This window comes from Panthera pardus, unplaced genomic scaffold, assembly GCF_024362965.1.
Source record: "Panthera pardus isolate Hobbes unplaced genomic scaffold, ASM2436296v1 HiC_scaffold_8, whole genome shotgun sequence".
NCBI lineage: Eukaryota > Metazoa > Chordata > Mammalia > Carnivora > Felidae > Panthera > Panthera pardus.
Genome location: NW_026527013.1, coordinates 117,497,478 through 117,641,656, shown reverse-complemented (window position 1 = coordinate 117,641,656; position 144,179 = coordinate 117,497,478). Strand labels below are relative to the sequence as shown.

The 144,179-nt window shown below is 42.5% G+C and overlaps 3 protein-coding genes, 1 long non-coding RNA gene and 1 pseudogene across 12 annotated transcripts; 3 read left to right on the top strand and 2 right to left on the bottom strand.

Moving 5' to 3' along the window:
* Positions 1–34,146: 34,146 nt before the first annotated feature.
* CBX3 (chromobox 3) lies at positions 34,147–46,062 on the bottom strand. 4 transcript variants are annotated; one of them, XM_019443647.2, is made up of 6 exons: positions 45,349–46,062; positions 43,822–43,873; positions 40,835–40,977; positions 38,064–38,226; positions 35,792–35,886; positions 34,147–35,446 (listed from the first exon to the last, which is right to left on the bottom strand). In XM_019443647.2, the coding sequence occupies exons 2-6, from the start codon at positions 43,843–43,845 to the stop codon at positions 35,320–35,322; spliced, it is 552 nt and encodes a 183-aa protein (XP_019299192.1). In that variant the 5' UTR covers positions 43,846–43,873; positions 45,349–46,062; the 3' UTR covers positions 34,147–35,319. The 4 variants fall into 4 exon arrangements, with proteins under 4 accessions (XP_019299192.1, XP_019299191.1, XP_019299194.1 ...); XM_019443646.2 differs by lacking the exon at positions 45,349–46,062 and adding an exon at positions 45,060–45,193; XM_019443649.2 differs by lacking the exon at positions 43,822–43,873.
* Positions 46,063–46,213: 151 nt separating this feature from the next.
* HNRNPA2B1 (heterogeneous nuclear ribonucleoprotein A2/B1) lies at positions 46,214–56,555 on the top strand. 6 transcript variants are annotated; one of them, XR_002078425.2, is made up of 13 exons: positions 46,216–46,379; positions 49,292–49,327; positions 49,425–49,535; positions 49,721–49,867; positions 50,129–50,339; positions 50,468–50,569; positions 50,665–50,745; positions 51,422–51,484; positions 52,766–52,885; positions 53,140–53,262; positions 53,876–53,958; positions 55,335–55,472; positions 56,014–56,555. XR_002078425.2 is itself a non-coding variant. In XM_019443643.2 (12 exons), the coding sequence occupies exons 1-11, from the start codon at positions 46,374–46,376 to the stop codon at positions 53,935–53,937; spliced, it is 1,062 nt and encodes a 353-aa protein (XP_019299188.1). In that variant the 5' UTR covers positions 46,216–46,373; the 3' UTR covers positions 53,938–53,958; positions 56,014–56,555. The 6 variants fall into 6 exon arrangements, 5 of the variants coding, with proteins under 5 accessions (XP_019299190.1, XP_019299188.1, XP_019299187.1 ...); XM_019443643.2 differs by lacking the exon at positions 55,335–55,472; XM_019443642.2 differs by lacking the exon at positions 56,014–56,555 and having other exon boundaries at positions 55,335–55,613.
* Positions 56,556–60,300: 3,745 nt separating this feature from the next.
* NFE2L3 (NFE2 like bZIP transcription factor 3) lies at positions 60,301–91,626 on the bottom strand. The gene is made up of 4 exons (XM_019443638.2): positions 90,754–91,626; positions 66,603–66,779; positions 62,663–62,746; positions 60,301–62,087 (listed from the first exon to the last, which is right to left on the bottom strand). Exons 1-4 carry the CDS (start codon positions 91,330–91,332, stop codon positions 60,849–60,851), a joined length of 2,079 nt encoding a protein of 692 aa, XP_019299183.2. The 5' UTR covers positions 91,333–91,626; the 3' UTR covers positions 60,301–60,848.
* Positions 89,078–89,915, top strand: LOC109263859 (uncharacterized). Its single transcript, XR_002078426.2, has 2 exons — positions 89,078–89,318; positions 89,594–89,915. It is a non-coding gene; the product is annotated as an uncharacterized LOC109263859 (long non-coding RNA).
* Positions 91,627–106,759: 15,133 nt separating the features above from the next.
* On the top strand, positions 106,760–107,283 carry LOC109263854 (spindle and kinetochore-associated protein 2-like; annotated as a pseudogene).
* The last annotated feature ends 36,896 nt before the right edge of the window (positions 107,284–144,179 follow it).

The following is a 144,179-nucleotide window of genomic DNA, read 5'->3' as shown; positions in this document are numbered from 1 at the left end:
AGCTCAACACCTCACAGGTAGGAGATCCTTAAACCTCAGACCCCTTTTCCTTGTAGTTACAGCAATTCTTGACAAAATAGTAGCCCAGAAAACAGAAGGGCAGGAAATGGCAAAGGTAGGTATGACAACACCAGATAAGAGAGAGAAAAACATTTTATTTTATTTAAAAACATTTTTTAAATGTTTGAGAGAGAGAGAGAGAGAGAGAGAGAGAGAGGTGTGAGTGGGTGAGGGGCAGAGAGAGAGGGAGACACAGGATCCAAAGCAGGCTTCAGGCTCCCAGCTGTCAGCACAGAGTCCAACACTGGGCTCAAACTCACAGACCATGAGATCATGACCAGAGCCAAAGTCAGACGCTTAACCAACTGAGCCACCCAGGTGCCCCAAGAGAAAAACATTTTAAGAGCACATCTGAAAAGATCCCTAAAGTTCCAACGCCACCACAAGGCTGATGTCTACCTTCCCCACCAGACTGTGAGAGCTTCCTGAGGGCAGGGGCTGTGCTTATACAGAGTAGACTTCTATAGTTCCAGACACAGTGCCTGATACACAGGCAGCAGGTCCTCAATGAATAGTCATTAGGATAAAAGGACAAGGGGACAAAGGAGGAAAAGAAAGGAGGAAGGAAACTGAAGAAACCCAAGGAAGTCCCAGTTGGCTGCTCCTAAGGTGTGTTGACTCTATTTTCTTATTTTCTGTATTCTTGATGCTAGAGAGACTGTTCCTCCCAGGGGTAGTAAGTTCCTACAGATAGCAAATGACTCCCCTACAAGTGTGCCTTTGATATGTAAACCAACCAATCCAGAGCTCACACCCTCAGCCCTCTTCTTTATCAAACTCTCCCACACCAGGCTGTATTCTTCTTGCCCTAAATAACCCCAGGGCCAGGTGCTGGACAAATAGAGACCACCCTTATAGCCCAGAGTCTGCCAAAATTATTCAAACCATCCAATCCTAAGCCTACTCACTGTATCAATCCTGCTTTGCCGGTTCTTTCCCAAGAGAACTCCAATAAAGGTTCTGGGCCATACTCTGCCCTCTCCCACTGTTCTGCCCCCTGACCATCCTTGGTCCTTCCCCCTGCAGCCCTGTGTCTCTCCTGTTTCTAGGGATCCATGAGCATAAACTTTTTCCTTTATGACAGCTATATCCATGTCTGCTGTCTTACCACACCTGAGTAAAACAAATCTGGCTACATTTTGAACATACCAGAGCAACCTTTTTTTCAAAGAAATAGATCTCCAGCTCCGTAACAGAATTGTATGGAGAAGACAAGTAGGTTATATAGATTTTTATTCTATTATCTATTCCATAAAGGAAAGAGAAGCTTGCAAAAAAAAAAAACCCACAAATTTTATGAGATGAAAACAAACAGAACCATATCTTTTGCATCCAGCCAAAGATGGCTTCAAAGTCATTCAAAGTCAGTCATTCAAAGAGAGCATCTCTTCTTTTCTTCCTCAGATATGCTTGATCAAGCCCTAAGAAAATTATAGCTTGATTCTGGAATTTTATTTTATTTTCTGAAATTAAAAAAAAAAAAACACTTTACTATCCAGCAAGCCTGTTTCAGTTTCCAGTTGCGAGAAAATGAAATTAACAATAGACATGTTTGTTCCTTTTGTAATCAATACAAGGAGCATTTAGCTGTGTGAGGCAGCAATGAGACAAAGTTAATCACAGTTTGTACTGTTCCAGTAGCTCATTTGGAATATTTCTCTTTCTTCAGTCTCACTGTTTGTGATTCAGTTTTCCTGGAAATGAGTGTGGACCAGATGAAGCCAGTCACAAGCTGTCCTAGAGTATTTTTCCTCTACAGACATTAATATATTTCAGCTATATATCAAAACTCTAGTTATAAAACATCACTTCCCTACCTACTAATTTTTAAAACAATATTGAAATGTCTTTTTCTGTTTTCCACAATTACCTCTGTGTAAGAAAGGCCATCAGAGTAAACCCAGAACCATAGATGATCCTAACCATCTCCTTTGCCCCTGCTTTGGTTTCTGCTTATCTTCTTAAAGTTAGTTCATTCCTTCAACTGGTGTTTATTGAGCACCTACCATGTCTCAGTCCACAAGGTTTGTTCACTAGGTATTGTCCCTCTTGTCATGGAGCTAACAATCTAATAAGAGAAATGGTCATTATTAATCTAATAATAACAAAAATTAATAATTAAGTATAACTTGTGTTAAGTGCTGTGATGTTAAAGTGCTAAATGTTACAATAGTAAAAACCGAGAGAACTAACCTGGAGGAATCACGGAAGTTTTCACTGAGAAAATGGAATTTGATGCAAAATCTGGAAGGATAGGGAAAGAATGCAAATTTTACAAGATGTAAATAGGGAGATTTTATGAGATGTGATAGGGAAAGAATGCAAATTGTTCTGAGTGTTTGGAACAGCATGTGCAAAGGCCCTGTGGCTGAAGCACAGGGCTGGGAATGGATACAGAAGAGGAAGCTGCAAAGATGTAGAGATAGGTAGCCAGGTTAGGGATTTGGGGTCAAATACTAACATCACAAAGCCAAGTGAGGGGTTTTAGATAGGACGAAAATGTGATCAGCTTTCTATTTTAGAAGATCACTCTGGATTATATTTGAAATAGGAATGGGAGTGGGAAGCAGAAGAGTGAATGCAAGGAGACTAGTTAAGAAACAATTTCAAATGTTTAGCTAAGAGATAACGGCCTAGATGGTTGGCAATAAGTGTGGAAAGCACGGAAAGTTTTGAGAAGTATTTAGAAAGCAAAATTGGCAGTCTTGGTTAACTGCATGTGGATTGCTTGGCAGTAATTTCAGAAAAGAAAAATATAATTCTCATCATGCCTGAGAGGTAGCAAGTTAAAATGGGGAAAGCCTGGGTTGCGGAAGGAAAAGTATATTCAATTTTTAACTCTGCTGCTTATTAGCCGTGTGGTCTTAGACGAGTTATGTAACCTCTCTGAGCTTGAATTTGTTGGCCAGTAACCCATGTTAATGTCACTCTATAAACTGAAGTCTGTAAGAAATATCTTGACTTTCTTCAAATAAACCAACTGGCTCTGGTTCCCCATTTTATTTGACTTGTGGGAGATTCAATCGTAGTTATTCTTGGGGTTACCTCTGCTGTGATTGGGCAAAAGTCTTGGAGCATTACATAGTGCCAATACACAAGGGAAGACCTGGGTCATCAGATAACTGTATAGCCTAGTTACCACCAAGCCATCCATTATTCCAGAGTCTGGGATTTGTCACTTTTGTACCTTGCAAAGTAAAAGGATATTTCTGGTAAAGTCCCGAGATAATTTTCCAAGAGTCAGCCTTCTAAGGCTACCTCCAAGCCCATAGGCCTCCCAGGGACCCGAGCCAGTCAGAAAATGAAATGCAGCTGCCCAGTCCTTTCAGCTAGGACTCAGAGAGAGAGTGGTGTGGAGCCAGGACAAACTACCTAACCTACAGTCTGGAAGAGAGTCTGGGACCCAAATATAACATCATGTGAAGATTTTATGTGGCGCACCCTACAAGGTGAACCTCATTTGTTTCTACTAGTCAGAACAAAGTTTTGATGGTCCTTCTTCGAGGACTCACAAACATTTCACCTGAGGAAACTTTCCTGTCCATCACATGGCATCTCAAAGGCACCTCCTTCTTTCAACCCCTCTGGGACACTCCAGTAGTTTTCTCCATAAATGATTTCACAATGAGGAGAACACCTTCTCAGGGATGAAGGGAGGGTAACGTGAGTAAATTCAGCTAAAAGTCTGACACATTGTCACTTCCCTTCCCTTAAGATTCTGGAAAGGTAATAAGTTTCAAAACTCAGGGGAAAAAAAGGTTCAAGACAGAACAATGTCCTGCAGATAGTATCTAGAAGGTGCAGAGGGAAGTTATATCTCTGCCAACCTCAGCTGAACACAATGGCCACGTGGGCCTAGTATTGCGGGAGAGAACCACAAAAACTGAGTGAACAGGATCCTGTCAAGGCAGAGATTCATTTCCACCAGTTGGTGAGGCAGCAGTTGTTAGGAGAGGAAGTTCAGTGAAGGCCCGAGTCAGGCAAACATAAGGTGAATCCTGACAGGGAAACACAAGAAGCCAAGGTAGGGTAAGGAAGATAAAAGAGCACATCTGTGTAATTTCTTTCCAGTAAGTACCACTCGTCCCTTGTGTCTCTGAAGTGTCTCTTCCTACACTCCAGTATCTAGTCAGTTTGCTCCACAGCAGTTTGAACCCAACATACATAGCTAGGGAAACAAACAGATTTTTTCAGACTTGTTTTGAATTCTGGATGTTCTGGTCCGTTCTCAGGTCTCTCCGTGGTGGGGGAGGGTAGGGGCGGTGGAGAGAAAACAGCTGGGTGAGGACCCGGCCTGGGAATTAATTTAGATGCAGGGCTGGCCTCCCAACTCGAAGCTACAGCCATCACGAACCACTGTGGCAACATAATATTTTCAAGCTATTATCTTGTGTTCTTCCTTTCCCTCTCCCACCCCTTCTTTATCAAGTGTTTTCCTTTTTTTTCTCTCGCTCTTTCCCCCAAACAAAAATCAGAACTATCACTAAGTCTCCTGGCTTTGGCTTCCAAAACTCTAACCCCATGGAGTTAGCTAAATGTCCCTGAGCGAAGCATCAAGAGAAAGATACATGGGTTTTAAGAATGCATTTGTCCCAACAATCAGTGGCTTAATTAAGAGGAGTTTCTTTTTTTTTCTCACACAGCAGGAAGTCCTGAGGTAGGGCTTTGTTCTTTGGGTTCAGTGGCTCTTTGATGCCCAACTTCTGGGGCCTGGACTCTGAGTTTTTTTCTGCCTTCCCATCACGAGTGCAGTAGCCCCCCATGACACCTTCTCTCACAAACGTTTCAACAGGGCGAGCAAGTTGGATGTAACAAATGCTGTCAGTACCCTGCCCATACCCCCTTGGCATGTACCATTTTCATGGATGCTGGCCCAGCTTCAGACTGCTAGCAACCGACCCCATACACGCTCCTAGCTGAGGGTTCTCTGGCCACTGGGACCCCTGGGAACAGCACTCAAGCAATAGCGGATGGGAATCGTTGAGTAAGGCCTGCTCCTTGCCCTTGGGGAGGGGGGCTGTTCCACATCTCTTCCCAGTGGGATTATGGCTCAGCTACCCCCAAGGGAACTTGCTTTTATAACTCATCTTTCATTGGCGTCTTGCCTTTTCCAGTCTCACTTCCCCACTCCCCTACCAGTGTTTCCTGGGAACATATCCCAAACAAACTACTGATGCTCAAATGCTTGTTTCAGAGCCGGCTCCTGGGGGAGCTCAAACTAGGACAAGTAGCACCTGAACCTCATCTGCTCTGCCTGAGACTGGGGAGTTTCCCAGAAGCCCTCTGCAGACGCCCCTTACAGCCTATTGGCCGAAACTGGGTCACGTGCCCCCCCCCCCCACCCGTTGGAGAGGCGTGAGGAGTCAGCACCTGGTGGAAGGTGGGTGAGGGACGCGGCAGTGTGGCCTCTGGCTGTTGTTGGGTTAACCAGTGTATTTGTTTGCATTAAGCTCAGGGACGAGGGACGGGAAACCCGCAAACAAGAGTGTTTGTTTTCTTCTTTTTGTTTTAAGTTTTTAAACGGTTATTCATTTTTGAGAGAGAGAGCGCGCGTGGAGGAGGGGGAAGCTGCAAACAAGAGTGGTTTTTGTTTTGTTTTGTTTTTTTAACATGTATTTATTATTGAGAGACAGAAACGACAGAGCATGAGCATGGGAAGGGCAGAGAGAGGGGGAGACACAGAATCCAAAGCAGGCTCCAGGCTCTGAGCGGTCAGCACAGAGCCCGAGGTGGGACTGGAACTCACAAACCGCGAGATCATGACCTGAGCAGGAGTCGGAGGCTTTACCGAAGGAGCCACCCAGGCGCCCTATGGGTTGTTGTTTTTTTTTTTTTTTAAATGTTTGTTTATTTTTGAGAAAGAGAGAAAGAGAGAGAACACGAGCGGGGGAGGGGCCGACAGAGAGGGAGGCAGAATCTGAAGCGGGTTCCTGGCTCTGGGCTGCAGCACAGAGCCCCAGGCGGGGCTCCAACTGCGAGGTCGTGACCTGAGCCAAGTCGGACCGACAGAGCCACACAGGCGTCCCAACAAGAGTGGTTTCAACAGGGTAGAAGTATATTTCACTTTGTCACGTAAACACGGAGAGGTGGTTGCTGCCTGTTGGTTAGGGGACCAGACTTTTATTTGTTGCTCCACAAAGCACAGCTTCCTATGCCAACATCACCACGTGGTTTCCTACGCAGTAGGCGCTCTGCTCTCCGAGGCATCATTTTGTGTAATCCTCTTAATCCTATGAGGGAAGTGCTCTTTTCCCCCTCTGTTTTACAGAGAAGGAAATGGAGATAGAGAGAGGTTAAGCTACTTGCCTGCTATGAAGTGGTAGAGCCCAGGACATTCTGGATCCGAAGTTTATGCTTTTAAGCCACATTTTTTTTGGTAACGTTTTATTTATTTTTTAGACAGAGAGAGACAGAGCATGAATGGGGGAGGGTCAGAGAGAGAGGGAGACACAGAATCTGAAACAGGACCCAGGCTCTGAGCTGTCAGCTTAGAGCCCAACGCGGGGCTCGAACCCACAGACCGCGAGATCGTGACCCGAGCGAAGTCAGACGCTCAACCGACTGAGCCACCCAGGCTTCCCTAAGCTACATTTTTAAGAGAACATCTTTCTATCCAGGAACATGCATTTAGCATGTTGTCCTTAATTCCTTGTACATCTTTTAGTAAATTTATTACTAGGATCTCTATTTTTCTCTGGTTAATGGTATCATTTTGGAAATTAAGTTTTCTTTGTGGCCAGAGTATCTACATATAATCGATGTTTTGTATATTGACTTTGTATCTGGCCATCTTAACTTATTAATTAATTTGTCTGGAGAATCTTGAGTTTTCTAGTAAACACTTGTGTCCTCTGTGGATAAAACCAATTTTGTTTCTGCCTTTTCACTCCTAATGCCTATGTATCTTCTCTCCTTCCTTATCCTCTCCCTTTTCTTCCCAATTCCTTTCCTTCCTTGTCTTGCTGGGCTGGCTACAACCACTAGTACGGTGTAGACTAGAGGTGATAAGGGAGATCACCTTTTTTTGGTAGATACTGTTTATCTGGTTAAAGAAATTTCTCTCCATTCCTAATTTGCCAAGGTTTTTTTCACAAATGCTTTTGATATGCTTCTTGAGAATCTATGATTTTCCTTTTTAAATCTAATGTAAAGAATTACATTTACAAAACTTAATGTGAGGTGAAATTTGTATTCTAGGGATAAGCTGAACTTACAGTGTATTATCTTTTCTACACATTGCTGGATTCACTTTACTAATATTTTGTTTGGGGTTTTGCATGTATGTTCATGTATGAGACTGTAATTTTTCCTTCTTGTATCATCTGTCATATCTAGTCTAGTTACTGAGTTTGCACTAGCCTCATAGAACGAATTGAGGAGTGTTTTGTCCTTTTGCATTCTTTGGAAGTCTTGTATTAAATTGGAATCATCAGTTCCTTGAAAGTTTAGTAAATTTTCTTGTAGGTATGGTGATGAGTTTTATACTTTAAACATTGTCTTCGCTTTTTGTTTTTAGATAATTTCAGCATATAGAAAAGTTGTAAGTACACTACAAAGAACTCCCATATATACTTTACCCAGATTTTCCAGTTGTTAACATTTTATCATATTTGCCTTGTTATTATAGTACATGATATTTTTCTGAACTTGAGAATATGTTGCAGACTTAAAGTTCCATTACTTCTTACTACTTTGGTGTATATTTCCTAAAAACAAAAATACTCTCCTGCATAATAATATATAACCAATAAAACAAATTAACAGGTATTATATTTTCATCTATCCACAGACCCTTTCACGTTTCACTGTTAGTCCCAATGATGTCCTTTATTTGCCTGGGATCCAAGCCAAGCTCAGAATTGTACATAGTTGTAATATCTCTTTATTCTTTTCAATCTGAAACAGTTTCTCTGCCTTTCGTGACCTTGACATTTCTGAAAAGGACAGTCCAGTTACTTTGTAGATTGTGGTGAAATTTGGGTTTGTCTGATGATCATTTATGATTAGATTCAAGCTGTGCGTTGTTGGGGGGAAAAAACTTCCCACAAGCAGATGTTGTGTTTTTTTCTCAGTGTAACATAACAGCACATAATGTCGATTTCTTCCATTACTGGTGATGTTAACTTTTGTCATATGATTAAGTTAATGTCCCCCATGTTTTCCCACTGGTAAGTTAATGAGTATTTTGTGCTACCAATTAATAAGCAATTAATGACTATTTTTGTGAAGAGATACTTTAGACTCTATGAATATCTTGTTCTCCATTCAACTTTCACTCATTATTTTAGAATTTATTTATGATTCTTGTCTGGATTGTTTATTACTATTATTGTGGTTATCAATTGGTGATTTTCTAATTCTGTCATTCCTTCTACATTTATTTGTTGGCACACTCCTAAAAGAGCTTTACTTTCTCTCCTATTTGTTTATATATTCATTTATTTTTATCACAATAGACTCATGGATTTTTATTTTATTCAGTAGATTCTAATCTGATGCAATGGCTTATATAAATCAAAATTATTTTTATAGCACGAATTATTCCATACGTGACAGTTTCTATGACCTCATTGACATCCCCCCATAGTTCTTTGAGCACTTCATTGCTTTTCGGGCACAACAGGATGTTCCAGACCCATTTCTAGTTTCTCTACCCCAGCCCTGGAATCGGTCACTTCTCACAGAGAATGGAGAGGACAGAACTTCCCAGCGAGGGTTGACATGTCCGCTGGGCACTGTATTCCTTTCCTTCCCAGAGGACAGAATTGCTGACCAAAGTCTTCCTTGAAAAATGAAATTAGGGAATGGATTGTGATGGTGAGGGGGTGTCTGACTGAAGATGCATGTATTTAATCCACGAAGTGGAGGCACGTGTTTGGTGTAAATGCAGATTGGTATGCCTTGGAGGTAAATTAAGCACAATCTAGTAAGCTTTCAAATGCACATACCCTTTGATACAATAATTCCACTACTAGGAATATAGTGTGGCTTTCCCCTATGCAAAGGACTTATATCCAAAGATACTAATTGTAGTATTGTTTAGAAACAATCTATAACCAGGGGATTTATTAAATAAAGAAATGGAATATCCGCTGATAAAAAAAGAATACGAATGAGTTAGTTATGAGCCAAAAAGAATGACTTCCAAGGCGAATTTTTAACCACTTGTTTAAAAGTTGTACAGAAAAACTATCCCTATATTTGTCCATCCCAGGAAGGACATAGAAGAAATGGTAGTAGTGGGCAGCTGTGGATAAACCACTTGAGTCGGCCTCTAGTGCTGACGGCGTCGCACCAGCTCAGGAGTTAGATAGATGAAATCTGCTTAGCATCACCTGTGATGGGAAATAACGCAAAGTTGTTTGTCCCTTCTCTCTTTATGTCTAGAAAATCCCACCCTACTACCATGAAAAGAATTCAGAGCAGTATGATTAGATTAATGAAACAGGCTGGCAAGCCAGAGTGTCTGTGTTTGAATTCCAGCTCCATTGCTCATAAATCATGCAACCTTGGGCAAGTGATTGAACCTCTCGGTGATACAGTGTTGTCTAGAAATATGAGGATTGTAAGCCGAACATATTCAGAGAGTTGTAGGGGATTTGAGTGAGTAAATATATGTAGGGAATCTAGCTTCTGAGACAGAGTAACCACTAAAAAAAAAGTGAACTATTAGTAGTAGTAGTATTAAACCCAGCAAGGGAAGGAAAACAGTCTCTAACTTTGGCAGTCTTAAGGACACTTGCTTTCCACTGTATAAACACTAGTAATTTGATGATGATGATGATGATGATGATGATGCTGAATTAAAAAAAAAAAAAAAAATCCAGTCATGATAGAGTCAAATGAGCTCTCCAGCTCCACCCATAGGTACACTGGGGCACATATTCATTCATTCGTGAGTATTAGAGCCGGGTTCCCTTTTCCCTCCTTAGAACTGGTTGAACCACCCAAATTTATCACACCCGTTAAGTCACCCCCTTTTTGTTAAACGTCTTAAAGCACAATATAAGTGATTAAGTTTGACCTTTTGCGGTTATAACTACATCAGACCACACGGTTCTGAGATTTCATCTGGATGATCTTAATTGGATTTTGACTGCCCTGAACACTGCAATCTGCCTTCTTCACAGCCTGCTTCAGACCTAAGCACTTCTCACCTGGTCTCCCTGTCTCTAGGCCTCTTTACTCAACTCCAGCCCTCACGTTGATAGGGTAAAGTCCTTTCCTGCTTAGAAGCTTCCTTCACTTTCTCAAATGTACATAGAATTAAGTACTAATTAAAAGCAAAATAAAATAACAAATTGGGGTTTTTGTTTGATGTTGTGCTAAGAATTAAAAAGGAGAAGAGTGCCCATTTTGGAAATGGTATTGAGAAATAAGAATTCTTCTACACTGTTACTGAGATTAACCATCTTTTCTGGGGATAAAGCTGGGAAGATGTATCAACATTTTTAAGGTGCATGTCTTTTGTCTCAGCTCTCCCCTTCTGGGAATTTAACTTAAAAAAATAAGTACACAAAGATGGTTGTACAAAGACTGAATATAGCTTTAAATCGTAATAACAGAGGATTGGTTACTTACTTATGATGTATTATACAACAGAATACTGTGCACCCATTAAAATGATTATATAGATTTGTATTTACTGATGTAGAAAAATATCTAGTGTATAAAACAATGTTTGGCACATGGCAGATATTCAGTAAATTTTAACTAAATGAGTGACTATAATAGGTAAAAAAAAAAAAAAAGTTACAAAACAGTATACATGCTCCTATTTTTTTGTTTTTTCAAAAATATATGTATCTGTTGTATTAAATATATACATAATCTCTCTGTCTTTCCTATCCATCTTTCATCTGTCTGTCTCTCCCTTACTATATGAAAATACCCTGGAAATATATTGGTAAAACAGTAGACAGTATTGTTGGGAGAACAGGGTTTTGGTGGTTTTTTTTTTTTTTAGATTTTATTCTTTAAAAAAAATTTTTTTTAAATGTTTATTTTTGAGAGAGAGAGAGTGAGTGCAAGTGGGGGAGGGCACAGAGAGAGGGAGACGTAGAATCTGAAGCAGGCTCCAGGCTTTGAACTGTTAGCACAGAGCCCAGTGCCGGGCTCTAGCTCATGAACTGCAAGATCATGACCTGAGCCGAAGTTGGACTCTTACCAACTGAGCCACCCGGCACCTCTTAAGATTTTATTTATTTATTTATTTATTTATTTATTTATTTATTTATTGTTTTTTAAATTTATTTTTTAATTTACATCCCAGTTAGTTAGCATACAGTGCAACAATGATTTCACAAGTAGATTCCTTAATGCCCTTACCCATTTAGCCCATCCGTCCCCCACACACACCCCCAACAACCCCATCTGTTCTCCATATTTAAGAGTCTCTTATGTTTTGTCCCCCTCCCTGTTTTTATATTATTTTTGCTTCCCTTCCCTTATGTTCTTCTGTTTGGTGTCTTAAAGTTCTCCTATGAGTGAGGTCGTATGATATTTGTCTTTCTCTGGCTAATTTCGCTTAGCATAATACCCTCTAGTTCCATCCACGTAGTTGCAAATGGCAATATTTCATTCTTTTTGATTGCCAAGTAATACTCCATTGTGTATATATATACATATATATGTATGTATATGTATATGTATATATATATACGTATATATACATATACATACATATATATGTGTGTGTGTGTGTGTGTGTATATATATATATATATATATATATATATATATATATACCACCTCTTCTTTATCCATCCATCCATCCATCCATCCATCCATCGATGGACATTTGGGCTCTTTCCATACTTTGGCTATTGTTGATAGTGGTGCTATAAACATGGGGGTGCATGTGCCCCTTCAAAACAGCACACCTGTATCCCTTGGATAAATACCTAGTAGTGCAATTGCTGGGTCATAGGGTAGTTCTATTTTTAGTTTTTTGAGGAACCTCCATACTGTTTTCCAGAGTGGCTGCACCAGCTTGCATTCCCACCGACAATGCAAAAGAGATCCTCTTTCTCTGCATCCTCACCAACATCTGTTGTTGCCTGAGTTGTTCATGTTAGGCACTCTGACAGGTGTGAGGTGGTATCTCATTGTGGTTTTGATTAAGATTTTATTTTTAAGTAATCTCTACACCCAACATGGGCCTCACACCCACAAGCCTGAGATCAAGAGTTGCATGCTCCACCAACTAAACCAGCCTGGCACCCTGAGAACAGAGTTTTCACTTTCTATTGATGGGACTTTGGCACAGTTTAAGTTTTTTAAATTAATATATATTAATTTTATGATTTCTTCCAATGTTGAAAGAACAAAACCATAGTGTGTGGAAATTACAAACAAATAGGAATTCACTTGGAAGATAGAAGTATAAATTTCTATAACCTTTTTTTTAAGTTTTTTAAAAAATTAATCTCTGCACCCATCGTGGGGCTTGAACTCATGATCAAGAGTCACACGCTCTTCCAACTAAGCCAGCCAGGCGCCCCTAAATTCCTATAATCTTTACATGGATAACTTGACATTGTTTCAAAGTTCTTAAAAATGTACAAACCACCTGAGAAGAAAAATACATTTTTCAACACAAAAGAAAAATATTCTTAAGACTCAAAAAAATGAAGCAGCCAGTATAGATAGATGAAAATGAACTGAGTAGACACTAGCCTTCTCCTCCCTCTCCCTAGCCCCAGGCAGAGAAAGGAGAGTGACAAGATTTCACTTCTAGATGGAAGGGGCTTGAAAAATACAGTAAGCTTAATTATATAGAAGAATTTAAAAAATTGTAGTTCTTGCACAATTGTGTTGGTGTATAATATGATTGATTCTAAGATTTAAAGAAGAATGCATGAAAAAGATTGAAGAATATATATCAAAATATTCACATAGTGAATTTTAAAATATTTATCCATTTCTTTTATTTCTTTTCCAGAATCAGTAAGAATTACCTTTGGACTTGGAAAAAAAAAAAAGTTCTGTTAGGAATGCTTGTGAGCATGACTTTTCTTGCTTTGCTTTTTTTTTAAATTTATTTTTGAGAGAGAGAGAGAGCGCGAGTGAGTGGGGGAGGGACAGAGAGGGAGACACAGAATTTGAAGCAGATTGCAGGCTCTGAGCTGTCAACACAGAGCCCCACACAGGGCTTGAACCCACAAACCGTGAGATCATGACCTGAGCTGAAGTCCAGCGCTTAACCAACTGAGCCACCCAGGTGCCCCTGCTTTGCTTTTAATAACATACTGTAAATGCCGTTCCACTTTGCTCTCACTATGAATGTGTCTATACTCATAGCTATTGACCTTGCCAAGCTGATCTTTTTTACTTTGTATTAAATCTAGTTTTCTGGGGATCTTTCTATCATTTATGCTTGCGTTTTTCCATGTTCCCATGATGAAGGCAGAAGTCGGCTCTAGAACCCATTGTCGTGGATATAGATGACACTAAGTTGGTTTAGAGGCATGCGATGGCAAGATAATGTAATTATGTAGTCTCTGAGACAAAGTAGTCCTCTTTAAAAAATTAAGTCAGTGAAAAAAATTAACAACAATTTCCATAGAATGTGTTATGCTTTCATTGTTCTTTATTCAGTCACCTGGCTATGAGTAGAAATGTCTGGTGGGGTAAAGGTCAAACCTGGAGGTGACTCAGAGCCCTAGACTAAATTCCAATCTGATTTCTGTTACTCATTCACTGTGTCCAAGGCCCTCTGACCCCGTTTCCAAAAGGATTTAAAACAATGACCTGGTAAAGCCTCCCAGTGTTCAGAATAATGCCCTAAATCCAGCTTTTAAAATCTTTTTGCATGCAGGTTCTTATGTATTTCTCAGAGGATTATGTATTCTGAAAACAATAAGGTATTTAATTTACAGATGATGAAACTGAGCGGATAGATTAAGAGTTGACCAAGGTCATTCAGGTGGGTTGGGAGACAATAGAAATCTGTAAACCCAGAATTTGCACCCCTGGAACACTAATCACTACAGGAAAAATACACAAGCAACAATCATTTGTGAAGTGCCTCCCATGAGCAGGCACTGCGACAGGTGCTCATTTTATGGGGTTTTTAATTTCTCCACAACCTTGAAGTCTTGAGAGCAAATTATTATTCCCATGAAACAGATGATAAACGTGAGGCACAAAAAGTATTTGTGACTTCCTTATAGGCCATAGTTGGTAAAGGGAAGATTTCAGGTGTGAACCCAGGACCTCAGGTTCTATGTCAAATGTTTTTGAATGGATTTTGAAAAACCTTTGAACATTAATATTATTGTTAAAATGGTTTCATCTGAAGGTCAGAATCTGGTTACCTCTGGGGTGGGAGTGAGGATTGACTGGAAATGGGCATGAATGAACTTTTTAAAGTTTTAAAAACTGTTTTTATTTTATTTTTGAGAGAGAGGGAGAGAGACAGAGCATGAGTGGGGGAGAGGCAGAGAGAGAGGGGGACACAGAATCCAAGCTGTCAGCACAGGCCTGACATGGGGCTCAAACTCACTGACTGTGAGATCATGACCAGAGCCGAAGTTGGACGCTCAGCCGACTGAGGCACCCAGGCACCCCAGTGAACGAACTCCTTAAGAAGGAAACGTTCCCTGGCACAAAAACAGACACATAGACCAATGGAATAGAATAGAACCCCAGAACTATACCCACAAACGTATGGCCAACTAATCTTTGACAAAGCAGGAAAGAATATCCAATGGAAAAAAGACAGTCTCTTTAACAAATGGTGCTAGGAGAACTGGACAGCAACATGCAGAAGATTGAAACTAGACCACTTTCTCACACGATTCACAAAAATAAACTCAAAATGGATAAAGGACCTGAATGTGACACAGGAAACCATAAAACCCTAGAGGAGAAAGCAGGAAAAGACCTCTCTGACCTCAGCGGTAGCAATTTCTTACTTGACACATCTCCAAAGGCAAGGGAATTAAAAGCAAAAATGAACTACTGGGACCTTATGAAGATAAAAAGCTTCTGCACAGCAAAGGAAACAACCAACAAAACTAAAAGGCAACCAACAGAACGGGAAAAGATATTTGCAAATGACATATCGGACAAAGGGCTAGTATCCAAAATCTATAAAGAGCTCACCAAACTCCACACCCAAAAAACAAATAACCCAGTGAAGAAATGGGCAGAAAACATGAATAGACACTTCTCTAAAGAAGACATCCGGATGGCCAACAGGCACATGAAAAGATGCTCAACGTCTCTCCTCATCAGGGAAATACAAATCAAAACCACACTCAGATATCACCTCACGCCAGTCAGAGTGGCCAAAATGAACAAATGAGACTATAGATGCTGGTGAGGATGTGGAGAAATGGGAACCCTCTTGCACTGTTGGTGGGAATGCAAATTGGTGCAGCCACTCTGGAAAACAGTGTGGAGGTTCCTCAAAAAATTAAAAATAGACCTACCCTATGACCCAGCAATAGCACTGCTAGGAATTTACCCAAGGGATACAGGAGTACTGATGCATAGGGGCACTTGTACCCCAATGTTTATAGCAGCACTCCCAACAATAGCCAAATTATGGAAAGAGCCTAAATGTCCATCAACTGATGAATGGATAAAGAAATTGTGGTTTATATACACAATGGAATACTACGTGGCAATGAGAAAGAACGAAATATGGCCCTTTGTAGCAACGTGGATGGAACTGGAGAGTGTTATGCTAAGTGAAATAAGCCACACAGAGAAAGACAGATACCATATGGTTTCACTCTTATGTGGATCCTGAGAAACTTAACAGAAACCCATGGGGGAGGGGAAGGGAAAAAAAAAAAAAGAGGTTAGAGTGGAAGAGAGCCAAAGCATCAGAGACTCTTAAAAACTGAGAACAAACTGAGGGTTGATGGGGGGTGGGAGGGAGGGGAGGGTGGGTGATGGGTATTGAGGAGGGCACCTTTTGGGTTAAGCACTGGGTGTGGTATGGAAACCAATTTGACAATAAACTTCATATATTGAAAAAAAAATAAAAATAAAATAAAAAACAAAAGAAATGAACAACAACAACAAAAAAAGGAAACGTTCCCTATCTTGATCTGGATGATGGTCCTACAGTTATATATATATGCAAAAAGTCATTAAACTGTACACTTCAGATTTATGCATTTTATCATATGTAAAGAACAGCTCAATAAACATTATAAAAAATATCACTTATTGTCCCACCCCAGTGCAACTATGTGATATGTTCTTTTCCACTTATTCCGAAAACACTTTTCCATAATGATTCATAATGTGCATATTAATCATTTTAAAATGATGATGTTGATCGCTTCCCAACCTTTTGGCTAAGATCAAGTGTAAAATGATGATGTTGACACTTTTAGAAATACTTTCCTATTCCTTTCACTTTGGATCTTTTTTTTTTTTTTTTTTTTTTTCCACTTTGATTCTTAAAGCCCTTCTGCAAGGTAGGAAAGACTGGCATTGTTTTCCTCATTTGGTAAATGGGAATAAGACTCAAATGACCTAGTTTTATGTAACTTATGATTTATTTTCAAACTCTTTCCAAAAAATATTGGAGGTGGTAGTTAAGGGATTTGTCCAAAGCCATGAAGAAGTAGGGATAGAACTAAGATGAGCTTTGAATTTGGTTCTCATTCCTCTGGGCCCCAGGTTCCTGTCACTACCTTCCATCTGTGCATGTGACAGGGGTGTGTGTCTTGGGGGCTCCACTCAGCTGTCCACATGCCACTCGGACATCAAACTAGCCTCTGATTCTTTAAGGAGAGAAGATAAGAAAAGAATGTGCAGGTCAGTTGCATGTCTAAGGTTCTGATCACCTTTTTAAAATTACATAAGCTAGGAGCATTTGGGTGGCTCAGTAGGTTGAATGTCCGAACTCTTGATTTTGGTTCATGGTCATGATCCTATTGGGCTCCACACTGAGTGTGGAGGCTGCTTGAGATTCTGTCTCTCTCTCTCTCCCTCTGCCCCTTTCCCCCGCTGGTGTGCCCTCTCTAAAAATAAATAAAGAAATAAACAAACAAAATTACATAAGCTATACATTTTAATTGTGGAAGAATCAGGAATACAGATTAGCCCAAAATTCAAATAATCACCAAAATATCAATGCTTAGATATAACCACTGATAATATTTTGGCATGCATCCTTTCAAACTTTTCTCTGTGTTGTTATATATGCAAAACTATTTTCTTTAGCTTAGCAGCATATCAGCAACATTTATTCATATTTATAAACATAAATCTGCGTCACCCTTTCAATGACTACATAGATACCATGATATTAACTGGCACTCTATTTTTAACAGCATAGGTTGTGTCCAATTTTTCTCTATTACAAAGAAGGCTTGCTTTGAGTAATCTTAAATGTAAATTTTTTCCTGTTTGGTTATTTTCTTGGAATACATTTCTAGAAATAGAATTGCTGAGTCAAATTTCCAGTTAAAATTTTTTTTAACATTTTAAAGTTACACTAAGCATCTAATATCAATAATAAAAACAATTCATGAAGTAAAGTCATTTTTTCATTCTACCACCCTAGCAAACTTTTCTGATTTTTTTCTTTTTAAATCTTGCCCGTAAGCACATATGATTTATATAGTTACAGAATGCTTACTGCTTTGTCTTTTTTATTATAACTTTTTAAAAAGTAATTTCTATGCTCAATGTGGGGCTCTAACTTACCACCCTGAGATTAAGAGTCACATATTCTGACTCAGCCAGCCAGGCTTTCCTATGATAAAAATCTTTATTAGAACTTATTAGCCCCTAGGGGCACCTGGGTGGCTTAGTTGGTTCAGGTCATGATCTCACGGAGTTCGAGCCCCACATTGGGCTCTGTGCTGATAGCTCGGAGCCTGGAGCCTGCTTCAGATTCTGTGTCTTCCTCTCTTTCTGCCCATCCCCCACTTGTGTTCTGTCTCTCTGTCTCTCAACAATGAATACAAGTAAAAAAAAAAATTTTTTTTAAACTTTTTAGCCCCTACTTTTTATAATTTTCATTTTCCATGACTATATACTAGTTTATCAACTTTAAACACTATTTAACAATTCCTTGTTGTTGGGCATTCAGATTGTTTTCAATTCTTTAATTTTAAGGGTACAATAAATATCTGGTGCATTTAGCTTTTTCTTAAAAAAGTTTTTTTTTAACATTTATTCATTTTTGGGAGACAGAGACAGAGTGTGAGCAGGGGAGGGGCAGGGAGAGAGGGAGAGACAGCATCTGAAGCAGGCTCCAGGCTCCAAGCTGTCAGCACGGAGCCCGATGCGGGGCTCGAACCCATGAACTGAGAGATAATAACCTGAGCTGAAGTTGGGCACTTAATTGACTGAGCCACCCAGGTGCCCCTAGCTTTTTCTTTTTGAGAATGATTTCCTTATGTGTAATTTCTTCAAAGTGATATTACTGAGTTCAATAACATTATTTTTAGATCATAATACATTTTACTAAATTAACCCAAAGAAATGATCTCACTTTCCAAAATACCAATACCACCGACCCCATCCCTACCTGGCAGTCTTTTCACTGACATGGTTGGTTGTAAGGATTCTGCTCTGCACCACCCTAGGGGGCACCATACTATGGTATCCTACCCCTATTCTTATTACAGATCCAATCCCAAACTCAAAAATAGTCATGAACTTGGGCAGGGGGTGGGAGGCAGTTGCACACCTAGGTGGCTCAGTTGGTTGAGTGTCCAACTTCTGCTCAGGTCGTGATCTCACAGTTTGTTGTGTTTGAGCCCTGCATTGGGCTCTCTGCTGTCAGTGTGGAGCCCCTCAGATCCTCTGTCCCCTCCCTCTCTGTCCCTCCCATGCTCACTTTCAAAAATAAATAAAAACATTTAAAAAGAAAAATAGCCATGAACTCACATGTTTTCTCTATCCCCCCTACTTTGCAAAGAAATACAAATCATTTGAAATTTTTAAAAATGCAGTCATGGGTAGGAGTGTAGTAGGTGTTATGTATTTGCTGATACTTTATTTTTACAGTAGTTCCTCCCCACTTATCTGTGGAGGATACATTCTAAGATTCCCAGTGGATGCCTGAAACCACGGATAGTACTGACCCCTAGATATGTTTTTTCCTAGGTATACACATCTATGATAAAGTTTAATTTATAAATTAGGCACAAGAAGAGATTAAGAACAATAGTAAAATAGAACAAGTATAATATGCTATAATAAAAGTTATGTAAATATGGTCTTTCTCTTAGAATATTAGACTTTACTCTTCTTGTGATGATGTGAGATGATAAAATGCCTACGTGATGAGATTAAGTGAGATGAATAACAGGCATCGTGATGTAGAGTCAGGCTGCTATATACGTCAGAAGGAGGATCATCTACTTTCTGACCACAGTTGACCCAAGGTAACTGAAACCTCAGGGAGCAAACCACAGATGAAGGGGACTGTGGTATTGTAGGTTTGGTTTGTCACAGACACCATTCTGTCAGTTGTCTTTGTTTTGCCTTTGTGATGGTTTACTGGGCAGAGAAACATGCCTTAATTTTTATTTTGTTTCTTATTACTATAGAAGTGATACATGCAATACAGAAGGCACAACAAAGCAATATAGTGATTAGCTTGTTGCTTGTTTGCTACATGACAGGCCCCAGTGTAAATCTGTTCATTCATTTCTCTCATTGAATCTTTACATTAATCTTATGAAGTAGGCACTAACATTATTAATGTTAGCCTCATTTCATAAATAAGGAAGCTCTAGCATAGAGAGGTAATGTTTAATTAACTTGCCAAAGTTATATTGTTATTAAGCGACACGTTAGAATGCTTACCTCCCAAACCTACTGATGATGCTATCCTATGAGGAGCCGCCTCTTACTCTATCTGCCCCAACGAAACTTCTATTATCTCCCAGCCTAGTGACCATCACAAATTTTATGCACACCCTTTTTCTTTTGTTGCATTTTACCTAGTATTGCATTACATCTATTATACACAAAGCGTGTACTACTATGTAAGTGTAATTCTATATTAATGATTCATAACATTTCCCAATTTCAATGTGCTTCATCAGAATTCTTTCAGATGGCTGCATTAAGAGTCCACAGTGTATTTGTGCCTTAATTTACCATTTCCCTGGTTTTTGACATTTTGCTAGGCACGTGCCATTTTTATCCATCATTTAATAGTTTTATGGGAGTAGGCATTCAATAGACAATTACTGAGTGAGTCACCAACCTCTTAAAGACAGATGAGAGGAGGTGTGCAAGTGTTTTCTCTCTCATCTTTCTCAACAGACGTCCTCAACCTAGCATCGTGTCATGGATATAACAAAAACCTTTTGAAGACGATATGGATGTTAATACTTCTTTAATAAAGGGATAAACACTGTAGGAGCTCTGTATGAGTTACCACTCCTCCTTAAAGGATTAGTCACTTGCTTGATTTTCTCTCCTGGGTTTTTTTTTTCCCCCCATGTTGGTGATCTATCAGATTAGCAAAACTAGTTTCATCCAGTATTCTAAGAGGTGTCTCTGTGAAAGACAAGGAAGACATTTGTTATTAGTTATCTATCACTGCATAATAAATTACTCCAAAATTTAGCAGCTTAAAACAAACATTCATTATTTCATACAATTACTAAGAGTCAAAGATCCAGGAAGGACTTACCACAGTGGTACTGAGAATCCCTCGTGAGGTTGCAGTCAAACTGCTGGCTGGAGCTGCAATCATCTTTGGGCTCCACCGTGGCCAGGGAACCCGCTTCCAAGCCCACTCATGAGGTGTTGGCAGCCCTCAGTTCCTCGCTGGCTTCATTCCTCACCAGGTGGGTCTCTCTTAGGACAGCTCACCACGTGGCAGTGGCAGCTTGCTTCCCTCCCCCAGGGCAAGTGATCTGAAGTTGGGGTGAGGTGGTGGAGAGCACTCAGATAGAGGTTGCCACCTTTTACAACCTAATCTTGGAGGTGACATACCATCTTTTCTGCTGCATGCTTTTGGTCACCCAGACCAAGGCTAGTACAAAGCGAACTTCCCAAGGGCGTGAATGCCAGGAGGTGGAGTCATCAGAGGCCATCTTGGACGCTGGCTAGGATAGCATCTAACCAATGCTTCCTGCCTCATGCCTTCTGAACATCAATAGAAACAGGGGAACACAATTTCCTTTTTAAACAATAAGCTTCCTACTCGGTCACTCTGGGAATTGTAAACTTATCCATGGTTTGCCAAGCCCTACGTGGTTACGGAGGCACACATTGCAAAGAGTGGAAGTTTCCTTGCTGTTTTGGTGATATTTAATTTGCATTTTGCCACATTTTCTGTTGGGCTTATTTGACATTGGGACATTGTATACAACGTACGGTTGGTCTATTAGTTACTTCATTATAGGTCTCTATTTCCCTATTGCAGTAACTAACATTATATACTAGCTCTCTACTTGTAAGATTACTGGTGTAAGTTTTTGTTTGGGTTATTTTATTTTATTTTATTTATTTTTAATTTTTTTTTAAATTTACATCCAAATTAGTTAGCTTATAGTGCAACAATGATCTTAGGAGTAGATTCCTTACATCCTTACTAAGATGCCCCTTACCCATTTAGCCCATCCCCCCTCCCACACCCCCTCCAGTAACCCTCTGTTTGTTCTCCATATATGAGTCTCTTATGGTTTGTCCCCCTCCCTGTTTTTACATTATTTTTGCTTCCCTTATGTTCATCTGTTTTGTCTCTTAAAGTCTTCATATGAGTGAAGTCATATGATATTTGTCTTTCTTTGGCTAATTTCGCTTAGCATAATACCCTCCAGTTCCATCCACATAGTTGCAAATGGCAAGATTTCATTCTTTTTGATTGCTGAGTAATACTCCATTGTGTGTGTGTGTGTGTGTGTGTGTGTGTGTGTGTGTGTGTGTGTGTGTGTATGCTACCTCTTCTTTATCCATTCGTTCGTCGATGCACATTTGGGCTCTTTCCATACTTTGGCTATTGTCAATAGTGCTGCTATAAACATTGGGATGCATGTATCCCTTCGAAACAGCACACCTGTATCCCTTGGATAAGTACCTAGTAGTGCAATTGCTGGGTCATAGGGTAGTTCTATGAGGAACCTCCATACTGTTTTCCAGAGTGGCTGCACCCACTTGAATTCCCAGGTTTTTGTTTTTGTTTTTTACATTACGTCATTTTTCTTTTTCTTGAAGGTAATGTTAATAGGCACTAACATTATTAATAAATATGCCATCTTTTCATAGAGTCTTTGTTTTACTGTGGGCTCAAATTCACATGCTCCAACTTGTTTTAGAAAAGAAATACACATACCATTGTGGGCATTTGCATAACTATAAACATGTAGCTGTAGAATTTACTCTTAAATTTGTGTCTAAATAAATGCATCTATAATGTAACCTACAATGTAACTTAAAAATCTGTGGATGAAAAATATTTACAACTAATATTCTATAAACAGGAATGAAAGATCATGGATCACTTTTGTTTTCACCTTATATTCTGTGGTCCTAAGATTTTGTTTCTCATAAAGGATACAGATGCCCTTAAATAAAGGATATTAACTCTGATGGTAATAATGCAATCTTGGGTAATTGCTCTTTACAGTTAAAAAGGAACTGAAAATACACACTGACATTTGTTCAATAGTTTCTTTTGTTTACTAGAATTTAGTACAATTCAAGGATTACTGCATACCGTCCAAGGAAACACACCCACTGTTGCAGGACTCAAGGGACTCCTTTCTGGGCCTTTACGCAAATGGAGAAATGACTACTACATTTTTCCCCCAATCAGCTGTCCTCATTCTGGAGTTGTTTTTCCTCCCCTCCCCTCCTTTAGAGAGAAAGCATGCACACAAGCAGGGGAGGGGCAGAGGGAGAGAGAGGGAGGGAATCTTGAGCAGGCTTCATGGTCAGCTGGTCAGTGTGGAGCCTGATGCAAGGCTTAATCTCATGGTTCATGAGATGAGGCTCATGACCTGAGCCAAAGTCAAGAGTTGGATGCTTAACTGAGCCACCCAGGTGCCCTGGAGTTCTGGCTTATAGAGCCAAGAGTGTGCTGCTCTCTGCATAGGAATATCTAGTCTGATATTCTGAAATCTGAAACTCCTCTGAAATCTGAAACATCCGCACTCATCATTGCCATTTGACCTTTCTTCTACTCTCTCGTTTCCTACTTTTCCCATTAACAACTTCAGCTATCCTCTGCCTCACCACATCTTCCAGATGGGGGACACCTGCTGGCCTATTGCTTCAGTCTTTGTCCTCCACATCCAGTCATCAGCCCAGCTGAGTCCAACTCAGATCCTCATTCCCTCCGCCTACAGCCTCCATTAAATGCAACCACCTGCAATGCAGTGTTCTCACTATGGAATATTCCTCCAACTCCAAACTCAGTCTGGCCCCTCATGATAGCAAGGATGACACAGGTTTATGCCTGTCTTCTGTCCACCATAGTGCTCATGTCCTCGCTTATGATGACAGATACACAGCTTGGTGCTTTTCCCTGTCCTCTCCCATAGACTAAACCACAGTCTCTTTAAAGTAGAAAGCGTTAAGGGAATAATAGCGGCAGGGACTGTGACAGGCACTTTGTATAGACCAGTGATGCTCAGCCAGGGGTCATTTGCCCCCAAGAGGAGAACTGGCAATTTCTGGAGATACTTTTGGTTGCCAGAACCGGAGGGATGCTACTCGTATCTACAATGCATGGAACAGGCCCCACCACGAAGAACTGTGAGGTCCGAATGTCAATAGTGCCAAGGTTGAGAAACCCTTATGGACCCTGTCTAATTTAGTCCTTACAGAAGCCCCAGAAGGATATTATCCTCCTTTTCCATATAAGGAGACTTTTCCTTGTCCTCAGCTCTCCTTTCGGGGAACTGAGGCTGAGAAGAGTTATTTGCCCTAGTTGCGCCCAGTGGTGGAATGAGAGTTTGCACTCTCAGCTTAGAAAAGCTATGGCCTTTTTCTACTCCCTCCTGCAGGGAGCAGGTCTCCACTGCCTGCCAATCAGGAACCGATGGGGCAGGACTGAGAGGGCTCAGGCCAGCGTTGTTCAAACTAATAGGTCCCATCTATTAGTGGGTTGTGCATGAAATCAGTGGTGGCCCGGCACCAGCAAAATAATAATAATTACCATAATAATAAAAGACAAAACAGATCAGAAGACATATATATTATTTTGTGACACTTCAGTTTCAGACGTGTGCAGGTGGGCGTATACAGTACTGTATCCTAATGTAAAATTTATTTCTTACTATGAAATGTTTGACCAACCTGCTCTATGGAGTTGCTGAGTTGTGGGTATAATCCATTAAGAAACCCTTAGCCGTGATCCCTGAGGACACATGATTTTGTGTATTCTGAGGCCAACTCAATCCAAGCCACGGAGGACAGAAAGGAAAAGATAAAACTGGGTTATGTACTGGAGACACTGTCTCCAGTTATCATTCATTAATCAAATATTTACTAAGAATCTGCTCTACCTGGGCCTATTCCAGACAGTCAAAGTTTCGTGGGGGAACAAAACAGTTACGCTCAAATGGAGCTCACATTCTGGTGAGGTAAGGCCACAACAGTCAGGTAAGTAGACAGAGTGGAAAGTCCCTGCCTGTTGGAGACTGCGGCCACTGACAGGGCTACTGTCTTCATGGGTACTTCCTCCCCAACATTCCAGAGAGCCATCCCATTCACAGGCTACATGGGGTTTCTATTTCATATCTCCCTTCAGAATCAATGCAGCGATCAACCTCAGCACACACAGAACTTACAGACAGGAAAAAATAAAGAAAGAGGGCTGGGAATGAGACAGAGATAGATAATGTAATCCCCAAACCTTACTATTTACTAGAATTTTAAAAATACTGTTGAGATGCTTCAGAACTGCCGTCGGGAGATAAGTCAAAGACCTTTTAGCCCTCCAGCTAAAAATATAATAAATTCAAACAGTATGTCCTTTCTCCTGTTTTTGGATGAGTGGCTTTGTTTATAGCTTTTTGGGCATCCATCTCATGTTCATAGATGACTCTTCCTGAACAATGGATTCTGTATGTGGGAACAAATGAGCTACGAATTATTGATATGGGGTCAATAAATAGAGTAGTGCTTCCTTTGTTGCTATGATACAGTAACACTGTATGATATACATGTATTGTTATATTAGAGATATTATTTGGGATTTTACAAGATGTCATATACATACGTGAACAAGATGTCATACACATACATCAGGCTAGGCCTGAAAGTGTGTTTTGTGAAGTAAGTCAAATTTCTGCCTAATGGCTGGCAAAGACTTTGCAAAGCATGAACCTATAAACTTAGGTGGAAATGGTCTTTAGGCTCTGGGAGCACACAGATGTGTATGGTGCTTGAATGGGTAACTGACTGAGATTTTATTCAGATTTTTGGCAAATGGTTCATCAGAACCAGGTGGGTGTATGACAGGAATAGAGGCTCAAACGGTGAACAAGACACAGTTCTTGCCCCCCTGGGGCTTGTCATAGGAAGACAGGAAAACGAACTAGCAAATAAAGTATTCTGAGAGGTAGGGGGTGTGATGGCGTAGAGGTAGGAAGCTCATGGCAGGAAGCTTAACTCATAAATGTATATTTGGGGGGGGGATGTAAATTAGTAGATAGAGGACAACTGAAGGCAGAAAGAAGGAAGTAAGAAATGGGGGAGAGGTTAAGTAAAAGAGGTCACAGAATGGCGGGGCGTGTGCAGCCATTCTGTCAGACTTCAGTGGGGCTGTAGTTCTTTTAGCATCTCTAGCACCTTCTATGCTACAAGTCAGAGTACTGTGACAATCACAGTAACTTTTTTTTCTTCTAAATTTAGTTGACCACTTTAGTACAAGGGTCCTTTCAGTGAGCATGAAATGGGGAGCTTTCAGGAAAATTTCTATCAAAGTTTAAGGACTTTTATGGCTTCCAGTCTGCTAACTGGAGCCTTTATTTGTTGCTGCAGAGGAACAAGCTGGTAGTGACTCTTCTTAAAATTCCCCAGCTTGTTTTAGTAATTTATGTCAGGATTTTTCTTTGGGGTACCTTAGATATTGCTTTGCATTTTGGTTTTGGGATTTGTTTTTTGGCAGGGAAGGAGAAAACCACAAAAATCAACCCATAAACAAATAGTGAAAAATGAGTTATTTTTAAATTTTCTGTGGGAAACCTGGCAAGTTTGCTGAAGTCTAGGAATTGTTTGGAAGGTGCAGTTCATCTTGATTTTATGTCTCTTGACTGGCACTCAGGTTTCCAGCCTGTAGGAAATCACTGGAGCCCCAGGATGGTCAGAACAATCTAAAGGGAGCCCCAAAAGATGTAACCTGGAAGTCGTAGTACTGAATACCAGAGTCAGTAGCCAAGGATGTGGTTGTGAATGGGAAACAAAATGGAGTCCTCTTGCTAGCAGCATATGTAACAGCATCTGGGTTCTCTGTGGTCTAGGCTGCCGGACAGCAGACCCTTCATCTCCCCAAGAGTTGACTAGGAAACCTGCCTGTAAGAATTTCCCTCATCCCCAGGTCAGCTTTGTGGAGCCGAGGGTATTCCAAGATTCACGTGTTTACTCTGTTCAGGTCACTGTTGCCAGACACTTTCATAATCATTTTGTTAACTCTGCAAGATGGAGAATATGTCCGTTTTATCATTTTGACATCATACAAGTGTGAGGATGGGACGACCTGGAGGCAAGAGTAGTAGAAGTGAACATTTCAAAGAGGTGACAGAAAATTATGGCATGATCAAATTGGAGAATTTCTGAAGAAGAAAAATAAGAGGCATGATTTTCTTTTTAAATGATTTTTTTTTTCAGCTAAGAGCCTTTTGATGCCTCAGCTTTTTCTTTTTTAAAAAAATTTTTGATTAAAGGGCATCTGGGTGGTTCATTGGGCCAAGCATCCAACTTCGGCTCTGGTCATGATCTCACGGGTTTGTGGGCTCGAGCCCATCAAGCTCTGTGCTGACAGCTTGGAGACTGGAGTCTGCTTTGGATTCTGTGTCTCCCTCTCTCTCGGCCCCTCCCCTGCTCACACTCTGTCTCTCTCAAAAAATAAAAAAAAGTTTTATTGAGATATAATTTACATACCATACAATTCAATCCATTCAAAGTGTACAATTCAATGGCTTTGAATATATTCATAGGTTTGTGTAACCAGAGACATGCCTCTTAAATGTGGCATATTCTTTCTTTGGGCTGCCTGAACAAAGGGTCACACAGTCAACCCTTATTGCATAATAATTTCACCATTTTCAATTTGAGCCTGTTTGTTACAAGGAATGGTGGTAATTTCCATCATGGATTTACAGTTCATCGCTGAAAATGAACATGTGTTCCCAATCTCTAGGTTCTTCTCACTTCTCCTCCCTTCCACTCCTTTCAGGTCAAAATAGCAAAACAGGATAATTCTACTACTCTACTTTTCTTGGAATGAATATATATATATATATATATATATATATATATATATATATATATATACATACACACACACATATATATATGTATATATATGTATATATATGTATATATATAAATTATTATAATACATATTCCATTATATATATATGTCAAATGGGGAACACATATTTGCTACTAAAGACAAATACATGTTTAGTAAGACAAATGAGAATGGAAGGAGAAATTATCAACAGTTTAGCAAACAAGAATAGGCACAGGGGGCTATTGCAAATTATATGCAGTAAGTTGGGGGTGCCTGGGTGGCTCAGTTGGTTAAGCATCCAACTCTTGATTTCAGCTCAGGTCATGATCTATGATCTCAGGGTCATCAGACCAAGCCCTGCATTAGGCTCTGTGCTGGTCATGGAGCCTGCTTAAGATTCTACTTCTGCCCCTCTCCCCTGGTTGCACGCTCTCTCTCTCAAAAAAAAAAACAAAACAAAAAAAATTGATCCCCCATGATCCTAGTATCATGACCTGAGCCAAAATCGAGTCAGACGCTCAACCGACTGATCCATCCAGGCACCCCCAAGCCCAAATTTAAATCCAGGGCTCTTTCCTTCCTCCATTGCTCTTGTCCTCAAATTGATACCAGGCCCTCTTGTAAGGTGCCAGGGATACACTACTGAAAAAGACAAATACTTGTTCCAATGACCCTTACATTTTAGAAGAGGGAGAAAACAAAGGTTAAGAGTCCTTTTCTGCCCTCATCTGCATCACAAGCACCTGCAGAGAGACGAGTATCCTATTTATTTATGATAAAATAAGAGTGCAGTGTAATTTAAGAATCCTCTCCGATTAGATGTAATGTCTGGTGCTAGAAACTTGCTAAGCCTGACTTTCAGCGGAGAACAAGTGGGATCTCAGGGTAAAACTGAGTTTTCCTTTGTGTCGCCACTCTAAAACTGCAAGAAAGTTAAGCATCCCCACAGCAAAATGTCCAAATGTTTATCCCTTTTCAGCACATCAGATACGTTTCTATTTCTGTATTCAGAACAATTTCCTAGTGCAGAGGAATCAGATATCTGTGAACAGGAAACAAAGCAACCCAAGGAGTGAGAAAGTATATTGTGACACTATGCTAGAAATGAATTCACTTTAAAAGGAGTCCATCTTGGAATCTATCCAAAGGTGTTCAGTTCCTGAACTACCAACGGGCCTTGTGAAGTGATGGCATGGATCCTGAATGTAATATGTATCTTCTTTGGTTTACTAATCTCACTCTTGAATTCCCCAATGCCCATTTGCATTTAGATTTTCCCCCTGGATATCGGCCCCTCATTTCTCTTCCCATGCTCTACCGTTCTCCATCAAAATGGCTTAGAGCTTTGAGACACCAAAATTGGCTTTGGAGCTCTAAAAATATCAGGTTACTATACCAGAAAAACCAATTCAGGATATCAATTAGGGCGTTGTCGGGATCCAATAAATGCATCAGGGGGAATAGGTAGGAGACGGTGGATACCATTGAGCTTGATCCTTACAGTGGACATTGAAATATGACAAGGAAAAAGGTTACTATGAAACGTCACTAAGTACTAGTTTCCGTGTCATTTTTCTTTTAGGAAGCTAATATGCAGAACTTCTGACTAAGGATAGGCTTCATTTTTAAAAAGTGAAAGTTCTCCTATGCATTCATGGTGGTACAAGAGCAGCTTTAAATATCAATGTCCTTGTTCTGCTCTCCCAAGTCATTATTTTCTCCAACACTCATTTAAGGAAAAGGGCAGATTTCAATCTTCATTTGAAAAAAATTAAAGTTGGTAGAAAGGTCTACGATGTTTCAGGACACCGATATAATTCACATTAGAAGTGTTCTTAAAAGCAAGGACAAAGGGTATTTTAAGGCGGCACTTTTGAGGGGCACCTGGGTGGCTCAGTCGGTTAAGTGCTGACTTTGGTTCAGGTCATGATCTCCTGGTCTGTGGGGTTGAGCTCCATGTCAGGCTCTGTGCTGACAGCTCAGAGCCTGGAGCCTGCCTTGGATCCTGTGTCTCCTCTCTCTGCCCCTCCCCACTTGCACTCTGTCTCTCTCTCAAAAATAAAATAAACATTAAATTTTTTTGTTTTTAAAAGTGCTTTCAGATTGGCTGAAATTCTTTGCATTAGTTACACATTTTGTTTAAATAGTATCCACTTTTTCTGGAAAGTTCCCTTCTGGTGATTGATCCATATTTCTCCACACATCTGGTTACAGTTGACAGTTCCAGGGAGGGCAGCTGACCCAAGCCAACTCAGGCAGATCCTGTAAAGGACTCTGGTTCAGCAGAGAGAAAACCTCAATGTTGCTTTAGAGGCAGGCTTGGGGATTAGGGTGCTGCCAGCCCTTCTGGTTTTTTTGTTTTTAATTTTATTTTTAAAGCTAATTTATTTTGAGAGAGAAAGAGCAGGGGAGGAGCAGGGAGACAGAGAGAAAGAATCCCAAGCAGGCTCCTCACTGTCAGCTTGGAGACTGATGTGGGGCTCGAACTCACAAACCATGAGATCATGATCTGAGCCGAAACCAAGAGTGGGACGCTTAACTGACTGAGCCACCCAGGTGCCCCAGCCTTCTGGTTTTGGTTCCAGAGGGGAGAGCCAACAACCAGAGATGGTGAGTCTTGGGATTGTGCCAGTCCAGGGTCCCAGTCATCCTGAGGCTTACATCACATTACATTACGGCTGGCAATGATTTAACTGGTTCTTATGAAGTACCAGACATTCAGCTCTAGGTATTTTTCATGTTTCTCTTTTAACCTGAAAATCCCTTGAGATAAATATCATCACGTCCTCTCAGCTTTATGGAACATTCTGAGGCATAAGGAGGTTAAGTAACTACAAAGCTGAGCTGGGATTCCAACCCATGGGGTCAAACTCTAGAGCCAGTGCTCTGAACTCCATTTTTACTCCATCTCTAAGCTAATAAGCAATTTCCCCCATCAAAGCAAGTTTCAGTTGGGTATCTTGCACTTTCAGCCAAATTATGTACTATGTATTGTAGGTATACTAAGTAATACACTAATGAAAGCAATCAAAGGAATACCTCAATCTGAGTATGTCCAAAGCCATGTTGTTATCTTTCTCAAACTTGTTTCTCTTCCCTTTCTCTCTAAATGACATTTTCATCCATACAAGATGAAATTAAATCTTGGGAATCATTCTGAATCCCTTCTCAGCTTCCACATCACCTCATTTTATATCCCAAGCCTCTTTATTCTACAAACAAAAATTGGGCAGTTGTAATGGACACAACCTGATCCTCAAGCCAGTCCCCTTTTATTTTTTTAATTTTTACTTTCACTTTTTAAAGTAGGCTACACACCCAGTGTAGAGCTTGAACTCACAACCCTGAGATCAGGACCCGAGTTGAGATCGAGTCGGACGCTAAACTGATTAAGTCACCCAGGCATGCCCCCCTTCTTTTCATTCCCACATTTGATGCCCTAATTCATACAAATGGTCTTAACCTTCTTTAACCTTTTAGTGCCCTAGGATCTTCACCAGTAAGAGGGGGTCAATCGTACCTATCCCCTGAGGCATTCGAGGATTAAATAAGATAAAGTGTGAGAACCACTTAGCACAGTATTTGACAACTGTTAAGGTATTTCTTTTAAGAACTAAAAAAGTTTTAATATGTGCTCATGGAGAATTCATTGTTTGCTTTTATAGCAAAAACATGAACTATAATAAATTCATCAAATGAATATGATTTCATATTTTTGCACTTCAAGTGACCTGTATGATTTCCTGCATTTTCCAACATAATATAAATTCTTAGAACACCCACACAAAACCCCACTCCCCAAAACCCAACAACATTCAATCCCCACTCCTTAACTATGCTCTATTAGCAGCTATGTTAGGGATTGCCATGTATCTGATGAGTACAGCACATTCATCAGATATACACATTCAGAATCAACTTCCTTGATTATGTTAAGTCAACTACTAGAGCTTTAAGTTGTTCCCCTTGTTTAGTGAACATTCAAAAAATAAAATATAAATTCACGCATTCACCCGAACACAGAAGGGCCTATGTATCATACAGGTTATATACAATACACATATTATTCATATTCTACTTCATATTAGATTCTTTGGCTTGATACCCAATTTTCATATTGGATTAATAAAGCATAAAAAAGCATACTGTAAGGATCAAATATTTGACACAGCCATTCAGCCTTATCCATTAACATACACACACACACATACACACACACAGAAATTTTAAGTAAAATTAAGCACTTGTCTTTATTAGCTTTCTAATTAGCCAACATATGAACCCAACTTGGAGCCTATGGGTGGGGTGTTTAAAACAAACAAAACAAACATGAGTTGATCTTTGTGTAAGAGATAGAAAAGGAAAACATAATGATCAAGCTCAAACTTATGATTTCCTTACATTTTTCTCTCCAACATATATCTTCATTGCCTAGTTAAGATTCAAACTTGAAACAGAAGATAGTATTTTTAAATGTCTTTAAGTTACCCTAAAGGACTACTTCCCCTTACTGATTTTCATACCTTTCCATTACTGTCCATGTTGTTTACTACATTAACACCTGAGCAGTATCAGGTCCTGTTAGAATTACCAGGAACCAGATTTCTGGTTTATAAATGAGGGATATATAATTTGTCTTCAAACACAAAAGGAAAGCACTGGGTAGGGGAACGGTAGTGAGTAATCACAGTATTTTTTAAATTTCAGAGGTTTTAGAAGTAGCCTATTGGCAATAAACTCCAGGTCAAAGTTTTCCCTTCTGTTCTGAATGATATGAAACTTGGGAATCTTGCCACACCAATACTTGTTCAGGCATTTGAATAGATTCCAGGCCTTTTTATGAGAAAGAAAAACTTCAGTTGTAACTGTTAACTAACATTTTTGAAGTGGCATAAGGTCTTCTTTGATCCATAGGATTAGGCAAACTTTGTTACCCACACATCTCAGTTCTTCAAAGGTATTGATGTCCATCTTGGGGAGCAGAAAAACCTAAAACCTGCATCACAATATCCAACAAAATCTCGATTAAAAACCTTACTATAAAAATGACAATGTAAATGAGGAAAATTTAAAAGAATATCCACATAATGTCAACTTCAGGATGGGAGTAGTTTTAAACAAGACAGGAAATCCAGAAGACATAAAAACTGGTTAGGAGTGGACCACATTAAAAAAAAAATAATGGTACAATCAAAATATACCATAAATCATGTCAAAATACAGACAATGGTGAAAAATATTTGCAATCCAAAAAACTTAAGTGTTAATATTCTTACTATTCCTACCAATCAAAAATTTTTGTAAAATTGGCAATTGATTTCAGATGAGGAAATGGAATTATCATTAAGCATGAAAAGAATACTCAAAAAAAAAATCATAGATATGCCAAATTAAAACATGAAGCCATTGGACTGGCTAAAAACACTATTATTAATTTGCAGTACAAGTGAGGATATAAGATAAAAGTGACTGATGGGAAGAGTAAATCACTGTAAGCTTGACTTCACCAATAAATGGGAATCCGTCTTTATCTACTTAAGTGCCACCATCATTTTGTCTAAGAATGTTCACTACAATAGCAAAAACTACAAACAACCTACCGGGGGCAGTTGGTTAAGTTGGGGAACCTTCATACAACAGCCTACTATGCTCCTATTAAAAATACGTAAAAGCCATTTTGATTAATAAGTACAAGGCACTATTGTGACTCACAAGCATATATTTCTTCTTTACAGAAGCCCATGATTTATCTCTGTATTATAGAAGTAGTAACTGAGACACAGAGAGAAGTAACTCGTTGAGACTATGTCATACTGCTGGTTTTATAGATGGAGGGGGCCAGAAACCAAGAAGTGTAGATGGCTTCTAGAAACAGAAAAAGATAAGGAAAACATATTTTGACATCAGAGCCTTGAGAAGGAAACAGCCCTGCTGACACCTTTCAGCTCAGTGAGACAAATTTCAGACTTCTGACCTCCCAAACTGGTAAGTTCGTGTTGCTTTAAGCCATTAAGATTGATGCAATTTTTTACAACACCGATAAGAAACTAATACAATAAGGGATAATAAAAGTACTATGTGGACAACATTATTTCCAGAAATGCCTTTACTAAAGTTTAATGTAGGGGCCATCACTTTCTGGTATAAACAGTAAGTTCTGTATCATCTATGAACCTATGGCTGAGAACAGTGCTAGATCCATAAAGAGATATGTAATAAACATGAATAAATAACAGCTTAGTATAGATATGACTTTTTTATTGAGGTATAATTTGACATTGAACTAGCAGTTCCGGGTATATGACAGGATTAAATATTTGTATATATTGCAAAACGATTACCTTTTCTCTGTATGGATTTTGGAAATTAGTAGAAAATGTGTCCATCACAACAGGATCAGTCCTATCAGAGTAACTTTTTCAGATAGCAGTTTCAACGAACTACATTCTGAGTTATCAAAATTTCACGTTAATGGTGCAGATTCCTCTTAAGCATCACAAGAAACGAATATTCATTTTTGTGGAAATACATATTCTAGTATGTCTCTAACTCCTAAGCTCAAAAGATCTAAGACATGTACTCTAATGCTTTAATGTTATATTATAAATACACATAAAAGTGATTCAAAGGTATGTGAATGCTCTACTAGAAAAGACAATAAAAAAAAAAGTCTAACCACATAAAGGAATATAAAACTATTTATTGACCACTGTTTACCAGTATTTACAATAAAGTAAATAATATACAGTTGGATAACATTCTGACTACAAAGTTATTGTTTTTCCTGGTTTCTGCTGAACCAGTAACTCAAATACTGAGAAGATTGAGCCTACATGTAAGGAATGAGTTGGGGTAAAGAAAAAACATGCAGGTCAACAATTTAGATTACAGAGGTCTGTCCCCCCATTTATTCCAGCAGGTGCTAAATTGCCAACATCTCTAACCATCTGATTATGATCAGGTTTCCATGAACAAGTTTTAAACATTCCATGAATCATGACCTTTTAGTCAGTGCAGCACAGGGATTTCAACTTCTTCAAAGGGAATGGTTCACCAGAAGGAACCTTTAAATGTCCACTAAGTTTTGCTTACCTAATTAAAACATACCAGGACTTGTCTGGTTTTTTTCATTTGGGTGGGGAGGTTATTGGTAGTGATAAAATTTTCCTTTCAGGAATCTTGCAAACAAACTTGCATTTGTGTGACTGCAGACATGGATTCTGTTACGGCTGCTTTCAAATTGTCCAATTTAAATTGCTTACGTTATATGTAAGCCCAATTAATTACAAAATTTGAAAGGTTAAGGCTTCAGGAAAACTTTCAATTTAAGTGATTTCTTAGGTTGCTAAAAATGATGGCATCCCAGAAACGTGGGCGTATCCATGGTTATAAAATGCTGTTTTTATTTTGGGGAATGTTAAAAAAAAAAAAAAAGAAAGAAAACGATTTACGTATGTATTTTAAGTATATACACAAAAAAAACCCCAAATAAACAAAAAACCCAGAATGGTCCTTAGGCATATAGGAGTTAAACACAAATTCTGATTGAAGAACAACTATGAAGATTTCCCCCAACATTTAGAAAAGGTGTTCTCTAAAGCAGGGGAATAATATACCATGGTCTCAAATATTCTTCTTTGATAAAGGAAGCAACTACAGAAAGCTTTTATTTGTTCAAAGTAACCAGTGCTATAGATGCAAAAAACCCCAACAACTCCCCCAATACTACTTCAAAACAAACATATCAAACTTGATTTTCATTAGAATGTTATTTTTTCACACTAATAAACCAAAAAACCAAGACCCAGATTTTATATATATATATAAATATATATAAAAAGCAACACAAACAATTATTGAGCTTCATCTTCCGGACAAGAATGCCAAGTTAGTCTCTCTTCATAAAAAGCAATTACAATCTGAGGACACTTCATATTTGCCTCTTTTGCCAGCACCAAGTCTGCCTCATCTGAATCTTTCCTGTTGTGAGGAAAAAAAATGTTCAGTCAAAAGTCTCAATGGTTTTTGTCAACTGCAAGTCTTTCACTCAAGTCGTAACTCAATCAAAAGGTGTTTAAGTGCTTCTGAAGGATTATGTGGTACATGTGACTATGTTCCAATACAACCTCATCTTCCAAAACAAGCCACAGTTTGCCAAATTTTGTTTTAAAACATCATAGCAAAAGAAACTAGAATCATCCTTTCAGCAGATAATTACTACCTCATAATGATGAAAACTATAAAACCTTTTCTAGTTAAGGCTTCACAAATTTAAAAAAATCTATTCCTACTTTAAAATAAAACAGCAATCATCTGCACACTTACCATTTCATGAGAAACATTAATTCTCCACTGCTGTCTGTGGCACCAATTATTCGTTCAGGATCAAGACCTCTGGCAAAGCCTCTTGGTTTATCAGCCTGATTAAAAAGATATTGACTATTAAAAAGATATTGACTTTTCATATAGCAAACTAATATTAACTTCCAATGTGTTTACATGAAATATAGCTTTCAAATAAAAATCATCCCATAGTGAAAAAGAAATAGCAAGAGAAAAAACCCTTATTTAGTACTAAAACATAATTTCTGTTAACTTTTCAAGAAGCTACAACAAATGTGGGTATCTAAAAGTATTCTAAATCGCAAGTCAAGGTAACAAATACCTTTCCGTATCCTAATATGTCAAAAGACAGAACTGTATGGGCACACAAAAAAATTAATCCCTTTATTTTGCTAACTCATCCATTAATAATCGTAAATTCTTGGAAGATTTCACTTGTAGGTATTAGTCTAAATTACCCACATATTTTAAAAGCACACACAAAACACAAATAGAAAATAGTAAAAACTTCAAAACTCACACTCATCAGTAATGTAATCAATGTGAATTACAGGAAACCTTATAAAATACTTAGCATAAACCACTGCTTCTGAAAGTGTGGTTTGAGGACCCCTGGATATTCTAGAGACCATTGGTATGTGTCTGTTTATCTGCAAGGTCCCCTCTTTTCATGTATCTCTGACTTCAGATTATCTTCGTATTATCTCCAAACATTGAGAGCAAATCAGATGCAGAAGTAGAACTATCTTAAGCCAGACATCGAAAAGATTTGCAAAGATGTAAAATGACACTCTTCTCATTTATTTTTCATGAAAAGTTATGAACATGCAATAGGTTCTATCACTGTTAACTGAATACAAGGATTTTAGGAATTTGTTTTATTTCTCATATAGTTAGTATTGATAGTCATAACACACATGAACAAAAGTTTTTGGGGATTCTCAGTAATTTTCTCAAGTATTAAAGGGGTTCTGAGGCCAAAAATGTTTGAGAACTGCCTACGTCAACAAATCCCTTCTCCCTACCAGACTTTATCTATATTCTAGGCTCTGGAGTCACATTACCTGGGTTAGTTAGAATGAAGACTCTAACCTTTACTGTGTGGCTTTGGGCAAGTTAACCTCTGTGGTTCAGGTTTTCTATAAAACAGGAATAATACTATCTGTCTCAGACGTTTTGTAGTATGCAAAGTGCAAATTAAGTTACATAGAACACTGCTGGGCACATTGTAAGAGCTCAAAGTAGGGTTAAGTATTGTTATTAAACAGTGTTTATCAGTATATGGTTGACTTTCTATCTATGCCTATAAATTCTTAACGTGTTACCTTTTTGCTTTGGCTGCTGAAGCATTCAGAACCAAATATGTCGTCAACCTCTGTGTTTCTCATCTGGGAAATGGGGATAATACCTATAATCTTAATAAACTTGCCATGAAGATTTAACAGATTATCTGTGAAGCACTTGGCATCTAGTTCAAATGATAAAATTTTAAATCCAAAGACCTTATCAATGCATCCATATTTTATGTTTAGTTCCCAAACCTAAATACTAATTCAGAATCGAGACCTTTTCTCAAATTGATGTTAGGTCAGTAGGCACGGTCAGTATGTTTTGGAGTTGAGGGTATAAGCAAGTAGTTACGTGTTTTGCCCGAAGCCACAGAAACATTAGAGAAGCAAAGACTGGATCAAAATATCCATGTAATGAATGAACCAACTATCTCATTTCACACCCTCCCCCCAACCAAACCCCAAAAAACCATAAAAATAACTTCCATCACCAATGATTATATACTTCAAAATCAAAGTGTTATTTGCCAATATCCTTGACAAACAAGGATCTCATGCAGAAGTACTTTCTGGTGGTCAATGCCACTAACAGTCCCTAATCAGGATGTGCCATGTGGATTGTGTTTACTACATTGTAAAGGACAGCAATGATCTAATCTTTGTGTTTGTTCTATTTAAGACTACCACTCCCGGATCACAGGAAATGGTTTTACTAAGGCTCAAATCCACGAATCTACTCATAATAACACTAGCATAACAATTTAAGTAGTATAAGCACTTACTGCACATTTATATGAGGCAGGCTAAATTATGTTTATCCTTTTTTGTCCTAAATATTAAGCATTTTAAAAAAGCTTTTCAATGATTTCTAAAGCATTTCAATTTTAAGTATTTTAAATGTACTTTAAAAATCAAGCCATCAACCTTTTACAAAGTTAGTCCAGTGGGCAATATTTTACACTTACAGCATCTCTTTTCTTCTTGGATTTGCTATCATCAGATTCACTGTCAGATAAAGATTTTCTTTTTGTGCCATCTTTTTCTTTACCAGCTTTTTGAGAATTAAGAAACGCTTCAATTAACTCTGGACAATCTAAATTTTCTTCAGGTTCCCAAGTATTGTCAGCACTAGGTTCAGTTAAAAAAAAAAAAAAAAAAAAGAAAAGAAAAAAATTCAATTAAATACAATTCATCACCATCATCCACATCCATTTAATATTTATCTGAAAAAAGTCTGCTGTACTGCAGATGCTTCTTCCCTATCTCCACATTCTCGAGAAAATCTGCTTATATCTCCTGTGTCTTTCTCAGCCCCCTATTAATCTGCTGTATTACCTCCAAGTTAACTATACCTGACTCTAGCAGAATTAGAGCTAATATTTTTCTAAGTTACACCAATAACCCACTTCAGAATTTCTCTGAAAAGGCTTTAAAAATGTGGATTCCTTATTCCCACCCCAAGTTACTTCACCAGATCAATCAGACTATGCCTCAATTTGGGATCTCCAATACGGTGTTTGAAAACACAATTCTAAGGCATTCTTAAATGTGAGACAGAATTGTCAATTTCTGCTGGGTCCTCAAATTGGGTAATGAAGAACAGAGGTTGGCAACCCAAAAGTCAAATCCAGCTTTTTGTATGTTGGGCAAACTAAGAATGGTTTTCACATTTTTAATTTGTTGGGAAAAAATTTCAAAATGACATTTACGTGAAATTCCAACTTTAGGGCCATACAGTGTCATTAGAACACAGCCATGCTCATTTGTTTAATGTAGTGTCTGCTGCTCCTTTTGTATTATATTTGCAGAGATGAGTAATCATGAGAGACCTATGGTCCACAATGCCTAAAGTATTTACCATATGATTCTTTAAGGAAAAAGTTTGGCAACCCCTGATACAAGGCTGAGATGAGCATTTTCATGTTTTTCAGAAGGACTAGAAGAAAAATGAATAGCAATTACCAATATGAAAAATAATCCTAGTGATAGGCTTGCAACCTTTTTTTTTTTTTTTTTTTTGGTAAACGCTATGCCCAATGTGGAGCCAGAACTCAAAACTGCGAGATCATGAGTAGTATGCTTTACAAACGGAACCAGCCAGGCACCCCCTAGTCTTGTTAACTTTGTGTGCTCTGATCCAAAAAGACTTTACAGAACAAGACAGAAAGAAATTAATTTTAGAGATGTTGGAAAACAAAGGTAATGTTAACCTCTGATTGTAACCTGCGTCTTTTGATATGCTGAGACTCTAAAATTGGAAAACCTGAATCTGAGAACAGAGGAGCACAAAAGAGTTGAAGCAGAGCCTCCGTCTAATATAACATAGATCTACGTAACCCTAACCCTTTCTATATGTGGATAATATAGACTTGTATATTACCTAATACACTGCACAGTTAGTTATCTAGCAGGTCTCAATCATAATAATGGCCTTAAGTTTCGGAGAAAGAGGGAGAAAAGGAGTTAAGTTTCTTAACATTTTGATGGGCTGGGTAGAAACAAACAGCATTTAATGTTTTGAGATTCCAAAACAACAAAAAACCTACCATACGAAGGTAATCAATTCTTTGACACATTGGTTAAATCTAACTTTAAAATAGTTCGGACTTGGGGCACCTGAGTGGCTCAGTCAGTTAAGCCTTCGACTCTGGAGTTCAGTTCAGGTCAGGTCACGAACTCACGCTTTGTGAGAGCGAGCCCTGTAGCTGACAGCTCCCTCTCTCTCTGCACCTCATCCCCACCCTGCACACATTCTCTCAAAAATGAAAATAAAGTAAAATAAAATATGATAAAAGTTCAGACTTATTTTGCTTTGTTCTCCTACCTGTTGGAAATTTTTCTAGTGGCAAATTACGAATTTATGATGTACACTTTCGCTCAACTAAGAATACTGAAAAGATAAAATAAGAAACCTTCAATCTTCCATTTAACTCGTAATTCCCAAATTGCTTACGGAGGCAGCTTTAAAGGTAAACGGTGGGGCATGTAGTAGGTATCAGATATCTGAAGCCTAATTATTTAACTAGCACACTTCCCCATGTCCACCCCGTTCAGAAAACTGTTGACTATCTTCACTATCCATTTTTTATAAGTCACTGGCCATGGAACCTTGCTGTTTTTGTGGTATTAGGCAAAAGATTCCAAGGAGATTTAGCACAAGATAAATGTAAGAGTAGAATTTCTGCATGAGTTATTCGCAATACATTATAAAAATTAGGACAACAATTAGCAACGAGGAATATAAAGAACTAAGGAGCTTGAAAAATGCCCTGACTGCTTCTTAGAGATTAGGATACAGTAAACCTAGTATATGGCACAGGTCCTGGATTATGATAAGCACTTCTGTTCAACACCCACCAGTCTACCTTATATAGCTTCACACCTTATATAGCTTCACACCTTATATAGCACACCCTCCCTATATAAGGAAACGTCAATTAGATATTCTAATTGGTGCAATACTTAACTACCTTAAAATGCATTATACGGTGAACTGCACTCTGTAAATGTGACTCTTCAAGGCAATCGACTAGTTTCAAATATGCTTGGTTACAACTGTAGGCTAAAGACTTGGCTCTTTTTAAACAGCTCTCAATCAAGGTACCCTAGATTAAAGGTATCTTTACATTTAAAGAAATCTATGGAGAAACTGATTTTAAAAACTTCAGACTAAAAGCAAACTTTAAATGTCACTTAACTGCAGTTAAACATCTAATAAAAGCACCAGGTTTCTTACTCTGTAAATCCCTTCCACTTCAGGAAATACTCCACCTTCCCATTCACTACACGTCGGTCCAGTACTTTTTCCACCACAAATTCTTCAGGCTCTGCCTCTTCTACTTTTTTACTCTTTCCATTCTGTTTCTTTCCCATTTTTTGCTAAAATAAAACAAAAAAGAGATTTAAGAGACATTTTTTAAAAATTTTGAGTACATTTTAAAGACTAAAGACTGCATTCGACACCTGTGTTTTTACTTCTATATCCCAGGGGAGACCCTTCTGAAAAGATTAAAGTCAACAAAAGGAATACTTAATTCCATTTTAGCTCAAACCTATCATTTAGCTCAAACCTATCACCCACCCCCTTTCACTGAAATAATACAATCAAAAACACTGGAAAATACTGTTATCTTCTCCGAATCCAATCTCTCATCTAGTCTACAGGACCAAGTTTACTAGAGTTTGCACTCATTTTAACTGCAAAAAGCAACAGACAACTAGAAAAGTACCAGAAGATGACACAAAGAAGAGAGTACTAGTAACAGGTCTTACTGAGCCACAGTCCCATTAAACTATAGCCCCCAAACACTAAAACCCCCTGTATCAATGCAAACACCAACGTTAAGCCTTGATTATACAGAAAAGAGGTAAATGCAGAATGAAAACATGGTCCAGAATCCTGATATCAATTGCAGAGTCAACTAAGGAGACCATGAAGAGGCTAAAAAGGACGCTAGTATTGTTCCGTAATTTCTGTAGATAGTATTACAGATCACGTGGAACAAAGCTATAATGTTGTCACACGAAGATGCCAAAACGCTGGATCATTTTAATCCTCCAATGTGAAAAAATCTTCTTGGTTCTCAAGAGTCCAAACTGGTAGCCAACAAAATTTACGTAGAGAAGTTTTTAGGTTAGTTTTTTTCTTTACATAATGCTACAAGAGAAGCCAAAAGACCATGCTAAACCCCACATTATTTTCCAATAAGTCAGATGTTATGAGGATTGATAAGAGATAAAACAAAAAACTTAAATGGTTAATTAGAAGAGACTAAGGGAGGGAAACCTCAAATGTTAATTCTAAATTCATTTCAGTGGTGCTATTAAAAAAAAAAATCTTAATTGCTAACACTGAAGTCACCCCTAATACAGCATACAGGCAAAAAAGTTAACCAGCAATACTTCAAGATGGCAAAAAAACATTAAAATTATGGAATTATTCACAAATGTACACACATAGAAGTAATAAAACTCCTCTGGAATTTACAATAACCCAGCAAACACCTGATTTTGTTGGATATCTTCTCTAAGTCAGGCCTTATAATTTTCATTAATTCAGACACTGGGTATCACAACCAGTCAGATAGCTTTTTGTTTCTGTACAGTACAAGGAATGGTAGTGAGAGAAATGAAGAACGGGTGTAGACAAAAGTCTATCAGTGATCCTAAATGATAAAATAGCCATCTTCATGAAGATGAGGTTAACAGAATAAAGAGGAAAGCAAAAATAAGCACAAAAAGTGAGAAGAATAAACACTAATAAAACTTGGCACAAAAAATGAAGTATTTACTTCTACGGCACCCATAAGCTACTTACAAATGTTCATTTTTTTCTTTTCAAACAAAATTCACCCACTTTCCCACATAAATTAAAAGCACACCTCATCTCTTGAAAAGAATTTTTAAGGCTGTCAATTTATGATCCCTTGTCAAAGGATAAAATGCTTCAGTATCATTAAGTTACGGACATTGAAGACTATCAAAACTGTGCCAAAGCAATAGAGGCATCTATGTGTGCTTTCATCCTCCAAGCCTCAGGGATAGCTAGTTCCTTCTCCTTCCAATACTTGAAGGTCACAGGCAACCATACAGCCAATTCAATTATCTATACACTTTGGTTTACTGGTTATGGAAGTTGAAGGGCAGTTCAATCCTGAGGGGGCATGGAAGATGCTTTGTGCTTTTTTCCACTGAGGGCTTTGATGTGAATCTTTTGTGCCACACTTTATATTTCAACATTTGCCAGGATTTGAGTTAAACGTGCAACCTAATGATGGTAAAAATTAAAAATCAGCAACTTGCCTTTTTAGTGTGAAACCCAAGAGAGCAATATACAAACCAAAACCAAATGTTTTACCTTATTTTCGTGTTAGCACTCACCTTTAATATGACTGCAATTATTAATGCAATGTGTTAGAATTACTGTGAGAATCATAACGTTCAATTTTGTGATTTGTATATGAATATTTCAATGTTTTAAAAAACCTGTAACAATATAGCTGAGCATACTACGTCTTTACACATTCATAGAACTTTTAACGAAGTATAGGAATGAATGCAAACTCTGGATTTAAGAAAGTGAAAAAATTTAATTGCTCCAAATTTAATTGCTGCAGATCTAGTCTTCTCTCTTCCCGGGACATATGTATGGTTTTGTTCATTTTGTATTTAAAAAACCACATGGCAATGATGTGATTTTAAGGCCTTAATGTATTTTAGAATAATTAAGCTTGAAATAGGACAGTATGACTAAAGTAATTCCCAAGATCAAATGACTTTTGTCCCAACCTAGGTGTATGAGGAACAACTTCTTTAACCAACACTGAAAATACCTGCTCTCTCTAGAATTCAATATAGGGAGATTTAGGGACCCTTATGCCAACACCCAAGAGCTTTACAGCACTGCCTGTCAATATTCTTCCATGTTGCAAAAGTTTATTTTTATTTCAAGATAAAAATACTCTGTAAAATTCATGTTGCTATCCTCCCAAGATTAGGTTTCTTTAAATGGATTAAGACACTATTAAGCCAAGCCTGTAAGTATCTTAATGTAATGATTTCGTTTTTGCCCCTAATTCTCCCTATAACAACACTGCAGGGAGAGGGGACTGGGAAATACATGTGGATGTAAATATCTCAACCACAGAGATGCAAAGTTATAATTTTGGGGGGAAAAAAAATTTGAGTTAGATCCTTACGTATTTTAGGTTTTCATTAACTTACCAATGTAGTTTTATTGGAGGCCATTTTTTATTGCAGACTTGAAGAGCTATTACTAGAAAAATGCATGACAGTTAAAAAGAAGTTTGCACGACACAAAAAAGGTAGGTAAACACAAGTTTTGTTTGGATTCCAACCCCCACTTATGTATCCTATATTTAAAATTTGTACTCAAATCCAGAGATGCAGATTTGAGCTCCTGCCTAAGTTATTAGTGACCTATGCTTGCTGAGTATATCAGTGTTGTAACCAAGTGGATTGAGAAATCCTTATTGGGTACCCTGGTATCTGAGTTTTACAAAGGAAAAAATAGTAGACAAATATTTTTTCCCCAATCTAAATCCCGCTGATATCAATCCTATCCAGAATTTTTAAAAAAGTCAAATAACTTGTTTCAAAATTCGATGTGATAACCCAAACAATCACAATTATTAAACTACCTTCAATTTTCCACTAGACCTTGTAACAGTCCAAAGAGGCACCTACATAACCCCAACTTGGTTTCTTTTTAGAACCCCCGCATTCTAATCACTAGTTTTAAAAGCTGAAGACAGAAAAAAAACATACTGAGATGCGTGAGTCCCATTTCGTGCCACTTTTAAGACAAACCACCTCTTCTGTCTATTCGCCCCCCATAAGCCCCACCCTGCTTAACCAGGCCCAAACACCCGGCCCCCGCCCCCCACCCGGGAGCGCGGGCCTCGTGGTCAGCGCATCCGCGGGGAGAAACAAAGGCCGCGGCCCGGGGGCTCAAGGGCACTGCACCACTGGGCCCGCGTTCGTCCCCACCCGGCGGCAGCCACGTAACGGAACGCCCGCCGCAGCCTCAGGACAGCGAGCCGTGCTGATGCGGGAGAACGCACCGCCCTCACGGGAGGCCCAAGTCGCCGACAGAGGCCGCGAAGGGGAGGAGGGCCCCTCATCTTGATCGCGGGTGGGGGAGGGGGGAAAGGAAATGCGCTTTGTCTAGAAATAAGGCGGCTGTCGCCACGGCTCTCGACCCTCTCGAGGTCTGTCTCGTTCTCCCCCTCCCCCACAACTAACTCCAGGCAGCGGCCCAGCGCCAGGCCAGCCGCTGGGTCTCCGCTCGACTCTCCGCTGCTTCCCGCCAGCTCCTGACTCGGGGTCGGGCGGGGAAGGGCGGGAAGCAAGGAACTGGGGTGCGGGGCGAGAATCCCTGGGGCGCAGGTGGTATCTTAAGCACCACCACCGCGTAGAGAAAGAGAAAGAAAGACACCGACTTCACCGCCTCCGAGCTGCTCCGCGTCCCGGGTCTGCGGCGTCTCCGGCCCTGCGCGCCTCAAGCTCCAGCCACATCCGAGGGGGAGGGGGCTGGGGAGCTGCGCGCCGGGCAGCCGCTGGGGGGGGGGGGGGGGGTGGGGGGTAGGGGAAATGGCACCGCCCACGCCGGGCGGCCGCGAGGGGCGGGGCGGCCGGGTGCGCGCTCCCGGCGGGGGAGGGGCCGCGCGCCGCGCCCGCTGGGAGCCGGTGCCCGGGGCAGGTGGAGGGCGCCAGCGACGGGGCACTTACCGTTCGCGGCGTGGCGCCTGGTGGCCCCCGGAGGGGAGGGAGAGGGAAGTAGGGGCGAGGACAGTGACCGAGCTTCTAGACGGAGGCGTTTCTGTTTCGCAGCTGCAGCGCCTGGCGCCAAAACCGGGCTCCGCCCACTTCCTCGCCCCTGGATGTGGGTGCCTCCAAACGCTAGGGGTGAGGGAGTGAATAAAAACTTGGGCGGGGAGAATCGGAACTAAGCAGGAGTGCCCCTCTCAAACCACTCTCTCCGAAGACCTCGCTTGAACCCAAGGGGTCGACTCCCAAAGACGTTGGACAGGGTTGGTGGCGTGTGAAGTGTAACGTGTTGACTAGAAGTCGCTTCGGGTGTTTCCGGAAGGGGCCGAGTCAGTCCTCAGAGCAGGAGGGGAAAATTGGGGGAGGGAAATCGCTAGGGGGAGGCTACAGATTATTCTGGCGGGAGATGAAGGGCGGGGGAGCGAATTAACAGAAGTTTTGCTGCAGGGACCACCTCCCGGTTTGAGGGGGCTGGGCTTTAGGGCTGCGGATTAAGCTCCTCCCGACAGCGTTAATTTCAAACTGCGCGACCGTTTCTCACCTGCCCTGCGCTAAGGCGGGGGCTGGACCCAATTCCATTAGAGAGAACTACGCAGGACTCGAGCCTTCCGCAATTCACTGAGTCCATTTACGCAAGTGACGTCAAGCACTGCTACTGGCTGCTGGGGGGGGAGGAGTACGTATCTGGCGTAAGGAGGGCGTAGAGCGTTCCCGCCATTGGCGGCGGTTAGGGCGTTTACGCAACGGCCTGACGTAGGGGAAGACGCGTTGGTCGGGGGGAAGGTTCTAGAAAAGCGGCGGCAGCGGCTCTAGCGGCAGTAGCAGCAGCGCCGGCTCCCGTGTGGAGGTGCTCTTAGCGGTGTTGTTTCTCGAGCAGCAGCAGCTCTCACTACAGCGCCAGGACGAGTCCGGTTCGTGTTCGTCCGCGGAGATCTCTCTCATCTCGCTCGGCTGCGGGAAATCGGGCTGAGGCGACTGAGTCCGCGATGGAGGTAACGGGTTTGAAATCAATGAGTTATTGAAAAGGGCATAGCGAGGCCGTTGGCGCCTCGGTGGAAGTCGGCCATCCGCCTCCGTGGGAGAGCGGCGGTGAAATTGGGCCACTTCAAAAGCGGCTCGTCTCAGGATATTTTTGAGGAGAGGTCGTTAGCGGAGGCCGGATTGTGAACAGTATCTTCCCCACCCTCAGCCTGCCGGCGCCATTTCCCTTTGCTGGGGGTGGGGGATGGGGAACTTCCACATGGCGGACGCAGTCCTGGTTTGGCGAAAAGTGGGGCGCGGAGGCGGAAATTCTTACTCCCTTTTCAAAGCACGCTGATTTGGGGGCTCTGGCGTCCCCGCGTTTGAGCTTTTCGGCGGGCTTCGGATCCTCCGGAGCGAGGCTGCGGAGCTTCCCCTCCCCCCCCCCCTCCCGGGAACCGGATTTGGCGGCCGCCATTTTCATTCCTTTCCTTCCTCGCAGCGTTTTTCTTTTCAGTCTTTGGATTCTGCTAGTTTCGTTCCTTTACGGAAGAAGAGAAGTGGTTAACTATTTTTCTTTGTTTTCGGGTTATTCTCATGCCGTTTCGGGGTAGATTCCGAGGGTTTGGGGGAGCTTGGATCTTTAAAGTCCTGCGCAGCTCGTTAGAGGCTCTCTGCTTTCCCCTCGATGAAATGGCGCCATTGCGTTCAGAAGCCACACCGAAGAGCGGGCGGGTGGGGGAGTCGGTTCCCCGGGGCTGGTTCGCACCGGTGTAAGAGGAGGTAAAACGACCTAGGGTGTCGGGCCGAGTTTTAAGGGAAGCCATATTACAAAGAGAACATTTTGTTTTCCAGCCCTCGCTTTTTGGGTAACGGTTTTATCGGAGTCTGCGGTGACTTAAAAGCTAGTTGAATTGCAGGAAACTTTAGACATAAAAAGGGGAGCCATTAAGTTAGTACCGATTGGGGGTGGCAGTGGGGACGGGGGTGGGGGGGTTGGTTTCACGATCCCGTAAGGATTCCTTGAATTGTAAGATATTCGTGGTAAATAACATTTTTGCTGGGAAATGTAATCATCTTTCCTGGGTAAGACTAGAGGGTCTTGTGATAAGCTAGAAATTAAGAGGGAAGTAAAATAAAAACTTTTGGTCTTCAGTTAAAACGTGGCTCAGTCTTTCATTGCTTTTAACGGTTACGTACAAAACTTGTTTTCAGGCTTGGCCACTATGTATTTGAACTTTGTCATTTGCTTTTCTCATTTATGTTTGCTATGATGGTTGATCATTACATTGATAAGCAAAAGGTCTCCAGCGAAGGGGGGCCTGGTTGGGTATTTTCTTTCTTAAGCACGCTTATAAAATAACTTTGTTTGTAATCGATAGTGGACATCGGGTAAGTTTGGAAAAACTGAGGTAAGTAATGAGTTTTTGCCTTTTGTTAGTGATGTGTAAAAGTTGTTGTAAATGTGCTTTTATATTTGCGTAATTTATTTGGGTTGTAAAAACTGATTTATAGTAGTTAGACTAAGTTAAGTAAAATTAGGTTAACTTAAATATCAGTATGTCAAATAATCATTTAACAGGTCTTTTGAGGGCTTTAGGAGGTAGTTTGAGAATTTGTTGAGCTTTTAAAAATATAATTCTGAGAACAGAGGAAAAAATCTAATTGTATACTTACCACTATTTTTTTGAGCTGTTGGGGAATTTTCGTGCATAGAAGTAGTAACCTCCACTGGCCTGAGCTGTATGTAGTACTAGCTGGTAATAAAGTCTCTTGTTGTATGGAAAATTTTATTTGACCTTTGGTTTGTATTATAGACTCACAGCAGATGTTTCTGGGCACTATGACCTATTCTGGCTTCTGAATACCTGTTTTAAATTTTTATCCTAGTTATCTGAAAACGAAGCATAACAACCCATCTTAATTGAGAGCCGAAGATACCGGCTGTTAATGCAACATATATTTGCTTGGTGGTTTAAAGGGGTTAACGTTTTTTCTGCCCAGGTTTCCCGTCCCCCCCCCCCCCTGTAAAATTGGAGACACTTGTGCTTTGTAGTCTACCAGATGGCCGTTAAGGTCGATAACTCGAGTTTTGGGTTTTTTTACTGCATCAATGAAGTGTAAATTGTGGTAATACAAAAACTAAGTTAACAGTGGTCATTTAAGCTTTTATGGTTCTTGAAAAGTGAGATTACAGCAACATTGTACTGCATTTATATACGGTTCAGTAATATACTAGATTTTTTTGTGTTTTGTAAATACCAAATACAAGCATGCCCACAATCAGTTATGTTAAAAACTTCTGAAGCTCTGAACACTGTTAGTCATAAAAGGTATTTCTCCCTTGGTCAGAAGAGAGAGGCAGATTTTATAGGGATGTTTTGGTAAATACATTGAATGTTTAAGGGTTTTTTTTCTCATGGAGAGTTGGTGTATGGGGGAAGAATGATTTTTACAAGGTTTGGTGGTGTGTGTGTGGGGTTTTTGTTTTTTTTGTTTTTTTTGGACTGAAATACATAAGAATCACCACCAGAGGGAGCAGTAAAGGGAAAATAAATGTCAGTTTTAGATACTGAATCCTGAAATGGTAAATTGTGAGTTATAAGAACCAACAGTTCTTTATGTTTTAAAAGAAAAAGTGTTTACAATGAGTATTTAAAAGGCACTTTATTTGTTGTGGACAATAGGATTGAATCTAAAGTTAGTAACAATCCTTTAAACTTTCAATGACCAAGGACTAGGTTTGCTTCTCTCTCTACAGAAATTTTTTTTTAAGATTAAGGCATGTTAAAATAATTTAATGTCAAGTAAATTTGGATCAAGCATTAATGACTTTGAAACTTGTGTAGTAGTTCAGCTGAGGCAATTTTTTTGGTGTAACGCAACTAATATGCAGTTTAACATATGGTTTAAATTTGATGTAAGTTTTTTTTTTCCCCCCCAGAAAACTTTAGAAACTGTTCCTTTGGAGAGGAAAAAGGTACTCTGCCAGCAGGTCACCTCATATTTAAGAATTTAATTTCCTGCATACAAAGAGGAAATGTAAATAAAAATTGAAATGATGTTTTCCTTTGCAGAGAGAAAAGGAACAGTTCCGTAAACTTTTTATTGGTGGCTTGAGCTTTGAAACCACAGAAGAAAGTTTGAGGAACTACTACGAGCAATGGGGGAAACTTACAGACTGTGTGGTACGTTAAATGTAAAAATGTCTATAGATGCTAGTCTTTCAACTTTTGGACTCCTAAGTTTAATGTGTTGAGTAAGTTATTTTTAAAGCCATGTTCATGAAAATTGCTCGTCATTCAAACTGCTTTTTCATAACACAAGTAATAAGAAATGCTAAAGTTCCCCCCCCCCCCCCCTTTTTTTTAAGGTCATGAGAGATCCTGCAAGCAAAAGATCAAGAGGATTTGGTTTTGTAACTTTTTCGTCCATGGCTGAGGTTGATGCTGCCATGGCTGCAAGACCTCATTCAATTGATGGGAGAGTGGTTGAGCCAAAACGTGCTGTTGCAAGAGAGGTGAGCAAAATAGAACTTTGTCAGTAAATATGAAAGTAAGTTTTATACGTAACTTAAATCTTACCACTTTAAAGCTCTGTCAGTCTTGTGTCTCTTGATTTTCCTAGATTTGCCTACTTTTCTGAAACTAGTTTTTAGGTTATAAGCTATTGCTTTAGGTGGTATTTTATCATAAAATAGAAACTACTTTTGGTACCTAGATATTATGCTTTAAATCATGTTTTGGTTTGTTTTGTTAAGGTAGTTTTTTTCCTTTTTCAGGAATCTGGAAAGCCAGGGGCTCACGTAACTGTGAAGAAGCTGTTTGTTGGTGGAATTAAAGAAGATACTGAGGAACATCATCTTAGAGATTACTTCGAAGAGTATGGAAAGATTGATACCATTGAGATAATTACTGATAGGCAGTCTGGAAAGAAAAGAGGCTTTGGATTTGTTACCTTTGATGATCATGATCCCGTGGATAAGATTGTGTGTAAGTGTCTATAAACTCTAGGTGCATGGCTCTTTTCATTAATTTTTGGGTTTGTTTATTAAAAGGTAAATTGTACAAGTTGTTGGTAAAGAACATTGAGGTAATAGACTACGAACTTTTCATTCCAGTGCAGAAATATCATACCATCAATGGTCATAATGCAGAAGTAAGAAAGGCTTTGTCTAGACAAGAAATGCAGGAAGTCCAGAGTTCTAGAAGTGGAAGAGGAGGTAACGTCTAACTCGTTTATTTTACTGTATTTTATTTTATTTTTTTAAGATTTGTTTAATAAAATACCTGTTACTAACCTGGTTGTTTATTGCAGGCAACTTCGGTTTTGGAGATTCTCGTGGTGGTGGTGGAAATTTTGGACCAGGCCCGGGAAGTAACTTTAGAGGAGGATCTGGTAAGTTTACCTTCTGCGTGAATAGAAAGGTGAATATGCTTGTTTAAAAACTTAATTTTAATTAGATTCAGGAAATCCAGTGTTTTTAAAGTTACCTTGAAGGGTTAAGTAGGTTGTATTACGCTGGGATGTTCTGAATTGGTCAGGTAAGAGGTTATAGCTAAAAGCATAATTTTCTAAATTCTAATCCAGAGCAATCCATTGCAGAGATCTTTTTAAGGTAGTCAACTTTTTAAAAAAATTAGGTGCTACTAGTTACTTTAAAAAATGAGGGACCCCCTGAATCAGGATTGAAAATATTGTGGAGGCTGTGTGTATTTGTTGTTGTTTTTGGCTTTAGGTTTCAGATTTGTTTGGCTTGGCTTACTAATGTGATGAGGTGCCAACAGAAAACCAGTTGTTTCTCTCACCCAACTTCATTCTTTATAGATAAATGGAATCTCTTAAATTGAGACTTGCCAAGTCTGAGCCTCTTGTTTAGGCAGTTATTCTCATGAGATCTAATTACGCAATTTGTGTTTTAAGAATAAACCAGTAAACACCAGTGTTCTGGCACAAGGAGGTTGGTTCCTGATAATTTTCATTGAGAGGTACTAATAAAGAGGGTGGAGGAAAGCAGGAAGAGAAATTAAATAGGGTGGACAGGATTTAATAACGTTTTTCCTGTTTCTAACAGATGGATATGGAAGTGGTCGCGGATTTGGGGATGGCTATAATGGGTATGGAGGAGGACCTGGAGGTCAGTTTCTTTCACATACGGTTTTTGTGACTTAAAGATTTAAACCCTATTTGTGTTTGTCCAGTTAAGTGTGTACATAAAATTTTAAGTGTTTTGCATTTTATGTTTTGTAAAGGGCTTAGGTGATAGTGTTTCAATTATTTGGCTATTCCTTCATAATTTGCATTTTTTATGGAAAGGATATTTTTGCTTGTAGGTGTTTACAGGTTGCAAATTATTTCAGTGGATTTTAAATTAGAATTTATAGATGCTGTCATACTATATCCCATTGTTTTTCAAGCAAAATAATTAGATATGTATTTCATGTGCTCTTTTCCTGAAAAACTACAAACCAATAGACATGATCATGGTTAACATGTCAAAGGAAGTATATGTAAGCAGTTGTGTTTTTTTAGTTTCTTGCCAAGGTTAAGTCCCATAAGATAACTTGTAGAAAGTCACCAAAAGAATTTCTAAAATACACAACATTCTTCCTGGGTTTAGCTAAGTTGTGAATTCCTGTTACGTAATAAATGTATTAGATATATGTTCTGTTGGAGTACAGGAAAGTTAATATTTGCTGACAAATATCCTATTAAGAAAGGGATATTATAAACTGAGCTAGTAGTAGACGCGATTGCTGGTTTTGCCACTCCTTAAGCGTAACTAAGTTACTCCAACATCTCAACTGTTTCAATTCTGCTTTGAAGTCCAGATATTAATTGGTATTAAGAGAAAGAGGAGTTCTTGTACCTCAATAATTTGAGACTTCCATTGTAAGTTTTTGAATTAGATGCAAGTTTGCTAATTTCTGGTCCTCCCCCCATTTCTACTCAGAAGGGTGTCGTGGGTATATTATTTAAGAGACACGGTTATTTATCAGGAAGCATGTTTGGAACTTAATATTTTGGACCAGTAGAGGTGTGTGGCTTTTTTATCCCGCTTGCCTATGCTTCTTGTCTGCCCCCACCCCCCAATCCTTACACAAAATACAAACCTTTGAAAGTACCCGTACGAATCTTTAGTATCTTTAGTGTTAGGGGAGAACAGCTATGGCATTGCAAGTATTGGTCTCTGTAAAGGTTTTTATCCCGTTGGTTGTGAGGAGGTGTTCCCTGCCTCTAAATGTTTATCAAGCATACGTACTCTATTCTGCCCTTGAGGCTGTTACGGAAGAGGTTTTGTAGAACAAATATTTTGCTTATAAGAATGTGTTTTGGAAAGTTGGAAATCGGTGTGATAAGACAGTTCAAATGGTATTGAAAATATTAAGTAATTACTTAAAGGCTTATTTTATAATAGGTGGCAATTTTGGAGGTAGCCCTGGTTATGGAGGAGGAAGAGGAGGATATGGTGGTGGAGGACCTGGATATGGCAACCAGGGTGGGGGCTACGGAGGTGGTTATGACAACTATGGAGGAGGTAATAACTTCACCTGCAACCTTTACGTGGGAATTTGGATTGGAATTAAAATGATTTAACAAGTGAGATTTTTATTTCAATGTTGTCAATAGTTGCCTTAAACTGTAGAGTTGTAGATAGGTGTTTTGCATTTATTCTGATTGTTTTTATGGGAGATTTTGTCCTAAATATTTAGCGTATGTTGCTAGTTGAATGTTGGAATATGTTATTTTGAAAGTCATGATGCAAAACCTATTCTTCCGATTTTTTCACAGGAAATTACGGAAGTGGAAATTACAATGATTTTGGAAATTATAACCAGCAACCTTCTAACTATGGTCCAATGAAGAGTGGAAACTTTGGTGGTAGCAGGAACATGGGGGGACCATATGGTGGAGGTAATTTATAAGATTCTTTAAATTATTTTGTGTGATTAAAGGATTAGTCTTAAGACACTTTAATTGCTAGTTTGAGTAACATTTCCATTATGATGTTAACTAAAACGATGGGATTGGATATTCAGTGGTATAGAATATTTAGGACTTACAAAAGTAGGTTAGACACTTCAGGTGGGGCTCTTTTTCTTTGGCTGATTACTTTTTAAAAAGCCAAATAAAATTGAGCACATTGCAAGCTATATTAAATTCTGTGTTTCTCTTTGAAAGTTAAATCACAAACCTTTATTTCACAGTATTAAGCTCTTAAAGTTTTCAGTAGAACCAAACCGATTTTTTGTCCTTTTTTTTTTTTTTTTTAATCTTACTCCAAATGATTGTGGTAGAATAGCAGCATTATAATGTTCTCAATTGTAAAGGGCAAATTAACCTTTTTGTGAGTCTGGATAAATCATTTCCCGGGTAATAGGTTGACTAGAAGCAGGTAACAGGTTATGAGCTGCTTGTTTCAAGGAGTGTATGTCTATAAAATAGAAATCGATTATAGATACTGTTAGGCTAATTGCAGAAAATGGGAGTAAATTTGTTTTCTCTTGCTGTTTTTTAACAATTCTAGGAAACTATGGTCCTGGAGGCAGTGGAGGAAGTGGGGGTTATGGAGGGAGAAGCCGATATTGAGCTTCTTCCTATTTGCCATGGGTAAGTAGCTTTTGAGTTTTACCTTATTATTGTCTTGGGAGATCTAGCTGCCAGGAGTAAAAGCTTTTTAGGATCATGTTATCTTTCCTTAAAATCTGGTTAGATGGATAATTTCATAACCTATTTTTTTTTTACTCTTTACTTCTGTTGAAACAGGCTTCACTGTATAAATAGGAGAGGATGAGAGCCCAGAGGTAACAGAACAGCTTCAGGTTATCGAAATAACAATGTTAAGGAAACTCTTATCTCAGTCATGCATAAATATGCAGTGATATGGCAGAAGACACCAGAGCAGATGCAGAGAGCCATTTTGTGAATGGATTGGATTATTTAATAACATTACCTTACTGTGGAGGAAGGATTGTAAAAAAAAAAAAAAAAATGCCTTTGAGACAGTTTCTTAGCTTTTTAATTGTTGTTTCTTTCTAGTGGTCTTTGTAAGAGTGTAGAAGCATTCCTTCTTTGATAATGTTAAATTTGTAAGTTTCAGGTGACATGTGAAACCTTTTTTAAGATTTTTCTCAAAGTTTTGAAAAGCTATTAGCCAGGATCATGGTGTAATAAGACATAACGTTTTTCCTTTAAAAAAATTTAAGTGCGTGTGTAGAGTTAAGAAGCTGTTGTACATTTATGATTTAATAAAATAATTCTAAAGGAAATTGTGTAATTATAGACTTTTTATTTTAAATAAGTTAAGGAGTGGGTAGTATAATTAAGGTCCTTTGCAAAGTTGTTGTTATATTTGTGTAAGATAAATGCTGGTCAGATATAAGTGTGTTGTCTGCAATTCATCAGGATTAAATTATCTAGATAACTTAAGGGATATCTCTGCAAAGAGAAACACCTTTTTAGATCTTTTAGATGCTGCTTCTTCAATGCAAGGAAAGGAAATAACCCCAGCGAGGTACTCTTCAGGGATACAGGTCTAGTACAAGAGAACTCTTGACGGCTACTAAGTTCAGCCAGTCTTAAAAAACTGTGCTGTTTCTACAAAGCTTTAACTACAGTAGTTTATAAGGATGACAACGAAAGCTGAGGGTGTAGAGCAAAATAGTTCTAAGCTTCAGTTAAACTTCTTTAGGTAAGATCTTATTTACTTTTCCTTTCTTAATTTTCCTCCCCAAAAGATAAACTAATACTACTCTTCAATGGTCTTTCAGTATAGTGGTTCTTATGTAGTTTAACATAGCTATAAATTTGAGTTTAACAATTTATAAACTCAAGAGAATCTTATAAACCCTGTTTTCCAATCTGTCATTTACTTAAATTATTTTGGTTGTTTTTTTCCCCCCTTTTTTCCCTTCTTTCCCACCCCCTCCTCCCTCTATGAAGATTCAGGTGCTTAACATATCATTTTTTTCCCTGCTGGAATTTAGCATTGATATGAACCATGGACAAGTATATTCTGCTGCCACAAAGACTGTAAAGTGCTTCATTTCAACAGCTGAGGCGCAAGCCAAGTGATCATTAATAAAGCTTTTCTTGGTTCCTTCAGTGGTGTTGGTAGTAAAATGGTAGGTAAAAGTTAGGCTGCAAGTTCAATAAATCATGAAATTACCCATCATTACACCCTTGTGTATTCACATTTCTTGGATCAAGCATTTTGAGTGAACTAGTGGTTTTTATTAAAAATAAAGAATTTTGTTCTTCTGTTATATGGTTGTTCCTAGTTGTACATGCTTATCAGGGTCAGGCTCAGGAGAAGGTAGGGTAAAATGGTTGAAACTTTGCAGATGATAGTTTATATTTATGAATAAAGTGTCTACGTTATAAATCCTGTATGTATCAAGTACTAAATACTTAGGTTTAAATGTGGTAATTCTTTCCAATCCCCTACCTTATAGGAGAGATGTAGGTTGGCTGCTGAAATTCATTTAAGTGTCAACAGTTTGATTTGCCTGGCTTTATTGCCTTTTCAGGAATGTGATTATCAGGGCTTATTCTACTGTATGCACCAGTGAGTCTTCTTTGATCCTAAGACCACCACTGAAGTTATTTAGGTTCTTTGGACAAACATGATAAACTTCTTCAGATACTTTTTTTTTCCTTTGGCAGGAAGGTGTCTTGCTGCAGGTAACTAATGAAGAAGTGGTCAACCACAGAGTCTTCAAGAAATAAGAAATACTGTACCATCTGAAAGTAGTTCTTGTTGGTGCCTTCATTTAAAAAAAAGCACTTTAAGATTAAAGGGAAATGTTTTCTGATAAAATACATCATTTAGTACAGGTTCTTAATATAAAACCATTACAAATTGAGTACTGTTTGTAAAAGAGTAACATCAAGTAAGCTAGAGAGAGAAATGTATCATGTTTTAAATTAGGTTTTGTGAGTAGACAGATTAAAATTCTATTTTAAATATAAAGTTTATAAAATAAACACTTTTGTATTCAAATACTTGGTGTAATGTTTACACATAAAATGTGTGAATCTTGTTCTATCAACTTACAGTTGTCTAAAAGATTGCCATCCCCTAGAGTTTTAAAGCAGTTTCACAAAGCTATGCATATTGCCATTTTTATTTCAATATTAATAGTCAAGAAAAGCATTGTGGACATTATTGGCTGTCCCTAATAAAATGCCATTCTTTTTATACTGTACATTCAGTGTTTGAATACTGCTCTAGTTTTCTCGCTTTACCTTGTTATGTTTAACATTGCTGGTGGCGTTTTTGCAAATATTTTAAACAACTAGAGTGGTCCCAGTTAAGGGCAAAGCACTGAGACACCATCTCATACCAGTTTCTCAGATGTCAAGTAGCTTTATATGCATCTCAAACTTAGTTTCAGTGGTTGTCTTTTTTAAGGGTTAAACATGGTGGACGGAGTTTTAATAAGCAGTGCCTTGGATGTTTACCTGAAATAATGAAAGATCCATAGGAAGGTTGATTTAACTTTTTGTTTTGGTTTTGATGAGGTATCTCACAGGTAAGTTAAACTAATGGCCAAAAGATGAACTGTTTTGTTTCAAACAGTAGCTGCGTCCATCAACTGTGAACTTGTGAGAATGCTTCAAAGTTAGGTAAATTTTTTGAAGGTTTTAGAAATGCCCAACTCTACTAAGAAGTTGAACTTGAAAGGTAAATCAAGTTGGTATGCTAACACAACGTTAAGTACCTAACCCTTAATTTGCACAAATAGGGGGGAAAATGCACATCAAGCTCACTGGCTTACTGCAACTGAGTAGGTAATGTTGAATACTCCACAGGCCTTTTCCCCATGTGTATGTTGTATATTGAGCTGTTTAAGAACTTGAGATAAGTGTGGTTTTTGTGGAAGTTTTCTACCAGAAGGAAATCACAACCTTTGATACATGTGTAGTATTTCTAAAACCGGCTTTAATTAATTAACCCTAAACCTTAATACTTAGTTCAGAGCAACAATGAACTCATCACTTTGCAGGTCAACAACTTAAACTGCAAACTGCAGCTGTGACTCTGCGGAAGCTCAAGGTTGCAGTTAGGAAAAATTTGATTAGGGCATACTGACAGGACTGGCAAGTTGATGCTGGCCGTTCCCTCCCCAGTAGTGAGCTATCCCAAGAGCAACCCAAAGCCTCCAAATAGGATCAATGTTTGGAAGTGATGCTACCTTGTGTATTGGTCATGTTCTGCAGATTGAAGGGTTTTACTTACAAGATTACTGAGAAGCTAGCATCATTGGGAGCCAAATTGAGGGCTGCCTCCCACACTAGAGTGTTACTGAAAAAGTTTTTGAAACTTGATCTTTCTATTGTGTTTTAAAGTTTTCATTAGTCTGGTGTATGAAGGCAAGCTAAGACCTAAAAGTGATTAGAAATTATTTGTACGAAGTTAGACTACGGGGTTAATTCAAGGAAATGTTAAAAGAATCTTAATCTTGGTACCTTAGTAATGACGGTTAACCAGCTCACAAGTATGGGTTCCTTGCCAAGTAGAAAACATGAATCTATACCAAAAAGCACATGCACATTCTTGGCAACATGTTATGTATGTGTGTGATCTTTGGAATGAATGCCTAGATGGTTGATACTCCCCAACCAGCTTCAATGCCATACCACTGTGACTGCAACAATAACTTGTTAGCTGAAACGGGTCTTTTGGTGACAGGTCAAATTAGTGAGGTGAGTAGGCTCACTACCCAAGAAAGGGGCAAATTCAGGAGGAAGACGGATCAAGAAGGATAAAAGCACTTGCATTCTCCATTCTGGGCCTTGGGTGTGTGCAAATTGTGTCCTGAGTTCCACTGGTCGCTGTTGGAACGAACCAGCCTTGACGGGGGACCCAAATAATCCAGACATTCTTGTTTACCACATGTTACATGGAGATTTTGTACAGTGGAGAATCTAATTTCACCTTCTCTAAGACTTTGTTCAACATTGCAGCCTATTGAGGCTACTTTTGAAATGGGATGGCTTTATCTGGAAAACAAAGATGAGAATCTGTTAAGATTTCTTGTAACTATAATTGAAGGAATGGCTTACAGGAGTAAGTTTTTTTTCCCCATAGGTGAAGAAGGTAAGACTAATTTCATGTTGGGTCCAACTCAAACTGGGATGGGAGTTGGCCCTTAAGCACAAAGGTGTTCACCAAAACGTGTATTTCATAGCAGCCAAAGGTAAACTATATAAACTACAAGATGTTTGAGTAGATATTACTCGTCTCAACTGTGTAGATCTTAGTGATCCCCTTACAGTTTGCATTTGTAAACCCTGTACCAAATACTTGGGAACATATTAGAGATACGAAGTTCACGTAACTCTCCCCTTAAAATCTTACTTTGATGTAGTCTCCAAAAAGGTGCTGTCTCCTGAGCCATGGTTTGTTCAGATTGACTGGAGTGATAAACAGGAAATGGGTCAGGTAATTGGGTATAACTTAACTTGAATCAAGTTATACCCAGTAAAATACATAGTTTCAATTAGGTTTTGATATTTAAAGTAATTAGGTCAGATTGCTCCTTTTCTCCAACATTCACCAATTCTCTGAACTCCAGGCTAACACCATTTTAAGACTACTTCCTAGCTAGCAACATTTTAGTCAATCTGGGTATCCGGGTCAATCTGCAAGAGTGTTTAGGCTGAAATTTTGGTGTGGGATTTCCATTGCCGAAACTGGCATATTGTGGGAAAGTAAGCTCCCATTTATGTGCTTTGAAGCCATTGTGATTTTTGAGGCCATTGGAAACTCATGAAAAGGTTAGATGATAAAACTTCGGAAGCTTGATGGATTTCCTTTTCGGGTCACAATGGACCAAATACCTTCCAGACAGTTTTAAGTTTTTAGTTACTGTGACTGTCTTGAGTCCATGTTACCTTTAGGTGCCTTATTTACCTGCATTTGATGCTTTGAGTGTAGTTGGTCATGGTGCTTGTGCTTTCAAGGATTAGAGGACCATGCCTAGTCTGTTAATACAGTGTATGATGGTACTTGTAGTTTGAAGACCCACAAGTAAATTGGTAATACAGAAGCTCAAATTGAAGATTTGACGTAACTTCTGGGGGAATGTGCCTTGCTAAAATCAAGGATCAAGTTACAATTGGAGGTGTGCTCCCTTGCAAAACCAGTCTAAACAGATTTTAAGTTACTGTACAAAACTGACCAGATCTGGAAGCATTTCTACAAACCAAAGTAGTACTCTGACTTGTGATACTTACTCTGTGGTAGACAACTAGGGCAGAAATTGATAACCTTTTTTTTTTTTTTTTAAACCATCTTACTGCTGAAATAAGTTCATTGAGCTTCATCTCAAATGCCACTTAAATTTCTAGGATGGGGGTGCCTGAAATTGATTTCAGCTCAGGTCCTGGTCGTGATCTCCCTGTTTGTGAGCTATATGGCCCCTTGGGCTCTGCGCTTAATGTAGGCTGCTTGGTAGTCTCTCCCCCTCCCCCATACGTGCTCTTAATTTTAAGTTTTGTGATTCTAGTATTTCCAGTTCTTTTGGTTATAAAGTCCATACTCGTATACTGATTTACCTTTCTTCTACAATTGGTTTGTATCCTTGCGTGACTTAACGTTTTCATGTTATGTGAGCCTTTTGCAGGGGGGCATCCATATTCTAGATGTGCAGCCTATTCTATGGGCTGGCCTAACTTGCCCAGGTAGTTATCTTTCCCGATATGCAGGTACTTATGTTCTACTTAAAGGAAGCATAAACCCTTCTGTAACTATAAAGGTCTTTGTCCTTAGGTATTGAACCCTAACATACTTTAATATTTTGAAGCTCTATTTTTGTTCTTGGCATGTTGGTTTAGAGATTGTGGCTGTTAGGTTGGAGTGACTTCCCTGAATGAGTTTAGCTGGTATACTACAATTTGGCTAGATTCTGATCAGTTTGTGCAAATTTTAAAAATACAAATGCTCTGTTTACTAGATCTGTCACCTGTATTCCTAAATGTGGATAATTTGCTTAGAACTTCTGTATAAAAGGGGAGAGTTATTTTATAAATTCAACTGTAAGATTTATTTCCACAATAGGTTGCATTCATAAAAGTCCAGTTAAAATAGCTTTTGTAGAACTGTAGGTCAGTGCTACCTAAATAAAAACATTAAGGCTACTTTGCATTTCAAGTCCTTTATAAAAACCAAAATACATTTAAAATTAATTACATCCACATCCAGTGTTAGCTCAAAGACTGGACTGTCTTAATCCAGTTTTTCATGTCACCCTGTTCATAACTTAAGAATCATGCATACAATGCAGTAGGACTTCGTGAAAAAAGTTGTGGCTTCTCCCAAATTTCTCACAAACTTCTCCATAAAAGCTTCAAAATGTAGCCCTGTCAAGTAGCAGTACTTAAGATATTTAGAACACTTGTGCTAAACTTTGAAGCAGTTTCAATGGTTTGTGACCATGTATCAGTTTCTGATACCTCATGCATAAGGTATATTAATGGATCCGCCTTCAATTTCTTCACTTTGTTTTTCCCTTTTGGTTTTCTTTTCTGTGGCCCGGGGTCATCAGTTCCTTGGGTACAATCAAAACACTTCCATCTTGGCTGCACTGAAGAGTGTAGTGGTTCGGATTGACTGGCCTACCTTCATCATCTCTTAGCCTACTAAAAATATCACGATACAGGTTATGCAGTTTCTGTTTCAGTATGTTAATAGCTTTGTTATACTGGGCTCGTTCTCTCTTAAGGATTTCCTTCTTTGCTTGCAAGTTACATATGTCATCTTCAAGATTCAAAATTATGTCCAGTTTGCGCTTACGACAGTTCTGAGCAGCAACTTTATTTTTCCCTCTTCTTCTAATATCACGGATGAGTGACATTTGTAAATCTGTCAAATAGTGCCTGCTGAGCATGTTGTTGAAAGACTCAACGGGCATACGGACAATTTCATCTACAGAAAAAGGGATATGCAAAGCCTTAGCACGCCGCTCATCACGGCTTAAGTTTCTGTCTGTGTCATTGAGGCATCTACCCCGTATTTTCTGTGACTTCCCATACCGTGAGAAAGAATTAGAAGTGGATTCTAAACCACTTGGCTGTAAGTGGTAAGTGTGGTTATGAAATAGGTGTTGAAATGCAAGATCCCCATGAAAACCAGAATCACTCCTATGATCCACGTGACAAAGCTTATTGGGTTCTGGGTAGTAGCCTCCCACAGCCCCTTCCAAGTCATGGTGGGAGAGAGATTCAAGGTCACTACTAGAACCTGTAGCACCTCCTTCACACATAGAATGGGAAGAATTAGACTTGGTGACAGAGGTACTATTGTGGCTTGAATTTAAGGAAAGCCCAGAATCGGAATCTGGTTCTTGAAAAAGCCGAGGAACTTCCATTGGATCAAAACCTTCTGTGGCCAAAGACATTAAACTTATCTCATCAAATATATTTATATCAAGGTCATGTAGAAGATCCTCACTTGTTAGATGAATCTGATTGCCAACAAGGGGAAGAAATCCTGTCCAATTAGTCCCAGGAAGGGTCTGCTCAGAATTGGTATGAGAATTTAAGTGCAGAAATGGTTCTTGTGGTGGTTGTGAAGTCCTTGCTACTGGATCTCTTCTAAACGTATTGTCAGGACACAGCAACATGGCCTCATGTAGATTCACATCATGACTTATAGCCTGGCTAAAATTTACATTATATGTTGAATTCATGCCATCGTTGATACTTACTGGAGGAGTATCTCCAAGTAAGAGGCCCTGAAAAGGGAAAGAAAAAACCTTTTAAATACATATAACCCTATTTCAATAGCAGTTCTAGTACCTAATTTAGCACTTTTCTCTATTACAAACATGCTATTAGCTATGAATCACTTTAAATACAGGCAAATACAACGTGCAATGTGAGCTCAAATGTGAACGATGTTATTTTTGGGGAAAGTTTGATTCGATTAGTATTAAAAGCTGGTCTTGATGTTAAAACAATTACTGTAATTTGCTGCTTTATAGATGCAACAGTCAACATCAACAGTTATAAGTTTTCTTTTAAGGTAAATTATGCTAGTATGAAGTATGCCTTGGTACGTCTGATGTTTACTGCCATTCTGATTCAATATGCTTGTGATCATTTAGAAGGAGGAACAGTATATATAATTTAGCAAATTCTCCAAAATTCATATTTCTATAAAAAGCAATAATCCTAAACCTGCATTTAATACACCACCAGTAGATCCTATTGTACGAGCTAAACCATGTCATTCAGCTTAAAGAAGTTAAATGCATTCACAGATCAGTGCAGATTTTCCTACAAGGATAAAAGTCAAGTTTCCAATTACCTCCAGTGAATTTTCAGGCTGTGATGAAAGCAACTGAAACAAGTCTTCCAGAGAGAAAGCAGTGTCTGTCCCATTTAGAGATCTCTAGAAAAAAACGTAAGGTGCACCATTCATTTAGGAAGGTTGCTTGGGGGCTCTCTCCACTGGATTTTCATCCCTATTTTGGAATTTTTAGATCTCTTTCAGTACTCAAAATTTTAATATCCCTCCTTAAAATAAGAATCTTGAACTCCAAACATCTCCCCCATTCTTGCCCTAACCACATTCCATATAATTTTTGCCTAGTATTGTTCTGCCTTGTTTTTACCTTCTAAATTGGTTACCAAATTCTGTAATTTTTGCAAGCCAAATACATATTTAGACTTCTCCAAAATGTTTTGCCAATTTCACTCACTGCTTCATCCTCAGCCTCCAGGTTAATTGAAATAACTCCTTTGATAGTTCTTTTTAGAGTGGCTCCACCGGTGGCAGATTCATTTTTGGAACCTGGAGTTACTTTGCTTTCATGCTTAAACAATGATTTATCTGTTAAGATGATCAGGTTTAATGTTTTCCCTTAGTGCTTTGCATTAAGGCATGCATCACTATTGATGTTTGCTATCGGTCTGTTGTTATGCCAATCTTTTTTCCTCCAGTAATTTACAGATTTTTTTTTTTCCCTTTAAAATTGCTGTCCTATTTCAGCTGGATGTATTTGGGGACTTAATTCATTCAAAAAAAATTTTTTTTTAACGTTTATTTTTGAGACAGAGAGAGACAGAGCATGAACGGGGGAGGGGCAGAGAGAGAGAGGGAGACACAGAATCTGAAGCGGGCTCCAGGCTCCAAGCCATCAGCCCAGAGCCCGACGCAGGGCTCGAACTCACGGACCGCGAGATCGTGACCTGAGCTGAAGTCGGACGCTTAACCGACTGAGCCACCCAGGCACCCCTACTCTACTTGGTATTTAATCTGAGTGTCCTAAGATCATTTTAATTTTCAAAATATTTTGCCATAAACAGTCTGAACCGTGCTTCACCTTCATACTTCTAGTCTTTACTGAGAGCCTTTTTTTTTATTAAAAAGTTTTTTAAATGTTTGAGAGACTTTGAGAGAAATGGAGAGACAGTGTGAGCGGGGGGGGGGGGGGGGGGGGGGGGGGGGGGGGGGGGCAGAGAGGGAGAGCGAATCCCAAGTAGTCCATACTACCGAGGCAGAGCCTGAGGTAGGGCTCAAACCCATGAACTGAGATCGTGACCTGAGCTGGAATCAAGAGTCCAATGCTTAACTGAGCCTCCCAGGTGCCCCTTTTATATTTAAAGGTGAGTTCATCTTTGTTGGGAACGGTTTCCATGGGAATCACACACCAAGGGTTACCAACTTACTATTAAATTTTATTTTTCTCTGCAAGGACCATTTTTTATATCATCTTTGTAGACTTTGCCTTCTTGGCTCAGGATTCCTGGTAACAATGGTAGTGCAGATTGAGACTCCAAATCGAACCTTGGGGCCCATTTGGACTTCTGATTTCTAAGGACGAATGGACTTCTTTGCTGTCTTCTTGGTGGTGGCTAGGGTTGCCCTAGTCCCTACCTCCTGAACAAAGAGACTTTATAAATTCTAAGCTTTAGGTGGGGAACTTAGGTACCCACCCCCCCCCCCCCCACCATGTATGGACTTGAGACCTCACTTCTCATCTATTCAACCCCAGTCATGAAATTTGTATCCAATACCTCCTTGGGGCTTCTTCAGCTTTGGGGTCAGTCTAACTCTCGATTTGAGTCCCCTCTTTGCTGCATACTATCTTGAGTTCCTTTTCCTGCTTTTGAGTTCTGCTATGCACTTAAAATCTGGATTTCCATTTTTGTTCTATCCTAGGGGTTTTAAGTGTTAGCAAGTTCACATTCCTGACTCCCCTCCCTTCACTTTTTACTTTCAGGTTTCCCTTTTTGAGGGTTCAGACCAGTGTAAAGTATTCTAAGTCTATACAAATACTAGACTTCATTTCCTCTTCTACCAAATTCCTTGTTTTTGAGGCCCATAACATATAACAAATAGAAGGCTTTCTGTGTCTTTCTATGGATGCTATATGACCACTTCTTAGTGGGGAGAAGACTTATTTGCTAATGTGACTGTTAAGAAATGAAGAATCATTTTAAGTTAAGAAATTTTAGTAGTGTCCTATTCTGTTAATGACCCCAAACTTGGGCCATTAGTCCTGCCCAGCCACTAACCAAAATTTGCAGATGGTCACGAGTGTGTGAGAATGAATATCAGCACAAATCTGGAATCCTGTGAAAATCCTTAATGGTGAGTAAATAATGCTATTTGCAGAAAAGAAAGCCTTAATATTTACAACAGTGAGGGAAGGGTATAAAGCCCATTCTGCTTCAAATGAATTCTGGACTGATCCTTCAGGCTAGTCAGATAGGTTTCTGTACACCTTTGCTTGTTCCCTTGTCTTCAGTGCCCCCAGAGATGGAACACAGGAGCTAACCCGTACTGGATCCACAGGGGAGAAAGGTCTGAGATGGAAGGAGAGACAAATGTGCCTTAGAGACAACTGAGCTCTCTTTCTCCCCAGGTTCCCTTCTGCTCTGATGGGGATAATGGTTTCATGTGGCTTCATGTTGCTATTCATCCTTGGGAGTTTCCCTATTCTTCGGTGTTTCCCTTAAACCTGCTCTCACCTCTTAAACCCTCACTTCTCTTCAGAATCTTATCAGATGGGCTAATACATGCTTCCTGTGAGCACCTTAAATCTGTTTGCAGTCCCTGCAACAGAGTTCTCCTGTCTACAACACTTAAGAAATTATAAAGAGCAATTTTGAGACCTTTGGTCTCAAAGGATTTGGTTGATCCATTACTTAATTGCTTTATTTATTTTTTTTTTTGTTTAGCTGGGTATAGATCTCGCACGAAAACAGACAACTGAGCCATTCTTACACATTCCATACCTGAGGTGCGAAATGGTCAGCCTAATCATTCTTCCTAAACCTTCATGTTAAATACAAACACATGGTTCCTTGTCTGGGGCAAGTCATGGCTGAGAGCACCATCAGGGCAAGACCTACAAGGATGCACCTTCTAAGTGGAAGTGCCGAGTGGTCTGCGGTCTGTGGAACCTCCAGGCCTGTGTTTGGAGTATTTGTTTGCCAGGCTTGTGGAGCAGAACCCCGGCAGGGCTGAGTAGAAACCAGAGTATGGTCCAATTGAAAGGAGGAGGGGAAGCACAGGCTGCAGAAAGAATCCAGCTCTCAGCCTGGCCTCTCTCACAGCAAAAGGGTATGGTTAAAAATAGCAAAAAGGGGGGGGGGGGGCACCTGGGTGGCTCAGTCAGTTAAGCATCCGACCTTGGCTCAGGTCATGATCTCATGGTTTAGGAGTTTGAGCCCCACGTCAGGCTTTTTGCTGACTGATTCTGTCTCTGTCTCTGTCTCTCTCTCTCTTAAAGAGGCTGTCCCACTGGGCCAGGCTAGAGGTACAAAGTAGACAGGCTCCCGAATTCAGCACGGCCTACAGGGACACTGAGGATTTGAGCTCAAGACCTAGTTGGTATTGAGGGGTGATTTGCCTTCAAGTTCTGGCTCGCCAGTTTGGGTGCCTCTGCAGATGGCTGGTTGAGGATTCCTGGGTTTAGCATGCTAGTCCTCTATTCCTTGCCATAGCAAACACAAAACCTGCTAGCAACCTCCTGGATGGGGTGTGTGTGTGTGTGTGTGTGTGTGTGTGTGAGAATACATATATACCCATCCCCGCCCCCCCAATCTGGAGTTTAACCGGAGATTACTAATTCTATGGGCTGATTCCTTTGTGAATCATAACCACTTCCACAATTAAAATATCTTTTCATATATCTGATTTGCTTATAGTAGGGCACCCTTACATGCACACACACAATGTCAAAGCCATAAAATATACCTTCTAGCCAAAACAGGCTTGGATATTCTGATACGCTTACCTCATTTCTAGATTCAGTGGTCTTTTCTGCCTCCCAGTCAGGTTTATCTGCTGCTTCGCGTGCATCCTCATTCTTATGCTGTAGTTTTTTCTCTTGGGCTGATACTCTTTGCTCATTTTCCTCGTTCTGGGAGCTGTGACCCACTTCTTGATGTCTCTCTCCTAGTACCTCATTCTCCTATAAAAATAGCCAAAAATGTGCTAAGCAGAAATGTGTATTTCATCAAATAAGTCGAACCTTTAAAACTGCGTAACACTGCTCAGTGATCATTAAAAAAAACAGGTCAAAAGATAAGACTGGCGTTACATTATTTCAGTATCAAAGAAATAACTTTTTTTAAGTTTATTTATTTTGAGAGGGGGAGGAGGGGCAGTGACGGGGACGCCCAAGCTGACTCCACGCTCAGCAGACAGCCTGATACACGGCTCGAATCCACCAACCGTGAGATCATGACCTGAGCTGAAATCAGGAGTGGGACTCTTAACTGACTGGGCCACCTAGGTGCCCCACAACAAATGTTCTTTCTTTTAAAACCAGGAAAACGTTAACAGACGTTAACAAAGCTCAGACTAACATCTCCATAGATATTTTTATGTTAATTCAATGAGACATCGGCATCGTTCATTACATCTCTCCTGCCCTAATACAGCAGGCACTACTTACACCTTTCTATAGAACTTGCAGAGATTAAATTTAAAAAAAATTTTTTAGATCATGACCTGAGCTGAAACCAACCAAGCCACCCAAGTGCCCCTCCAAAGAGATTTTCAAATATGCTTGCTTATATGAGTCCTACTACTTTTCAGTTTAATTGGGAGACATAAGAGTCGACCATTAACATACACTGTATATACTGATACTTTTAATTGTATTAAAGGCTTACAATTCTCCCCCCAACATAAGATCAAAGCTTCTCAAACGCTTTCAAAGGATCTATTTTTTTTTTAATTTATTTTTACTTCTGTTTGAGAAAGAGTGTGACTAAGGGCGCAGCAGAGAGAGAGGGAGAATCTCAAGCAGGTTCTGTGCTATCATCGCAGAGCCTGATGTGTGGGGCTCGAACGCACGAAACTGAGATCATGACCCGAGGCGAAATCAAGAGTGGAACCCTTAACCGACTGAAGCCCCCCAGGTGCCCCCGTTTTTAAAGTGTATTTATTTTGAGGGAGAGGGAGAGCGAGAGCATGCTCGCATGCGAGAAGGGGAGGGACAGAGAGGAGAGGATCCCAAGCAGGCTTCTGGCTCTCAGCAGCCTGACAATTTGCAGGGCTCCTGAGCCAAGATCAAGAACAGGACGCTTAACCAACTGAGCCACCCAGCTGCCCCATCAAAGGATCTATTTGTAATTTTTCTCTTTCAGCAGGGATAGTGCACTGCTAACTCCAGGACATCAGCACCACACCCATACTCTTAATGCAGAGAAATGCTCATTTTAAAAAACAAGCAAATAAAAACACACGAAGGTCAAAGGAATGTAAAATCTACAGATGCCAGAAGCAAGGAAAGAAATCAAGACGAGCAGAAAGAAGCACGCGTGCTAGTGGCCCACTTGGTTTACTGGTTTCTCTGTTCGCTGGACTGAACTCTGACCTTCTCAGCTTCCCTCCTGACCCGGGGTCGGTCTTGTTCCTGTCTCAGTCGGTCTCTCTCTGCACGACCCCACTCTTGTGCTCAAGGACACTGCTTCTGCTACTCTGTCCTCTTCTGCATCAATTATTTCCTGTCTTTTGGATTATTCCCACCAGCCTACGAATCTACACCACCTCTCATCTTTAAAAATCCCTCCCTTGGTGTCCCATGTTACTCTCTAGATCCCATCCCATTCTTCTGGTCCCTTTTAGAGCACAATCCTCCGAAGAGTCCTCTGGTCTCCATGCATTTTCTCTTGGACCTACTCCTGTGGGAACTGAAACACCTCACCAGGGTCTCCCCAAGTCGGACAGTTCTCCGCACTCACCTTACCGGACCCCGTCAACATTTCCCTTAGATACTCCCTCCTTCTGGAAACAGGTTCTTCACCTGGCATCTGAGTACCTTCTCTATCATCTTACCTCACCAGCTACCTCTCTCTGGCTGAAGCTTCATGTTCACCACCTCTAAACAAGGCAGTACCCCCAAGGCTCAGTCTCAGGCACCAGACACCATCCCATCTCCCAGCTCGTGTTTGCTGTTCCTTCTGCTTGTAGGGCTCTCCCTCTGCTCACTCCTCCTCCACTCCCCACCCCGTGGCTCTGAAGTTCAGGTCTCTAGTCAAAATCACCATGTTACTATTATTTAAAACAAATAAATAAAAAGGCACCTCTCCTCTCCCATCAATATCTATTTCCCTTGCTTCATAATTTTTTTTTTCATAGCATTTAGCACCAGCCACATAGTAGACCCTTAGTAGATACTTGTGGAATAGACGAATTCCTAGACACAACATCCGAAGACTCTGGTAGGAACCCGCTTCCAACTGGTGAGCTGCTATTGTCTTGCTCTTTCCTGCAATTATGTGCTGATTCCTACCTAAATTTGGGGAAGGAAGAAAAAGGTGACGGGTCATCATTCTTTTAATGGCTCTCCTGCCAAAGCAAGGTTTCTTTTCCTTTCCTTTCCTTTCTTTTCTTAAGGTTTGTTTATTTATTTTGAGGGAGAGTTAAGCCTGAAGATAAACAAATTCAAAATTCTGGGTTCCTGAGGCAGCTTACTTTGTTTACAAATTTGCTGTTTGGGCTTAGGAGCTTCTAAATTCTAAATTGCATGACCTGTTTTAGAGCCATGAAGCGAGGTCCTTTTCATTAATCTGTAGTATGTGAGTTAATACAACATGTATAGATACATGTGGACTTGGAAACAGAGGAATATGTTAAGTCTAAAGTTATACAAACAAAACAGAGGGAACAGGTAGCTAATACAGGCCTGGGTGAAGCCGATAAAGAAACCAACCAGACTTTAGTCTGGAAAGGCTTTTGGGGGGGGTGGGGTGGGGGGTGGGAGTACTTAAGAGCCGTAATGGCCTGCCTAAAAACTCCGGAAGAGAAAAACTGAAGGTAGAGAAGTTCTGTATGACCACTGTTCATGTTACAAGAAGCAGAAAAAAATCCTTTAATAATGAGTAACTCATTAAATGAGTTAAACAGAAGAATCAGAGTCCATTTGAATATAAACAAGTAAATGAGGGAAAAAGGAAATCTCTTACAGTAGAATGCAATTAAAATCAAGGGATGCTAAAACTAGGGAGTAAAAGTTTGACAAGAAACAAGGTAAATAGTCTCAAGTAGCACTTCACAGATAACTTAATTACAAAGAGAAAAATAACACAACAGGAGACACATGGCCAACACCACCTAAGCCTAATGGTAGATTCCAGCATCACAAAATGGAAATAAACTGACATCATGTGCCTTCTGATACGATATGGAGAAGTATAAATGACCACTTCTGTGATATTCCTGCCAAAAACTCATAATCTCAACATAGTCACGAGGAAATATCAAATAAAAATTGGGGCCATTTTACAAAATAACTGTCTGATGCGCTTCCAAAATCTAGAGTTTAAGAAATCCAAGACAGGAACTTTTCCAGATGGAAGGTGCCTAAGAGACTTGGCAACTGAATACAATGTGTGACCCTGGGTTAGATGCTGATCCAGGAGGAAAAAGTATTATATAGGACATTTCTGTGATCATAGATAAAATGTGAATATGGACAGATTAGACAACGGTCTTAGATTTAGGTTCATTTCGTAATTTTGATAATTTTGATAAATATACACTTTAAGTATTTGGGTACTGAGGGACAAAACAGCTTCAACTCACTCTTAAATGTCTCACGACCAAAAGAATTCTGTAGAGATAGCTAGCAATAATTATAAAACAGGGAAGTCATGGGGCAAAATGCAAACAACAGGTAAACCCGAGTAAAGGATATATGCTATTCTTGTGACTTTTTTTAAAGTTTGAGATTCTACCTCACTAAAGAGTGACCCTAAAAATCCATCCATGGCAGAGTCACTTTGGTCAATGCAACAGCAAAGGGTTGACCCAGAAGTATTCTTCCATTAAATTTTCTGCTAGTCTGTTATTTTCTTCCTGACGTGTACAATAGCCGTATCAATTGCTTTATTATTTTCCCCTCATCCTTTCCACTGTTTAGACTCATATTTTCATCTTCTTGCCTAATTGCTTTGGGTATGCTTCCGGTATGCTTAATAATAACGGTGACCCTTGATTCCAGGAAAGCACTCAGTGCGTCTCCTCTGGATACTCTTTACTAACTACGGCACTATTTCATTTGCCGCCAGATGTAGGTTTCCACACACGAAGCGATTCTGCAACACAGCGGGGAGTCCTCCCATTTTAACTCAATTCTGATGCTACCTAACCGAGGAGAGCGCCAGATGCCACAGGTTGAGCGCTTGCTCTCACAAGCCTGCCCATGCCCCTTCCTTTGGATGTCCAGTGCCAGTCCAGGTTGTCACCTGTGTGTGCTTCGGAACCACCCACGACCCCCTCCTCGGGACTGATTAATTCGCTGGAGTGGCTCACAGATCTCAGGAAAAAAAAATTGTACTTACGAGGTTCCCATTTCATTATAAAAGAATACAACTCAGGAACCACCAGGGGCACCAGGGGCGAGGTATGCGGGAAGGGGCAAGGAGGTTCCACCCCCAGGGCGTGCCACTCTTCCACATCCTCACCAACTTGGAAGGTCTCTGAACGTCACACCTCGGGGCTTCTCTTAATGGTGGCTTCACTTGGCAGGCACGACTGATTAAATCATTGACCGCTGGTCACAACTGAGCTGCCAGATGGCAGCTTCCCCAGAGGTCTGAGAGGTAAGGGGGGTGGTGGCCTTGGCACCCCACCCCTGGGGACTTTACAAAGGCCACCTCATTGACATAAATCGAGAGTGGTTGCAAGGGGCTTGTTGTAAATAACAAGACTTTCCTTTTACCTTTACGGCTCTAGAACTATTTTACTCTAGAACTATTTTAAGAACTGAGGGCCAAAGACCAAATATTATAGCAAAAGATGCTCCCACTGCTCTTAACTTTTAGGAAACCAAGAGTTTGGGGAGCCCTGGGCTAGAAAGGGAGATGAGGATCAAATACACATTTGAACCAGACCATCATACCTGACGTTCTCATCCTGCTCATGACTTTAATAGGAATGCCTTTTTTTTTTAAAAGTAGGCTTCATGGCCAGCATGGATCCCGACGCGGGGCTTGAACTCACAACCCTGAGATCAAGACGTGAGCTGAGATCACGAGTCAGACACTTAACCAACTGAGCCACCCAGGCACCTCTAATGGGAATACTTTTAATGATTCACCACCAGCAAGGATAACACATGGACTTTTATTCGAGATTCGGCGATCAGTTTTTAGTCATTCGTTCAATCAATACATACTAGATGCTGGGGGATGCAAGAGTGAAAAATTCAGACTGCCCCTTCAGAGTTCACATTCAAAGGCAGGGAGCCGAAAATACAAGTGAACTAACAAAATAACTGCAAACGACGGCAAGTGAAAGAGGAAAGAGGAGACCCCCTTTAGTGTGTGGCCAGGGAAGGGCTCTCAGGGGAGGTGGTATTTGAGCCGAGATCTAAAGAGACAGAAAGAGGAACACATCAAAGGCAACGGCAGCGGGTAACATCCCAAGAGCGCGCTCACGTGCCTGTTACCATAACGTGTTTCATTAGCTTCTAAATGATGGATATTCACTTGTTTCCAACATTTCCTCCTAACAAACAATATTAAAACGTCCTCATCCATACTTCTTTGCAGACGTGTGCAAGCGCAACAAATTCCTGGAACCTCTGCTAGGTCAATGGAGATGCACATTTTTTATTTGACGGATTCTACCCAACTGCCCTTCAGAAATGTTTGTGGTAATTCAAATCCCTGCCAACAATGGATAAAAGTGCCAACTTGATAGATGAAAACTGGTATCTCATTGTAATTTTACTTGGTCTTATCGAGTGAGGTTGAGAGCCTTTGTATTTCCTTTTCTGCGAACTGTTTATGGCCTTTGCCCATTTTGCCATCAGGGTGTTGGTCTTTTTCCTATTGATCATTAATGGCATAGGGTTGTTTTTACTCCCCCGCCTCCCATCCAGTCTCTGCAGAAGTGCAAGAGCAGAAGTGGGGACACAGACCAGTGGGGAGGCTACTACAATAATTTAAGGGACAGTAGATGACAATATGGAAGAAGGTGGTGGTAAGAAAGAGAAAATCCATGCTATATTGTAGAGAGAGAATATGCAGGGCTTGTTGATGGACTGGAAATGGGAGATCAAGAAAAGAGAAGAATTAAGAATGACCCCTAGGGGTGCTTGGGCGGCTCAGTCAGCCGGTTAAGCATCTGACTTCCGCTCAGGTCATGATCTCAAGGTTTGTAAGTTGGAGCATCGCATCAGGCTCACTGCGGGGCTCGCTGTGAAACCGCTTCAGATCCCTTTCTCTCTGTGCCTCCCCTGCTCATGTGCACTCTCTCACTCTCAGAAATAAAAACATTAAAAAAAAAAAAATGACTCCTAGATTTCTGGCTTGAATAACTTGGTGGGCAGTTATGGAGAGAACAGCGGAAAGACAGTGAGTGAGTTGTTTAATTTGGACATGTTAAATTTGAGATGTGAAAAGTCAGGCAGAAATGCCTTATTACACTGGTGAGATGAGAATCCGGAATTTACAGCAAAGGTGTGAACTGGAGGTATAAACTGGGAACACCTCAACAATGGCAGCAGCAACAAAACCCTACGGGAACCAGCAAGATTCCAGCAAGAGAGGACAAAGCAAGGGGAAGGGGCTCGGCACTGGGTCCTGAGGAACTGCAACATCCCGTGGTCAGGCAGAGGAGCCGGCAAAGACGCTGAGGAGGACAGAAAGCGAGATGCAGGGCAGCCAAAGGAGATCAATGCCTCAGAATCCGAGAGCGTTTCAAGAAGAATGGAGTGGTTGATGGTGTTGAGTGCTCCTTAGGGGTTGCACATGGTAAAGACAGAAAAGTAGTAGTAATTTTAGCAATAAGAAAGTTGGCGGCAGCCTGAAAACAATCAACTTAGGGGGTGCCTGGGTGGCTCAGTCGGTTAAGCATCGGACTCTTAATTTTGGCTCAGGTCATGATCTCACGGTTCGTGAGTTCAAGCCCTGAGTCGGGCTCTGTGTTGACAGCACAGAGCCTGCTTGAGATTCTCTCTCTCTCCCTCCCTCTCTCTCTCTCAATAAATAAACTTTAAAAAAAAAAAATCAATTTAGGGTCAAAGCCAGTGATACCGTATAGAAGAATAAATGGGAACTGACAAATTAGAAACAGCATCCAGACAATTCTTCAGGAATGTTGGCTATGAAGTGAGTGGAGAAATGGACAGAGCAGTGTTTTGTTCGGTTTTAGAGACGACAGAAACCACAGTACCTTTGTAAGGGAATGGTTCAGGAGACAGAGTAACGGTAAAGCAAGGTCCCACAGAAGGCAACAGAGGACAAATTGCAAAGTACAAGTGGTGCGGCTGATTCAGAAAGAGGTGAAATTAGAGCTTTTAGTTCAAGATCAGGAGGAAGTAGATGGAAGAACGTATTTGAGGATTTAGTGGTGGGAAGGTCTATCCTTATTTCTGAAGGTATTTTTTAAAAAGTAGAAATGGATATTGAGGATTAAAGGGATTTAAAGGTCAACCGATTTTTGACAAAGCAGGAAAGAATATCCAATGGAAAAAGACAGTCTCTTCAGCAAGTGGTGCTGGGAAAACTGGACAGCGACATGCAGAAGAATGAACCTGGACCCCTTTCTTACACCATACACAAAAATAAACTCAAAATGGATGAAAGTTCTCAATGTAAGACAGGAAGCCATCAAAATCCTCGAGGAGAAAGCAGGCAAAAACCTCTTTGATCTTGGCCACAACAACTTCTTACTCAACACGTCTCCGGAGGCAAGGGAAACCAAAGCAAAAATGAACTACTGGGACCTCATCAAAATAAAAAGTTTCTGCACAGTGAAGGAAACAATCAGCAAAACTAAAAGGCAACCGACAGAATGGGAGAAGATATTTGCAAATGACCTATCAGATAAAGGGTTAGTATCCAAAATCTATAAAGAACTCATCAAACTCAACACCCAAAAAACAAATAATCCAGTGAAGAAATGGGCAAAAGACATGAACAGACACCTCTCCAAAGAAGACATCCAGACGGCCAACCGACAAATGAAAAAATGCTCAACGTCACTCACCATCAGGGAAATACAAATCAAAACCACAATGAGATACCACCTCACACCTGTCAGAATGGCTAACATTAACAATTCAGGCAACGACAGATGTTAGTGAGGACGTGGAGAAAGAGGATCTCTTTTGCACTGCTGGTGGGAATGCAAGCTGGCACAGCCACTCTGGGAAACAGTATGGAGGCTGCTCAAAACATTAAAAATAGAACTACCTTATGACCCAGCAATTGCACTACTAGGTATTTATCCAAGGGATACAGGGATGCTGTTTCAAAGGGGCACATGCACCCCCATGTTTATAGCAGCACTATCAACAATAGCCAAAGTATAGAAAGAGCCCAAATGCCCATCGATGGATGAATGGATAAAGAAGATGTGGTGTGTGTGTGTGTGTGTGTGTGTGTGTATACACACACACACACACACAATGGAGTATTACTCAGCAATCAAAAAGAATGATATCTTGCCATTTGCAACTATGTGGATGGAACTGGAGGGTATTATGCTAAGTGAAATTAGTCGGAGAAAGACCAATATCATATGACTTCACTCATGAGGACTTTAAGCGACAAAACAGATGAACAGAAGGGAAGGGAAACAAAAATAATATAAAAACAGGGAGGGGGACAAAACAGAAGAGACTCTTAAATATGGAGAACAAACTGAGGGTTACTGGAGGGGGTGTGGGAGGGGGGATGGGCTAAATGGGTAAGGGGCACTGAGGAATCTACTCCTGAAACCGTTGTTGCACTAGATGCTAACTTGGATGTAAGTTAAAAAATAAATAATTAATAAAAAAATAAAATAAAATGAAATAAAAGGATTTAAAAATTATGCCCAGAAATTATTGGACACTCTTTCCTCCAAGAGGTAAAGCTTAATTCCCCTCAGCTTGTGTGGGGGCTGGACCTAGTGAATTGCTTCGAACAAGCAAGGTGGAAGGGATGATTATGGCACTGGCTTCTTCCTTGCTCTCTATCATTTGCTCTGGTGAAAGCCATCACGCGAGCTGGAAGATCAAGCTCTCTATGGCGAGGAACTGAGGCTTCTCACCACAGCCATGACTGATCCATCTCGGAAGGGTATTCTACAGCTTCAGTCAAGCCTTCACATAAATACAACCCAACTAACACCTCGATTAAGGCTTCATGAGACCCTGAATGCGAACCAGCCAGCCAAGGGGCCCCAGAATTTCTAACCCATAGACACCATGGGATAATAAATATTTGTTGTGTTAAACCATTAAACTTGGGACAATTTGTTAATGCAACAATGGATAAGTAACATAAACATTTAAAAAATGCTTTTTGCATCCACATTTCTTGTATCTCTTGCTAATATTTTACTTAATACTCTGCATGAACATGCGTAAGAGTAATTCTTAGATTTCTTTGAAGTATTTTTTTAGGTCTTGGTATCACTGTTGTTTGTGCTGGTTCTGAAAAAAGAGATTTGGGAAGCTTTATGTAATAGAATTCCCTATTGGAAAGTTTGAAAGAATTCTTGAAATCTACCCACACCAGTTAATATTTTTTAACTTTTTTTAAACTTTATTTATTTTGAGAGGGAGAGAGAGAGGAAGAAAGAGAATCCCAAGTAGGGGTGCACCCCTGTATTTTTTAACTTTTTAAATAAATCGTGCCAATGATGTTTTCAACTTCTTTCATGGGGTATGCCAAACAACCCTCCCAAAAGGGCTGATTTACATCATCATCGGTGGTATTTGAACATATCCACTTTCTTAATGCTTTGCTCATTAAAAGGTGGCTGAGTCGGTTAAGCGTCAGATTCTTGATTTCAGCTCAGGTCATGATCTCGTGGTTCATGAGAGGGAGCCCCACGTCGGGCTCTGAACTCACGGCACAGAGCCTGCCTGGGATTCTCTCTTCCTCTCTCTCTTTCTCTCTCTCTCTCTCTCTCCTCCTCCCCTGCTCGCGTTCTTGCTTTCTCTCTCTCCCAAAATAAATAAACGTTAAAAACATATTTTGCTAATTAAAAGGTCAAAAACGCAGCTCCTTAGCAGCAATGATCTTGGGGCTCTCAATGTACCCACGAAGCAGGTGGTGACGCGAAGACAGTGGAGGCGGGGCTCTAGATTCAAATTGGGGGCGGAATCTATGTGTGAGAGGATTTGCAAATACTCCTAAGGATGGAGACGTTTGGAGCTAGCCAGGGGAGCCAAGGGAGGAAAGTCAAGGTCGGAGCAGGAATTTGAGCTGTGCTGCCTGCAGGTACTGTCTCTCCTCCTCTCTGGCCACATCGAGGGAGGCGGGAGAGGCAGGCGGTGAGACGTAGAGGGCTTGCTTCACTTCAGTGCTGAGTACCACCTAGTCTCTGGAGAGGGCCCTTTCCAGTTCTGCCTCTCCGAGGGTCTATCCGTAAGTGGCCAGACAATTTAGCACCCAAACCAGTCCATTTTTGAAAGGGTAGGAGGGTGCTATTAACAAGCTGGACAACAGGCACAAAGACTGTCCCAAATGGTCACCCTCTCTGTGAGGATGACAGAGGACGACAGAGGAGACTGCTAACTATCAAGAATCTTGATGGCAAATAGGATTCCAAAGACCCAGGGAAGAGACACACTTGAACCCGCACAGCCTCGGGCACTCAGTATTTTCTTAGCTGCTCCTTCACTTACACATTCAAGTGCCAGCTGCTGCGAGCTATTAGAAAGTGAACAGAAACGTGCTATGAGAAGTGACGAATGAGAAGAATCTTCCCCGGGTCAGTGTGTAACCCAGTTGTGTAACCCAGGCTGACCAGGGAGAGTATAAAGGCCTGGCCAACTGTGACGAGCCGTGTCAGCCCGGAAGCTGCTAGTTTCCTGAGGCTGCACCAAGCTTGACTTCTGCCCCGTCGCTTTCTTGTCCCCCTTCCCTAGTTGTAGCGCCCACAGTCACTCCCTTGTAATCACCCTGCACACTAAACTTGGGTCTCAGAGTCCCCTCCCCAGAGAACCCAATTTGTGAAAGCACAGTTAGCAATTTTCTCTTGGCAGGAAGAAAGGGGAGGCCAGATCTCTAGACAGGGAGGGGTAGAGGATGTGATATGACATTTCTATTTAGAAAGTAAAAAACGCCTATGGCACTTGAAATATAATTTGCACAGCCTGCAAGGCACCTCAAAAGCCCAAAGGAGGGCTCAGATCCAAAAATGGCCGAGTAAAAAGGCTCATCCTACTCCTATCAGCTGTGTGACCTTGGGCCACTATGACCCTCAGTTTCCTTGTCTGTGAAGTGGAAGGATATTTTCTAACACACATTTTAAGGGATTCGTTGAGAAAAAGCACTTTGTACATTAAGATGTTATACTAATTACGACTCCTTTCTACCGCTTTTTCATTCTCAAGAGTTGCAATTACTAACTGCTGGCAACTCCATCAGAATGTCAAGAGAAAGCCATACCTGACCCTGGTACCAGTAATTATCATCTTGGCTCTCTTCTCTTCCTGTTTTTCTCAACTCAGTGACATGGGGCTGAGACACAGAGCATATGTGTTTTACGAGTACTGTTGTATACACTGGAGATTTATGGTCCATGCTCTTAATTTAAAGAGTGGGTAAGTCAAACCCATCATTAAGTTACTTTTTATTTGTGTGTAGGTGATTTTTACTCTTGTGGGGCTGGGACTTTCAATTAAGGAAAAAAAAAAAAAAGTCTCCACACTTGCCATAGGAAGCCACCGTAATCTTGTGAGCTGGAGCACTTCAACACTTGTACAAGTCCAATGACTTGGACTGAACCGGCACCTGCTAGAAACGTTCTCTCCACCACAGTCCTCTGCTAGGAGGGGACTTGTCTCTTCCTCCCTATGGATCCACAACCTTATGACTTTGGGCCCCTAAGCTAAAACTCAAGTCTTTCTGTCTCTAAAACGCCATGGCTTCTGGGCTTTCTCTTATGACACTTATCTTATTCTATCTAAAAATTATAATTCTTTGGGTCTTTTCTTTCCTGATGGGCTGTAAACTTACAACACCTGTCCTCCAGCTGTAATTCACCTGTGCCACCAATGTTTCTTTTTTTTTTTAATGTTTATTTTTGAGAGAGAGAGAGACACTGTGTGCGAACGGGGGAGGGGCAGAGAGAGAGGGAGACACAGAATCTAAAGCAGGCTCCAGGCTCTGAGCTGTCTGCACAGAGCCGGATGTGGGGCTCAAACCCACTAACTGTGAGATCATGACCATGGCCAAAGTCGGACGCTTAACCGACTGAGCAACACAGACGCGCCACCCCGCCCCCGCCAACAATGTTAAGGTGCAGAGTCTTGCAAATTTTCTGAGGCAGTGGAGGTAATGGGAAGGGGAAGAGAGGAGCAAAGCTGGGCTTTTCTCTTCTTGCTAAATCCCTGAAGTTCCTGATAACTGGCACCATGATTTCCAAGCCTGTACTTATTATAATGTATTGGGACCTCAATACTGTGATGCAGAGCTTGACCCTGAAAAAAGTCTTTGTGAACAGTCCCAGCTGGCTTAGCTGGGCCTTTCATTTATGCTTCTGGGGGAGGAACGACTGAGACCTGCTTTGACCTTTAGGGCTGGATGGACCTTCAAAGACAAAGAACAGTGTGCTGCCTATGAGAAGGATGACATCAGAGGGAGAGGGGTGAAGGCCAAAGAATTCTGAGGCCTGTCTCTATGCTGGAGGCAAGCTGGAGTCATCAGGTCTAGAGAGAAGCGAGGAGCCAGATAAAGAGAGGCTGTGTTCTATTTGGCCTGGGTGGTTTTTAATAGCAGTTTATAATAATTATAGTTCACATTTATTGAGCACTCGCTGTGGGCCAGGCACCACATATGTGATCTCATTTAAGTTGCTCAGAGGTAGGTACTCTTGTTATCTCCTGTTACAGAGGAGGAAGCTGAGGCCCAGAGAGGTTAAGCAACTTGCCTGAAGTCACACAGCTTTTAAGTGACAGAACCAGGATTTGGCTGCAGGCATTTGTCCTTCATGGCCGGATCTTAGCCACTGCACGAGTTCTTGTTTGTCCCTCCAGATCTGTGTGGGCCCACAGAAGCTGTCCCCTGCTAACTCTGGGCAGGCTGGCTTCCAGCTGGGTTCAACAGTGGGATGGCAGAAGCAGGAAGTCTGGACAGCGAACAAAGGAAAGGCCAGAGCACTTCTCCGCTTTGATCGTCGATGACGGCCCCCTCCTCATTCAGCTTCGGAAACTTTCAACCCTTCCCCTTTGGAAGTCTCTGGGTCCTCTAACATCCCCATCTGTTCCCATAAGAAATCATTCATTAAGTCCCTTCCTCTGAGCCACCTAGGGTAGATTGTGCTTCCTGCCAGAGCCCCGGCCGCAACACCACTGCCCACGCTGGCGTCCACTTGCTTCGCTCCGCGCCACGCAGATGAGAGCAGCAGCCGTGGGGAGGGCTGACTCCAGACCAGGAAGCGATGTTCTGTCTGTCTATCACCTTCCTGTGCAAATATGGCCGGCTGGCTACAATGCGAGGTGTGGGAGGTGTGGATCTCGTCTGGTTTGTGAGTCCAACAAACCAACTGTGGAAAAACTACTCGTGAGACGTTTGGGGGAGCCTGAATACCGACTGGAAATTTGGTGATTATTGAAGAATTACAGTTGATTTTTTTAGGTGTGCTAATGGTGATGCACCGGTGATGTTTAGAAGGGTCCTTATATTTTAGGGATATATGCGGAAATATTTACAGAAGGTTTTCTGAGTCAGCGAAGGTAGTGGGAAAGAGTCAGACAGGAACAAAGATGGGCTGTTTCTCTTCTCTTGAGAAGTCTCTGCAGGGAACTGGCCGGGGAATCATAAGAAATGAAGTCTGGGGGTAGGGTGGGGGCTGTAATAGACAAAACAAGACCGGCCATGAACTGTAACTGTTAAAGCCAGATAACAGAGACAGGAAGTCCCATTACCCTGGGTCCTGGTAGCCATTCTCTCTCCACGTGTAATATATGCTTGAAATTTTCCCATAATAACACAAGATAGAAGCTAAACTCATTTCTGAAGCCCCTGGACATGGCAGGGAGGCAGCTAAGCAGCTGGCAGGAATGCTCCCCAAGGCTGAAACGAAGTTATTTGATGTGACTGCCCACTAGAAGTCAGGTGTAAAAATAACAGTGTTTCTAAATAGGAGCCTCCACACTTATGACACAGGGTATGAGCTCCAGCACACAGGCTCTGATTTTAAAAGGAGCTGTTTCCCATACAAGCAGCCCCTCTGTGCAGGCTGAGGGGCTGGGGGGAGTGGTGAGGTAGGCAGTAGGAATTCATTTAGAGGCGCCTGGGTACTCAGTCGGCTGAGCGTCTGACTCCTGATTTTGGCTCAGGTCATGATCTCACGTGGTTTGTGGGTTTGAGCCCCGCATCGGGCTCTGTGCTGGCAGAGCGGAGCCTGCTTGGGATTCTTTCTTTTCTTTTTTCTTTTCTTTTCTTTTCTTTTCTTTTCTTTTCTTTTCTTTTCTTTTCTTTTCTTTTCTTTTCTTTCTTTCTCTCTCTCTCTCTCTCTCTCTCCCCCTCTGCCTCCCCCACCCCCCTCAATAAATAAACAAACATTAGAAAAAAAATTCATTTACGATTCATTTATTTAATGAATAAATAAATGATTACCCCAGCAGGCAAGACAGGCCAAGTGGGCCTCAAAATGCATAATGTGTTTGTATTTCTTTACTGTTGAAAATTTCAAACACATAAAATAAGCAGAAAACAGAACATAGTAATGTACACTTCATCCATTTCAGCCACTATCAGCACTCTGTCATTCTTCTCTCATCAGTATCTCCATCCCTCCATGCAAAACTATTCTAGCACAGTATTTAGGTAGGATTTACATAGGCAGGAATGCATAAACCTTAGCTGTACAATTTCGATAAATGGAGGCACCCACTTAACTTACATCTTAACTGCAACACAGAACGTTTTCACCTGCCCAGAAAGTTCTCTCCTGTTCTGGTATTTCTACCTTGGCTTTATCTGCTTTAGAACTTAAGCACAAGCTTTCAATGGCATTCATGCATGAGCTATATTTGACCCTTGAACAACACAGCCTTCAACTGCGCACGTCCACTGATACATGGAGTTTTTAACAGCATTGTACCGTAAACAGTTTTTTTTTTCTCTTCCCCATGATTTTCTTAACATTTTGCTCCAGCTTCTTTTACTGTAAGAATACAGAATGTCATGAACATAACTTACAGAATATGTCGTCAACTCTTCATGTTATCAGTAGCCCATCAGCAGTTCAGTTTGGGGGGAGTCAAAAGTTACACATGGCATTTCGCCTGTGTGTGGCATCAGAACCCTGAACCTGATTGCTCAAGGGTCAACTGTAGTTCTGCATTCATTATTAGTTTTTTGCCAAGCTAGTCCCCCACCCTTCATCAAGGAACTAGAGAGATCTGGCTTCAGCTTTAAAACACCAGGCACGTCTTCCATTTGGGGGTGGGGGGGGGGCGGAGGGGGGATATTGGGAGGCCATGGGAAAGAAACCTAAGAATCATCGGGAGGTCCCATAAACTGGAGATTCCCAGGCCCCACTTGAGAAGCTCTAATTCAGCCCATCAGGGGTGGGCCCCCAAATCTACATTTTAACAAGCAACTTAGTAAATGATGCAGTCACTGGATGACCCTGGGAGAAACTCCACTCTAAAGAAAGTCTAAGAGGGGAGCCTGGGTGGCTCAGTCGGTTAAGCATCCGACTTTGGCTCAGGTCATGATCTTGCGGTCTGTGAGTTCGAGCCCCGCGTCAGGCTCTGTGCTGACCGCTCAGAGCCTGGAGCCTGTTTCAGATTCTGTGTCTCCCTCTCTCTGACCCTCCCCCGTTCATACTGTCTCTCCCTGTCTCAAAAATAAATAAATGTTAAAAAAAAATAAAAAAATTTAAAAAATAAAGAAAGGCTAAGAAAAGTGTGCCGGGTTGGCTTAGTTGGTAGAGCACGTGACTCTTAATCTCACGGTTGTGAGTCCAAGCCTCACATGGAGCATGGAGCCTACCTGAAAACAAACAAAAGTTATTCCTTTATTTATTTATTTTAAAATGTTTATATATTTATTTTTGAGAGAGAGAGAGAGAGAGAGAGAGAGAGAGTGAGGGGCAGAGAGAAAAGGGGAGAGAGAATCCCAAGCAGGCTTCACGCTGTCAGCACAGAGCCCAGTGCAGGGCTTGATCTCACGAACCATGAGATCCTGACCTGAGCCTAAACCAAGAGTCAGACGCTTAACCAACTGAGCCACCCAGACACACTCAAAAGTTCTTCCTTTGGATGAGCCTTCACGTTCAGGGTCTGGCTCCTCCACAATTTCCAGGCCTCCCTTACATAACAGCTCTTCAAATATCTGAGTTGCCTATCATGTTCCTCCCTCAGTCTGATCTTCTCAGCATGGCACATCCCCAATCCATTCAGCCATTTCCAGCAAAGCAGGTCCCAGCATGTCCTAGCAGTCTGATACTTTCCTCCAGAGGACAGGGGTTTCCTGGAGATCGGACCCCCAGCTCAGGGGCGATAAGAGCAAATCTTCTGCTAGACATCTATTAGCACACCAGGAACTATACTAGCCTTTTAACATACAGTGTTCTTTAACCATCATAAGAACTCTCCCCAAAAGACGTTAATATTCCCCTTCTACAATCTGGGAACTAAGGCTCACAGAGGTTGCCCAGGAAGAGCCAGAGCTGGAACGGTGTGATGGTTAGTTTCAGGTGTCAAAGTGGCTATACTCTTGTACTCAGTTATGCAATTATACACTAACCGAGGTGGTGCTGTCAGGATATTTTATACTTGTGGTTACAGCTACAGTCAACCAAGTGACTTTAAGTAAAAGATTACCTTGCTAATGAGTGAGACTCATCCAACCAGCTGAAGGACCTTAAGAGCAAACCTGAGGTTTCACTGAGGCAGAAGACATTCTGCCTCGAGCCTGCAGCATCAGTGCCTGCCCCGAGTGTCCAGCTACCCCAGAGTTGGGACTTGCCAGCCTCCACAACTGCATCAGCCAATTGAAACAAATCTCTAAAACAGATATATAGGGGCACCTGGGCAGCTCAGTCGGTTAAGCGTCTGACTCTTGATTTCAGCTCAGGTCGTAATCTCACGGCTCATGGGTTCGAGTCCCGCATGGGGCTCTGTGCTGACAGTGCGGAGCCTGCTTGGGATTCTCTCTTTCTCTCTGCCCCTCCACTCCTCAAAATAAATCAATGAACATAAAAAAAAAAAATAAACTAGATGTATACACATGTATACATGTATTTATCATACTGGTTCTGTTCTCCGAAGAACCCTGATGCCAATGGGAAGCCAGTTTTATCCAACCTCAAAAGGCCATGCCTTGCCTCTACGTCATTGTCCATACTCTGCCAACCACTATCTGCAACTCAACCCAAACCAACCCAGGTGTGTGTCTGAGCCTCAGCCAGCTTCTGCTGCCCAGAGGTGTACTGGAATATTAACACAGATCCTTAACAACTAGATTTTGAGAATAAGCTACTCATATCAAAAAAACTGCTGTAGATGGGGGAAGCGTGTTTCCCCCAAGTTTGAAGTTTTGTAGTGTGTGGGAGGTATGGTTTACTCGGTGCTTAACAGTGGTGATTTGTTCTATTCCGGGCAAGGTCACTAACTTGCTATATCACTTTAGGCAATCCTAAATTTCACCACCTGATTAATGATCATGCCAACCTGAAAGTCCGCTTTCCATGGCCCCCATCCACTCAAACTGGCATTAAATGGTCAGACGGCCTATCAGGATTTCAGATCTGACCTACTTTCCAGTCGGGGCACTATCTAGCCTTGAATGACCCAAGACCCGTTCAAGCTCATGGCATTCTGGAAGTTCTGGCAAGGCAACGTGACGGATGGGTGAGGAGTGCTCAGCAGAGGTGGGCTGCACCGGCCTCTGCCCTTGACCCTGGCCTTGGTGCTACTTGCAGGTTCAAGTGAAGACTCAGTTTCCAAGCTCAAGACACTGCAGTCCCAAGGAGAGGATGCCAAGGCCCACCTATGAAACATTACACAGTGCAGCCGGGCTCAAAGGAAAGAACAGGAAATGCTTATCGCAGAGGTGATGATAGTTGAGAGGAGTCTGAGAATTTAGCAGTAAAAGACTTGGAAGGGATGAAAGGACACATTCTGGGCCAAGGTGACAGAGTGAGGTGCAGGAGAGCACGGGGCGGTCTGGGGAAAAGGAAGGGAGAAAGTTTTAGGTGGAAAGTAGGCCACAGGTAGAACCTAAGTGGGAGATGAGCTCAGCTTGGGCAGCTGGGGAGTTGGGTCACACTAGCCTAATGGGGTGCCTCAAATGACAAAAGATTGAATTGGTAGGTAGGTCATGAGCTGGTGGACGCTCCCCAGATGAAAGTGAAGAGATGACCGTGAGCTTTGGAAACCTGTGCCGGGCAAGAGAAGGAATAAGGAATAAATCGGGGCAGGGCGTCACAGCCCCAGCTGAATTAACAGCAGTAGCAGATGTGACTGAGGGCTTACCGTGTACCAACCCTAACTTGTATGATCTCATTTAACCCTCACAACTCCCTAAAGCACTCCTACCATCCCACTTTATGGATAAGGGAACCAAGGCACAGAGAGGTTAAAAAGTGTGCCCCAGATCACACAACCTGTCAGCAGTGAGCCGAGATCTACAGCTACCCCTGCCTCGGGTCTGACTCCAGCGTCAAGTAAACTTGACCACTGGCCCAGCCTGCCTCGGGAGTCCCAGCCCGGGCCCTGTGCTCTGATTTCTGAGCTGAGAAGCAGGGAAACGATACAAGGGACACTGCAGAGGGTGATATTTCTATAAACCGCATATTGAGGTGAAAAACTGACTGGAAGAAGTCTGAAGTAAGGTTCCTTGGGGTTGGCTGCACATGAAGCCAGCAAAAAACACCCCAGGTTTGCTCATGGGCTTACACCAAGTCCTGCAGCAAATGATCGTATACATAGACCAGCTGCTTCCAGAAACTGTTGCGGCCTACTTGCTCAACAAGCTGAACGCCCCAAGAGTTGCCAGGAAAAGGGAGATGGTGACTGCGTAATGGATTGAACCGTGTCCCTCAAAATTCCCGTGTTGAAGTCATAACCCTCAGTATCTAAGAGTGTGCCTTTGTTTGGAAATGGGGTCAATGCAGATGCAATCAGTTGAGTCGGGTGGGCCCCGATCCTGTACGACCAGTGTCCTTACAAAAGGGGAAGTTTGGCTACAGGTGTGCACACAGGGAGAGTGTCTTGTGAAGATGAAGGCAGAGATTGGGGCGACACAGTAGAAACCAAGAGTCACCAAATATGGTCAGCAAACCACCAGAAGTTAGCAGAGAGGCCTGGAACAGACTCTCCCTCTCAGCCTCATAATGAACCAGGCCTTGACCTCCAACTTTTCACCTCCAGAACTGGGAGACAAATTTCCGCTGTGCAGGCCACCCAGTTGGTGGCACTTTGTTAGAGCCGCCCTGGGACACTGATACAGTGACCCTATGCCATCTTCTCCTGTGTAAGACCATAGGTGAATGTTCACTGCGTCCTTAAGCAAAGAGCCTCCTCTGAAACTTGGTTACACTGCGATGTATGAAGGTATAAGACTATTTTTGTATCATGGGCGTGAGTTAAAAACAAGCAAGTGTTTGAGATTTCATCTATCTCCAACTGCCCAGGAACCAGTGACTGATTAACTTTGCTTTTGAAATGAAAAACCAATTTTACTGTAACAATTAAGGAGCTTCTTTCTCTTCCTTTACGCTTAGATTCTTCCTGTGACCCAAAGAAACCCAGTCTAACCCACGAGGTCCTGCTGGACCCCTCACCCAGCACAGGGTCCCTCTCCTGGGGGCTTGAAACCATTATCGAGATGACCACAAGCCTCTCAGCTTCAAAGGGGAGACAGCTCTCTGAAATGCTGACGGCTGGCTATAGGCCAACATATGCTCACACATTCAATTCTGCAAAAACTGTTCAATTCTTTGTTTAACCTGTGCGTTACTTTGAAAACACGTGCATCATCGGTCATGAGTGAATGGCTGTGGTTATGAAGGGAAGCAGGTCTACCCTGGGGAATTCCGGGTTCTGTTTTCAGATGATGATTGGCCCCGCTAAGAAGTGAAACCAAAGCAGTATTTCTTCTGATACTTGGAAAATCCCCCTACTCCGAAACAGTTTTGCATATGTACAAAAATTATGGAAAATTATACCGTTAAGACCAGAATCTCCTACAGCTCAAATAAGCCACTGAAATTATCTATTTAAAGACAAACGAAACTGGGCACCTGGGTAGCTCAGTTGGTTAAGCATCCAACTCTTGATTTTGGCTCAAGTCACGATCTAACGGTTCATGAGTTCAAGCCCCACATCGGACTCTATGCACTGACCGAGGGAAGCCTGCTTGGTATTCTTTTTCCCTGTCTCTCTCAAAAATAAATAAACTTTAAAAAACAATAAAAACAAACAAAACAAACCTACGCTGTTCCTGTAGGACAAAACACTCTCTCTTGTCGAAGTTAACAGTAGCCACCTTGCAAGAGCAGGGGAGGGGCAGAGAGAGGACAGAGGATCTAAAGCGGGTTCCACGCTGACAGCAGTGAGCCCAATGTGGGGCTCGATCTCATGGACCAGAAATCATGACCCGAGCCAAAGTTGGACGCTCAACCAACTGAGCCAACCAGGCACCCCCACACTTCTAAGCCAACTACACGGAATGAACTGATTCTCACAATCCTGTGTGGTGGGCACCTTTATCACTCCCATTGCGCAGGTGAGGAAAATGAAGCACAGGCAGGCAAGGAAACTGGCCCAAGGTCACAGAGCTGTAAGTGGTAGAGGGCTGGGATTCAAAACCAGGCAGTTTGGCTGCAAGACACCACACCCAACCCCCTAACAAGCAAACAACCAGCTCAGACTTACAAACAGGACAAAAGGAAACAAAGTGAGTGGGGACTGGTTAAGTAGCGTGGGTTGAGAACCGAGGCAGAAAGAAGAGAACAGCAATTATATTCCAAGCACGGGGCTGGCACTTCACACATGCTGTTCCCATTTAATTCGCACAAACCTTGAAGTCAGTGTTACTCTCCCACTTGAGAGGTGAAACACTGAGGCTTGGAATGATTAAAGGAACCTGTATGAGGGCACATTAGTAAGTGATATCCCTAAACCCAGGTTTGCAGATTGCAAAAACCCGCGCTGTTTTCCCAGCCCATTTTCTGCAGAGTCATGGTTTCAAATTGTAACCTCAGTATTACGGATTATTGCTTTTAAAAGCCAACCCGGGAGGCGCCTGGGTGGCTCAGTCGGTTGGGCGTCCGACTTCGGCTCAGGTCATAATCTCACGGTCTGTGAGTTCGAGCCCCGCGTCGGGCTCTGTGCTGACAGCTCAGGGCCTGGAGCCTGTTTCAGATTCTGTGTCTCCCTCTCTCTGACCCTCCCCCGTTCATGCTCTGTCTCTGTCTCAAAAATAAATAAACGTTAAAAAAAAAAATTAAAAAAAAAAAAAAAAAGCCAACCCGGGGCTGCCCGGGTGGCTCAGCTAGTTAAGCATTGACTCTTGATTGCAGTTCAGGTCACGATCTCGAGGTGCATGGGATAGAGCCCTGCACTGGGCTCTGCGCGGACAGTGAGGAGCCTGCTTGGGATTCTCTCTCTCCCTCTCTCTTTCTGCCCTCCCGGGCTTGCGCTCTCTCTCAAAATAAATAAATAAACATTGGGAAAAAAAAAAAAAGTCAATCCAGCACTGGAGAGTGGTGGTGCTGAGGTCAGGAGTGGGAGTCATCACCCCCATCCCAGCTGCATGCTGGTTCAGAGAACCTGGGTACAGACACAAGTGCTTAATTAAAGTGCTAGCTTGGGGGGTGCCCGAGTGGCTCAGTCGGTTAAGCATCCGACTTCGGCTGAGGTCATGATCTTGCGGTCTGTGAGTTTGAGCCCCGCCTCAGGCTCTGTGCTGACAGCTCAGAGCCCGGAGCCTGTTTCAGATTCTGTGTCTCCCTCTCTCTCTGACCCTCCCCCGTTCAAGCTCTCCCCCTCTCTCTGTCCCCAAAATAAACGTTAAAAAAAAATGTTTAAAAAAAAATAAAGTGCTAGCCTGGGAGTCAGGAAGCTCAGGTTCTAGTTGCACCTCTAGCACCAATTAACTGCGTGGCTTTACCGAAGTCCCCTAACATCGCTGGTCCTCTATTTTCTTTTAGTACAAATTGTTTAGAAGGATGCCCGGCCTGCCTACCTCACAAGATTGCTTTAAAAAAAAAAAAAAAAAAGGTATTGCCAAACACATACAAACTTACAACCAAACTTCCTTATATTTTCTTTGTTTTTGCGAATCAAGGTGAATTGGCTGTGAAAATGTAGGGTGTTCAGCACCTGATCATCACCAGGATGCATATCACCGGGGCACCCCAGCAGCTGCCGCGGTCCAGCCGTGCTAGCTGAGGAAGGCAACACCAGGAGAACGGCCCCGTAGGAACTTCATTCTCCCCGCTAGGAAAGCTGGGCTCAAGGCGTCCATGCAGGTGCGGCCAAGCCTTGGCCCCCAGAGCTTCCCCGAATGCAGGTTTGCAGAGACTAAATAAGGTAATGCTGGGAAGGGGAGGGAACAGCTTCACCTCTCCCCAGGTCCGGGTTTGCTTTGCAAGGCGGGTGACATTAAGCTGGGGGGGGGGGGGGGAGGGTGCCATCTGCTACAGCATGGAGCATTGGGTTTCTCTCCCCACCCCCACTCCCCTGCTGCAGAATCCGGGAAAGGTTGCAGTGCCCCAGGCACCACCCCTTAGGAGGCAGAAGATTCAGGTGAAGGCCGAGACTGGATGAGTGAGTGGGAAGAGCCTTCCACTTTTTGTTTTCGACAGGAGCCCACCCAGACTCGCACTAACCCCCATCCCATTAGTTCCGGCCTCAGGAAGAGGAAGGGATCGGATCTGCATAACAGTGAATCACAAGCACTTCAGCACAATGACCCCTCCAGGAGAGGGTGGAGAAGCTCGTCTGGCAACTGCCTACACAAACGGGGCAATTCTGAAGAGCAGCAAACAAACCTGTCTACCCCAGTTCCCATTGTGCATGAGATTGCGCTCCACAAAAACAACGTCCAAGGAACACCTGTTGATCGATACCAAACGTTAACACTCAGACTTGGGCCAAGAGACAATTAAAAAGGTCACTGTGAAGGAACTTTGGGCAAGATGGTTTTGTGAAAATTGGAATTAAGTGTCCTTAGACTCCAGCAGCTAGTGGGAGCACCACATAGATACTTCCATCAGTCCATCTCGGCGAGCTCTGTTTCAAAAGGAAGTTAACCCAAGGGATTTAAACCCGTAAGCCAAAGGGCACTTAAGTCACTAGGTGACCGTCAGGGCACATGCTTGCTTTATGCTAATTAAAAGTTACACAGGTTCCAGGAGGGAGGAGGGTTTCTAGGAGCCAGGGATGGTTAGGTCAGCGGACCGTCCACCAACTGGCCTCAGACTCAACACTGACCATGGCTCTTTAATCCAGGCAAGCAGCAAAACGAACTGCAACTGGGTTAAAATCCGGGAAGGGGCCATCACGTTAGGCGGGAGAGTGAGTTCTTAAAGAGAAACGTGTCCTCCTGGTGGCCAAGGCCACTTTTGGATTCCCCGGTTCGGACACATGTTCCGGAAAAACACATCTCAGTGTGCACGACGTACTGAACAAAAACCGTAGGCGAGAAAATCACCAGTTACCCTTCCCTCCACTGCCCCGAACTAGCCTTGACAGCCATCAAACACAGGAAAAAGGTACCCCCTACGGACAAAAGGATGATTTCACCCACTTCTTTCTCAAACACCCAAAAGCCACAGCGACAGCACTAACAGCTTTTGTTTGGATTCACAAAAAAAGGGAGGCGAGAGTGATCCCGAAACTGCAACCACCCAGGGACTGAGGGTGGAAGAAGGGCGGGTGTGCTCCCTCCCGGGTCCGTCACAACACTCCAGGGCTCCTGGCCAGCTCCCCCAGCACCGTGCTCGAGTCCCAGCTCTCCGGTTACCTGGCTCGCTGCGGCGTCCAGCACTTGAGCCGTCGGTTCTGCAGGTGCCTTCTCCTCTTCCCCAGCGTCCAAGGGGCTACTCGCAGCCGCTCGGGGGTCCCCGCCATCCCCCGGCGCAGCCTGGCTACTGTCGTCCACGCTGGCGCCGACTCCCCCGGCGGAGGAGGCGGCGGCGGCGGCGGCGGCGCCGAGCAGTCCGTGGGCTCCGTCGGCGTCCCCTGCCGCCACGCTGTGCACCAGCCACGCATCCACTCGGGTGCGGGGGATGAAGGGGACCCCCAGCGCGCGCACCTCCCGGAGCAGCCGGCCTGCGGACTCCGCCGCGGGGTCCGGCTCGCGGCCTTTGGGGTGAAACTGGTCCGCGCGCCCCCACACTCCCGAGGCCGGGAAGGGGCTGAGTGCATAGGCAGAGCTCGTCGGGCCGCTGGCTAGCAGCAGCTCATCCCAGAGCCGGGTGGGCGGCGGGAGCAGCAGGTAGAGGTCCAGGTCAAGGTCCAGGTGGAGCCCCGCCAAGCTCAGCAGGATGGTGAGGTGCAGGAGGCCGCCGCCGTCCGACCACCACGGCTTCAGGTACTTCATCTCCCGCCGCGCGCCCCGGGACGCCCCTGCTGGCGCCCGCGGGTCCCTGCGCTGCTGCGGCCGCCGCTTTGGCACGTGCGGGCCCGGCGCTCTGCGGGCACCTGCCCGGAAGAGACCGAGAAGCGAAACAATGGACCCGGGCGCTCAGGGGCCGTCGCGGGCTCCGGGACCGGTCACAAAGACGCTCCCTCGGCAGCCGGCGCTGTGCCAGGGGCTCACGAGAGGCGGAAGAGGAGCCACCTGCCCGGAGAGCCAACCCGCCCGCCTTCCCCGCAGCCCAGCGCTGAGAGCAGGCCCCGCCCCTCCAGCTAGGCTCCGCCCCGGGCCGCGGGCGCTGCCGCCGGGGACACGCCCACGACCGCCCCCAGGCTCGCGCCCGTGGGAGGGGCCCGCATGGGGCGGGGCTCCCCAGCTCAAAGGTTCTTTATTCGGGGGGAACGCAAAGCTTTCTGGGAGCAGAGGTTGTTCTGGACACCAGGTGGCCCCAGCCCAGTGCCCGGGGGCGTGGCTGCTGTAGCTGAAGGCGCGGGGTGGGGGTAGGGGGTGAGGGTTAGAGGTGGGTGCGAAGGGACAGGATATGTAAACTAGGGGAAAGCAGACACCCTGGGCAGCATGCAAAGGGCTTCCGCCCACCTGAGAACACTGGGCTGGCGCAGTGGGTTTGGGAGTATGACCTTTGACTTCGTATCCTGGCCCCACCATCAGCCAGTCGTGTGACCTTGACTAAATTGCTTAACTTGTCTGTACCTCAGTTCTCTTACCTGTAAAATGGGGATAATAGTACCTGTCCAATAGGGATGTGGTGAAGTCAGATGAAATACTCTTTGTAAAGCCCGGAGTTTGACATATAGATTCCACAGCTGCCATTGAGATCAAGCAGCACCCCACCCAAACCCTTGTTCTTCCCCACCCCCCACCTCACCCCTCCAGGCCCTGTGCTCCAGCCTCTACAACTCCTCACTGTTTCCTGAGCAAGCCCTGCACACTGCTAGACCTTCCCACGTGGTCCCCTTTGTTCCTTAAGTGAGGGTTAAGAGCACCAGCCCTAGAATTACCCTGTATGAGTTCAAATCCTCCCCTCCACCGCTTACTAGCCTGGCTTGGACAAATTTCTCCCTCTGTCTGTGGCTCAGTTTCCTCCCTGTAAAGTGGTTTTAATAATAGCACTTCCCCAGCAGAGTTGTGAACCCTAAATGAGATGCATGCAGACCACTAACCACAGCACTTGGCATAGAAAGTGTTCTGTTACTCATTATTTATGTCACCCGTTCTCCGAGGCTTACCCCAAAAATACATCCTCTGAATTTTCACCATTTGGAATTAATCTCTCCATCCCCCCCCCCCCCCCACCATATTCTCCCACAGTCCACAGTGCAACACTTGGCCCATTCCACTTTGTATTATAGTGGAGGATGCGTCTCATTTGCCCATTGTAAATTATTGAGGATAAAAAAAACAAAAAAACAAAAACAAAGAAACCCTGTTTGGCTCACTTCTGTGCCCCCATGGTACTCAGTACGGGGCCTTGCAAAAGTAGCTTTTACTAACCCTCACTCCCTTCCTTGGAGCAGGGAGAGAATAGAAGGGGATGACCAACTGAGGTTTGGCAATTGTGTGAGGAGCTGAGCAAGAAAGACTTGTTTTTAAAAGCCCCTTTCTCAACATAGTTCTCTCCTCTGGGCCCAGTGTGAAAAGTTCACACTAGATTTCATTTTCCCCACTGAGAACCAGGGGGGCAGAAGCAGACTTCTTAAAGTTGCCTCTGCTTTAAGCCTTGAAGGATGGGTTAAGGGGTGACAAAGAGGCAAGAAGAGGGATGATCGCCAGCCTAGTGAGGTTTGGGACAGAAGCCTTGTTCACAGCACTTAGTGCCTGGGCTGGGGATTCAGGCTCTGGGCTCAGTGAATGTCCACCGAATTCCGGTTTTTACAAGGACCTACTAAATTGCCTGATGCTGTTGCCGAAGACCGAAGGACATGAAATGGGTACTTTTGCTTGGTGAGTTTATGATTTCATTAGGGAGATTAGATATAGATATGTGACACACTTAGAAACAAGAGAAAGGATGTACTCACGTGGGAAAATATTGAGATGTACGTGACCATTAAGGAAGTGCTGTAAACCAGGTGAGAACAGGGATGGGGTTCTCTTCAAGGTCTTATCTTCCAGAACCTTGCACAGAGTTGGTGCTCCAGAAAGATTGTTTTCAGTTGAATTGAGGAATTTACACTTGAGAAGCGTTTTCAGGGATCTGAGTAACAGACTAGCATCAGGAAGGGCCCTCAAACTTCCTAACATTAGTTGGGAAAGGGGTTGGTCCCTCATCTTCAAAAATGTGCATGGAGGGGCACTTGGCTGGCTGAGTCGGTGGAGCATGCAACTCTTGATCTTGGGGTTCTGAGTCTGAGGCCCACGTTGGGTGTAGAGATTATTTAATTAAAAAAAATCTTTAAATATAAAGAAAGAAAGAATAAATAAATAAGCACGTGGATAATCATATTATTTGTCAGACTGCTTCATTCCAAAGTGCCTTAATTCTAGCTCACAGATTGGTGACGAGGAGGGCCTATAAAGGACCTTGCAGCAAAATCTTAAACAGGAGACTCAGGACCAGTCCCACACACTCTTGACTTTAATCAAAACAAAAGACCCCAGTTTTAGGTTTGCAGAGAGAGTGGAGTGCAAACAGAAGGAATGACTTCTACTCCGGTTTTTTAAAATTTCTGGAATCCCACCATCCAGAAGTAGCCAAGTGAAAAGTACAAACGATTGTCTTGTAACAGCCTTGAAAAGTAACCTGCATTTATTAAAATCCTTAAATTGTTGCTACTCAAAGGATGGTCCGAGACTGGTGCCAATCCACAAAACTATTTGTTTCTGGTCTGCATGAGGTAAATAATAGAATCAAAAGTGTTTAGAAGTTTTTATAGCAGTTTGACATTATGCGACATCCAGTGGGTTTGCTTTTATATGCCTTTTTTTTTTTAGAAATGAATATTTATTTTAAAAAAGTATGGACGTTCAACAGATGGGGGGGGGGGAAGAAAAGGGCTCCTTCATCAGAATTACTTTGCAAAGCACGGCTTTAAATGGCATTCCTGTGAGGTACGTGGGTTCTAAGATGACTTCCTGGGCTCCCCTTGCCCTGTGTGTGGGCGGAGCCTAGTGATTTACTTCTAACATATAGACTATGGCAAAAGTGATGGGATGTCATCCTCGAGGTTAGGTTACAAAAAGACTCAGTGGCTTCTTTTTTGCTTGCTGAATTTGTTCTGGCTGCTATAAAAAAATAACATAGGACTGGGTGGCTCATAAGTCTATTGTTCTGGAGCCTGGGAATCCAAGATCAATGTGCCACTCTGGGTGGGTTTTGGTGGGAACCCTCTTCCGGGCTGCAGAATGCCGACATCCGGTTGTATCCTTACCTGGTGGAAGGGGCAAGGGAGCTTTCTCAGCGGCTTTTATAAGGGCACTAATCTCATTCACGATAGTTCCATCCTCATGACCTACCTACCTCCCAAAGGTCATGCCTCCTAATAACATCATCTTGGGGGATAGGTTTCAGTACATGAATTTTGGGGGCACACAAGAATTCAGACCATAGCGCTCACCTCCTCTCTCCATCTCTTACTCTCGCCTTCTTGGAGAGGGCCACTGTGTTGCAAATACCCTATGAACAAGCTCATGTGGCAAGGCACTCATGTCTTCAGCCAATAGCCAGTGAGACCCTGAGGCCTGCCAACGGTCTCTTGAGTGAGCTTTGAAGCACATTTTATCCCAGTTGAGGTCTGAGATGACTGTAGCCCACTCTAGTTCCTCGATTACACCTTGCAGAAGACCCTCAAGCCAGAGGATGTATCTAAGTGGCACATTGTGACCCAGAAAAAAACTCTAAGATAACAAATGTTCTTTCCAACCACTAAATCTTGGGGTAATTTGTTACACAGCCTAGATGACTAACACACCCTGTGTCAGAAGAGGACATCAGACAAGTGGAAAGAAACACTGAAAATGCAACTGTAATTGTGCTGTGTGGTTAGTGATATAGTCAATGAATAATTTATAACTACCAAGTAGCATTGCAGCAGCACATCCTGGTCCTTAGATACAATAATCTAGTTTACCCCAATCATAAATGTAAGATTGTAACTTGGCGTGAAGGATAGTTACTATGAAAACATAGCCATCAAGAGCTGCTGTGAATTGAGCTCCCGTGCTTTCTTCTGTGGCAACTCCTTGTAAGTATCTATCCAAAATCAGCAAAAAAGAAAACACGTTAGAACTTTGCAATCCTTCTTTTGAAAGTTTCACTAATATTAGCCACAGAAAAATTTAAATTTGTAGTAGAAATTCCAGGATTGAGCAAAATAGCCTATTAAAAGTCCAAGACATGAATTAAGGCAGAAGTCATTTTATCTTGGAGGAAGAATTAAGCATCGCTAGTTTCCAAACAGATATTAGTCACTAGAATTTAAATGACTCTGCAGTTGTTAAGACATTTTGCCAAAGGCTTCTGCAAAATAGATTTAAGAATGGCCTCATTTGCTATCTGGTACCAGTCTTGGTGATGATGAATCAACTGTTACCTAATTGTATTGTGCTCTTCCTTTTTGATCTATTACACAAAAATAACCAATCCTGTATTTAGGGCACAGTTTTGATTTCTACCTTACAGTCTTGTTAGGATGAAACACACACCACTGATTGGGGAGCCTCAGACTCCTTATGTGAGAAATAGGTTTGTTTAAGGCTAGGCCAATGCCAAGGAACTCACAATCTAAAGGGTTTTGCTTCCTCCCACCTGGTCTCTGTAGTATGAATAAGAATTCTTATATTCAGGTTAAAGTTCCAGAGTTTGATCGTTGTGTGTGTGTGTATGTGTGTGTGTGTGTTTAAGACACACAGACAACAGAAAGGGAATTATGAAGAGAGGCATGGGAGACAGAGTGAGGCTGATCAGCAGGGAATGAGAAATCTACGAGTCTGCACCATCCACATTTGGGAACAAGAGAAATTAGCATTGCCAACCTTGGTCCTGTCCATCACAACTGAAGTGCCTACCACCTAAAATATTGTGGGGCTCGTTCTGGTTAACCACCCACACAAACTGAATCAGAGTGGCTAACCACTACAGTAAATGACCCCCAAATCTCAGTGGCTTAACCCAGTGAAAGTTGACTTCTTATTTCACTGTTCAAAAAAGTGTTTGGGATAAGGGGAGTCTGCACTTTTTTGGGTCATTTGAGGACACAGGCCGTTTCCTTATTGTGGCTCTGTCTTCTTCCCCGTCCTCAGCGTCTTCTCCGTTGGCTGGTGATGAAGAAAGAGAGACCAAACATGGGAGGAGGGTTTGATGGGCCGGGCCTGAAAGTGGCACCCATGACTTCTACTCACATTCCATTGGCCGGAACTCGGCCACATGGCCACACTTAGCAGCAAAGGAAGCTGGAAGGTGGGGACTCGTGGTGTTTCCAAGACAAGAGGAGAGCCTGAATATCTGTCTTTGGCACATCTGGGGAGCCACTGTCCTTTGGTCTTATTCTGCATTCCATTCATTTAGAAACCACTCATTCAGCACCTACTCTTTTCGACTGAGGATATTATTTTAGCACTCACAGTGACTTAATATACTAATGCAAACCTAGAGTGGCATGTTCAAACTAGGTCAACACTTTACCCATTTACACTCTAGGTGTTTAAGAAATGCTGGAGTGCCTGGGTGGCTCAGTCAGTTAAGTGTCCGACTTCAGCTCAGGTCATGATCTCGCGGTTGGTGGGTTCGAGCCCCGCGTTGGGCTGTGTGCTGACAGCTCAGAGCCTGGAGCCTGCTTTGGATTCTGTGTCTCCCTCTCTCTCTGCCCCTCCCCCGCTCATGCTCTGTCTCTCTCTGTCTCTCTCTCAAAAATGATTAAGTGTTAAAAAAAATTAAAAAAAGAAATGCTGCTTGGTGAGAATGTTCAAAGCATATCATGAAGAAAGCTTGGGACTCCTGACTCTAATCCTAGTTTCACCTAAACAAGTCATTTTGGAAGGGGGACCCTACATATCTGGACCTTGGGCCTCTTACCTGCACAGAGAGAACTTGAACCTGACAGGTTTCTAAGTTCCCTTCTTGCCGTCAATGTCTCTGAAAGTCTTGGCAATGAATGAGGAACCATGTTTGATTGCTACCAAACTCGTGTTCTCAGTTGACTGTGAGGCCTTTGGTCCTAAAAAAGCACCACCACATAGCTCTGGAGAAGAAAACACACTCTCCTCTTGGTTAAATCTCCAACTGGAAGGGGAACATGTACGGGTCTCCCCCTGACTTTCTGATGTGTCTTCCTTACTTTTTTTGTTAGTACATCTACCTGGGTGATGACATCTGGAAAGGCTAACACGTTGATCTCTATTCTGCAATGTCACACTATTTGACGATAGGGAAGCTGCACATAACTTGGGTTGTGGGGAAAGTCATTGATCATCCAGAGCGAAGAAAACCTAAGAATCCTTGAGTGGGGATCAATGTAAGTCCAGTTTCTAGAGGCCCCACTTAGTGCCCCTTTACACTAAGAAACTAGTTTCAAGGCCAACGACCCTGACCATTATTTAGTAAAGTTGACGGGTATTTTATTCTTTGAACTGATGGTTAGTTTAGCACCTGAAGTCTCTTACTTACTTGATCATCTCCTTCAAGCATATTTATATTTTTGATAGCAGCTATAATGTTCTCTTTGGTAATGCACATCATTAACCATTCCTGCTTAACTGTTTCTTTGTCCTTGCTAGTTTCCTCTAATTCCTAGTTTTGTTGTCCTGTACTCCAGAATCTCTATCAGATCTTAATTCCAAGGCAGCGCTCTGTCAAACTACACGACAGAGGCAGGGCTTTCTGGGCCATGGAGAACTGATTCTGAGCCTCCTGCCGATCCCTACCTGCCTTCCGCCTCCTTTTGTAAAAAGGTAAATTCTTAATTTCTTTAATGTTTATTTATTTTTGAGAGAGACAGAGTGCGAGCAGGGGAGGGGCAGAGAAAGAGAGGGAGACCCAGAATCCCAAGCAGCCTCCAGGCTCTGAGCTGTCAGCCCCGAGCCTGACGTGAGGCTCGAACTCACAAACCGTGAGATCATGACCTGAGCTGAAGTTGGACGCTTAACCGACTGAGTGACGCAGGCGCTCCTTAAAAAGGTAAATTCTAGTCAGAGTTGTTGCTTGCTGAACAAATGTTGTGTCTATGATATTAGAGTAGGCCGAATAGTCCCCCCAAAATTCACATCCACCCCAAACCTCAGGCTGTGACCTAAATTGGAAATAGGGTCTCTGCAGATATAATAAAGTGAGGATTGAGATGAGATCATACCAGATTAGGGTGGGCCCTGAATCCACTGAGAGTGTCCTTATAAGAGACAGAAAAGGACACAGACACACAGAGAAGAAGGCGGTGTGAAGACAGAGGCAGAGATCAGAGCAATGCCACCACAAGCCATGGAGCGCCAGGAGCCACTGGAAGCCAGAAGAGGCAACAAGGATTCTCCCCTAGAACCTTCCGGGGGAGCACAGCCCTCCCAGGACCTTGGTTTTGCACATGTCACCTCCAAACCACATGTGACAGATACATTTCTGTTTCAAGTCACCAAGCTTTTTGTGTGGTAATTTGCCATGGCAGTTCTAGAAAACTAATGCAGTCAAGTTTACTATTTCCCTTCATCTTGGCATTGTTCTTGTTATTATATAGGAAGTAATTTTTCCTGAGTAAAGATCAGGATACTCTGGGTACCACTGAGTTCATGGCACCCTCAGAACCGGGGTATGGAAGGGGTGATGCTGAAACAGAGAGTTTTGATGTTGGCTCTCGAGAGGCCTGTTCCGGTAAGGACAGATGGGTGGGAGGCTTGGTTCGGAAGCCATTTGAACCTTTTTTTACCCTGTCCCCATGTCTTAACTGCAAGGCTCCCTCTGCCCTGACTCTTGTTTTGTTCTTTCCCTCAGTCTTGCAGCAAGGCCCCCAGCAAAAGCCTCAGGCAATGTCCCCCACCCCCCCCCCCCCTGACACACACACACACACACACACACACACACACACACACACACTTTTTATAAAAATAATTTTTAGAATGTATATAGCATATTAAACAAATACAGGTCCATACTGTCATCTTCATAGGCTGCAATATATCCTATAATATGGATGTATCTTGATTTAGTCAAACAGTTTGCTGCTGATGAAGGTTTAGGTTGTTGTTATATTTTCACTTTTATAACTCCACGATACACTCTTTTTTATACATATTTTGGGGATCTTAAAACCACTTCCTACAGTAATGGGAATTTTTTTGGAGAGGCTTTTCCTTCACGTGGTCCCCTCTCCCCGCCTGTCCTCTCTCATTGCTATTCGAAAGTGATTGGTGATCACAGAATATTGCTTACTAGTTTGTGACTTTTGCGAGCATCAATCAACCATGACCATTACCCTCCTTGCTATATGACTTTTGTAATTGTGGCAAGTGCACTGTCCCGATTCTATGGAACTATCTCTCTCCAAACCTTCAGGATTGCCAAGATGAGTTAGGAAGAAAGAGGATCTGGATCTGTTTCCTACAAAAGTGTCAATATTTGCTAAAACAAAGAGCTGGGAGTACCCCCAACGGAATGCCATCTGTCCTTGTCTCTGAGAGCCTGCCAGAAAATCTTTTCACAGCCAAGAGATGTTATTTGGCGTAGCTGACACTGAAATTCAGCGAGGTGGCTTACAGATCAGAAACTGGCTGATGTCAAGAGATGCTTTGCCATGTAGGAACTGGAAGTACAGAAATGTGTTTCATTTTTGAAACTGTACATTAAGGATTATTTATTCTACCAAAATGTTTCCTATAGGAATCCTGTACTCAGCAGGACCACCTTGTTGATTTAAATATTCAGATCGTTAACACGCTATTTTGCCATACAGCTTTCTAGGAAGTGAGCAGCTGAGAAGATACGGGTCCCTCTCCCCACTCTGTGGCTTCAACCGGGCTGTTTCTCAAGGAGATAGGCTCACGACTCTCTACGACATATGGAAATTCAGTTTCTTTGCAGTTTTAGGGTGCAGGCATACATAACCCACAAAGCCCAGCTTCTGAAGTGTGAGTTGTCTGACCTGGGTGCTAAAGGGGGGTATTAGCTACCTGGATTCCTTTAGAAAAAAACCCAGATTCCTTTGGACAGCAACCTGAAGAGCAGCTCAAGAGGTCATCTCGGGCAGGAGTGAAATTCTTCCAAATACATTCGACAGCTATCAGGGCCCAATTCTCCTCCCACACATTGTTGCTTGTCCAATATTTACCACTCGGAATCGCTTATTCATCTGTGAATTGGTGTGCTCTCCCCGGAAACAAATTCACTGAAGCACCTGGAACCATCTGTAGACTCTGAGTCCATTGCATTCTTGTGACCCCTAAACACTCCGTCCGCTTGTGTCATTTCTCCCAAGTTTTTTTTCCCCAGCAGACGCTGCCGCTCCTTAGCTGGGCCTTCATCTAATTTTACTCTTGTCAAGAAAAGAAGAGTCACCCCAGCCTCAGCAGAGTTCTAGAACACTTCCTCCAGATCCCTGATGTACGCTGGAATGGACTGAGTCTCCTTCCACTGCAAAGCATTTGCATACCCTGCAGACATCTTGGCCCAGTTTAACTAGATCCAGCTAATCCAGGAGGGACTTGGCCAGTATGAAACACATTTCAGCCACAGCCATCCCCCGCCCCCCTCCTGAATACATGGGCATGTTTACCTACACAGTTTTGGGTGCGCACTAAATTAATTAATTCCATAAATATTTAATGAGCACCTACTGTGTGTCAGGCATTGTTTTGTGAATAAAACAAAGCCCAGGTCTATTGGAGTTTGCAGTCCACTGGGGGCAGACAGACAATCAACAAGTAATTTGTCGGGGGGGGGGGGAGGGTGATAAATGCTAAAAGACATAAATAAAGCAGGGGGAAAGAGATAAAGGAGAGGCAAGTGATGGTATGTGTACGGGAGCACACGCCTGTGTTACCTAAGGAAGTGCCTAGGGAAAGTCTGACTTGAAGGAGATAAAGGAGAGAACCACGCAGTTAGCTGGGGGAAAGGGTACTCCAGGTGGTGAGAATAGTGAGTGCAAAGGCCCTGAGGCAGGAGAATACCAACTGTTTTCAAAAAATAGCAGGAGGCCTATGCAACAGGAAGGGAGAATGGTATTCGGTGCGAAATCATACTGGACATCATGGACCATGGTAAAGAATTTATATTTAGTCTTAGTGGGATGGGAAGCTATTAGAGGATAGTGAATAAGAAATTAATACATGCAGGGGTGCCTGGGTGACTCAGTTGGTTAGGCTGCCAACTCTTGATCTCGGCTCAGGTCATGATCTCACTGTTGGTGAGTTTGAGCCCCGCATCAGGTTCTGTGCTGACAGCACTGAGCCTGCTTGGAACTCTCTCTCTCTCTGCCCCTGCCCCACTCATGCTCTCTCTCTCAAAATAATACATTTCTATTTGTTTGTTTGTTTGTTTGTTTGTTTACATAGAGAGGGAGAGAGGGAGAGAGAGAGAATCCTAAGCAGGCTCAGCACTGTCAGCACAGAACCCAACGCAGGGCTCGAACTCACCAACAGTGAGATCATGAATCAAGAGTTGGCTGCTTAAGGCGCACCTGGGTGGCTCAGTTGGTTGGGCAACCGACTTCAGCTCAGGTCATGATCTCACCGTCTCTGGGTTTGTGCCCAGCGTCGGGCTCTATGCTGACAGCTCAGAACCTGGAGCCTGCTTCGGATTCTGTGTCTCCCTCTCTCTTCTCCTCCCCCGTTGTGTTCTATCAAAAATAATTAAACAAAAACAAAAACAAAAATAAAAATAAAAAAAGTCTTGGCCTCTTAACCAACTGAGCCACCCAGGTGCCCCTAAAACACTTAAAAAAAAAAAAAAAGAAATTAATACATGCATGCAGCAAACATTCAAAAAATGCTTCTATTTTTGTTCTCCTTGACACGACCCTGCCTTACAAGAATGGTTATCTTCTTTCTCAAACATGGCAGGAAGGATGGAAAGCAAATATAAAAATCCCAGGCTTACAATTTCTGGGTCTAATCTGAACATCTACCAGAGATGTGATCATTACAAAATTACCCCCGGGGGCACCTGGGTGGCTCAGTCGGTTAAGTGTCCGACTTCGGCTCAGGTCATGATCTTGCGGTTTGTGGGTTCAAGCCCGCATCGGGCTCTGTGCTGATAGCTTGGAGCCTGGAGCCTGCTTCAGATTCTGTCTCCCTCTCTCTCTGCCCCTCCCCTGCTCATGCTCTGTCTCTCAAAAATAAATAAATGTTAAAAAAAAAAAAAGAAAAGAAAAGACAAAAGAAAATTACCCCCCGTCCAAGACTTAGGTCCTTCTTTTCGTTTCTCGTCATGGCTGAATCACGTTCCATTGCGCAGATACGCCATATTGCATTTATTCATCAGTCAGTCGATGGACGTTTGGGTTGTTGTCACCTTTTGACTTTTGTGAATAGTGATGCAATGAACATTTGTGTACCAATTTTTGCTTGAACACCTGTGTTATTTCTTTGGTGTACACACCTAGGAGTGCCTCTCTTTTTGTGATATGAGGGTGCATCAGTGGGTTCAGTTGGCATCAGCCTGATCCATACACGGTGACATTCCCTGTGGGGTTTCACCTTTATGGAATTTAGGCACCACTGATGATCACGGCCTATTCCATTAGGGTTCCAACAGCATGCTTTCAAGGTGGTCTAATCCTTTATTTTCAGTTAATATTAAAGCAACGCTGTTCTGGGCAACTGAGGTCATGTGGTTCTCTGAGGGGAAGAAGGTGGGGGAGGGAGGGATTGATGGCCAAGAAGGGTGGGAAAGGCTACACACAACAGACCCCCTTGCTGCAGATTCCAGCACCTGCTCACATGGCGAGCCCCCCCCCCCCGCCCCGGAAATTCTGCGGCAAAGAAGCCTGTTTACTTTTGTTTAGCTCTGTATTTCCCAAGTTGATGAGACTACAAACATTTTTTTTTTTTTCGTATGATTCTTCGTACTGAATACATGTTTCAGAGAATACTGTCTTAGTGTCTAGGTTACTTGGAGTAATGCGTTCCTTAGCTGTCTGGAAGCAGCCTGACAGTCTCCCTCAGTGGCCATAAGCTGATGGCATACTTGTGAAAGCCCTGGATGGCAGAACTGGCAAGATTTCTAGCAGAACTTCCCATGGAAACTCTAAATTGAGATTATGTTCCTGGGAATGAAAGCTAAAATCAAGCAAGAAAATATCGATGTCACTATCACCTCAGCCCTAGAGTGTTTGCCGGATGCCTTGGAATGCCTCCCGTCAGGATAAACCTTAGGACAATGCTGCACTGATGTGGCCCGAGGATTCCAGAGCCACCCCAGTCCCTCTCTCTGCCCCTCATGGCTTCACTCCACATGGCCCCAGACCCCATGCAGGGTGGTCCCCTATTGTATTTTCCCGGGTCGCACTGCCATGGGTGCTGTCTCACCGCTGACACGGTCAGACTGGTTAGATGATGGTAAACATGGAAGACATATGGAGGGAAGATCTAGAAGGTTCCTTGAATGACTTTCTGAGGGTCAGAGGTTTGACAGTATTTCCTTCATGTGGCCTTTAGGAAGAACTGTCCCCTTTAATACATCTCACCCATCCATTTGCTTTTAAAAGATTCTTACCGGTCAACGAGCCACACAGGGTACTGACCACGTGCTCTGCACTTTCGAGGTCACACGCAGATGATGCCTGCCTTCACCAGACACCCCAGCAGTTTGCAGTAGGGAGGGTTACAGCTCCCCCTTCCATGGCAATTGGCCCAGATCGTGGTTTGCTGCCGTCTTGGTTCTAAGGGGGATAGTGGCCAAGTTCACATCAACCGTGTACCTGGGTTACCTGATTGCCCCTCCTACTCTCCATCTCTAGTGGGTCTCATGTGTCTCTCACCTGTTTTCTTTAGAATAATCACTATGGTTTCAACTAAGTATAAAATTATAACTTTTTTCTGATGACTCAGCTTGTTTTTCCTTTATTTAAAATTTTTTTTTTCTGGTTCTCGTATTTTATTTTAAAAACATTTTTTTTAATGTTTATTTTTGAGAGAGAGAGAGAGAGAGACAGAGTATGAGTGGGGGAGGGGCAGAGAGAGAGGAACATGCAGAATCCGAAGCAGGCTCCAGGCTCTGAGCTGTCAGCACAGAGCTCAATGCGGGGCTCCAACTCGCAAACCACAAGATCATGTCCTAAGCCAAAGTCAGATGCTTAACTGACTGAGCCACCCAAGTGCCCCACCGGCTTGTTTTTTCTTTTTCTTTTCTACACGAGAAGAGAAAATTTGGCTCATTCTAGAGAAAACCTTCCCTTGGATCATTAAACATATCTTTTCTTTCTCTTGATAATAGGTTGGTGAAGGTGGGTGGGGAGAGTGCCGGAAATTGCCAGGCATAGGGAGCTGAGTGTCCACACATCATGAGTCCAGAGGCGTCCAGGTCAACTGGCTTGCCTGGCTTTCTGCGGCCAGGGGCTTTTCCCTGGTCCCAGCTTCCCCGAGGAGAGAAAACCGGCCCTTCAGCTCCCACCCTCCCCAGCCTGCCCACCCCAGTGCTCCAGCTCTGTAGCCTCATGATCGCTTGGGGATCTATTTAATCTCCTTATAGAATTGGTTAATACCAGACCAAGACTCCTTTGCCTCCTTCATCTACCGATCCCCATTTTGTTTGTTTGTTTCGGAAGAAACAAAAGTACTTTCCACTTTGGGCTGCAGAAATACACTTTTGTTTTTTGTTGAAAAAATTATTTTGAGACTGTCAGTGCAACTGCCTTCCTCTCTAACTCTGCCAGTGCTCATCCTTCTCACCTTGGCCATATCCTCTCTAGGGCATGTCCTCAGTCCTGTGCTTGTGTGTGAGTGTTCTGGATATTGGGCATCTAGTTCTTTCTGCCTCTCACCTCTGATTATGTAACTCTGCCATCTCTCAGCACCACCTCCGGACCATTCTGGTGGATCCCAGCCCTAGGCTCAGACATCTCTGTTGTGAGGTCAGAGAAGCTGTTTGTGTGTTAAAGGCGAACGTCACTGGCGTCTAGGAGACCTTGACGTCTCTAATAGACTGCTTTGATTTTCCTCATCGGCAGCAACCTCAGCCCATGTCAGTCTGCAAGCCAGCCTCTCATTCATAGTCGCTATTAACGTTAAAAAGTAGGTATGCATGTGGAACTGCCCACTTGGAAAGCACGAAATGCTGAAGACCTCCCTTTTCATTGCTAAGTTCTTTGTGAATCTGAGTCAGCTTCTCATTTCTCTTCCTGGGTCCCTAAGGGAGGCCGGAGCTTCTTCCTTCTCTGTGCTTCCTTCCACTCTGGAAGAAAGAAAGGTGGAGAGACACTCCTATGGCCAAACACATGACTGCCTCCCTTCTACCACAGTCTCCGGTCATAAGCTCAGGGCCATGTCTCGGCAGGGCCCAGGGCCCTTTGCTCTGAAGGGAGAAATGATTCCACAGCAGAAGGAAGTTGCCTCTTACTAACAAAAAGGCAGCTTCAAACATGCTGTCAGTAATTCAGTCAGATGACAAGGATGAAGCAACCTGTTCAGGTCATGCTGGGCAGACAACCGGTCCTGGGCTGAGCAAACGGGTGGCAGATGAAAGGAGGAAGCACACCTGAGCCAGCTTGCTCATGAGCTGAAATATTCAAATGTGGATACAAAGTGGTTACTTCATCCCTGCACCTGTTCTGACTCAGCACACACTGAAGTGTTGAACCAGGTTTGACACGATGCCAGTGCCGGCAGCAGAAGCAGAAAATTTCACAGGGACACCACACGGTGCCAGCGAAGGGACAAAGAGAGCCCACTGGGCCCTGACGTCAGCTCTGGAGGACTTTCTGGAACCGTTCTCCTACCGGCAGGGGGAGGCTTGGGCTGAGACCTGGCTTTCCTGGAGTGGCTTGCCAAATAAATTAGCGTGGATCTGACATTTCAAAATTTGCCAATCGCAGACGTGTAAAGTGTATCGGTGGGGTTTTGGTTTCGTGATGGCCGCTAAAAAGATTTGAGCAACTCACATAAATCTATATCATTTTCACTGATTTAATTACTGCTTAGAAAAGAAATAGCCAGATTTAGGAAAAGACATCGGCATCATACCTCGCATTTCTCATGGGGTTCAAGTTGGAGTCAGTATTGATTAGAACCTTTCAGCGGCCTTTAGTCTACATTCAGTGGTTTTAAAGTGACATGCAATCAGCTGACTTATTTGTGGTCCCTTCTTCATGACCGTGCGTTGTACGGTATCGAAAGACAACCGCCTGTGGCTGTTTATACAAATCCTTAAGTTCAGTGTCTTGTGGGTTTCCATAAAAGGTGATTGAAACACTTATTGCAGAATATGGAAATGCTTTAAAAAGCATGTGGGGGATTCAACATGGAGGCGGAGGTCGATAAGCTGGAACTGATGTTCCAGAAAGCTCTGATCTGGATTACATTCAATACAGGCTGGAATATGAAATCAAGACTAATCATCCTGATACAGCAGGCAAGAGAAATCCAGTTACCCGCTTAAAGGAATTGTCAGCAATAAAGTCTCGATATCAAACTTTGTATGCCCGCTTTAAACCAATTGGTATAGAACAGAAAGAGAGTAAGAACGGCATTTGTGCTGTCAATAAGACGATGACCATGATACAAGAACTACAAAAGCAAACAGATGTGGAGCTGTCACCACTGACTAAAGAAGAGAAAGCTGCAGCAGAGCAATTAAAATCTTTTGTTCAGACTGATGAAGAAGTGGGCTTGCAAAAGGGAATTCTAATGGAGAGGAGATCCATTCCAGAAAGATTTAAGAAGATGTCTTGTTAGCACTCAGTGACTAGAGGTGGGGGGATGGAGAAGGAGATTTGGCTTGGGTAACTGGATAGTGATGCCTTTCACAAGAGAAGAGATAGAGATGCCTTTCATAAGAAGGGCAGATATTATATGAATAAAGTTCAGCCAAAAACATGGAATGGGAATAAAGGGATTTAAATGTATGTATGTACACACAGTCTTAACATTTCAGGCAAGGGAGTCACGTAACACTATTTTGCATTTGTTTTTGTATAATTGGGAGAAAATGGATGTCCTGGCCTATCATAAAAGGATATTTATGTACTATTGGTCAGTCAGATATGAATGAGCATGCTTTGGAAATTAACGGATAGAAAAATATTTGTATTATATTATACATTATATATATGTATATAATTTTATTTCTGAAAAGTTTTGATTATAGGTAATGGTCACATTATTGATGAGACTGCTAATAAGTGACCTAAAATCCTCCACAAAAGCTAACATTAGTAATAATAAATTGGCTTTTCTGTGAAAAAAATAAAAATAAAAAGCATGTGGGAAAAAAACTTGAAAAGATGGTGGGCTGTTTATAGGGGAGGTAGCACCTATGACCGGTCTGCAAAATAGAATAAACTAGATGCATCTGCTTTAAACTGCTTTTTATTAGTGGAATGCATGGCTTGCTTTATCAATAGTAAAACCTAAGCCTGGGCAGAAGTTTTAATTCTCCAGGGACCGCAACTTTTGTTAAAAGGGCTAATCTAGCACATGGTACAATCAGAATGGTTTATGGAAGAATTAGACAGAAAATCCAACTCCAATATTGACTGAGTGGATCTAAAACCAAATGCTGTTACTGGCGGGCAGGGTGCCTAGCATTTGGATGCATTTGAATCATTAGCATAAAGCAGGAGAGGACACACTGTCATCTTCTTTGGCCTCCCCAGCCTTTAGTTCTGGAATCTCTCCCAATCTAGATGGTTGGACATGCCCAAGACCTCACAGGGAGCCCATCTCGCAGGTGCTTACCCAGCTCTGTTTATACAGTTCCCCTGTGGCCTCTAACCTACTCTGGAACTTCCCAGAATGAATCCATGTCTATAAGACAGGTTTTCTGGTAGTTGGTGGTAGGTTTCTTGTGTCCCCTAACTTGCCCTTTCCTTTTTCCAGGCTGATTCTGTGGATCCGGCTCCTTCTGAGGTTACTCGCTTAATCAAAGAGGATGAATTTCCCAGAGAGAACAGAACAGTGGTTTAGCCCAGCAAAGAGCTGGACTTCTCAATTACACTCTCCAACAAGCCCATGGGCGCTTTCCAGACCAGCACCCCTCTCATTCAACCTTTCCTCGTTGTCAAAGTTTCCAGACCTCTTGCCAGCCTGGTGACAGTCCACCACCAACCAGCCAGCATCAATCAGCCAATGGTCTTAAAAGGGATACCCAGCAAAGGCGTAAAATATGGCACGGGTAGTCTGGTCAGAGCCCCCTTTTCTGGGCAGTATACTTCTAAAATTTTTTTTTAATGTTGATTCATTTTTGAGAGAGAGAGAGAGAGAGAGAGAGAGAGAGAGAGGAACAGAGTGTGAGTGGGGGAGGGGCAGAGAGAGAGAGAGAGGAACAGAGTGTGAGTGGGGGAGGGGCAGAGAGAGAGAGAGAGAGAGAGGAACAGAGTGTGAGTGGGGGAGGGGCAGAGAGAGAGAGAGAGAGAGAGAGAGAGAGAGGAACAGAGTGTGAGTGGGGGAGGGGCAGAGAGAGAGAGAGAGAGGAACAGAGTGTGAGTGGGGGAGGGGCAGAGAGAGAGAGAGAGAGAGGAACAGAGTGTGAGTGGGGGAGGGGCAGAGAGAGAGAGGAACAGAGTGTGAGTGGGGGAGGGGCAGAGAGAGAGAGAGAGAGGAACAGAGTGTGAGTGGGGGAGGGGCAGAGAGAGAGAGAGAGAGAGGAACAGAGTGTGAGTGGGGGAGGGGCAGAGAGAGAGAGAGAGAGAGAGAGAGGAACAGAGTGTGAGTGGGGGAGGGGCAGAGAGAGAGGGAGACACAGAGTCTGAAGCAGGCTCCAGGCTCTGAGCTGTCAGCACAGAGCCCAACACGGGGCTCAAACCCATGAACCGAAAGATCGTGACCTGAGCAGAAGTCGGACGCCCAACTGACTGAGCCACTCAGGCACCCCAGAATTTCTTCCTTTTTAAAGCTAAATCATATCCGCTGATCCATAGGCACACACCACATTCTGTGCAGCATACTTATCCATTCATCCATCCACTGATGGATCCTTGAGTTGCTTCCACCTTTTGGCTCTCGGGAAAAATGCTGCTGTGAACATGGGTGTGCCAATATCTCTTCAAATATATGCCCCCAAATGGAATTGCTGCATCATATGGTAATTCCATGTTTTGAGGAATTGCTATACTGCTTTCCACAGTGGCCGCACCAGCTTATCCATATTTCACTACGTGCACTGTGCTATAGTATAAGTATAATGTAATGAATTAGATATTGCCAACCTTTTTCCTAAAATGATTTGCTAATATATATGCCTACCAGCCGTGTATTAGGAATTCCTAGTGATCCACATCTCCACCAACACTATTATCAGTCTTCTGATTTTTTTTTCTGATTTGAAGGTGTTTAAATGATTATCTTATCATCATCTTAATTATCCCCATCACCATTTGCAATTATTCAAAGTGTGTGGTATTGTGTCTGAGAGCTGCGTTGTAGATGTAGACAAAGCCATATTTGAATCCAAGGGTCCCCGCTTATTAGCTGTGTGACTGACAAATTCTTGAGCCTCACTGAACCTCAGCTTCCTTATCTGTTCAAAAGGGGTAATAATAATACCTACCTCAGAAGGTTGTCGAGAAGATTAAAACAGACCCGGTATCAGTAGCACTTAGCCCAGAGCCTGACAACATTGAAAATAGTCAATAAATTCATTCATTCATTCATTCATTCATTCATTCAATAATATTAAAATTGAGTACCTACTATGTGCCAGACATTGTAACAGGTTATAAATACAAGGATGGGCAAAGCAAATGATCTCTGCCTTCATGCAGCCTTCAGTCAAGTAGGATGCATAGATGTGCACGAAATAAACACGAAATACATCACTGCAGATTTTGATGAGTGCTGTAAAGGGAAATTACAGCAAGGTAGGACAGAATAAGAGGGGCAAAACCAATTTATGATTACTATTTTGATGGTCACTACTTCTGAGCTGGGATGAATAGGATGTGTATGGGTGTGGCAGGCAGGGAAGGTCTCTCGAGGCATACTGAACTTCAAAGGAAATGTATGGAGATGTAAAGTTTTTTCCAAAGTCAGGGGCAAGGGAATGGGCACTCCCTCACTGCCCTGAGGCTTTGGAGGGATTTCTCTTGCCCACCTTTCCCAGAGGATGAGCAGGAGGAGGTTGAGTGACTGCCTGTGGCCCTCAAATATGTCTTGTGGCTCATGAACCCTGGGCTTCGGTCAGTGTGAAAAATTTATTCTCAGTGCCACTGACCAGCTCCTTGGTAATGACAGACCGAAAATAAGTGGTGAAAATGGCTCAGATGAGCTGTATTACAACGAAGCCCTTTGATGTGAGGGCTGGTCCAGAACGTATTTGGGACTGACTTCAGTTTGGCACGCCAAAGCTCAAAGATAAAAAGAAGTGCTCAGAGAAAGGAAAGTTAGGTGATTAAAGGGTTTTCTAGGACATATGTGAAACTGATGGTGAATGCTATTTTCCAGTAGATATGGCAAATAGTTATATTTGCAAAAAGGGAAAAGTAGATGATTGTGAGAAATTTTTCTGGAACAAGTATAATTCAATGGTTCTCAAATTACAAAGGCATATCAGAAACCCCTGGGAGCTTGTTAAAAATTTAGACTCCTTGGCCATCTCCAAGACTCAGTACGTGTTCCCCGGGCCCAGGGCTCTGTATTTCTAACAAGTTCCCCAGGGGATTCTGATGGTAGAGGACAGCCTTTGAAAAACCTTGTTGACTTGTCCTATCTCTTTCCTTTCTTTTGTCTTTTGTTTGCGAAGTCTTCTTTGAGAAGAGTCTCAAGAACAGGCTTTTTTTCCATTGCCCCTTCCCCTGCCTCAGTGTCAGCCCAAGATCCCAAGCACAGTTGCCTGGCGAGGTCTCATAAATGTGTGAAGCAAGGAGAGGAGGAGAATAGAAATTAGGCTGGTTGGGCAGCCAGGCTGTCTGGTCACTTTGCTTTTCTAAACCCTGTGCAGGTCAAGAACACATACCTGAGAGCTTTATGAGACTCGGTGCTGCCCATCACCTGACCCCTGGTGTATACAATTGCGTAGAAGTTAGTGGTACAGGCTCTGGACTCAGCCAATGTCAATTGGGGTCCTATGACTTTGGACAAGTTATGGATACCCTTTGAGCCATTCTATTTTTGGTTCGTGGGGCTTTTTTGGGGGTGTAAAAGGGTAATACATGGATATGTTGAGGCAATTTGGGGGATTAAGTTAAGCGATTAAGGGGCTGGCAATTTGGGGGATTAAGATTAAGCAAGGGAGATTAATTTAAATGATGAAGTACAGGGAGCAGGTAACTTGGGGGATATTCTTGTCATTGTCACAGATTATGGAGAGCAACAGACATCTATCTCATTGTCCCATGCACAGCCCCTCTCATCCTGCTTCTGTACTTTCTCTTTATTTTTTTTATTTTTATTTTTTTTTTATTTTATTTTTGGGACAGAGAGAGACAGAGCATGAACGGGGGAGGGGCAGAGAGAGAGGGAGACACAGAATCGGAAACAGGCTCCAGGCTCCGGGCCATCAGCCCAGAGCCTGACGCGGGGCTCGAACTCACAGACCGCGAGATCGTGACCTGGCTGAAGTCGGACGCTTAACCGACTGCGCCACCCAGGCGCCCCTGTACTTTCTCTTTAAATTGAGGTATAATTGACATATGATATTATGGTAATTTCTGACACACGATATTATGGTAATTTCAGATGTGCAACATAATGATTTTATATTTGTATATATTGCAACACAATTGCCATAAGAAGTCGAGTCAACATCTGTCATCATACATAGTTACAGAACTTTTTTTCTTGTGATGAGAACTTTTAAATCTATTCTTTTAGCAATTTTCAATTATGCAATGCAGTATTATCAACTATAGTCACCATGTTGTACATTTATTTTATAAATTAAAGTTTGTGCATTTTGATTCCCTTCACCCATTTGGCTCACCCACAACCGCCCATTCTGACAACCACAAATCTGTGTGCTCGTTTTGTTTTTTTTTTTTAAGATTCCACATATAAGGGTTGTGTGGGTGGCTCAGTCGGTGGTTAAGTGGCTGACTCTTGATTTCGGCTGACGTCATGATTTCATGGTTTACGAGACAGAGCCCTGCCTTGGGCTTTGTGCTAATAGCTCAGGGCCTGCTTGGGATTCTCTGTCTCCTTCTCTTTCTGTGCCTCCCCTGCTCATGCTCTGCTTTCCTCTCTCAAAATAAATAAATAAACATGAAAAAAAAAAGATTCCACATATAAATGAGATCATTCAAGATTTGTCTTCCTCTGTTTGACTGCTTTCACTTAGCACAATGCCCTTGAGGTCTGTGATGTTGCAAATGGCAAGATTTCACTTTTTTTTTTAATGGTTGAGTAACATTGCTTTATATATATGTATACCACATTTTCTTTATCCATTCATCCACTGACGGACACGTAGGTTATTTCCCTATCTTGGCAATTGTAAAGAATGCTCCTATGAACGTGAGGGTGCATATGTGTTTTAGAATTAGTGCTTTTGTTTTCTCCAGATAAATACTCAGGAATGGAATTGCTGGATCATAGGGTGGTTTTATTTAAAAATTTTTAAGGAACCTCCATACTGTGCGCTCTGTACTTTTGTGGTTGCTTCTCCAACAACCTCCCTTCATCTCCACTCCCATATACACTTAACCAAATTATTTTCAGAGTTCAGCTGGAGTCCTGCTTCTTTACGAAACCTTTTACTGGAGCAGAAACCCCCGCTCCCATTGACGCTTTCCTTCTCTAGATCACTGTCCTGATTTTCATCCACCTCTGCGCTAGTTAGGTTCTAATTCTGTTCTGCCTCATATTGATCTTAAATTATTAGATGGGTGTGTTTTATCGTCTCGTCTAAAATAAAACGCTTGGAGGTCAGTGTAAATATTTTACTTCCAATAACTGCACTGAAAACCTGTCTATGTGAAAGGGAGGTATACGTTGCATTGACCAACTTGAAGTAATGTTTTTTGCTGAATAAAGAGCCAACCAAGGCTGTAAATTTTCATATGGTTTTCACATAATTTGCACGCAAGAATTCTCATATAATTCTCAAAGAATCATGCATTCTTTGTATCCAATTTATTCAGTCATGTATTCCTGTGTGTTATAAATACAGAAATATGAGAAATGCATTAGCAACCTATATCTACCCCTTCTCCTCGATACCCCCTGAGGAGGGGACAAAGGAGAGACAATTGAGGACCAAGATCATCATAATAAAGACACTGGTACCGAGGCGCTGATTCAGCAGTTCCCACCCCTGGCTGGTTTCCTCTCTCTTAGGTGCAAATGTGCTGAGCAGGGCGTCGTAACCCTCTGTCCCAACCCTTTCCTGGTTGGTGGCGGGTGGGTCTGAAGGCCGCTTGACTTTTCACGTCACGGCCCTCCTCTGGCTCCACTCAGAGACCCAGCTTCCTCACCCTGTTCTTAGAGTGCTTAGAGACCCTTCTCTTTTCACCCCCCAAACGAAAGACACGCTCTTTAAGCCACAGCGCTCTAGCCAGCAGGGGACAGTCTGCCCTGGGTGGGGTTTGGGGGTGGCAGAGTGAGGGTGGGCTGGGGGCCGTGGCCGTGGCGAGACACACCCCTGCGCAGTTGTCTTCACCTTCCAGTTTTGTCTTGAAATAAAGCACACGGCTCTCCAATCTTTTGTACCTTAGTTTCCTCTCTTCTGGGGACACTCTCTCCAAAAGGGTGGTTTTCAGGGGGCTTAACCTGGGGGTCTGGAGCTTCGATCACCAACTCTCTTCCCCTTGCCTCCGGGGAAAGCCCAAGTTCTTTTAGGAAATGCGACCTCTAGAGGCCGGCTGTGGCATCCCAGTTAAATCCCGCGGAGGTTCTCGTTAGTCTGGACACCAAACCCATCAGCCAATGCGAGCAGCCCGCAGTGACGTGGGGCCAGGCAATGGGGGAAACGTTCAAGTTATGCTTTCCCTTAGAAGACAAATCTCAGCTTTAACTCTGATGACCAGTTTCCCTAGTACATTTTCACGTGGAGTTGGACTGCCCTGTCCTGCAACTCTCTGAGACCCGGAAATACCTAAGTTTCACAGACTCCATTCCTTGTTTGTAATCGAGAGAATCTCTCCATATGTTTGTCAAACCCTGAAGGCCTTGTAGGCTGGCTTGATTTTATCCTTTACAAAACACCTTACTCATTAGGAGGGGAAATGTAGGGTGAGAAAAAAACAAAAACAAAAACAAAAACAAAACCCAGACCAACTTTCACCCTCCGTGCATGCGAACCCACAAGCTCACTCACTGTTAGCAGGCACGTTTGTTGTGGTTCAGTCCGTTGATGAATGAAAAGAACCTGAGGTTTTGCAAGGTTCTCAGCAGGAGGAAGTCAAGGAGGACCAGGACCCGGTCTTGCAGGCACCAGAAAACCGCTGGAGAGCAGGGAGGTTTCTCCCCACCACTACCCAGCAAAAGATGGCTCACAGATCCGCAGTTCAGACCCAGAGCCGAAAAGACCACGTGAAGTGACAGAAAGTGACCAGGTGTTTTTCAGTTATGAGGTTGCTAATACTCAGCTTGAGGGAGAAATTCACATTAGTTTAACTAACCCTGTATGCTTCCAATTCAATTTTAAAAACCTGATGTTGCCAAACAGCATCATAGGCCCTTACTCATTTCTCAAGTAGAATGAAATAAAATTGATTGTCTATAAAATATTTATCAGATCTAGGCTAGTGTTTGAATTATATCTCCTGCAGGCTTTAAAATGTCCTCTCTCTGCTTATTTCATTATTGATTAGGCAGACAAAATTTTTACTGAATGCAGTAACTACAATGTGTTTACTGGGGTTAATTTACTTACTCCTGAGGATTACTTTAATTCTTTTACGAAAACAATTTGTCTTGGGACTTTTTTCCCCGAAAGGGTCACATCAAAATTTATTAGACTGTTATACGATTCACAGTAATCTGGGTGTAACTGAATAATTTATATCTGTGTTTGCCAAGCCTGGCTGCCCATCAGAATGACATGGGGAGTATCTTAAAAATACAGATTCCCAGGTCTCACCCCAGACCCGGTGAAGCAGAATTCCTGAGGGTGTGGCCTGGGAATTTTCCCATTGAAAGGTGTGACCCATCTTCTCGCCGTGGACTGGGGTTTGAGAACTGATCAATATAGTTTAGTCTTGGGTAATTTTAAGGTTAAAATGTTATTGCCATTGAAGGTACAATTTTCTGTTGCAAACACCACATGTCCTTAAATCTTTGCCTCCTCTCCCTACATTAGAAGTGAACTTCAGAGGAGAAGGACAAATGAAGTGATGGAGGTCCCAGTGGAACCATGTCATCACTGTGAATTAAGGAGCCAGCTAGAGCAAGCGAACAGCCACCTGATGAGCTCCCCCTGCCTACCCCCGCTGGCCTGGTCTGGACTAAGTTCTTTGGGTCACGTCACTCCATTTGGCTGGGTCCCTGAAGACCTTCAGGAAAACTGGGTCGGTCCTGGGTCATGTGCCAGCAGAATCAGCATGTTCAGTGATGTGAATTGGTACCTGGACACGGGGCTTGAGGAATACTGACCTGTAAGGTCCCTCGAGTAGGGACACAATCCTACCATTTGAAAGCTATCAACACTAAAACCCTCAATTATGGGGGCTCCTGGATGGTTCAATTGGTTGAGCATCCGACTTCAGCTCAGGTCGTGATCTCCCGGTTTGTGAGTTCAAGCCCCGCATCAGGCTCTGTGCTGACAGCTCAGAGCCTGGAGCCTGCTTCGGATTCTGTGTCTCCCTCTCTCTCTGCTCCTCCCCTGCTCGCACTCTGTCTCTCTCAAAAATAAATAAACGTTAAAAAAAAATTAAAAAAAACCCTCAATTATATATCCACAAAAAAATTTAAACATGACAAGTGCAACCCCAACAATGACAACAAAACAACAAAACACTAAAAAACTAAAGTGTGTTTCCCTTCCCCTCATGTCAACAAGTACATGTTCTTTCTTTTTTTTAATTTTTTTTTTTAACGTTTATTTATTTTTGAGACAGAGAGAGACAGAGCATGAACGGGGGAGGGGCAGAGAGAGAGAGGGAGACACAGAATCCGAAGCAGGCTCCAGGCTCTGAGCCATCAGCCCAGAGCCCGACGCGGGGCTCGAACTCACAGACCGCGAGTTCGTGACCTGAGCTGAAGTCGGACGCTTAACCGACTGAGCCACCCAGGCACCCCACGAGTACATGTTCTTAATTGAACAAAAGCCATCCATTTGAACTAGAAATCAGTCTCTGGGTTTTGATCAAGGATTTCATGAAAATAAACGTATCTACTAGAAAAGCCTTACACATAGTACAAAAAGTAAATCATTTAAAGGTGTACATTTGGGGGGCACATGGCAAATTCCAACCATACAAAAGGCATGTGATGAAAAATAAAGCTGTCTTATCCTTTCTAGGTTTTGCTCCTTAGAGATATTCACTGAGACCAATTTCTTGGCTATTCTTTGAAGAGTATTTTATGCTTATATCATATACCACCTCCTACATGTATAGGCAGCTTCTTGAAAAGCAAGTCGTTTCTGGCCTTTTTGCTATTGTGAAAAATACACTAATAAAATATCCAATTTTATACATACCTGTGCCATCAGTCTCTCAGTCCTTGGGGGTAGTGTATTTGAAGGGTGCATTTCTGGAAGTGAAATTAGCAGACTCAGTGATTAGGTGCACACTTAGTTTTTATAGAAGGTCCAGATCCCCGCTCCCCTCCCCCCCATTCCCCCACCAGGGGTTGAACCATTTACCAGTCACCAAGAGTGTATGAGAGTCATCTTACTGAATACTCTTATTATTTCTAATAGTTCTTCTGTTGATTTTCTGTGTGCTTTTCTAGTTTTATAATACATCATTGCAGATAAAGATAATTTTACTTCCTTCTTTCCAATTTTAGTACTTCTATATTTCTTTTACATTGACTAGTAATTCTAAAGTAATGCTAAAGAACAGTGGGGAGAGTGGGGATCTTTGTCTTTTTCCTGACTCTAGTGGGAATGCTTCTATTATCTCCTTATTAAATAGGAAAATACTTTGTTTTTCTTTTCTGAGAATTAAAAAAAAATCAGAAATAAAATGTTACATTTTATCAAATACTTTTCTGGAATCTATACAAATTATTTTAATTTATATGAAAATCTTTATATGAAAATAATTTATTATATTCAATTAAGATTGCTCAGGATATCAAAGACTTCTGGGTGCCCCAAAACTATCAAAAAGCATTATGGTTACAACGTTATTTGTAATAGAAAGCAGAAACAAAAATCTAGAAACTATGAAAATGTTTTTCAACAGGGAAATGGTTAAATAAATTATAGCACTTTCATATAATGGGAAGCTATTCAGCTCTTTAAAAAGTAATGAAGTAGATTATATATGCCCAGATACATCAGTCTGAGATCCAAGGTCAAGTAAAACTAGCAAGAGCAATATAGTATGTGTCCTCATTTGTGTAAATAATAAACAGGGACATGCACAAGTAAATACAAAGAAAAATTCTGGAAGGACACAGGAGAGACTATTGGTAATGTTTGCTTCTTTTTTTTTTTTTTTTTTTAATTTTCATGTTTATTTTTGAGAGAGAGATAGAGAGAGACAGAACACAAGCGGGGGAGGGGCAGAGGGATAGGGAGGCACAAATTGTGAGATCATGACCTGAACTGAAGTCAGACGCTTAACCAACTGAGCCACCCAGGCGCCCCAGGAGTGCTTGCTTCTTGATGAAGGATAGCTGTCTGGTGATATGAGATACTCTACTCTGTTTTGGATTAAAAAAAATACATACATATATTCCTTTTTCAGTGAAAAAAAAAGAATAACAAAAAAGTAATGATTAAAGTTATTTTAAAAGAAGAACTTGTGTTCATGTTAAAGGTTTAAATGTGAAAGGGCGAAAGACCGGCAGCATTAACCACAACTAATTATGGGTCACATTTGTCATAGAGGTTTTTGTTTTTTGGGTTTTTGGTGCTGTTGTTTTGCTTTGGTTTTGCACCTGAGCTGGATACCTTACTCCTCACACCCTAATCTCAGTTTTACGATAAAGCTTCAGGTTCTGGAATTTTCCACAAGTCCCTATTCTCCTCTGCAGTGGGAGTTTAATCCAGCTGAGTTGGCCCACTCTTACATCTGGGGAGTCATATACAGCTTGTACAGTAACTATTCTCCAAATAGAGTTTACAACTCCATTCTTAATGGTGAATGGAAACTTCTTTGGTTTTGTCCTGGTAGGGACTCTTTCCACCTGGATGAACAATAGGGGAATGAGTTAGTAAATTAAAGTCAACAATATGATGGCCTATCCTTTTGTTAAAAATAATGCTTCTGCAACTTGAAATAGCGGGAAATGCTTGCCATAATAATAAATGAAAAAAGTAGATGAACAGATCACATATACACAATGGTTTTAACTTTGCAGAAATAAAAGGAGGGGATATAAATTGATAAGGTAGCTTTAGTAGAGTGATTTGGTAATGTGATGAGTTTTCCCCCAATATCTTCTTTAAAAATTTTTTTAAATGGGGCGCCTGGGTGGCGCAGTCGGTTAAGCGTCCGACTTCAGCCAGGTCACGATCTCGCGGTCCGTGAGTTCGAGCCCCGCATCAGGCTCTGGGCTGATGGCTCGGAGCCTGGAGCCTGTTTCCGATTCTGTGTCTCCCTCTCTCTCTGCCCCTCCCCCGTTCATGCTCTGTCTCTCTCTGTCCCAAAAATAAATAAAAAACGTTGAAAAAAAAAATTAAAAAAAAAATAAAAATTTTTAAAAATGTTTTTATTTATTTTTGAGAGAGAGAGAGAGAGAGACAGAGAGTGGGGGAGGAGCAGAGAGAGAAGGAGACACAGAATCTGAAGCAGGCTCCAGGCTCTGACCTGTCAGCACAGAACGCTACATGGGGCTCGAACTTGTAAACCGTGAGATCATGACATAAGCCAAAGTCAGATGCTTAACTGACTGAGCCACCCAGGCGCCCCGTCCCCAATATCTTCTTAAATTAGCATTACATCAGTGTCATTCATTAAAAAATAAAAAAGAGGTGGTAGGATAAATTGTTTTGTGGCTCCTGATATGAAAAGAGGAAGTAATATCTTCCCGTTTCCTTTGAATATCTGATATGGAGAAGGAAAGTGACCAGGCTCAAGGTCACCCACAGTTACGAAATTCACCCGGCACCTGCGTTCAGGTAAGACTTCTTTTTGGCACTTTCAAGCAAAAGATCTGAGCTTCTGCCGTGGCGGAGCTGGGTATGACTCTGAGGATGAAATCCCATTAAGAAAGTGTTCGACTTGAGAGCTGCGCTAGCCATGGCCGCCACCATGGTTATGGTTTACATCAGTGTGACCGTTTCTGCTGCTCATCTGTCATTTGTAAGTCATCTGTCTCACCACGTCTTGATGCAGGTCCTTACTGTCCTCTCGGTTGATGTAAATTATTTGCTCCACGGAGATGACTGTTCAGCAGTTCACGGAAAGCTTGAGAAAATCCTCCTTGAATGTTCAGAGAGCTTTGACTCTTGGTGACCTGATTGTTCACACTTGTCGGAGATGGTTTTTGCTTCCTTTCGTTCCCCTACACATTTTCTGTCTCAGCTGATATGGTGAACAATGCTGATTTCTGCCCATTGAATACCAGGCATATCAGGCGAGACCCAACCTTCCTGAAATTCTGTCTATTCTAAAAGAAGAAAGAATGCCCAGGGGTTCATATGTTTCTGCTTCTTCCCTGGGTATGACTTTATCCACACAGGTAAGCGAAAACGTCAGCTCAGCATCCTTTTGGCTGGTGACAAAGTGTGGCTCTGCTGAAGGCTGCAGGAGGCTGGCCTCAACGAGAGCAAATCCACTTCCTCTTTCTAGACCTGTGGTCTGGATCATTGGGAAAGGTGGTCTTCATAAAATGATGCCCGAGACCTTCTTACTATGGTCAGTTCAGGGAATGACCAGATGGGGAGGGAAGTCTCCACCACTGAGGTTTAGGAATTTATAACTGGGAGATGGCTTATATTGTAGGGAAAAGTAAAAACACGAAGTTTGGGCTAGGAGAAGGGTAGAGCTTGGGGAAAAGGTTATATTCAGGGATATGTTTTTGTAACCATCTCTCAGCTACATAATCAACCTTCAGCAAAAAGCAGGGAGTAGCTAACGATGGGAAGCAATCAGTGGAGAAATCCCAGGGAATGATGGACAAGGGAAAAGCAGCAAAGGATGCCTGCCCGGGGTTTTCCTTTTTATCTTGGGAGCAAGGGATTATAAAATCTACCAGTTAGGGATTTACCTGAGATAGTAGTATATATCTATACAAGAGACAGAGAGGAGAGAGGGAAGGAGGCAGGGAAAGAGAGAGAAAAAGAAAAAGGGGCTTTTTATTTTGGAAGTTCCGGAAAAAAAAATCTCTGAACAATGACTCAAAAATACTGAATCAGAGGTGCCGGAGACACTCAAGTGTACCATGACGTATATCTCTGAAATCAAATTACAAATCTCCAGGAAATGGAGGGAGCCACCAATTGCCCAGAAAAACATTCTGAATTGGGAACTGGGGCATCAGGTTCTCATTCGGCAAACAGACTGTTTCAGGGCACCTCTAAGGCCTTTTCAGTCATAGCACAAGGATATCGTCCAGCTGGTCTCCCTGATAGTGTGCGAAGGGCCACCACTGAGCTCTGCAGAGCTTTGGCCAGAGCGTCCCAGAAGTCCTGTCTGAGGTGGGGGTGGGGGTGGGCGCGAGGCGGGCTGAGCGTGGCCCCCAGTCATCACACTCCCACAGTCATCTCTCTTCAATCTTTCTTTCCAGAATATCTGTCTTCGTTCCATGGCAGCTTTGAGGCCATGCCTACGTGATTCACAAAAGTCTTTACATTTCATGAGTGGTTTGCAAGGTCCATATGGGACTATTTAACAACTGAACAAAGGCCAAGTTTCCACCTAACATCTGGGCATTTTTTGGTCTATTTTTTCCACGCCACTTTTGAGCAATGACCAGAGTCAGATCCGTTTTGGTACTTGTGGTGGACATCTGTTGTTTTGGTCCGGCCAGCATCCCTTTTCCTGTCCTTGGGAAATGGCAGCCAGACTCTCTTTTGGTGGAAATACTGTATTTCACTGCACGCAGTTGTTGATGGCACTCTCAGTGTGGGACAGATGGGGGGACCTGAGACCTGAATTGGGCCAGTCAGACTCTTCTGGGAATTTGAATCCCCAGTGGAATAACATCCAGTCGCAAAAATAATTCAAGTCCAGTGGGGCGCCATGAATTCCTCGTACTTAACGTAGCATACTGAGGGTGCAGTGTAGCCTTTGGAGTATGGGCTGTGGGGCCCGATTGCTTGAGTTAGAAACCCAGCTCTGCCACTCCCTAATAGGACGCTGGACACGCTAATTAACCTCCTTATGCCTCAGTTTCCTCAGATTGTAAATAGGGGATAATAAAATTTCCCTTGTAGGGTTGTTGTTGGCATTACATGAATCAATACAAGTGTATCAGGCTGAGCTCTGGTCAAGAAAAAGGAACCACTGTGAGTAGTTAAAGCAGAAAAGGAGGGGTGCCAGGGTAACTCGGTTGAGTGTCTGACACTTCATTTTGGCTCAGGTCATGATCCCAGGGTCGTGGGATCGAGCCCAATGTTGGACTCTGTGCTGAGCATGGAGCCTGCTTAAGATTCTCTCTCTCTCTGTCTCTCTCTCTCTCTCTCTCTCTCCACACCTCTTCCTTGCTTACATTCTCTCTCTAAAAATATAAAGAAAGAAAGAAAGAAAGAAAGAAAGAAAGAAAGAAAGAAAGAAGAAAAGGAATTTGATGCATGGAATTAGGAACATGACAACCAATGAAAGGCTAGAAAAGCAGGCTCCAGGCTGCCAGAATGCCTTCTGGAACACGCTTCCAAACTTGTCTGCCAGGGGAGTTGCCTCTTTTGCGGCCAGCAGGAAGGTAGACCACTAGGAGACCATCACAGGGACAACTGACTTCAAGAACACAAGGCCACAGCTATGACCCAGGGACCAGGAAGGCACTTGGCTGCTTCTGCGACCACCTTTCATCACTCATGGAGCTGGGACGGAACAGTGGACAAGATGCAACCCAAGGGCGGCGAGATCACCGAGGTTCAACTGTTAAGGCAGAAATCACTGCTGCTAGGCAAAGTGCTTGCATTAGTAAACAGGCAATGTGACTTGTAACTGAACCATCTAACTCCAAGTATGCTCTCAGCGCTCTCATTTCTAATCCCCACGTCACATGCAAAAATGTTTCATTGACTTGTAATTATGCTTCACATCTTCCGTGATTGCAAAGAGGGAGGATGGTAATTCATGGGCCCTCCAGCAGAACAGAAGCCTTATTGCTTGCATTTTCCTGGCTCCCTTGAAATGCAGTTTTAATAGCGTAATTTCGCTTTTGTAATACTGGCCTGGAGAGCTGCAGACTTCAGCGGTGCAGTCAGATATGCTACTGAGGCTTCAGCTGAGCCAAAGGGGAAGCATCTGGGCTGCATGCAGTGACAAGAGACTGGCAGGGAGGAGGGTGAGGAAGCTGATCTTGATAGAGACCCCACAGTCAGGTGCCAGCTCTGGGAGGTGGCAGGGGGGAACTTACCTGCCCTGCAGTGTGTGCAGATGTGGGAGGGGAGGGCTGAGCAATACATTGGGTTGAGTGCTGTAACTCAGAGTCAGTTGTGATTCAGGCTTCCATGCATACTGGATCTAACCTAACAGCAGTTTAGGTTAATGTTCAGCAGAACCTTTCACGGGAACCCAGGGCTTCAGCCTGGGCCCCAGTTATCCTGAGCAGAAACCACTACACCTGCATTTCATTCACTGGAATAGACTACAAACCTTTCTGTTTGTTTGCTTAATCAGGAAAGAAATTCTATGTTAACTAGACTTATTGTGGTGATTATTTCAACCTATATACAAATATAGAATCATTATTTTGTACACCAAAAACCAAAATAATGTTACCTGTCAGTTATACCTCATTAAAAAAGAAATTCTTATAGCTGAATATTGAATTAAATGTTTTTTTAAATTAAAAAAATTTTTTTTAATTTTATTTTTTTATTTAAGTCCAAATTAGCATATAGTGCTAATTGTTTTCATGTTTATTTATTTTGGGGAGAGAAAGAGAGACAGAGTGTGAGTAAGGGAGAGGCAGAGAGAGGGAGACACAGAATCTGAAGCAGGCTCCAGGCTCCGAGCTGTCAGCACAGAGCATGATACGGGGCTCAAACTCACGAACCATGAGATCATGTCCTGAGCCGGAGTCAGACACTTAACCGACTGAGCCACCCAGGTGCCCCTGGATTAAATAAAATTTATTATAGCTACTTAAGAATGTATAAATCAAAGCTATATAAATTTTGGCACATAGTATTTATGTAATTCCATATTTCCATTTTTATATATGGAATATATATATATATATATTCCATGCCATGCCAGTCCCTACACACACACACACACACACACACACACACGTACGCACATATGTGTGTATATATATATATATATATATATATATATAATGATATAAGGATGTATATATGTGTGTATATAAAATAATATAAGTATAAAACAGTACAGTGTTGTGGTCAAGAATGTGTGTTCCGGAACCCAATCTGTTTGGGTTCAAACACTAGAACTGCCATCCCCGTGGTATGGAACCTTAGGCAAGTTAATCTCTTTGTGTTTCAGTTCACTTACTGGCAAAGTGCAGGTAATAGTACCTATTTCACAGAGGTGTGAGGATTTGATGAGCTAATCCATGTAAAGTGCTTAGCATAGTTCCTGGCACATAAGAAGCTCTCAATAAGTACTAAGCTATTATATCATCATCATAACAAAGCCAGTGCATGAATGAAACCCAAACACATCTGCAAAACCAGTATTGTTCAAGCAAGCCACGTTAATTTAATGTGATAGATGCTGCTTTTGTTCTGAAACTAACAGGTCATGTTGAGTTTGACATGGTGGTCTCAGGTCTCCTTCTGTATTTACTTTGGCCTTTGGGTTCAATGCTAATGGAGAGAATGCCCGTTAGTCTGGCCCTATTTTCTAGTTCCGAATAATCAGACCTTATAGTTAATTAAAACTCCACCCTGGAGCATTCCAGAATTGCCTGTTTTAATGAAATGCCAGCTGATAACTCTATGGAGTTGTCTTGTTCATTCAAAAGTAAGGTTAGCATCACCACATCCTGGAAATCTGCATTAAGTGACTGTCTAATTGCATGATGACTAGAATGACACACAGAAAGGTTCTTTATTGTTCACTTATTGCAACATTCACCATACGTGAACTTTTACAAGCTGGTAGGTACAAAATAGGCTTTTCGAAGAGGATGAAAATGTGGTTCTGGGTACTACAAGGTTCCTCTGCGTTTGGATCCCAGTATGCTTGGCATTCTAAATGCTTAGTTCACTCAGATTATTTTGGACCTTGACTGTTCATCATAACATGATATCACATGGCCTTCACTTTGTGAGAATGTATTCATGAATATAAATACAAACTCTAGATTGTATGGCGGTGAGATTTTTAAAAAGGATTATCATTAAAATGAAAACGTAACATTAAAGGACAAGAACCCCCAACACTCTTTTGGAGAACTGAAGACCCTGTGAGTTGGAGAACTCTCGCTTTGCTTACTCAGGGTCCGGGGTACAATGGGTGCTCAATAGATATTTGTGCCTGAGGGAGACAAGAAGCAAGTAAGGGAAATGAAGGCGATAGCATTTCTGTGTTCTGGGGAGATAGGGTGAGGGCAGGGAAGATGCTGGTACTTGAAGATCTGTGGGCCCATAGGGCTCACCTTCCATGCTCTGGCTCCGTGTACCTTTAGGGAACAATTAGGAGCAGGGTTGGTTGGTCCCAGGGTGTCAGGTCGGGAAAGGATGACCTCATTATCAGCCAAGTGGGTGGAGGGTGGAGCTGAGATCCTGCCCCTGGGATTGCCACAGAAACTGGAACTGCCTGGCCCTGGAGCTGGTGCCTGTGAATAAAACAGTGTGGGAAAACCGGAACAGTGTGCAGGAGGGTGCGAGAAAACCTCCACCCAGGAACCACATCTCACCGCACAGTGGGGACTGGTCACACCAGCTATGTTGGTGTGAATACTGCCAGTGCCTCCATTTTGTTCAACTGGAGAAAGATTCATTTTAACCTGAAGTGCAGGGCAAGCAATCAAATACAACCACAGTTTCCCCAGGAGAGCAAGATGGCCCACATCTACGGCGGTGTAGCCCACAGTGAGGTACAGATTCCTGGGCCCCACCCCTCCAGCTCAGGAGTTTTTGTGGCTCTTTTGGAACCTGGTATCTGCATTTGGAGCAGGCTCCCCACAGGATTCTGAAGCAGCAGAGGCCGCAGCCCCGACTTAACTTGCTCATCCGGGTTTTCCTCAAAGGCAAAGACGCCCTGGTTTGCTAAGTAAGGTGCTGAGTTTCTTGCTTAAACAGCGAGATGATCTTTGTTGATTCCCTACCACGTGCACGACTCCATGGCCGGGTCCCCACAAGAGAAGCAATTGTTCCAACGGGTTTCCCGTCCTTTCCTCACTGTGCGCCCCACGGTCAGCCACCACTCTCTTTTCCCTGTAATGAGGGTCCCCTGTTGTGCCCTAGTTTTCCTCTCTGGGTACCTGTATTGTTCTCCTGGACCAGCATCCGCGTGGGTGTTTGTCTCTTCGTTCATCCAGGATTGGACTTCCTGCAGCCGCAGGGGTCGCTTGGGTTTGGGGAAACTGCCTGCCCTGAGCTTTGCTGTCTGGGGAGTCAGGCTGCTCTCGCGGGGCTCCCTTCTGCTCCCCAGCCACAGCTGACCACATGAGTGGCCCAGAGGCGACCATCCAGCCCCCCTAGATGGACGCAGGCCTGCAGGCGGCCGTTGCTGGGAGTGACGAGCTGGCCCCTCTCCTGGGAATTTGGGGATCTGGAGTCAAGTGAGGAGACCGGAAAGGCCGTGAAGCACTTAGGTGCCCATTTAGTAGCTTTGTTGGATTCCTTTTGAAGTTTCACTTGTAACCCACTTTTAAGGAACTTAGTAAACTGACGGCAGAGGAGAAAGTGGCCAGTTAGTGTGCCCGGTTCACCCTTGCTGAGATCTGGCCACCTTGCTCCTCCGGACCTTCCAGGCATGGTTGTCCTTTCTGTGACCCTGTTTTGCCAGGGCCACAAGCCCTGACTAGAGCAGTCCGCCTGCCAGCTTCCGGGAACCCGTGCAGCTCTACTGTGTCTACACTCCATGTCCTTCCTCACCTGCCTGGACAGCCCGTAACCCCTGTCAACTCACTCCCTGAAACATTATTTCTCTAACAGGGATGGACTTCCCTCAGCAGCGTGTGATGTGGGCCCAGGGTCTCGGGCGCCCTCCTTTGGGGGTGAGCCCATCCCATGACCAGCCGCGCTTCTGATGTGGCCTAATGTTTAGGCTTTGATGTAGGATTAAAAAAAAATAATAATTAATTAACTTACTTATTTTTGAAAAAGAGAGAGAGAGAGTGAACGCGAGCAGGGGAGGGGCAGAGGGGGGTCTGAATGGGGCTCTGTACTGACAGCAGAGAGCCTGATATGGGGCTCAAGCTCACTAACCGTGAGGTCGTGACCTGAGCCGAAGGGAGGCGTTTAACCGACTGAGCCACCCAGGTGCCCCCAAATGTTAAGTTTTTATTTCTGCTCTGTTTTTGTATTTTGGAAAAGAAATAGCACTTCCTAATTTTTAAAAGACTGGGCCTTCTCCATTTCCATCTTTTTAACTAACACTGGAGTGACCGAATGTGATTTAAAAGGAAGTGACATAAAGAAAAAAACAAAAGGAAATGACATTTTTCTTTCGGGAAGCTGATATTTTTGCTTGAAGACCTGTTTCTCTGGAAAGTCTTACACCACTTCTTTCGGGGGGGTGGTGGCGCTTTGAGAACAAATGGCTTCCCTAATTGTGGGTCCTGATGTAAAAATTGCCAACCTTGGTGTTTTCTTTATCCTGCTATTGAAAAGTGGCAATCCATAAAATTATACTTCTTGCTCTTTTCTTTAGCCATTTGCCAGCAGTACCTGTCATGTTTCAAGCTTCTAGAAGTCATTGGTGATGTGTAGCTGGTATCTGTTTTTCAATCCTGGGTTGTATCTGTTCCCTTTTCTCTCCCTTCTGCTTTTCCCTTGCTAGAGGGTTCATCTCTCCAGCAAGTGAACCAGATTGTTCCCGGACCCAGCATCTCACCTCAGTGTCAAAGTTTGTATCTGCAGAGGCTGCTGCCCACCTGGTTGTGGCTTTTACCAGGCTTCTGAGTTCTCTCAGGCTGAAAGACAACGATGGTCAAGAGGCCATTTTCCCACTGACTGGGACCACCACCCGGCCCTAAGACTTCTGCTTTTGCTGGAGCTGAAAGATGGCGCCAGTGATCATGCTGGAGTATGTTCTTGTGGGGGCGTTGGAATATAAGAAACGTTTATTGAGAGTGAACTAACTGTAAGGCCCTGTGCTGGGTGCCGCAAATAAGACAACAGTAACTTTTATTCCAGGAACTTTTACAACAGAAGAGAAAAACATTTACAAAAATGACTTCTGTAGGACTGTAAAATTTCAGAGCCAGATTATCTAATCTGTTGGCTTTCAATGTTTGACTGAAACCCACACTAAGCAGTGAGTTTGACACTGAGACCCAGTACATGCAGACATGAATATGTAATTGAAGTACGCTTTACAAACAATACTTCCTTACCATGAGTGTTGTCCTCAGTGTTCTCTACTTGTATTGTTCTATTTTATTTCATCAGTTACAAATGCTGTTTGTAATTCGGTAAATTAATTTCATGACCCATGAATGTCAGACTATTGTCTGAAGTTTGAAAATACTGACGTGTAAGCCCCTTACTGATACAGGATGGCCCACGTATCGTTCTGAAGTTGGGGCCCAGATCTCGCCTTCATACTCTTCTCTTGCTAGGTCACAAGGTTGGGAAAGTCAGTTCTTGGAGGTGAGCACCAGCCAAACAGACAAAATGACCTGATGGATGATGTCAGGAGAGCTGACTTCTACTCCCCTCGGGCAGCTCTAATATATCTGAGAGCCTCACTTGGGCACCTGTTCCTGTGATCAATGATTTGTACTAGTTTGCCTGGAACCGAGGGGTTTCTTGGGATGTGGGACTTGCAGTGCTAAAACCAGGACAGTTTTGGGCAAACTGGGACAGTTAGTCACCCTAGGAAACATTTATATTCTACTGCTCATGGGAAATGAATAAATGCCATTTAAAAAAAATTAATGTTTATTTATTCTTGAGGGAGAGAGAGAGACAGAGTGTGAATGGGGGAGAGGCAGAGAAAGAGGGAGACACAGAATCTGAAACAGGCTCCAGGCTCTGAGCTGTCAGCACACACACGGGGCCTGAACTCAGGAGCCATGAGATCATGACCTGAGCTGAAGTCGGACGCTTAACCAACTGAGCCACCCGGGCGCCTTGAATAAGTGCCATTTAAACTCCATGTGCAAACAGCTACAGGCACAGAGAGCCATTATTTTGATCTTTGATATGCATTCTGACAACCACGGAGGAATGACTTATCTTTGTGAGACAGCGCAAGCCCAGTGACACAGACTTTTCCACGTGCGCCACTGCACCCTATGCTGCCAGAAAACACAGCTCAAATCCTCACCTCCACATTTTCCAAAATTGGCCTAGGGGAGCATTTGGTGGCCTGGAAAATCTTCTGGCTGCTTCCAAGTGTATTCAAGGTTGTGGATATTCTGACGCAATGATTATATCTGGGTGATTGGAGGTAAGAAATATTAAGAAATGTTGACTATAAAGGTAATAATAAAGATACTTTGTTTGGAATTAGGCTTTTACATTTCTTGTGGTCTTTTAACTTCCCGTTTTCCCCCTTTGTTATGTTGGTTTAGCCTTTGTATAGGATGAGGAAGTTTCACCCATCACCTAGTTGAAAGATCACTTTCCTGTTCCTGATACTGAGTTGGCACCTTTCCTTCTAAATCTCTACTTTATTTTGAGACCCTTGTGGATCTGGGCAGACTAACTTGACTGCTAGAGAGACTTGAGGACCATTGGGTAAATTTGCATTATTATTTGAAAATATATCTTATTAATTGTAGAACACTATGAAAAAAGTCTCAATGTATTTTGTAGATTTTTAAAAATAATTTTTTAAAGTGTATTTATTTATTTTGAGAGGGGGAAGAGGCGGGGAGACATAGGGAGAGAGAGAACCCCAGGCAGGCTCTGAACTGTCAGCGCAGAGACTGATGTGGGGCTCGAACTCACAAACAGTGCCATCATGACCTAAGCTGAAATCAAGAGTCAGACGCTTAACCAACTGAGCCACCCAGGCGCCACTTTGCAGATGTTTTTTGAGGCTACATACATCATGGGTCTGTACTCAGACTCGGGACAGGGCAGTTGTGAAGGGCAAAGGTGGGCCTATTATGCTGAAGCACGTTGTAAATGGCAAATCCTAACACGCCAGCATTCCGTATAATGACAGCCGCGAAGCATTCTTCATGCTGGGTTTGTCCCCTGTCTGGGAGTGAGTAGATTTACCACATCAGCCCTTGAGAACCATTTCTGGAACTGCTCCTTTGGATTTGCTTTTAGGACCTGTTTATCAGCTATGTGAGAAAATTAATTCTCACTACATCATAATCACATTCCCTTTTTGGTTTATCATGTAGAGTACTCAATCACCCATCTGTTCCTAATGCCTTTTAGCCGTCTGAAAGGATCAAATTTACCCTCCAAATATGAAGACGTGCCACTGTAACAGATTTAAAAAAGAATAGGCCTCAAGCCTGTCTAAAGTTTCTAAAGAGGAATTTAAGATGTCGTGAGCAGTGGCATCGTTGTTAGAACAAGACGGTAAGCCTCTTCAGGTTTGCACTCAGAGAGACATGTGTAAGTTTTAAATATTCGTGTCAAAATCTGCCGCATTACTCTGGAGTTTCTCTCTTTCTCTCTAGACTCAAATAATAATTTGAGCCATGTCTCACTTTGCTGTTGTTTGCATGCTCAAACTTCAGCTTGAAGGAACATACGTGTGGCTTTCTGAATTATTCTTAATGGAGTGTAAACATTTCCTGTAACTCAAAATAATTGTGTCATATAATTTTCTGAGATTTTTCATCTTTTTGTGATTTGAAATTGTTATGCTAACATCGTTCTTGGGGACTGTCTCGTGGACATTAGGACAGATTTGAGCAAATAAAGTAATTTATTGGACCATGTACTCAGTGTGTGGCTACGTGGAAGGAATGATTTGGATGCCCTATCTATGGTTCTAATGAGTTGTTATTTCCCTTTGTGTTTGAGGACTTCCTCTAACCTCAGACCTGAAGTGAAGTCCAAGGATTCTAAACCCTATTCAAACGAGAACAAAAAGTCCCCCCGTAAGTCTTCTGAAAAGTGAAACCTTGCTTCTCTGAGCAGGCAGGATACTTCTCAGATGACATGGGATATATTTTTCTTCCTTAGACTCCACTGATCAAAGCATTAGCTCGTCTTGGACAAACTCTGGCACCTTTCATCTAAGATGCTGACGTTCTCTATAAACAGCAATTATGTCTCATAACACCCTTGTTGGCCCCATTTGATGGAGAAGTAAAGTGAGGTGGGGCAATCTCTCATTGCTTACAGAGGAGCCACCAGGGAGTCTGGCTCCGTCTGTGGGTAATAGACAAACCCCAGGTAGCTCATGCTACTCTTGTGTAACAGCTCAGTAAATGGAATACTCTGGCTCCTTGGTTTGATTTTATGACCAGCTGGGTTCCCAAAGTGGTCTTTTTAACATCCACCCAGGGGGGTGGTGGGGGGACCGTGATGTGGTTCTGGAAGTCCATCCTTAAACAGTCCCCTTTTCTTTGGGTGCAGCATATGAGTTCTTTTTTGGAATGGGAATAGAAATATAGGCCATCTTTTCAGAACACAAAGTTGGGGTACATAGTGTGAAAATATGAGTGAGTTTACAGAAATGATGGAAGAAAGATTCAACATTGGGGTTATACTGAAAAATCCTGAGCATATGGCAACTCTAGGCACAGGAAATGTGAATGCCTTTAAGGGGGTTATAAATACAGATAAAATTTTGGATCTGCCAGAATGAATAATATCACATCCCAGCCAAAGTTGGCGGTGAGGTGGGGTGGGGAATAGAAGTGTGGCGACCTTCAAAGTTCAGGCAAAAGAGAAGGAGTTTGATTAAAAATTCATGATGCTCAACAACTGAAGAGGGGAGGAGGTGTGATAATCCAGGTTATGTATGCAATGATTTATTTAAGCAAATATGTATATTAAGCTCCATTTAGCTGTGGATAATAAAAAATTTTCTGGGTTTCAGGTGTCATCAACGCTCAAAAGTAACTTAATCATCACTTTTTTCCTACTTGCTGATGTTTTAAGATGTGTTAAGAATCAGGGTAACAGGGTGGCTGGGGAAGCAAGTGTCGGGTTAGTCATGCTGCATTGTAAGCTTATTTTGATGTGTGCACATGCCCTGGGAAGGCAGCCTGAGGAGACTTTCCATCAATATGGAGACAGGAGGATATGATGGCACCTGGGACTTCTCTTCAATTCCCCTCTCACAGAATTCCCTCTCCCCTTTGCAGCTTGAGCCCAGAGAGGGGGGGAAGTCAGGACAGAACTGAACTACTTGTCTTCCTTCCTCTGTCACCCCTTTCCTCCCTTTAATCTCGATTTATTAGTGGGGATATATAGATGGGGGCTAATGGAATTTAGAAATCAACCATATCTCAACTGTATCTGGCTTTCATGAACATTGTCTTATTTTATAAACATAAAAATAAGAGATTTTAAATTCAAAGTTGCTTATTGGCCTTTGTGTTGTAGGTAGTTCCTGCCATGTTTTCTGCAGTAAAAAATCCATGGTGAAATGCCCAGAAGAGGCAGACCTATAGAAACAGAGATAGACTGTGCATTGATGGTTAGGGGGCAGGTGGCTGGGCAGACTGCTTATAGGACACATCTTTCTTTTGGGGGTGATGAAAATGGTCTCAAGATGGGGTGATTGTTACACCACTCAATGAATATGCCTAAAGCCACTGAATTATACACTTTAAAGGGATTAATTATATGGTATGGGAATTATATCTTCATAAAACTGTTACTAAAAAAGAAGCCACATGGCTTGGCCTTGGAGGAAGCAGGCTGCAAAGGAATAGATTTAAGTGGGTTTAAAAAACTATGGTATGTTCATACAATGGAATATTATACAACAGCGAGGAGGGATCTGCTTTTCACAACAACATGCATTATTTCTCAGAGAAATATCACACTCAGTGAAAAATGCCAGATATAAAGAGTACATCCTGGATGATCCCATTCATGTAAAGTTCAGAATCAGGCAGAGCTGGTCTATGGTGTTAGATGTCAAGGTCGTGGCCATTTTGGGGAGGGAGTGAGGTGCTGATTATGTGGTTTCTTTTTTTTTCTTCTCATTTTTTTAAATCGAGGTGGAATTCACATAACATAAAGCTAGCCATTTAAAAAGGTACAATTCAGTGGCATTTAGTAGACTTACAATATTGTGCAATCACTACCTCTATCAAACTCCGAAACATATTCTCCATCCCAGAAGGAAACCCCATATTCATTGGGGAGTCACTACTCTTTGTCGCCTGCCCTGCCCCCTGTGCTTTCTGTCTCTATAGACTTATCTACTCTGAATATTTAAAATAAAATGAACCATATGATATGTGATGTTTTGCGTCTTTTTTTCCACTTAACAAAATGTTTTCTAGGTTCATCCTCATTTTCACACATATCAGTACTTCATTCTTTCTATGGCTGAAAAATTTGCTGTTACATGTATATATCCTGTTTTGTTTACCCTATCATATACTGATGGATGTTTGGGTTGTTTCTACCTTTTGGCTGTTGTTTCTTTGTAACTTTTAAAAAAAAAAAAAAAGCTTATTTGTTTTTGAGAGCACAAGTTGGGGAGGAGCAAAGAGAGGGGGACGAGAGATCCCAAGCAGGCTCCACACTGACAGCAGCAAGCCCTGATGCCAGGCTCGAACTCATGAACTGCGAGATCATGACCTGAGCTGAAGTCAGACGCTCAACTGACTGAGCCAGGCTCCCCTTATCTGTTGTTTCTTGGTCTGGGTGTGTTTGCTTTGTGAACATTCATTGAGTTTATCATTGTGCAACTTTTCTATACATATATTTCATTAAAATGTTTGCTAAAAAAGTATGTTTACTTTTTGCAGAAAAGTATCCCATTATACCTGTAAGGTGGATTTTGGGATTCCCATTTTGCAAACTGAGGTCTGAGGGTTTCAGTGACTTGTGGAAGACCATATTGCTACATGGGACAGAGCCAGGCTGTGAGTAAGCCTGCCGGGCCATCCAGACCACAGCTTCACAGCCTTCCCCTGGACTCCTCCCTGCCAGGCCTTTAGGCCCAAGCCCTTTTCCCTTAGGCCATGAGTAGAGTTTTCTGTGGAGAAACTTGTTCCTTTTATACAACAGCTACAGAGCTAGAAGACCTTCCATTTCCCTCCCCTTCCCTAAGAGTATAGACAGGGAGGGTCTGCAGTGACCAGTCCTTTGAGACCTGTCCTAACGCTGTGACTGCTCCACCATGGGAGCTGTGGCCTTCTCTATTGCCTGCACCTTTTACCAGCTCTAATTCCCCCAAAAGCTTCAATAAGGGGAGTAGTACTCGAAATAGATGGATGGTATTCACCTGTCCCTTAACAGCTAAAAATAAAGGGAGGTGATAGTGATTTGCCATTGGTGGCATAATGCCAGCAGATTGACACATTCTCAGTGTGATTTCTAGTGCAAGGAAATATCTAAAGCACAGCTGACATATCATCCAACCTGGCAGTAAATTCGGGTCACACGTTAATACAGTGTGAGCCAGAACAGGGGGTATGTGGCATCTCCTTTGAACACAAAAGACAATGATACTTAGTGCAAAAGTGAGATCTACAGATGCTTAGCATAGGCTCGTTGGATCAAAGCCATGTCCACGGATGACTTTCTCTTCTGCACACAGGAGAGGTAGGTAATGAAAGGTTCAGGCCAAGATTCTGCTGGGAAAACACAGAATGTCTGGGCTGAGACTCCTGATGTACCTTTCATTTGAAATCTTCTGAATAATTACTGGGAAGTTCTTGAGGCTTTACTTCCATTAAGGTCAAGTCTATTCCTAACACGTTCCTTTTTATGTAGATGTGTGTTGTTAAGGGGTGAAATAAGAATCCAAACTTGGCTTAGTGGTCAGGAAATAAAAAGATGTCACCATAGAAACCTGAATCTTGACTTGAACAGTTTGCTGGGGCAGGTTTTGAGTTTTTGGCATTTGACCTTGAGAGGTTCTGGATGAGAAGGTTTTCCTGCCTTCCCAAGGTCATGTTTACTGAGAAGTGTTCCAACAGGACTCACCTTGGACATGGGGAAAGCCACTTCTCAAGGCTGACAATGGGTATATTGAAGGCGGAACTCTAATTTGTTCAGGAGAAAAAACTAAGGAAATGTTAGTTATTATTTTTTATGTAATTTTAAAATTCAAATGTCTTGAGGGCAAAAGGCATAACAGGAAGAAAATAATAGAACTTTTCTAAGAAAAAGATTTTAGTTTTAAGTAATCTCTACACCCAGCATGGGGCTTGAACTCATAACCCTGAGATCAAGAGTCACATGCTCTTCCAACAGAGCCAGCATGGCTGGCTGGCTTCTGATTTTTTGCAAATGTTTTAAATGAAGAGTTACTTTCACCATAAGGTTAAATTCTTTTTTAGCATCTTTTCTATCATAGAAACTTCCAAACCAGGGTGTTCCCTGTCTGCTCAGTATGGGCTTGCTGAATTATTAACCTTAGATGGCCCATTCAGAAACTTACTTTAAGCACCCAGAATTTAAAATTTTATCCTTGAGATGAGTCTCTTTTCCTCAAGATACTTCTGCCAATTGTAGCAAAATTTGTCAATGAGTAGGATTTATGGTAAGGGTTAAAGATGAGGGTAGTATATTCTTTAGTATAAGCTTGGTTTTAGAAGATTTACTAGAAGTGGGTACATGAAACTTGAACACTGATTTTTTTTAGGAGATATAGAAATGATCTCATTCTATTTCTCCATTTAGAAATCAAGGAGGAAGGGAATTTTTTGATTTTAGACAAATGTGTTTTGGGATCTCTGGGGACAAGTTGAGAAAGGCGTTCTTTAATTGGATCTGAAACAAAGTGGCTGAGAACAGGGAGCGCGTTATTCATTTAGGAAAAACAGAGACATCTGCTGGTGGATTGGCAGACTTTCTTTTCCAGATGCTCCAAAGGCCCCTGAACGGGTAATATTTGCAAGACAGGGACAAATCTGTTACAATTTATGCTGTCCTTTTTAAAAGAGCTGTTGTATAATCATGGAATAGGAATGTTCAATTAAAAAAAACCCTTAAAAATACACTTTACTGAGTTATGCTGCTTTGGTACGACTTTCTCTTGACTACACCTGGATCAGAAGGCCAGAATGCTTTCAGAAAAGGTTGTGTTCTGTGTTCTGACCCTTTTAGTCCGAAGCCTTCAGTGAACAGCCCTAAAGGAGTAGGTTTGTGAGAAGGGTCACTCATTCCTCATCCAGCCAATGGATATCTTGATGTATGCTGCTTCTGGAATAGGAAGTGTTTGGGGTCTAACCAATGTCCACTGGCTAGTTCCTTAACCTTCAGTGTGTTATCTTTCAGGGGCAATACCCACTTGTAGGACTGTTATATGGATTAAACAAGATTTTTGGATGCAAAGGTCAAGCACAGTTGAGAAAGGCTTCCTGGTAACCACAGTCACCGTCTTTGAGCGGGACAGGAGCCTCCAAACTTAGAGATAAGCTCTGTTCTTCATCTAGTATCTTCATCTCCCTGTACAAACACATGGTCAACTCAGACTCAACGAACTCCAAACAGAACTCATCGCCCCCAACTGCCTCTGTGCCCTCAAGTGGCTTAGAAGCCATTCAAAGGATCCATTCTGGAGAAGAAATGGAGGCATCCCGTTCATTGCCAGAGCCTGTTCATGTCACTGAGACCCTAAGCTCTGGAGCTCAGTCGTCTCTTCTTTAGAATGGGGACCACACAACCCTCCCAGGGTTGCTGTGATGATGCAAGAGGATGAGTTCCCCGGGTCCTAGCACAGGGCCTGGCCATTGGAGGACTCAGCATGGGTACTTATTTTTTAATTACATGGTCTGGCAGGTAAGTCTTTTTTCCCTCATGCCTATTGCCTCCAGGCCTGGATTAACGCAGCCACGGCCATATTGGTCTCTGGGCCTTCAAGCTGATGCCTCCTCCTGTTCTTCTCACAGGATGTTACTAAGCTAATGCCCTTTATGTTTAGTTCTTTGGGGCTATTTCCTAGTCAAGAACAGAGACAGGCTTCTTAAGTAAGCAGCCAAACTCCCTCTTCTGGGTGTAAGTCCCTTATAACCTGACTCCACATTATCCAAATGGACTTCTCATCAATCCCCAACACAGGTCTCTGTCCCAGGCAGGAAGGCCCCCTGTGCATACCTTCTTTATTCTGGTCCCCGCACCCTGGTTTACACTGTTTCCTTTATTCCTGATGCCTCACTCTCCCACATCTCAGTCTTGCCTGGATTTTAAGATGCAGCTAAAATCCCACTTGTGCCATAAACTTTTCTCCAGTCCTACGGCCTATGATGGTTTTTCCTATAGGACTAACTCCTAATGCCCTAACGATTCTCCACTCCTGTTGCATGGATAAATCCCATCCAGCAGCCATTAGTTAGAATTTACTTGTTCTCAAATTTTGCTTATAAGTTCTGTGCAGTAAGGGCCTGTGTTAATTCACCTTTCTGTGCCTCAGTTTCCTGCTCTGTAAAATGGTGATCATGGCAGTTCCTTCTTCGTAGGATAGTTGTAAAGATTAAATAAGCCAAGGGACGGAAAGCAGGTGCCTAGCACCTAGAAAGTATTCAGTGAGTGTTAGCTATTATTATTGTTCTGGGAACATGAGTAAGGGATCAATAACAACTTGTTTGATTATCGGCCATGTTTTATTTTTTTTTAATTAATTCATTTTTTTAAATGTTTATCTATTTTTGAGAGAGAGAGACAGAGAGTTGAGTGAGGGAGGGCCAGAGAGAGAGAGGGAGACACAGAATCCGAAGCAGGCTCCAGGCTCTGAGCTGTCAGCACAGAGCCTGACGCAGGGCTCAAACTCATGGACTGTGAGATCATGACCTGAGCTGAAGTCGGACGCTTAACCGACTGAGCCGCCCAGGAGCACCCAGCCATGTTTTATAGAGAAGCTGTCAGGTGCTAGGCTTCAGCTCTTCACAGCCATCTGACCCAACATTGTGTATCTTTTAAACAAGACATTAACTCATTTGACAAATGTTTGTTGAGTGCCTGCCAGGTACACATGACACTGTCAGTTCCGTCCTTGGCTTTGTTTTTACCTGTGTGGCCAGCCAGCCATTCACATCCAGAACAACCAGATGAAATATATTCACCAAAGAAGCTCTGAGTTAAATTCTTGGTTCTGAACATACAGCCTTGAGCAAATAATTGGCTGTATCCGATCTTTAGTCCCTCTATCATATAATGAACTCTAAAGTACGTTTCTCTATTTCATAATCTGTCAAAAGAACCAACTGTAGTTTAAATCACACATCAGGCAACAAAGAAAAGAAAACAAACAAACAAAATGTCCCATCAGGCAGATACTGGCCCTCTCTTTTCTCGTGTTCACATCAGACCTGGATGTGTGATCTCCCTCTCCTGATCTGACACTCCACTGGCTCGTTCTGTGACTGTCATTATTCCACCTCCTGCTATTTAGAAAGGGCCTCCAAGGAACTCCCTGACCTCATTCATATCACTACCCTTTTCAAATTTTAGGGAAATACAGGAGCTTGGATCTTGTTCCCCAAATGTTAGAGGAAGAGAAGGGAAGGGCATACCTTTTCCATTTGTTGTCTTCCTCTTCCTAGTCCCCTATTTTCCTGCCCTTTCCTTAATTAAATTACACATGTGCACATGCACACACATCTACACACAGTTCATTTATACACTTCTTCATTTATATACTTCTTAATACAAGAGCCTAAGAGATACTTTTAAGAACCATCAGTGCCTAGCAGCCTCCTAGTCCTGTACACTTGCTTAATTCTGCTTGCCAACAGGTGGATATTGACCTAACTGCCATCATGGGAATGGAATGCTTTACTTCTCCAGTGGTTTCCAAGTGTGGGTTGGCTGTGAACTCCATGATCTCCCCCTCTGAGTCAGAATTTCTGGTGATAGGGGTTGGGAACCTGGATGTTTGACATCCTGGTAATGCCCCTGCCCACTAATATTGGAGGCCTGCTGAGTCTGGCCCACCTGTGTCCATTTCAATCGATGCACACGGGCTAGGTAAGACCCATTCACTGTTGGTTCAGAACCACAGCGTCACCGGAAGGGGCAATAGTTGTCATTCAGTTCTGGCTTGTCGGATGGCCTGAATTACCAATGCTGACTTATTATATGCCAGCTTCCTGTGACTCAATCCTGAAGCATGGTGTTCCCAAACACTCTCAGTGGTTTTAGTCACCAATGGTGTCTTCACCCTCTGTTCTTGGCCTTTGTAATGTGTGGCTTTCCTAATGAGGTTGAACTTCCTTCGGATATGAGATCTGCACACCTAGGCATGGTCCAGTTGCTTGGATTCCTCAGGAATATGTTGCTGAATTCGGGGAGGTAGAATATTCTAGAGCAGATTACAGATTTCAAATGTTTTGGACCATGACTTAGTGTAAGAAATCCATTTGATGCTGAGACTCAGAGTCCATACAAACACACACACACACATATAAATATGCCCAGTGAACAAATATATCTATATGCCTTTTAATATTTTCTATTCTATTTCATTGGAAAGATAGTCTTTAGATACAAAATCCAGGAAGGTCTAGAGTCTTTATCAAGAATCCGATAGAAGTGGGAGTTCTACCCTTCATCATTTCCAAATGATTTCAGAGTCTACAATCTCCCTACACCATCCAGATGATGCAGGTTCTCACTTGCACTCAAGAAAGCCCACCACACCACTAGAGAGGCAGGGTGACATCAGGATAGACTTCTGGGGGTTAGACGTGGAATTGCTTTTAAAGTTTACTGCTCCAGGGCACCTGGGTGGCTCAGGTTGGGCTCAGGTTGGGTGCCAGACTTTGGCTCAGGTCATGATCTCACAGTTCATGAGTTTGAGCCCCGTGTTGGGCTCTGTGCTGACCGCTCAGAGCCTGGAGCCTGCTTCGGATTCTGCGTCTCGCTCTCCGTCTCTCTCTCAGAAATAAATAAACATTGAAAAAAAAAAGTATACTGCTCCTTCTCAACACACCTTTAGAATATCTGGTGGCAAGTCTTGGGAAGAGTAGTTGAAAAGCTTCTCAAATTACTTCCACCCTCCTTACCTGGGCAGGGCAGAAACCTGCTGAAAATCACCGTAGCTGTGAACCACCTTCGTATTTTCAAAGTAAACACTGAGAAGCTGAGAAGCTTTCCACTATTAACAGCAAAGTACTTGCAGTACATATCACAGTCAACAGCATGTGATCACACCACGGCTGAAAAGCAGGCTCCGCTTGACCCGCTTGACTTCCCTGTGGGCCCTCCACGCCTGTCCCCCAGCCACCAGCCTCCCCCTCCTCATGCCATTTCCTTTCCCCTCTGAGCTTTCTCTCTTCCTTCCTGAACGCTTCTCACCTTCCACTGAAACCCACTGGCATTTTCTGTCTGTGCTGGGTAATCCCTGCTTACATGCTTGGTCGTAGGCGTATGCAATTTAACTCCAAATGAACAGAGGGAAAAACTAGGTCTTGCTGTTCTTTGGATTTACTGCCATGTCCTAGAAACAGCAAATGCTCAATGAGAATTTCTCCCCACGAGCCAGACTCTGAGGGTAGCACTCTCGCCTCCTGCTTCCCTCCTCACCGGTACACAAGAGGCAATGTGGCAAAATGGTCATCAGCACAGATTTGGGGGCTGGGTGGTCTGGTTCAAGTCCCAGAGTTACGTATTCCAATACAGAAAGTTCTTAAAAGGTATTACTAAGGGTTGAGGGGTGGAAACAAGCCACAGGGCAGTGTGTTTACTTCGCTACACTTGTGAGTGAAGGAACATGTGCACACATGTTCGCTAATGCATGGAATTTCTTAGAGTGAGTCCAAAAGAAACCAGCATTAGCACCTTCCTCTATGGAGGGAGAGAAGAAAGGAAACTTACTAGCTTGTTTTTTACTACACACCTTTTGAATACATGAGTTACATATGCACATATTGCTAAGTCAACAAGTCCAAAAATTCAAAAAAATTCCAGTTCTGCTGCTTACTAGCTGCACGGTTTTCCAGCAAGTTGTTTGCTTTTCCAAATCTTCAGTTTCCTCATCTGTAAAATGGAGCCAAGCAAGCCTATCTAACTGGATTGAGTGGCTTAAATGTGATAATGCGTACAAAACACTCAGCAGACTGTTTGGCACATCTGTTATGAGACTTCACAAAATGGTAGCTATTCTTGTTACCCGACCCAGGGACTTAGAATCTGTCCCTTGCTCCCTTATTTTAACTCAAAGTCTAGAAGGATGGAAATAACGGCCATCTGCCTGCCTTTCCTACCTCTATTGTAGCAGTTGCTGGCTCCTAGAAGGTCAGTGCCTGCCTGAGAGGCTGACTCGCTTCATTTCACACCCTCAAGAATTCTTCCCTTCTCTTTTTACCCTCAAGCTACTTGGGGCTTTATTTATTCTTCCAATGTTTGCTCTCTAACTTAATCCCTCATAGATGCCTCAGATGACTAATGAGCATTATAACAACAACAACAACAACAACAACAACCAAAACGAAACAAAACAAAACAAAAACCAACCAACCTGGAAATTCTTGAGTTAAAGCAAAGTGATTCTACCCCAAGGTACCTAACTTCTAACTGGTTGCTTTTTTTCCCCCCAACTGGTGAGAGAGTGCTTCAAGCAGTGATTCATTTCACCTCATGTTGCCCCAACTCCGTGTAGCTTCCGTCAGAGGTATTTGTGAGTCAAATCACCTCTCTGCTTTAATTAAATCTTATTTTTGTTAAAGTGGTTATAAGATGATTTATTTGCTTTACCATAAGTCATGGGAAATAAATAGAAGTTTGGGTTTCAAGGGATTAGAGGTTGGTGCAAAACGATTGTCCTCTCCTGTTGTGCAATTATTTCCCCTGAAAGCTTTGGGTTGTGGTGGCTATACTGAAGCAGATTACTTTTTTTTTTTTTTTAACTTTTTTTAATGTTTATTTATTTTTGAGAGAGAGAGAGAGAGAGCGAGCATGAGTAGGGAAGGGGCAGAGAGAGAGGGAGACACGGAATCCGAAGCCAGCTCCAGGCTCTGAGCTGTCAGCACAGGGCCCGAAGCGGGGCTCGAACTCACAAACCACGAGATCGTGACCTGAGCCGAAGTCAGACGCTCAACCAACTGAGCCACCCAGGAGCCCCTGAAGCAAATTGCTTTCCAAAGTCTTCCAAAGTCAAGTACGTCTTATTCTAGCACAAGATGAATTCTAACTTGGAATGGAGGACAGGGAGATGTGGAAGAATAACAAAATGTGCCGGTACCTCATCACATTAAAATACAATTATGGCTAACACTTATTGAACGCTTATGAGGCAGCAGATTGTGGGCTGTGCCCTTAGTTCAGTTCGTACCCTCAATCTATAAGAATTTGTCCCCATTTTACAGATAAGGAAATTAAGTGACTTGCCTGAGAAGTTAAGAAGTGCCAGGACATCTACCCTGACCACTGGCCACAGAGCACATGCTCTTAACCACTATCTAGATCAGGGATTCAAAAACCTTTTCTATGAAGAGCTACATGATAAATATTTTAGGCTTTGAGAGTGGAAAGCAGTCATAGATAATATGTAAACAAATGAGTGTGGTGGCCGTGTTTCAATACAATTTTATTTATGAGTAGTGAAATCTGAGTTTCATATAATTTACATATGTCAGGAAGTATTCTTCTTTTGATTTTATCCCCCACCATTAAAAAATGTAAAAACCTGGGGCGCCTGGGTGGCTCAGTCGGTTAAGCGTCGGACTTCAGCTCAGGTCACGATCTCGTGGTATGTGAGTTCGAGCCCCGCGTCGGGCTCTGTGCTGACTGCTTAGAGCCTGGAGCCTGTTTCGGATTCTGTGTCTCCCTCTCTCTCTGACCCTCCCCCGTTCATGCTCTGTCTCTCTCTGTCTCAAAAATAAATAAACGTTAAAAAAAAAAATTAAAAAAAAATGTAAAAACCATTTTTCGCTCATAGGTGCAGAATAGGGGGTGGGCTGAATTTGGCCTGTGGGCCCTGGTTTACCAACTCTTATATAAAAAAAATTTTTTTAATGTTTATTTATTTTTTAGAGAGATAGAGTGTGAGTGGGGGAGGGGCAGAGAGAGAGGGAGACACAGAATCTGAAGCAGGCTCCAGACTCTGAGCTGTCAGCACAGAGCCCAATGCAGGGCTTGAACTCACAAATCGCAAGGTCATGACCTGAACCGAAGTCGGATGCTCAACCGACTGAACCACCCAGGTGCCCCATACCAACTCTTATTTTAGATCGTTGAAAACAGGACCAGGTGTGGGAGAATGAAAAATCTCTATTAACAGTCCAAACTATTCTAGATCCTTTGGGACTTTAGCCAGGGCCCAAATGAAGAGATGAGAAGTGTGGCCTCCTTCATCTGCCTTCATTTTCATGCTTCCAGTTGTTTCTTGTCACTTTTCACCCGAAGCTGCTCTTTCAGCACCCAGAGCTTCCCTGCTCTCCTGGGGTGCTCAGAGCCCCTCCCAGGGTCCCCCACTTAGACTGCCCCCCCCCCCCCAGATACTTTTCCTGCCTCCCTGTCCTCCACCTCCCATATCCTGAGGGACCTGGCATAAGCTAAATTGCTTTTTAAAAATGTACCTTATTGCATTTGCATTTTAAAGGAAGCTTCTTTCTGGACAGGGCAATTCAAAGATAGGACACTGAAGCATTCAGCCTGGGAAGATGGGTGAGGTGCATTGGGGGTGAGGAAGGGAATGTTTCAAGAAAGAGATTCTTATTATACTTAAAATCACACCTGGACAGAGCCACAGGTGAGGTGGGCCCTGATCAGAGAATCCCAGTGCTTCCCAGGCCCCTGGACTAAGTTTGGATGTGGATAAATGATGGGCTATGGGGGGACATCCTGTGAAAACCCTCAGGGTCTCTTTACCAGACCGTCTGAAGCAGCTGAGTTGGTTCAGAATTCATGGTTCTGACTGATTGATGTGACCAATGAGCTGATGGCCAGACGCAGGAGGCTGTGGCTTGCTTCCTTGGCCCCCTTAGTCAGATTTCCTCCATGGTAATGGCCACTCCAGGTACCCCCTCTGTGGCCATCAGCCCATGGGAAGATGTTGCATCAGCTTTGTGGTCCTTTCAATTGCATCTGGTGGTTCTTAAGTACCGTATGTGGTGGAGGCTGTCTGAACCCTTGGACAGAGCAGAGTAGCAGCACGCCTCTTCTCAAAGGGAGGCAGGCTTCCCTGGCTGGTCTGTGTTTCCCCACCTTTCTTGTAACTGTCCGCACCACCACCCCTGACTCCTGCCAAATAGGAGTTATGACATTTACTCCTGTGTTAATTACAAATACATTTCTGAGCCTACCAGATTCATCTGCATCTCTTTTAGCCCATGTCAACCTCACAAGAACAAATACAGGTCCTTGTCCT

Bases quoted from the DNA above. Each gene is read 5' to 3' on its own strand.
- CBX3 (XM_019443647.2), bottom strand. From the start codon at position 43,845: ATGGCCTCCAATAAAACTACATTG. The intron at 38,227-40,834 runs GTAAGAAACCTG...AACTGAACCTAG, and splicing joins AAGTGGAAGGGATTTACAGA to TGCTGACAATACTTGGGAAC. The intron at 35,887-38,063 runs GTAAGTGTAAAA...CTTTTTAATCAG, and splicing joins CCAAGAAGAAAAGAGATGCT to GCTGATAAACCAAGAGGCTT.
- HNRNPA2B1 (XM_019443643.2), top strand. The intron at 50,746-51,421 runs GTAAGTTTACCT...TGTTTCTAACAG, and splicing joins TAACTTTAGAGGAGGATCTG to ATGGATATGGAAGTGGTCGC. The intron at 51,485-52,765 runs GTCAGTTTCTTT...ATTTTATAATAG, and splicing joins GTATGGAGGAGGACCTGGAG to GTGGCAATTTTGGAGGTAGC.
- NFE2L3 (XM_019443638.2), bottom strand. From the start codon at position 91,332: ATGAAGTACCTGAAGCCGTGGTGGTCGGACGGCGGCGGCCTCCTGCAC. The intron at 62,747-66,602 runs GTAAGCGTATCA...GTTTTTTTCTAG, and splicing joins CCACTGAATCTAGAAATGAG to AGATCTCTAAATGGGACAGA. The intron at 62,088-62,662 runs GTAATTGGAAAC...TTCCCTTTTCAG, and splicing joins AGCCTGAAAATTCACTGGAG to GGCCTCTTACTTGGAGATAC.